Genomic DNA, 144179 nt, shown 5'->3' with positions numbered 1-144179 from the left:
AATCATAAGACACAACACTTAGTGATAGACATAGGCTACTAATAAGCAATCAAATTATACTAGGAAACAAATAAAACAATATAAAATTTAAAGATACAAGCAACATGGTTATAGTCATAAGTGGCAGGAGATAGGTACTAGGAAGGAAGAGAAGAATAATCGTGATACAGTCTTGGTAAATTATTTGACAGTGTTGTGAGGATTAGTTGTTTAGCAGAGTGATGGCATTCGGGAAAAACTGTCCTTGTGTCTAGTTGTTCTGGTTATCAAGTGTCCTATAGTGTCGTTTTGAGGGTAGAAATTGAAACAATTTATGTCCAGGATGTGAGGGGTCGGTAGATATTTTCACAGCGTTCTTTGACTTGCAGTATAGGTAGGTTGGTAGCAGTTGTTTTTTCTGCAGTTCTAATTATCCATTGAAGTCTGTGTCTGTCTTGTTTGGTTGCAGAGCCAAATGTATGTGTTTTTTAAAAATATTGGTAGAGTTGGAAATCTATACTGTTAAGACTGAAGACTTTTTCTTGGGGCAGAAAAACAGAATCTAATTCATGGCTGGTGACTGAAACAATTGGGTGGCTCCTAAGGCACAAGCAATTACGGGTGCCAGTTTCTTGGCATATGTGGCATCACTGCTGAACAAGTTGCATTGGCTTCTATTTTGCAATTCAAAGTGGTTGTTATTTAAGTCCATCATGACATACATAGGACCAGATTACTTACAGGACCATCTCTACCCATCCAACCCTATCTGTCTGAAAGGCATGCTCCCCAGTATTTGTTGGGTGGTGGGCCCAGAAGGAGAGCCTTTTCTAAAACCTTTGGAATATCATCATCCTCTGAGATTAGGTTATCCCATTCCTGCTGGCCTTTTGTAAGGCCTTGAAAATTTGACTTTATGCCTGGACCTGGGATCCTAAGCATGAGTTACAGCCTGTCTTCTGGTTGTGTGACTAATACTTTAGTTTGTGCCTGCTCTTATGTATTTGGTTTTTATTACTTTTGATATTCGTCTGTGTGTTGTAAGTTGTCTAGAGTCATGTAAACTGAGATGTGCAGCTATATGAATAGAATGAATGAATGAATAAAACAGTACACTTCAGAAGGACTGGCAAAGTGTTTTGGCAAATATGGCCAGCATGATTAGCAAGTATTAAACTAAATTTGAAAAGTGAATGGGGCAAGAAGTGAAATGTGTGATATAAAAATTTCACAAAGAATTGTAGAATTGCTGAAATCGGCCTTCTAAAACCATTCTGTGGGGGAATGAAACCTCACTGGCTTATAAAGTTATACAATTTATATTCAACATTATACAATGATGGTCAAAATGTAGCCAACTTGAACTTGAGATCTTCATACCCAGAGTAAATGTGATTTAATAGATCACCGTGGAAACCTGATTGAGATGATTCTTATGACTGGAATATACAATAGTTCTCAACTTGCAACCACAATCGAGCCCAAAATTTCTGTTAAGTGAAATATTTAAGTGAGTTTTGCTCTATTTTAAGACCTTTTTTTGCCAGAGTTGTTAAGTGAATGACTGCAGTTAGATAGGTTAGGAAGCTGGTTGTTAAGTGAATCTGGCTTCCCCATTGACTTTGCTTGTCAGAAGATTGCAAAAGGTGATCACATGACCTTGAGACACAACAATGGTCATATATTGGAACCAGTTGCCAAGCATCAGAATTTTGATCGCATGAGTATGGGGATGGATGCAAAAGTCATAACTGAAAAATAGTCATGTCACTTTTTTCAATGCCATTGTAACTTTGAACAGTCACTAAATGAACTATTGTAAATCTACCTGTAGCAGTTCAAGTATATACAGTACAGTACAAAACTTTGTTCAAAAGGAACAGTAGCAGTAGAAAGGGGAAACTTTTTCAATAGGTTAAAAATACCATATATTTTGGAGTATAAGACACTCCGAAGTATAAAACGCATCTACCTTTTGGGGAGGAAAACAAGAAAAAAAAATCTGCCTCTGCCTCTCAGCAATTTGCCTCCTTGCAGCAAACAGCATGTTTCACTTTCAGCACAGCCTGATTAGCACAAGCAGCTGATTGTTGGTTGGATCTATTTCAGGCTGCAGGGATTGCCATAGCCTATTGCGGTCTCCATGCGCCCCATTTTCAGCCTCTGTATTCCATTTTCAGCCTCCGCACACCCATTTCCCCCCCCATTCTGGGTGGTGGGGATCAGAATGTGCAGAAAATGGGCTGCGCGGAGGCTGAAAATGGAGCGCGTAGAGGCAGCACTAGGCAATGGCAATCCCCACAGCCTGAAACAGCTGATGGTCGGGAGGCTGATCCAACCAGCAATCAGCTGCTTGTGCTAATCAAGCTGTGCTGAAACTGAAACAGGCTGCTTGCTACAAGGAGGCAAATTGCTGGGAGGCAGAGGCCAAAGGATGGGGGCGGCAGGTGGCTGGTGTTACATTCGGTGTATAAGACACACCCAAATTTTCACCCTCTTTTAGAGGAGGGGAGTGTGTCTTATACTTTGAAAAATACAGTAATTCATTCCTGCTCAGAAATCCACATACATGAATTTGGCAATCTTGTAGGGATTATCAGAATTAAATAAATGAAGGAACAAATAAAAGTAATGTTGTTGTAGTTTCTACCATTGCCTGCTGAACTAAAGAGAAGAAGGGTGAGAAACTTCCAAAAACAAATTTTAGATCTTTCAAGGATGCATGAAAATGTAGTGATGAAAATTATAGCGAGAAAAATCATACCAAGCATATTCTTCCAAGATGTATTCCTGATTTAAGGAATGGAGTTTGAAGGGACAAAAAGGTTAAGCTATTCTTTACAATAGTAATCAGTAAAGCAGATTCAGTTGAAAAAGTGGAAGTAGCAGGAATTTTGGAGAAAAGTGACCTTGCAGTGCTACAGGTCTTGATGCTAAAGAGAAGTTTAATATAATCAAATCTGTATTGAATTTTAAAAATAGATAATACATTATATTATAGAATTATAACAAGTAGGAATCAATGATAGGAAAAGATAATGAATAAAGGAGCTCAGAGTGAATGAGAGTTTATAAAGACGATGATACTGATATACAATTGCAAGGAATTTCTATATAAAAAAGGACATTAAATGAAGCCAGAGTACCTTGCTTAAAGATAAGCTTTCACAAAGATCTGAAAACAAGGACACGTACAGAAAATGAAAAGAAAGCACAAAGAAAAGGTTCCGGACAAACTTAACAGACAAAAAGTATGCCATCAGGATATTCTAAGAACAAGACAGAGTGGTGTAACTGAAGCTTCAGTATATTTAGATTTATAAATATTTAATGTAATTATTTTCAAAAAGAGGAAAACCTGCACAAACTAATGTAAGAGATAGTTTTCACACAAAATCTGAAATCAGAGTTGTCTGTTGTCAGATCAAGAGACAATTAGAACTGTCTCTCTCTCTTAAAAGAGGGTGATTTCTAGCCTTTTAACACCTTGTGAATAGAAGAAAGGAATTGGAATCTTGATCTTATTGTAAATATAGTTTAGCATTCGATACATAGCCCAGGATTTTTTTCATAAAGGTTTATCTATAGTAAATCTATATGAAGCTTTTATCATTGACTCTGTTTATTGCTTTGCAGTCCATATTATATTATGGCAAGCACATAATATAGATCTAGATCACCTGTTGGTCTAAGGAAGCAGTGCATAGTTGGTAATACTAAAATGAATTATGAGAATAAATTAGTTATTGAATGAATTAGGTATTATTTATAACTAATAATCTTGAATTCAAGATTATTATAAATGAACTTGGAAATGAATTTGCATAAAAATAAAACTAGATGCTGTTCTTTAAATAAAAGTCTAAAGAGGAGTTTTGTACCAAGTTTTCTGTCAAATTCTGAGAACCCACAGAAAGCCCGAGTCACAAATGCCAAACGTGGGGAAAACTGCCACTAATTGCTGCCCTGATACATGATCAAGGCAGTCCTCAGCATTCTGTTCTGTTTTCTTTTCCCACAGGGGCTGTTGCCTTTAGCCCTCAGCTCAGACCATTAGATAGCAGCAAAGGTTTGTTTCTCATGATGGCAATCTTATGGTCACCCTGATTTCTGTTGGTCAGATATAGCTGCTATTTAGGTGTATTTGGGGTCTTCAGACATTAGGGAACTACAGTTGAGAGATGGGCTATCAATTGTATCCACACATTTTTTTCCAAAATGCTTATTGATCTATCCAGCACTCATCCGTTCAACAGCAAAGACTTTGAATGTTTTTATGCCTTGCTTGCCATCTAGTAGTCTTTTGGATTTGTGAAGGCACTAGATAAGTTGAAATGCTGGAAGTCGAGAAGATGGTTTTGCTGTCATTGTGTTCATCCTTCTCTTCAAAATACAGTGCATAAAGTAGCGGTGCAAGCCATGATTATGATCTCCTTTACTGCCAGAGCAAAAGAGCTCTCTACTCTCCCAACCTTCTTCCCACCTTCTATCCTTACAACAAAAAGAAGGGTCTCTGGACTACTACCTTATATAGCACAATGGAAATTTTATTCTAGAGCAAAAAGTGCAATGTCTATCTCTCAGTTGTTTTAAATTGCACCATTCATTGGTTGAGGCAGCAAGTACTTTTATATCAATCAGTTATGTTATCTTTATGGGAATTGCACACAACATACAAAGAAAATGTTTGCAGCAACTGGGAATTCTGGTCTCCTCCACAAATAAAACAGTACTGCAAATCATCAAAATAGCTGATCAACCCAAAGAAGGGGATCATCTCACAGCAGACCCAAAGAACCAATAGGAACTGAATAAATTGCTGTCCCCAACCTTGTCCACTTCCTCTATGTTCACTAGCTTATCAACATGGGAAGTCTTTTGCTGACATAACGTGAGAAATAATATAACATGAAATAATTCTTTCATGATGGAACACTTAAAACATTATTTACACTGCTTTAGCCATGGGCCTATTATAAATTAGAGGTGGCATTTTGAGGACATATCCTTGGAAAGTGATGTAGCCGCGGTTAAGACTCTGGGTTTGTTGACTGGGAGTTTGGCAATGTGAGATTCAAGCGCTGCACAACAGGATTATTTGCCCCAGTTCCTACCAACCTAGCAGTTCGAAAGCACACTAATGCAAGTAGATAAATAGGCACCACTTCTGAAGGAAGTTAGCAGTGTTCCATGTGCCTCTGCGTATAGTTATGCCGGCCACATGATCATGGAAGTGTCCTTGGGCAATGCTGGCTCCCTAGGCTAGGAAACTGATATGAGCAGTGACCGGACAAGGGAAACCTTTACCCTTTTTTTAATGTGTACGTGGCTTCTATATTGACTGCCAATAAATGTCATATAGTACAAGTAATTGTCAATAGTGGTAAGTGGGACCAAAATTTCCATCACTAAGCAATGCAGTTGTAAAGTGTGATGTCCCCTAATGTAATTTTAGGATGAAGCATAGTCCCAATCCTTCTGGAACTAAAATCAATTTCTCTCGTCTATTTCCCTAAGTCATACTTAGCAAATACAGCAACTTTACTTCTATATTTGCTTCATTAAAATCAATTTAATTTATATTGGAAAAGATATATTTAAAATTCTGCAGAGAAGAGAAATAAAATGGATATGTGTCCAGTACTATCCAGAAAGTATCAGCTGAATGGGCATATTTTCTGAATTGTTTAGCTTAGTCTGTCGGATATAGCAGCCAAATTGCATCCTCCAAGTTCTGTGGGCATTCTTCACTTGTTTCTTTCCATGGAGACAACTTCAATAATCTGTTTATAGAATAATTAGACTGCTGAGAAGCTTTGTTAATATGAACACAGGACAAATAAAGAAGTGCATGAAGATGGCTCCATGCCAAGCTTGAGCCATTACTGCTTTGCCAGTGCTTCTTCTGTTCTTTTGGCAGAGTGCTTGATTGAAATTACAGTTGTCTTACCCACTGATTAACTTGGTAAAAGAAAAACAAATCTGTCTAGCCATATCTTGCCATCTTCCACAAAAGCTGGAAGATAACTGCCTTTGAGAATCATTGTTTTGAGCCGGAAGTGTACTTGCTATGATGCACTAGGGTTTTAAGAGGGACGGGATAAATTGTTCAGCTTCTGAATCAGGATTTTTAAGTGGACTTTCTAGGTCTAGATGGTAAGTGGTAGAAAAATGCTCAAAAGTCCTCATCTGAAGTTGTAAAGAAGCAATTAGCAACTTCTGATACAGTTCTACTGTTCATCTTTCCTTGACTTAGACCTTCTGTCTAGGCGCTTTAGTATAGCTACAGTAACTAATGCCCAACACAGTAAAAATGCTGTATCCAAAATGTCTGGAGAAGGACAAGTTGAAGAAAAGTGATACAAACAATTCCTGCATCAAGCATTTATTACTAAGATTGTCTTTTACAAATTGTTTGCCTTTAAACTTCTTTCAGAATAAATAATACCAGAATTCAGAAAAAAATGCAGAATCAGTGCAAGAACTGTCCATTGCTTTTATAGCTGCTCATTAAAGTAAATATGTGATAGATTGAGCTGTTGAGGTGAAATTTGGCATCCTAAGTATCTTGATTTTTAGTAGCAATAAAATCTTAAGTAACCCCCTTATTGCCCTCCCATAGGCGCTTGTGTTCTAGAAGCAGTACACACAACAGTCTTCCTTTCTCTGCACATACTTATCAACCTCTCACAGGTACACTTTGGCTGATTATTAGTTATTTTCAATAGGACCACATAAATGAGTCATGCCTTAGTGTACGAGGCAGGCAGTTTGCGAAAATAAATGGTAACTTGCTTCACTGTGACATCTGTTCCAAACACAAAGTTTATTTATTAGAATCGCCCTTAATGAGAATTCATTTACAAGGCAGATGCCAGGTATTTTTCAAGCAATCATTAATCTTGCTACCATATTTATTTGTAGTATGCTCGTGTTAGAAGGTTGCTATTAAAAGTATTAATATTTACTACTAGTAGTACTAATACTGCTACTAGTTTCCTATAATTCCAAGTCCATGAATATTTAATATTGAAATATGAGCAATAGGAATTTCATTATTTTATATGAAGATTTGTTGAATCATACACAGATTTGTTCAGTTCAGCTTCAAAAAAACTTTTCACATGAATTTCTTACTGAGGATTTGCTGCAGGGCACACACATTATGAGTAAGGTAAAAACTAAAGGAAGCATTTCTAGATTACAAGTTTTTTTTTAACAAAGCTAATTTTTATTTCTACATTTTCTGCAGCACATTTTTTTAAAGTAGCTGTGTTCGTGGTAGCCTCCCTCAGATATTAAGGCCTTCCAGTTCTATCTGCCCATTTGCTTGTTTGTTTAAATTTATTGGCTACCCATTTCCAATGGCTCTGGTCTGGTTCATGATGTTAAATTAATTCAAAATACTATTGTTTTAATCTTTATTTATTATATGGAATAACAAAGGAACAAGCATGGAGAAAAAATCATTTTTGTCTTGGGCAAGTCCAAACCAGCCAGTTACTAGAGTGTCTTTTAAATTTGCATGCTGATTTTGCAACTCAGTGTAATTGATTTTTATTAACAAAAAATATTTTCACCCAACCTTGTCCATAAAAATAAGATTACTTAGTAGCATTCTCATCTACACATTTATATGGGGAAGGTACAAACAGATTCTCTTCTGAATAGATCGTTTTATGAGGTGCGATAGTGAGAGAAGTTAACTATTTGTTTAGTGCAGGGGTAGTCAAGCTTTTTATACCTACCGCCCACTTTTGTATCTCTGTTAGTAGTAAAATTTTCTAACCGCCCACCGGTTCCACGGTAATGGTGATTTTATGAAAACCTAATGAATTTTTTTAAATAATGCTATGAATTTTTTTAAAAAAGTCAATTAAATTAAAAAAAAGGAAAGTGCTTCAGTATCGGACAAAATCCCTACCACCCACCATGAAAGCTGGAACGCCCACTAGTGGGTGGTAGGGAACAGGTTGACTACCACTGGTTTAGTGATTGATTGAAGTTACAACAACACTGAAAAATAACTTACAACCAGTCCACTACTGCAACATCCCCATGGCCACATGGTCAAAATTCAGGCACTTAGCAACTGGCATGTCTTTGACTTACAATCACCATTGAGCTCAATTTTGCCCCACATTTACTTTGTGTTACTTTGATTGTTATTAATACAATAAAAGCATTGCTCACATGTAGATGTGGGTATGAAATGGGGATCCAAATTGTTGGGGGAAATATGCTGACTCTGTAAACCGCTTAGAGAGGGCTGTAAAGCACTGTAAAGCGGTATATAAGTCTTAAGTGCTATTGCTATTTATTTATTTGATTTACAAGCTCCCCAACTCAAAGTAAAATTTCTTTGGTCTAAACCTCGGGTAGACAGTGTAGGTAGGGTTTCCAAAACTTGTGTCCACAATGACATGAGGAAAAAAACGTAACATTATCTGAGTTGCAAAAATCAAGATAACTATTAAATGGCAGCAACAAGCAAAAGTTTTCTGCATCTCTTTTAGGCCATGTAGTGACTATCTAGATTTTTGCAATCTAGATATGGTAACACTAAGTTATCTGATTTTCAGATAAAAGAAAAAAAAGACAAAACATGTAGTTTAAAAAACACATGAAGCTTTAAAAAAAATCTTCAAAACTTTATCTCCCTCAACCATCCAAAATATTACTTGTGATCCTTGTCTCCAAAGTGGCTGCCTGTGGTTGAACTGTAACATATTTTCCTTATATGTAGATGAGTGCAGCGGTATGCATGTGTGTGTACACAATGTATTTATTATCCTCTTTGTTTCATCATCAAATTAGAGTGATATATATATATCTATATAGATAAAGTCTAATCTATGTACTAATGAATACAAGTCTTCTTTAAATTCAGCATAATTGTTGTCTCATGTATCTTCAGACATTAATGAATGCTTCTGTTTTTTAAAAGCTTCTTTGTGCTTTTTCCTCTTAGATGGTAAGGCTAATCTGCATTAGCACTTCAGCATCCCAGAAGAAAAGTAATGCTCCTCCAGGACCTAAAAAATATACAGAATCTTTTATTAAAAAACAGATTGAAGAGTTCAACATAGGAAAGAGACATTTAGCTAACATGATGGGAGAAGATCCAGAAAGTTTTACCCAAGAGGATATTGATGTAAGTATGGTTGCGCAGTTGGAGAAGTAATTTACTGCAGAGCTTCAGAATTGAAAGCTCTTTGCTTCAGCATGAGTCCCTCAGCTCTCTGTGAATTTTAATCGAACTGTCAGCATACCAGAGAATGCTACTGTACATAGAAAACATTACAGCGATGGTTTTGAATAGAGATTCTACCCCTACTACTGTGCAAGGTCAGGCTTCACAGGGTAGAACTCTATACTCTATCTTGCTAAAGCACAGCAGGTTCTTTTTAAAACTACTAATGGATAATCCCCTTGATCTGAGTTCGTTAAGAACCACTGTTGGGCTTTATATAGCATTTTGAAGCATTTATCTATAATTTGACCTGCTAGGTATATTTATGCTGGGGGGTGTTCACGTGTGATACTATAACAGCCAGCAACTCAAGTGACCTTTCCCTAAGACCAAAGTTTTGGGCAGCAGCTATTGTACCCTACTTTAGCGGTTGATCCATGGGAATTTATTTCTGAGCAAATATGCCTAAAACTAGACTTTCGTTTTATTTTAATTTCTTATTTCATTAAGTATTGGGTAGTGAGCCAAAAGCCTGTAAATGTATTTTTAGTATTACTTGTGCTAGGTTATAACCTAATTCTCCCTCATTCTTTTTTTAATGATTTTTATAGTTGACCATCAGACTAAGGCATAGGTCGCTTGGTTTGATGATAATTTAACTTCCACATACTTCTAAAGATGGAAGGAATGGTGGGACAAATAAGGAAATATTATCATTGTACTCTGTCTCTTAGCACTGGAAAACATCTAACTGGCTATTATTGAAAACTAAATACTATGCTGGTATTCTTTTTTTTTTTTTTTTAGCAAGGCAATTCTTATATTTTATTTTCATTTCATTTTTTTTAAATTACTGTATATCTTTTAATTCTGTTGATGTATTTTCTTTCTTTTTTTAAATGACTGCTGAAAGATTCATGCATGTGGTTTGATAGAAGGTATACAATTCTAATATCTGAAACTGAATTCTCATGGGACTTCAACAAAAGGAGAGATTTTCTACTCAGATCATTTTACAGTTTATTAACAGTGTGGCTCAAGTTTTGACCTTTCTGCTAAGTACACCAGCATGAAGCCATATTTATATAGAATTCCATTGTTCTCCATAGTGAGGGGAGGAGTATCCAGGATGGGTTGACCTTATCCTCTCGTTGATTGGACTGAGTCAGATAAGCTCTTGGTATACGCCCCTGGTCCACCAGGCACTGCCCAGTTATCAACTCAGTCCCTCAACTGGATGGTTTGCCATCCTGGATCTCTGATAATTTAGATGAATTTTAAAGAAAGGAAAAGGAATAAGTCGTCTACCTACAGCAGCAGCCGCAAGCGAGCTGGACAGCTCCCAGAGCTGGAAAAAGGTCTGCAAAAAGCCCCCTTGGGGCGGCACACTGCCCAGGCCTCTGAGTGAGACAAGTATCACTCAGAAAAAGAAATCTGCCTGGCAAGCAGGAGACAAAGGGCACAAGCCTTCTAAAGGCAAGCCCGGCCGCGGAGGCTCTCCGCCGCTCCCCACAGGGTTGAGTGGCTAGCCGCGGCTTCTCAAGCGCCGCGGGGCGTGAATCAGTCTACTGGCAAGTGAGGGCGGCACTGGATTCCCACCCAGAAGAAGAGCCTCGCCACGGAAACTCTGCTGGGCGCCAGAGTGCCCTGCTGCTCCCCGCAGGGTCGAGCAGTGAAGCACAGCTTTCCAAACTCTGCGGAGTGCCCACGCCATTGTCCACGTGACCCACCTCATTGGAGGGGGATCCACGGGCAGAGCCAAGCTGCTAGCAGCGCCAGAAAGAGGCAGAAGGAGGAAAAACTGGTGGCAGGGGCACGCGGCAGCTCCTCAGAGCACAAACCGCCAGAAGAAGAGATTTAAAAGAGGTGTCCTTTGTCTCCTGGCGTGGGCGCCATCTTGAAGCCAGGAGGAGCCACGTGTTCCAAGATGGCGGCACCCAGCGGCAACGAGGAGATTGGCAGGACCCAATTACCTGCAGCGACAGCAGCAGCCTCACCAGAGGGGCGGAGGATTAACCCAGGTTAGTGACCAACCCAGAGGCTGCACAGAGGGGGGGGGGAAACAAAGGCTAGAGACAAGAAAAAGCACCTTTCCCCCAGGGCGGAGCTGGAGGCAGAGGGTGGTCACAAGCCTTCCAAACCCTCTAAGTATGAAAGGCGAAGGCACAGGAAGCTGGAGCAGCTCTACAAGAAGGCAAGTGGCCTGAAGTCCATCCCAGGCCTGGGACAGAAGGGGAAGGTCCCTGGAGTCCCTGCAACAGGCAGGCCACAGGGGAGGCACCCACATTGCATGCAAGGATCCCTATTGACACATCGGGTCTTTGGGGTCTTCCTCAGGTGTGGCAATCCCCCCCACGTACGGCTTCACTGGGTCCAGCCTTGCCCACGAGGCTACCACCTCTGGGTTTCCCCCCCGCACAGGTGGGCATGGGTTTCAGCCAGCTACCCCCCACAGGGGTCTCCAACTTTCAGGACCTAATGATGCAGGCCTTCTAGCAATGCATGAGAGCGGCATTTCAGCAGCCACAAATGCAGCCTCAGGTGGCACCCTCCTAAGCCGGCCTTCACCGGGTTGTTCCAGCCCTCATTGTATAAGTCACTCCTGTTCAAGACCAAGGCAGCCGCCAAGCTCTGAAACAGAGCAGCAGAAGCACCCCCTCAACACCAGGGGTTCTCTGCAGAAACCATCTTTGATGAGCAGGCCATTGAGACCGACATGTTGCCAACCCTCAAGGCCTTTCTTGAGTTGGTCAAGCGCCAATGGGCAGCCCCCACAGCAGGACCCACGCCCACATCCACAGCCAAAACTTTCTTCAATGTGGACCGGGACATGGCCGGGGTGCTATCTCAGCCCTCCATCGATGCTTCAGTATTGGTACTGCATACCCCCACTAATCTGCCAGGGGAACCAGAGGAGGCTCTGAAGTTGGAGGACAAGAAGGCGGACCTCACCCTCCAAAGGGGGCATCAAGCAGCTGCCTGGACAGTGAAGGCAGCCACCGCCGCCTCCTTCTTCAACCGGTCTTCCTTACTTTGGCTACAGGAGCTGCAGCAGCGGATCCCCATCACCGAGGTCAGAGCGCACCAGGACATCAACAAACTGGTGGCAGCCATCCAATTTTCAGTGGACGCCACCTTGTCCGCAGCCAGGTTTGCCTCTAGGGCGATCGCTTCAGCCATTGCATCTCATAGGTTTGCTGTGGCTGAGACAGTGGCAGGCAGATTTATGCCACAAGTGGCACCTGGAATCTGCTCCTTTCACAGGAGATGCCCTTTTTGGGGCAGCTCTGGACCCCTACCTAGTCGAGAACAAGGACAAGCGGAAGGTGCTTCCCACTGCTCCCAAGAAGGGACAGTTTAGGGCGGCACCTTACCCCAGACGGTCCTACTCCTGGGGACAAGACTTTGGGTCCTCCTTACGGGGTCAGGATTCTTTCAGGGGCTCAGATGCGGGGTACTCAGGTGCCAGGCAGTACCAGGGGGGTTTCTCTGCCAGGCAGAGATACCCAGATAGACAGCAGAGAGGCAGGCAGCAGAAGCGGCCCTTTCGAGGGGGTGGAGGAGGCGGCAGGGGGCGCTCCTTCCGCAAAAACTAATTCCAACCCAATTCATCTCCCATCGGGGGGCGCTTGGTGTACTTCGCTGATCGTTGGGATCGCTCCTCATCTGATAAGTGGGTACAGAACACCATTAGGCATGATCTGTCACTGGAGTTCCTTTCCAGCCCCCCAAAGTTTTTCCAGATCTACCCAGTTTCAAATAATTAGGCACGGAGGTTACAAATCCCAGTCAGGATTCAATGTTATTTAGATGACCTGCTGATACAGTTATCCTCTTTTGAGGGGGCTCTAAGGGATCTAGACACCACTATGACAATCCTGAGGGACCATGGGTTCTTGGTGAACCTGACCAAAAGCCACCTCCACCCATTCACTAGTCTAATCTACCTAGGGGCTCTGATAGATTCAGAGGAAGGCAGGGTTTTTCTGTCACCAGAAAGACAACTCTCCTCAAGACGGCTAGCTACCCAGGTAGTCACGGGAGGTAGGGTGTCCCTAGCCACTTTGTCCAACTGCTAGGTACCATGGTCTTCGCCATTGGCATTGTCCTTGGGCTCGCCTCCACACCAGAGACCTACAATGGTTCCTTTTGCCTTTCCAGTGAAGGTGCAGGAGCTGTTCCCAGACCAAGGTCCTTCTCCCAGCAGAAGTTTCCCGCTCACTGATCTGGTGGATGTCCCCAGCGATAACCAAGGGCGAAGTCTTCAGAACACCAGACCAGGTGACAGTAACCACGGATGCCACCACGTTTGGGTGGGGCGTCCACCTGCAAGATCAGATAGTGCAGGGACAATGGAGCCAGTTGGAACTGACTCACAGCATCAACTGGTTGGACCTCAGGGCGGTCTGCATGGCCCTGGTACAGTTCCACCGCTCTGTCAAGGACAGGCACATTCTTGTCCTCACGGACAATATCGCAACCAAGGCTCACTTAAACAGGCAGAGGGGGACCAAATCGAGGGCCCTTATGAGGGAGGCCAAAAGGCTGGGCAGTGGGCCGAAAGGAATGTTCTCTCCTTAAAGGCAGAACATATAGCGGGGGTGGACAACATCAGAGCTGATTGACTCAGCTGGGCAGAAGTGGACAACTCGGAGTGGAGACTGCATCCGGCCATCTTCAGGGAGGTGACGGACCGCTTTGGTCACCCGGAGGTCAACCTATTTGCCACCCCTCTCAACACCCAACTCCCGAGGTTCTACTCCAGGTACCAAACACAGGGGGCAGAGGGGGGCGGACACTCTGATGCCCGTGGCCCCAGGGACTTCTCTATGCCTATCCACCCTTGCCCCTGATTCCCAGGGTCATTCAAAAAATTATTCGGGAGGGGGCGGAGGTGGTGCTGATTGCCCCCCACTGGCCCAGGAGGCCATGGTTTGCAGATCTCCAATCGCTCTCGGTGGGCAGAGTTTGGAGGATCCCCCAGGAGAGGATCTCCCTCAGTCAGGGGTCTTTGGAGCACCCAGAACCCCAACTGCTTGGCGGTTGAGCGGAGCATCCTGAGGGAGGAAAGATTCTCCCCCAGGGTAATAGAGACTATCCAGGCCACCTGAAGACCCTCCACGGAGCACATTTATGGCATGACCTGGTGGGACTTTTCCATATGGTGTAACTCCTGGGGACAGGACCCAGTGAGAGCCACCGTTCCCTTAGTGCCGGAATTTCTCCAGGCAGGCCTGGACAGGGGTTTAGCTCCCAACACAATTAGGAGACAAGTCTCGGCCATCTCATCTGTGCTTTTGTGCGGCAGAGCCCAAACTCTCACTCACCAACCTTGGTCAGGCAGTTCCTGAAGGGGGCATCCAACCTCAACCACCCATGGTACATAGGTACCCCTCCTGGGACTTGCACAAGATGTTGGACGATCTGACGGGGCCCCCGTTTGAGCCATTGTGAACAGTGTCACTAAAGTCTTTAACCCTTAAGGTGGTGTTTCTGGTGGCCATCACATCCGCCAGACAGATATCAGAATTGCAGGCTCTGTCTGCCAGGGAGGACCCCTGCATTTTTCACCAGGACAGAGTGGTGTTGCGGTTGGACCCCTCGTTCATACCTAAGGTGTGTTCATGCTTCCACAGGTCACAGGAGCTGATTTTGCCCAATTTTTGCCCAGACCCTTTCCACTAGAGAGGAAGTGGCACACCTTAGACGTAAGAAGGGCTCTGAGGATTTACCTCATAAGAACCTGGCCGAATAGGAAGTCCGAGGCCCTGTTTGTCTCATTCCAACCGGGGTCTCTGGGCAAGAAGGTGACCTCCACCACCATAGGCAGGTGGTTGAGGACCTGCATTGCTACGGCCTACCAGTCTCAGGGCATATAGTCACCGAGCCCCATCAAAGCACACTCCACATGAAGTGCGGCCACCACGGCGGCCTGGGCAACGCAGGCATCATTAACAGAGATATGTAGAGCAGCCACGTGGTCTTCCTCCTCACCCTTTGTGAGGAACTACAAGTTGGATACCTTTGCCTCAGCGCAGGCTTCGTTTGGTCGCAGGGTATTACAGGCGGTTCACAGGACAGGGGACACACCCCAACAGGCTTAGTTTGGCCATGTTCCCTCAGTATGTTACCCTCCCTAGGGACATGTTAGCTTTGGTACATCCCATACTGGATACTCCTCCCCTCATTATGGAGAAAGGATGTTGGTATTTACCTGATAGTCTCTTCTCATAGTGGGGGAGGAGTATCCAGACCCTCCCTGACATGATAATGTAACATGTATTATGATGGATGTTTAAGTTATAACTCAATAAAAAGTTTGAAAGCATAACAAAGGTCTGGAGTGGATGGCACAACGGGTCGGATCGAGTTCTTCGCCGATAACTGGGCGGTGCCTGGTGGACCAGGGGCATATACCAAGAGCTTATCTGACTCAGTCCAATCAACGAGAGGATAAGGTTAACCCATCCTGGATACTCCTCCCCCACTATGCGAAGAGGCGTATCAGGTAAGTACCAACACCCTTTCTCAGTGTGACGCATATGCTTACAGAGCCATGCAGCATTTAAACCCTTATAATGATAGCCAATTATGTAGGCTTGAATATATACGTGTTGTTTAATTTACTAAGGGTAAAAATATTTTTTGTTGGGCATGTTTAGAATGTTTTAGGCGCTCCTATTTCCTCTTGAATCAAAGCAACATGTACCACAGCAGTCAGAAATGCATAATATATTCCTGATTTTTATTATTTATTTTTCACAAAGCTCAGTTTTTCATAGTTAAAATACAATTGCAAAGTTTACACTTTCAGCTTCACAGTTCTTCCAGAGAAGAAAGGAATAATAAGATAGAAGGTATGTGATCATCAGAAGAAGGATAAAGCAAGCCTGGACATTCAGTAGGCTTGAACAGTTGTTCAGATTTATTTCAAGGCTTGTGAAGAAGAAGAGGGGGGAAAGTCAAAATCAAGCTTCATTCAGCATGTGAAGAAAATTCCTAGGAGTTTTGTTAGCATAATCTAGTGATTGCAAATAATGAATTGACTGCTGAAATTAGCAAAATCAAAGCAGGACTGAAGTTATTTTATCAAACATAAAATAGAAATATTGAGAAAATGAAATTTAAAACATGTTTTTCTGGCTCATTTTTCATGTTCTTTGGAATTTAACTACCCATACTCCAATTCTTCTTTCTCTTGCAGAAACTTTTCTGCTTCTATATCACCTGCGTCCTTCTTAATATCTTTGTTTTTTTAAATAGCATTTGAGTAGAGATGCTGAAAGGAAATGTCTGGCACCTTGACCAGTTTCTTAACCTATTATGTTAGTAAGTAAAATCTTTATTACGGTCAAAGACCAGCAATACACATTAGTTTTTACACTATGTTAAAAAATACTAACATTAAAATTTAATTAAGAAGTATTGACATTAAAAGTGGATAATAACATAATGGTCCAAAGATTGTTAAAGGTATGTCCAGATAATTGGTACAAGATGGTACTATACTTCTGTAGCCAATTTTTTTCTTATGGACATTGCAGCAGCACAGAACTTTGCCACTGCATACGTGGTAACCGGGTTAGTGTCCTGGAGGAGAAAGCCTAGATAAAAATGGTCTGCCCTCCCTGGCAATCTCTCTAATAAGGGGAGAAAATGTGCAGACCTACAAACTCTATATAGCTCGCAGTGTAATAGAACATGTGAATTATCTTCCACTTCTCCTTTACCACATATACAAATGAGTTCTGCTATAGGTGTTCTCTTATACCTGCCCTGGAGGAGTGCTGAAGGAAGAATGTTAAATCTGGCTCTGAAGAAAGCTATTCTTTGTTTTGGGGAGATCAGGTCATTTAGATATCTTGCCCCTATTATGTTAACGAATACTGATTTGGCCCAGAAATTTGGGACCTGGTAAGGAGAGGGAAATTTTAAAAACAAAACAACCAGTTAATGTTTGTTTATGCAGTACAATGACAATATATACCCAGTCTCCCAGCTGTTTTCTCCATCATTAATTAACTGAAGTCTTCAATGTGATCAATGAAGAAGCATCTAAAGCAGGGATGTCAAAATGGTGGTCCATGGGCAGATGCATCATGTGCAGGCTAAGCCCACCCCAGCTCTGTGAAGAGGGAGAACATTGTGATATGTCACGTGACGTCATTGGTTTGACACCCGTGATCTAAAGGAAGGGGAAGTATGTTAAAATGGAGCATGTTTGGTTACCCACATTTTCTTTGCAAGTAGTGCCTTCCCACCCAAATGCTTTTTTATGTATTGGCTTACCAGTACTCATATGACAGCACAGCTTGCTCCCAAACAATCTGTATCATGTTTTCCTTGGGACTCGGTAGAAATGAAGGAAAATATGCCATTTTTAACAGATAAGAAAGCAGCAAGCTGAGCAGCAAAAATCATTTCAAATCTAGACAAAAGCAAATGACTCCCAGAAGTGGGGAGACAGAAGGAGTAAAATCTAGTAAAGTTGTAGCATAATTTACCACAATTCTTCTAGGACAGTGGTAGTCAACCTGGTCCCTACCACCCACTAGTGGGCGTTCCAACTTTCATGGTGGGCGGTAGGGGTTTGCTGTAATTCTGCTTTATAAATTTTATAAAGTAAAGTTACTTCCCTACTTTATAAATCACCATTACTGTGGAACCGGTGGGCAGTTAGAAAATTTTACTACTAATAGAGATACAAAAGTGGGCAGTAGGTATAAAAAGGTTGACTATCCTTGTTCTAGGATATCATTGTTTCCTCAATAAAATGGATGTATATTCTGAAAATTGGACTCTTATTTAAATGAACTCATTTTTTTTCTTTTAAAACAATGTCAGTAAAGAATAAGATACTATTTAATATGTTTGTACTTATTAATAGCTGCTTCTAGTCCATACCCAGACTGAAACACATATGTTTTGTATGGCGACAGACCAAAGCATGCATATTCTAGGTACAAGTCTTTCACGGGGACAGGGAGGAGGGAATTAAGCACACCAGTAGTGGCATTGGCAATCAGTGAGATGTAGAGAAATGAAGACTCTGGGAACATTAATGGTCAGATTGATATGTGGAAGAGTTATACTGGGCTTTCTTTTTCTGTGTGATCTCCCTGGATTATGCTTTGGTCAAAACCTGATAGAACTAAAGTTTTCCAAAAAGGTTTTGCCAAATCGTTCTGGGAATTATTTGCAAAACTTCGAAAGAGAGTACATTTCAAGTTTTTAACAAAGCACAGTTTCTGGGGAGAGGGGGGAGTTTGCACAGTGCTGTTATTTAGCAAAGCATAGTGTATATAATGAATGTTCAATTTGCTCTTATAATATCAGGTGTTGTAAATACTTAGATTGTGTAACAGTGCCTGCTAAACATAATTAAATTTCTGTTACAAAATATAAAAGCCTCTTAATACTACGGCAGAATTATCAGGGTTTACGCTTGGAATGGCAATAATTCCTTCTGATTAGCGTTTAGGCATCTCCTGTTGTCTACTGTTAATCAGTGCATGCAGTGCATTTCCAAAGTAGACATCCTACGGTTCTTTTCTTTCTGGCGTTTTGGATATATATTTTGAAACAAATCCTACAAAGAAATATGTTGACAGCATTGTCATTGCTTTCACAGGTTGTTTTTGCTCAGAACAGTACTTTACTAGAGGCTTTATTTTTTAGAAATAAAAAAGCTAAGCTATAAATTACACCATGAATCTTAGGGGGGGAAAGCCCAGTAAATTGATATATAACTGTACAGAAGCCTACCAATTGCTTTTTAATTGGTATTATAGACCGTGCTCTGAAATCAGGATGTTTTATTCTCCTATGTGTGAATATGCAGTATGAAGTTTCTCTAATTGATTCGCTTTGCCCATTCCATTTGATGTATCATTTTTCACAATATTTCATAATTTGTGCTCATTTCTAATGAACAGAGTCGTTAGGACAGGCATGTCTAAGTACAATTGACAGCTAACATTAGGTGCCAGATGCAGTTTATAAAGCTATGTAGAAATCTAGAGAACAGTTTAAATAAATTAGCACCTGTACATTAGTCTCACTTGCTGGTAATTTATAAGCGAATCAGTAGAGATGACATTTAGGTAAGTCATTGATCAAGTTAACAGCTGCATACCCGCTGCCCAGCTGGGATACCTAATTAATAGAGATTGCAGTCCTGACCTAGTGCTTTTCCCTGACTTGAGAACATAATCTTTTTATTTTGTGATTTAACTTTTAATATAAGGAATAAAGAATCTGCCTTATTTTTGAACAGGCAATTCTTTTAACATTAAGCAAATAAAAAGAAATCTGAAACAATCATAAGTTCTAATGGAAATAATGCTTCATTAAGTATTGCAGAACTATGTACAACTTGATACAACTTACTCTTTTGATTCGCTTTGCTCATTCCATTTGATGTATCATTTTTCACAATATTTCATAAGCATTGAGCATTGCTTCTGATGATATTATAAGTGTGCCCATGTAGCTTTCTTGGCAACAATATAAAAATGGCTTGTGGTCTTATTTCAGGATGTTTTTTTTTTCCATCTGGGTAATCTAATCTGTAGCCCTGGAATTTTTTGAGGGTGGTCTCCCATCAAAATACTAACTAGGTCTAACTTTATGTAGCTTTTCAAAACCAGCCAACCTTAGCTATGTGCTGCCACCACTTGGATGCTGAATTACTGTGAGATTGTGAAGGTCCTTAGTGGGTTAGGGGAACATCAAACATATTGATTGTTTTTTTTAACTTTATTTGATTTTAACTTTATTTGTATGCCGCCCTTTTCCCTGGGGGGACTCAGGGTGGCTCACAATTCAAAGGGAGGGGAAGTACAAAACAAGTTATACACATAAGACAATACATCGTTAAAAACACAACAGTCGTACTATTCGGGTGGGGTTGAAGTCTTTAGCCCCAGGCCTGTCAGGACAGCCAGGTTTTAAGGGCTACGCGGAAGGTCTGAAGGGTGGTGAGGGTACGAATCTCCACGGGGAGTTCGTTCCATAGGGTCGGAGCAGCCACCGAGAAGGCTCTCCTCCGGGTAGTTGCCAGTCAACATTGACCGGCTGATGGAATTCGGAGGAGGCCTAATCTATGGGATCTTATTGGCCTAGTGGAGGTAATTGGCAGTAGGCGGTCTCTCAAGTACCCAGATCCAATACCATGAAGGGCTTTGTAGGTGACAACTAGCACCTTGAAGCGCACCCGGAGATCAACAGGCAGCCAGTGCAGCTCGCGGAGGATAGGTGTTACGTGGGTGAAACGAGGTGCACCCACGATCGCTCGCGCGGCTGCATTCTGGACCAGCTGAAGTCGCCGAATACCCTTCAAGGGCAGCCCCATGTAGAGCACATTGCAGTACTCCAGCCTAGAGGTCACAAGGGCACGAGTGACTGTTGTGAGAGCCTCCCGGTTCAGGTAGGGACGCAACTGGTGCACCAGGCGAACCTGGGCAAATGCCCCCCTGGTCAAAGCCGACAAATGGTGGTCAAAAGTCAGCTGTGGGTCCAGGAGGACTCCCAAGTTGCAGACCCTATCTGAGGGGCGTAATATTTGACCCCCCAGCCTGAGAGATGGAACACTTGGCCAATTAGTGGGAGGGAAGCACAACAGCCACTCGGTCTTATCTGGATTGAGTACAAGCTTGTTAACCCCCATCCAGTCTTTAACAGCCTCAAGGCCCTGGCTCATCACGTCCATCGCTTCATTGAGTTGGCACGGGGCGGACAGATACAACTGTGTATCGTCCGCATACTGGTGGTATTTTATCCCGTGCCGTCGAATGATCTCGCCCAGCGGTTTCATGTAGATATTAAAAAGTAGGGGGGACAGGACCGAACCCTGCGGCACCCCATATGTTAGGGGCCTAGGGGTCGATCTCTGCCCTCCGGCTAACACCGACTGCGACCTGTCCGAGAGGTAAGAGGAGAACCACCGTAAAACAGTGCCCCCACCTCCCGCAGTCGTCGCAGAAGGATACCATGGTCGATGGTATCGAAAGCCGCAGAGAGGTCAAGGAGTACCAGGATGGAGGCGTGGCCTCCATCCCTGGCTCTCCAGAGATCATCGGTCAATGCGACCAAAGCGGTTTCTGTGCTGTAGCCGGGCCTGAAGCCAGACTGGAATGGATCAAGATAACTGTTAGAGAAATATGGACCATTTCTCTACTATTCCAGGGTAAAAAAAAGTTTTAAGAAACTACTTCATTCACAAATACTTTCTTCAAGTAGTAGAAAAAGTATGATTTTTCTCTTTTTTTAATAGCAAGATAATTTTTTTGCAAAAGGAATATGTTAAAAGTGTCTTTTCTTTTGTGTGTGTGTGTGTGTGTGTGTGTATACGCATGCTGCTATTGTTGTATTCGGGTCTTTTCCCGTGTAAGATTGAGATTGTCTTGGCAACGTTTCAGCGAGGTCTCACTCGCCATCTTCAGGCTGGGTTTTGGGCTTAAAGCTGAAGATGGCGAGTGAGACCTCGCTGAAACGTTGCCAAGACAATCTCAATTTTACATGGGAAAAGACCCAAATACAACAAGAGCAGCATACCTACACCCGTGAAAATCTACAAATACATACATACATACATACATACATACATACATACATACACACACACACACACACACACACACACACACACACACACACACACACACCATTGTATTACTAGTAATAAAGCGGTATTTTTATTGCTGTAGTTAATTTTGAGAACATTGGAAAAACTATGTGACCTAATTTTAATACCTAGATTTCAGAATACTATAAAATGTTGTTGGTATGTATTTAAAAACATATTAATTTTATCTTCAGAAGACTGTATGATAGTAATATAATGCATTTAATAATTCCTGGGACAACACAAACATAATATTTCAAATGCTTAAATGACTTAGTACAATCTGAATAGTAATTTGTTTTTTGGAATAAATATAACATGATTGATAAAATGAGAATTATAAAGTCAGCTAAAGTATATTATATGATACAGAATAGTTGTGTTTGAATAGGAATTATGTATAATTATTTTGAAACAAAGTATCTTTTTTCCCTCCTATGAAACTATTCCTGATTATGCTAATTTTCTTTGAAATCCTTTTGAACTGTCAAATTACAACAGAATTTACTTTAAAAACATTGTTATGGTCTCAGTGTATACTTCTCTTAATGGGTGGGCCACAATGAATATTTCATTACTAGTATATATAATACAGTATTGGTTTTGAATATATGAACTCTTACTTTATGATCTCCTTTTCTCTCAGTTTAATGCATCCATTGCTAGTTTTTATTTTGAACTTCAGATGAAGGTGTCACTTTATTTGGACTAAGAGTTATGGTATTAACTTTTCTTTTCTTTCTTTCTTTTTTTGAATACTGGTTTCAAGGCAGCTCATGTAATCTGGTTGATGAGGTACTGTGTGAATGGACAAAATTGGGATTACTTAGGAAATTACAGTATGAGCTCCATGGCAAGCAAAGAAAAAATAAAAGATTTTAAATAAATATGTGCACAGGAAGTGGTAGAAATTTTCATTACAAAATGAATACTTTTCTTATCACAATAATAGCACAATTATAAAGTTGGCTGGCTGTAATAGGATTTCTTAAACTGCCATTGTACTATTACTTCACTTATGGTCAATTGACTGTGGCAGAGTCAGACATTCATCTGCAGGTAAATTTTCTATACAGCGATCCTCAAGTGCTATTAGATTAGATGAAAAAGAGCCTTTTGCGTTTATTACACAATATCTCAAAAGTATTATTTAAAGTCAGATCTTGCCAACCAACTTTCCTATTATGTGTCTAGCAGGAGATTTTTGGAAGCTCTTAGCCAAGTGATACTTGCTTAGTAGATATCCATTTTAATCACTGGACTTTAATTTTCAGGAGATGAGCAAGGTGATCGTTCCCTGATAGGGACATTATAGTAAAAAGTGACATGACCTGCAAAAATCTTAATTAATGGTGTACTGGCTTGCCTTGCCTTAGGCTTGTTTTTTTATGTCTTTAGCATATATGCAGATATTGGGCTATTCTGCATTAATTATAGCAATGTTGCAGTCAGGATTTTTTGCTTTCATAGCTGAGATTATTTGAATCATCAAACAGAAGCAAATATAGAGGACACTACTTATGTATACACAGTTGGTCCCAATATTCCATAATATATTCTTTTGACATGTTACTTTATGTGGTGTTTAATATCCGTTGGCTCACTATGGGTTTTTCTATTGTCATTATAATTAATCCCCATTTGTTCACAAATGGATGTTCACCTATTTTGTGTATGTACAATATCCCCATTGACTAACAAATGGGAATTCATCAAGCCACTAAGAGAATCAAAATACCCTTCTATAAAATCAAGCTAATCCTTTTTGTTTGCTGCTGAGTTCTCAGAATCCCTGTTTGGAATGCCAATAAGATATTAATAAAGTAATAGGTGAGATCTTTATACACTCCACACATATTAAGTAGGTTGACAGTGCTGACAAACCAGTCTGTGTCCACAGAAAATACTATTGATAAGAAATATCCTTGAGTTAATATAATTATAATGCAACACAGTTCTTCAGAAAAGAAAATATTAACTGCTTGCTTGAGTCTATTTCTTATCACTGTGGATATTTTTTTTTGCATTACTGTTTCTTGACACAATAGTTTAACATTCATTCTCATAATGAATTATACATGATTGTATATGACTGCACTATGTGAGTATCACGGCATTGCAATAAAAACATTTCAAAATAATTAACAGGTGTAACAAATGATCATTCAAGCACATCATGCCAGTTGTCTCCTTAATACAAAATCCTAAAAATACACAGCCTTCTTCACAGCCTTTTATGTACTATGCTCACAAGGAGCATGTAGCCACCTAGGTCTTCATTTATTATATCCTTGGGACCAACTAAACATTTGTCCATTGTTGCACACATTTTGGGATGAACTGGTCAGTAAATTTAGTCTCTCCCAACCTGAATAAAATGTGTGCCTCAGAACTGTTTCCTTATTTGGTTCCATTATTTAACATTATTCCTATTACCCATCTCTGTTGACATAATAACTTTGGGAAACAAACATCAGAATCCTTTAATTAGAATTTGCAAAGCAACAGATTTTATTAACTGTACAACGTTGAAGTAAAATTAAATCGGCCTTCTTATAACTCCAGGTGAATGAATTATTTTCTTTTATCTTAGGAAAAACTAAGATTTTCAGCTTCTTTTAAGTCACAATTCAATTGCCTATTGAGGCAGAGCAATTTATATATTCTTGTTTTAAATCAGGGGTGTCAAACTCCCGGCCCGTGGGCCAGATGCAACATGCGCTGGCCACACCCACACCCGGTCTAGCAAAATGAAAAAAAGTCCCAATATGTCATGTAATGCAGCTATGACAATGTGGATTTGACACCACTGTTTTAAATATGTTTTCTTCTCCCTGAGTAAAACAATTTTTCATTTTGTCAAGTGACTTCGTTAGAATCCCTTCTGGTGATTGTTATAAGGATTATATTTTTCTGCCTATATAATGGAACAAACAAGCTTCATACAGAAGTGCAAAAAAAGCTTAGAATTTGAAATAATTCAAATTCATGGCTGTTTGAATTCCAGAATTTTGCATTCCAGTAGTTATAAGCTTGTAGCAATCCAATTCTCTACCCATTCAGATTCTTCAAGTACTTCTGTGGTTCAGAGAACCTATGTTTCTAGTCTATTGATTGATAGTACATTGTCGGAATTTTCACACAGAATTAGTTGTAACAGTGAAAAATGACCAGAATCCAAAAAATTGTAAAGTGCTACTATTTTATAGACAAATGGGGGTTATCAGTCAAAAGAGCTTGAAATTGTCTTGAATGGATTCAACTTTCCTGCTTATCTTGCATTAATATTAACTCAGTTTTTTTTTTTAAAAATCAAGCTTTATCAATAATGCCACTATTTTAGTAGGGAAAAGGGGAGCTAAAATTTATGCCTGTCTAGAGAATAATGATGGCAGCAATCAGCAAAGTTTATATATAGTCCCTCTTATTTTAGCTTCATGGAAATTGTATGAAACTCCTGAAAATTTACAGAAATATTTATCAGTGGTAATGACCATGTTTATTTTCCCTGAAAGCACAATCAAAACAAAATAAGCTAGCCTGAAAATTTCTTAGGGTTTTTAAAGAGAATTTATTTCCTTCTCTTCATTTCAGAACATCATGGAGAACTCAACTATATATGTTCCTTTATTAGAAGGACAGTACATGAATTAATTCTGATATTTAGTATTACCAGGTAGAACTAACAAGCAAATTATGTAAGAACTTGGAAATAGAATTCTAAATGACTGGTTAATACTAAATTGATTAGATTTCTTAATTCTGAATGATGAGTTTTTTCACTCTTAAATTAACTTTTCATTTTGGAATGTGCATGAAGTGAATATGTATTTGAATATCTGCTTTAAAGATCTCTCTCCTTCATTTTGAAGTTGCATCAGTATCCCACACCTCATTTTTCTTTTTTGCATCTACTCTCACTTAATGGACTTACACGTTTAGTTCCATTATCTACTATTTGAAATAATAATAATAATAATAATAATAATAATAATAATAATAATAATAATAATAATAATATGATATCAAAACTAATATTCTAATAGGAGGTTTATGATTATCATTATGTTTTCTAAAAGTCTAATTTCACTTTTGTTTACAGAAAGCAATTGCCTATTTATTTCCTTCTGGTCTATTTGATAAAAGGGCCAGGCCTTTGATGAAGGTAAGAACATTATGCAGTGCTACCAAAATCAGAATATAATTAGCTTAGTACAGTAATAATTATATTAATAAACTATTTTTCTCTACTTTAAACAGCACCCTGAGGAAGTGTTTCCAAAGACAAGTGGTAAGTGGAGATTTTCCTATGGTTTGTACATAGGGTAGGTTCCAAAGCATTAATATATGTCCCATCCAATGTTCTGTTGTCCAAGCACGTAATCAGATGCTTTGGAAAGTTATGTTTTATTTGGGATAAGAGTATTGTATAAAGAAAACAATCCTAAGATCATTCACATATATTGTATCATTGTTTAGATTTAAAGAATCGATTGAGAGGATTATGCAAATAGTTAATGTTATCACTTTCAAATACAAAACACACTAAATGGTGTCCTGCTTTAGGTGTAATTCTCTTTGGGCTGGGGGGAATTGTATATTTGATTAGAGTTGTATAGTTACTGCTGTTTGTGTTATATTTCTTCAGTTATTCAATGGGATGAAGATGGTCGTCCATTTAATTTTCTTTTTTATACTGGCAAGCAGTCATACTATTCTTTAATGCATGTAAGTGGTTTAATTTTTTTCCCTCCTGAAAATACAATGTACACATTTAAATTGCAATATTCTTTTGAGGAAAACTAATTATCAAATAAGGAATTAATAGCTTTTTCTCCAATTAAGCTTTGGTTTGAGTCCATCAGTATTAAATAGGTCCAGCTATTAAAATGTAATGATATGATAAATGAAATGTATACCTTTTATAATTTATTTACTTTGTTCATCAATATACTACACATTTCCAACCATATGCCAGCCTTCAGTGGTTATAATTTTATTTAAAATATATAGTATTTTTCAACTGAAAGCATTATAAAATATATTTATGAAATTCTTACAATACTTGAACATTTAAACATAAATTCAGATACTAGCTTGAGATTTAGGCACACAACAAATCTGCTTATTAATTCTGTGGTGGTTTGCAGTCAATCTGCTATAAATGAACAGTGGTGGACGTCACCATAGTTGAGGCTGCTCTCTTTAAAATTAGATTTCCAGTAAAGAATGACAAGGTGAAAACTAAAAATATGAGAAGTGGGTTAAAAGAAAGTTGAAGGAGTAACCAGGGAACAAAAATGAAGATAGCAAAAGTGCTTCTCATAGTTCTTGACCTACAACCTTTCAGTTAGTGATTGTTTCAAATTACTGTGCTGAATAAATGGTGGTTACAACCAGTAGTGGATTCCTACTGGTTTGGCCAAACCGGTAGTGGTATGGTGGCTTTGGTTGCTGGAACCGGCAGCAACCCAGGCCTGCCACGCCCCCGAACTGGTTTCCCGGTTGCCACTGCCATCGCCGCCATCTTCTTTTGGAGTTCTATGCATGCGCAGAACAATTTTAATTGAACTGTACATGTATGCACACTAATGAACCGGCAGTAAAGCCGGACGGAACCCACCCCTGGTTACAACCAATCTTTTTAGTTCAGGCCATCCCACCTGTCACGTGATCACAATCTGTGTGCCCTGCAATCTGTTTTAATTTATGACCAGTTACTAAGTACCCTGCAATCACATGATTTCTATTTGTAACCTTTCGTGTTGCCTTTCCCAGAAAGTCAGTGGAGAAGCTAGCAGAGAAAACCACTACTTCCTGGAGTAGGTTTCCCCCATCTGTGCATCTTCCCCAGCCACTCTGCTTGCACCATGTCAGTCACTGTGCATCATCCTTGATCCATGTGATACCTTCTTTTTTTAAAATATTTTTTTAATTTTTAATTTAGAACAAATACATCATCCTTCTTTACATGCTATAGAAAGTGTATCAGTTGGTTACAAAAAAAAACCGTTTGTGTATCTCTTCCACAATCAACAAACATAGTTCATATTAACATAAGTATTTTAACTCAAATATTTATACATGTCACCATCATTATATCTCCATTTTCATTTGACTATAATTGTTTAAACGTCCTTCATCATAAAATATACCAAAGTTAAATACATAACCACATACTGGCCTTTCGATTACTATTTCTAAAATCCTCCAATAACACTAAATCCTTATGTCCTGTTCTAACTAAACTTCCATAATATTTAATAACAAAGTTTTCTAATCCTCCTTTTCAAATCACTGTTTAAAGTTTACATCCAGTTTCCTTATGTTATACCCATATTTATATATGCATTGTTATTCTGTATCGTGTATCATAACATTTCCCCCCTAATAATCAAAACTTTAATTGTATCTAACTTAGTTCATCATCATCATCATCATCACCATCATCACCATCATCATCATCATTATTATTATTATTATTGTTATTAACCTTTATGTATAATCCAAAGGGATTGCTAATCTTCCTTATATGGGTACCATTCAATATTCATATCCAATTATACTCATCATAAAACTACACATTGTATATATTAGTAACATTATCAATTATTTATTTAAGCTATATCTATTATCAATAAATTTCACTATGTTTAACTAGTTTTAAATTATATTCTTCCATCTATCAACCTGTATCTTTCCAATAACAAAACAATCTCATGGCCATTTGTGGTGCCAATCCTCTAATCATCTTCTTGATCAGCTTTGTATGGACTTCTCTTAGCAACTCCTTGCTTGTAAGATCTCTCATATAATCTTGATGCCTTCTTTCTGTTTCCTTATTCAGCTTGTCTTTGATTGTCAGCAGTGTTATCAATACTTTTGCTAGTAGAATTTCTTTCTTTGAGTCCATAGATTCTTTAATTTTTTCTTCTTCTATATCCTGCCCTCTGGAATAGATTTCCCCTCCATTTACTTCCTCTTTCAGTATTCCATTCTTTCCATTTTCAAACCAATTACCATCAATATCAGCAGGTTTAATCTCTTTATATTCATTTTCCACTTTGGTTTTTTGAGTTTCAATCACCCCGTTTTGCATTTGATAAACATCCTCAATTTTTTCCATCATATTTTATTGTTATGTGCTCTAAGTATTCCAGTTTTTCATCTATTCTTTCATATATATTTGATAATTTCTGTATTTCTGAACATATCTTTTGCAAATTTGAGAATTCTATTTTCTTTTGAAGTTGTGCCATTCTAACAAACACAGCTGCTCTAGCTTGGAAAGTTAATAAGATTAAAGCATAGATTCACAAAGGATGTTGTTTCCACTTCAAAGGGCCATCTGTGTGTTTTCCTTCTTATCACTCTTTGTAGCCAAGCAATAAAATCTTGTGGTACCAAGTCAAAAACAATCTGTGAAAGAACAAAAACCTCCCAGCCTCCGAGCAGCGGTAACACACTTAAAAAGTTTCCTTTTGTATCTTTTTTGTATTTCAAGTTAGAAAAAGGAGTCCAAACTTTAAATGGATTAGAAAAATAGCCACAGCAATGAAAGCAGAAAACTTTAGCCTATAGTTTACAGAGAATCATAAAGGGAAGGTAGAAGAAGAAAACTTAATCCATCCATTTCAAAAGGCTTGCATAAATTCCATCCATGAAGATAGCATTTAAAAAGTAAGATAACCATTGTCCAAAACCATTCCAAATTTAATTCCGCCGCTTGACTCTTCTATTCTTCAATTTAAATTAATTTTTAAGTTTTTATAGGCAGTCTCTTTTTAAAACAATAAAAGTTTCTCACCAGCTGGAAACACTTTCTTTTTCCATATCCTTCCGTTTTGGAGCCGCCCCGACTTCGTCAGTCTTGGCTGGATTTTTTGTCGTCGGCTTGAAGAACTTCTCTTGCTTTTTTGAGGGATTTTGCGATATCCCTGAGATCAGCAAGATGTATTCCTGTTCACCATCTCTTCGGGATGATTTAGGTCCGTTTGGACCACCCAGCGACAAAAGTATTGGCTGCGGTCTCAGAGCATGGAGACCGCACAACCATATCATTGTGACCTTGGTTCCTCCTCCCATGTGATACCTTTTTGCATCCCCTTGCACCCTTTACAACCCACACAGCACCTCTCATGTGCCCCCTTGCATCATCACCTGTTCCTGACCACCCACTCATTCTCATCTTTTTCCAACCTGCACTGAACTTTTCACACACTCCATGTGCCCCCTCAACTTGCGCTGTGCTTCTCACATCTCATACCTCCCCAATCTACAAGGTGCTTATAGTATATCCCTTTGCTCCTTCCCTAATCTTTCATATATCTATATTGAGCCTCTCACATACTCTCCTTCTCCCACCCCTGCACACATCTGTCTCCGCCCACCTGGCAATAATTATTTATCTGCCTGCAGGTCTGGAACTTGCAACTACCTGCCAGTTTCCCCACTGCCTCTGATTGTGGGAAGCCAGCAGGAAGTTGCTTCACCAAACGACCTTGGGATTCAGTTAACAATGGCTAATGTGACTGCAGAGTTTGCCATCACCAAGCTAATCATGCTTTACAATTGCATTGGATAGCGATGGAAATTTTGGCCCCAGTTGCTATTGTAAGTTGAAGGCTACCAATAGACATTCTTATATGAGAGTTCTAAAGAAAGTAAAGAACTTGTACCATGTGTTCTTAACTTTTCTTAGAGCATTCTGAAGCAAAGTCTTAGTGGCCAGGATACTATATAGCACTTGCAAATAAATAAATAAATAAAAATTCCACCTCAAATTTCAATTGCAGGGGAATTATCTTTAAAACTTTGCTCTGGCACTATAGACAGCACCCTGCAGCAACTTTCACTTCACCTTTCTCGCACTGCCCTTATGGCTGTTAGGTTGAAGAGATAAGAGGTGACTCTGCCATCAAAAATACTGATAGAAATCTTCTAATCCCATGATTGGTCATTAATCCCTATTTATTCTGTTCTGTATTTCAGTTGCTTCCTTCAGTTGTTTTCATTTAGTAAGTTATTAGCTAGCATATGGCCTTATTTTCCATTTGAGAAGGTTTTTTTTTATTAACTTGGAAAATTATAACAAAATCTGGATTTTCTCTGGAGAGAATCTAAAATTATTTCTGCAGCTTTTCCTAAAATTTGCGCATGTGTAAGATCCAGAGACAAATGAAAGAACTGCCTCTTTTTAAAGAAGTAAGCAAACATTCAATTAGAATTTGCTTTCCTGTAAATTAAATTAATTTGTTGTCAGCTTTGGAATGAGAGAAAACGAGTCTTTATTTTCTTCTTTGTGACATCTTTTCAAATACTTGGAGAATTGTATTGTACTCATACTCAATCATCTTTCCTAAAGGCTAAATAAGCCCAGTTATTTCAACTGTTCTTGGGAAATGTGATGAGCATTCCCTCCATTACTTGATCCAATTAATTAATAGAAGTATTGAACAATAGAGCAACACAAGCTCTTTCCACTGTTTTCAGTTTAGTGTTTATTGACATTATTTAGATTTCTGATTTTATTATATCTTTTTAAAAAAACTTGGCATCCATCTTTTAATATTGCTCTCACTTTATTGAAATCTGCTTTTTTAAGTCCAATATTTAATTTGATTGTATTCAGTTGCCATTTCTTTTTAAATCTAAAAAATGCAGGATGATACTATTTCTTTCCCCCACTGTTCTCATTACTGAACAATTACTAGGTGGGTTTCCTCTGTACTCTTTGAACTTATCTATCTCAAGGTGCAATATTTATTGCATTTGCACAGTATATGCATTTGTAAACCTTAAGTCCCTTGACTTCAGGAAAACTGAATCAGTATTGATGGTTACGAAAAATGAAATGCCCATTTTCCTGAAAAATAAAGTAACACTTTTCAGCATAGTGCTGCTATCAAAAGACCGTTTCTCTTGTTACTGGATGCTGTAACACTAAAGGTGCAATAGCATTTAGAGGACTTTCTCTGTGAAGAGGATTGTTTTCCTGTGTTTGTTGGAATTATCTTCGTTTGTACTCTCTGCACCCAAAGGACAAAATCCCCACTTGTCAGGTACATTTATTTCTTTAGAAGGAGAAGAGAGGAATTATTTTTTTTCTTCTTTTGGTTGACCTTGGGCAAATGAGCTTCTTGCCCTGGCAGAAATGAAATGAATGATAAATGTAGAGGGTGTCTTTGCTGAGTAATGGAGCTGCAGCCTAGGCTTTCCAGAGAGTTTTCTCCTGCACAGCCTGAGGCAGCCTGAGGACCCCTACTGTTCATTTAAATAGGTATGTCAAATCTGCCTTGAAACGCTGCTGGTTTGATCTGTGGTAATATTTGTGAAGGTTCCATATGGACTTGAGCCCCCCTGCAGTGCTAAGAAATAATGTACAACGCTTCATGGTGCAGACACAAATTTTCTCTGAAAAGGGATGCAGCGCTGCGTTTTAGCTGTCGGAGAGGATGATGGAGCTGACGCACTATGCCTGTCAACTTGTTACACGGATGGGTTGCACGCAGAGAGGCTGTGGAAAATCTGTGCCTTTTAGCTTTTCTACTTAATCACGGTTGTAGCATTGCCTTTAGACTGTATGCTACATTAATTCTCTTCCTGCCTTCTGCCTTTCATCCCAAGTTTCACGGAAAAAAGTAAAGCATGCAGGTCTTGTAGAGGGGCCTTATCAAGCAGCTGTCATCTGACAGGCCATTTGCATTTGTTTTGGCTGAAACAGAGCAAGCCAAGGGCAAGATGTTTTGTTGCATTCCATCATAATGAAGAAATTATAGAAAAATTACAGGGAGTACAACTTCTTAACATTCGTAGCTCTTGCCTTTGAAAAAAAACACAGTGTTGGTGATTTTCCACATGCACAGTCTTTTCAAGTGGCCAGGCTCCCCATTTGATTAAACGTTTCTTCATTTGAAATACAAAGTGTAATTATGGTAGAATATTTATGTAGTTGCTTAAATATTATCAGTACATTTATAAATATTTCCGTTAATATACATACATACTTTCATTAAGCGTGATTTGTCATGCAACCATGAACAAAGTACGAAGCTCATACCACGCTTAAGCTAAGGGACACCAGAAGCACATTTAAGTTCCGAACCTTCACTTTAAAATAAAAGTTAATTTTAATTTCCTGTGCATTGTTTAGACAATCCTTTATCATTTACAACATTGTTTATAATTTCTGACATACTGTATGCTATTTTTCCTAAATACATGAGCATAATAATACCTCTAACAGAATGCTTTAGGTTTTTTTTAGCTTTATTTATACAGAAAAAAAATGTAAGGTAATAATATTAGACTTCTTTGGAAAATCAGTATTAACCTTTATCAACTTAGTCCCCATCATTTAAATTGTTATGGAATACAATCTGGAGAATTTTGACCCAACATTTGGAGTATGGTCTGGGATGCGTTAGATTGAAGAAGTTGGCCTCCATTAGCCACCCTCCTTGTTCTATTTCTTAATTTAACTTATATGTTTGAGCTCATAATGCCTACATACTTACATACTTGCAACAAGTTTCTGCTGAATAGATACTTGTTTATTTAGACAGAACATTGTTTATATTATCCATCTTATTAAGTAACAAGCTTAGAGATACTATTTTCCTGTATTATGAAAAAAAATACATATATGGCACATAAGTCTTTCATAAAATATATTACAAAATGGCTGTTGTGTGTATGTCATAGAGGCATTGACTGACTGACTGATTGATTGATTATCATCAAATCATTTTTGACTTCTGGTAACCACATATATATTTTTGATGATAAATCTATTCCTAACCTGGTCTTTCAGGTATTCCAATGGTGCACTCATCACCACTGTAATTGAATCCATCCACCTTGCTTCTGGTTGTCTTCTTCTCCTTCCACCTTTTCCAGTATTAGAGCCTTTTCCAGTGAGTTAGATCTTTGCATAATGTGTGGAAAATAGGATAATTTGAGTCTGGCCATTTGTGCCTCTAGTGAGAACTATGGGTTGATTTGTTTGATGATCCATTTGTTTGTTTGTCCACTGTCCACTGTATTCTCGGGAGTTTTCCCCAATGCCAAAGGTCAAAACTGTCAATACTCTTCTTGTCCTGCTTCTTCGAGGTCCAGCTTTTGTTTCCATAAAGTGTCAGAAGGAACAGCATGGCATGCTCATCTTAGTAGGTACAGAGACACTGCATTTGAATATATTTTCCAAGGTCCTCATACTACTCTACCAACTGCTAGTCTACAACATAAGTTTACGAGACCGGAATATCTATTAGTAAAATCTTTGCCTATCCATTTTAAAGAAGTTAAGATGCATTCTTCAATTTTTTCAGATGTGAATGCTTCCAACATATTAATCTTTGTATATTTTGTTAAAATCTTTTCAGATAACATGTATCATTATGTTGTCTGTTCTATTTGCTTCTGAATAGTATTTACCTGTCTTCTTTACAGTGTTTATTAATACCGTATATTATGAACATTTTTGTAGAAAACGTGGAAATCAGATATGAAATTGCAACACAAGTAACATTTTCTGTATTGAAATGTACTTTAATAAGATGTAAAAAGTCTTCAAATTATATTTAGTTTGTGTTCATTGTTTATTTAACAGTAAGCTAATGTATATCATGAAGGTGATAAACTCTATCCTAGACACCAAGAACTGTTTTAACCTATAGTTTGAATACTTTTATTTCATAGCTAAATGCACATAATATTATAATACAGCCTGGGGAATCAGTTGCGGTGGATGTTTGGAATTACATATTTGAGTCGCTTGGTTTATTTATTTTTTATCAGGATGTTTACAGCTCATGAGAAATTTGGAAGATGTAGTTATATATTTGGTTCTCCATTCAGCCCACTAAGCGATTGGGACTCACATACTTTCTCAAAGAATTGTGTGGAAACTAAAGGAATCCTGATGTATACTGGTACTCTCTGGAAGTCTTGGTGGAAAGATTGGATATGAATGCAGTAAATGAATATGAAAATTAAGGGACAATTTAGCAAAGATACCAAATTATATTTAGAACTTATAAAAACAAGAATTTGATTTAAATAAGAAATATTCTGGTTTAGAACAAGACTCTACTTCAGCATTCTGTTTGCAAATTACCATTTAAATTCGCTATCGGGTCAGGTGTGCAGTAATGTTCATGTATTTATATTTTTCATTAGTTAATATGCATGCTAGCCTGACAGTCACCACCTGATTTCATGTTTGCAAGTAGGAAATATATATTTTCTTGAAGTTAAGCTTTTATCTTATAACTTACCAAATTAATTTTTCTGTGGAAATTTCACAATTGGAACTCATTTATTTATATTTTCTGTATTCTAGGAGTTGTACAGTAAGTTACTGCACATTCAAAATTATCAGAATCAACTGAATGCTCAAGGATTGCTCTCTGAGGATAAAGCACCTATGTAAGTTGCCTCTGAGATTATAATGAATATGGAACATAAGCATAGATGCATTTCTATATATTCATTTCTATGTAAAATTTTCCATCATTTTGTAATGATGTAATAAAAGAGCATATTTGATTATCCCTCTGATGGATCCAAAAGGTGATGTGGTTTGGCCAAAGTCTTGGACCGTAACATCCTTATGCAGTATATCCCTTTTCACATATTTGGATCTTTGGGAGATGAAATTAAGAAGAGAGACCTAGAACAATTTTGGAGGAAGTCTTGGAAAGAGCCTGATTAACTATGGGTAGGAACCCATATTTGGGATTATCTTCTAGTGATAAGGGTGACAAAATGAAAATATTTATTCACCCTTATTATAAATACTGAGGGTTATCTGTTGGCCTTGTTTAGGGCGATCTAGTTTCTGCTGGAGAAGGATGGATCCTTGGATCATCTGTGGAGCTGCTGTGAAAAACATAGTATCCTAACAATTTGGCAAGCAGTCCCTCAGATCAGCTTTGAGCTGAATTCTGACTTAGGCAGATTAGGTTGAAATGCCTGAGGCTTACTCTTGTAGTATGGCCTGGGTTGAATGTGAATTGGAGATTCTTAAAGGAAGTGGAAAAGATTCTCCAAACTGATTATCTGTTTGTTAGATTCAGGTTCCTCCTTGGTTATAAAGGCTTCAGGAAAATAATCAACAATTGAGTCTGTGTGATGGTGTTGGCTTCTTTTACAAAGGGGATGGTGCTTTTGGAGAAGGCGGTAGTGCATGTTTTCCTCAAGTGGTCATTCATACATCTTGGACAATTATTGTCCTATCTTCAAACTTCCCTTTTCAGAGAAGGTGGTTAGATTGCATTTGCAGAGTCCTGAGGAAATGGATTATCTGGATCTGTTTTAGTCAGCTTTCAGGCAAGGATTTAGTATAAAGATAGCATGTTGTGCATGATGACTCTTGGGTGGTGGATAGAAGTGATGCGTCTATCCTTGTGCTCCTTGATCTGGCAGCAGCTTTTCATTCCATTAATATAATAAAATATAATTAATTTAATCCTTCCTTCCTTCCTTCCTTCCTTCCTTCCTTCCTTCCTTCCTTCCTTCCTTCCTTCCTTCCTTCCTTCCTTCCTTCCTTCCTTCCTTCCTGTCAGTGTTGACAAGGGAAAGGATGTCTCTTCAGTCTTTCTATTATGGGATGCCTTTCTTTCTTCCTCATGTAAGTTGGGTGAGGCCCTCTGAAACTTCAGGTTTAATACCATCAGTGTGTATATAATAGACAATTATATCTTTCAACAAGTGATGATGTTGAGATTCAAGTTTTCAAGATGCAAGGCTAAATGGGAAAAAACCAATTTTGACTTATCATACAAACACGGACTGGCTGTGAATATAAGGGGGCCCAGATCTGAAGATGTTCTATCTTGTATTTTGAGCGGGGCTGCACTTTCCTATTCAAGAGTGGTGCACAGTTTGGTGCTTTTCTTGGGCTCCCAGCTCCTGATCAAAAAGCACATGGTAGCTGTGGCCAAGAAAGCATTTGTACAACTTCAGCTTTTGAATAGTTGTGTTCTTCCATGGGTTAAAAGGCCTTTTAGGCAGTCACTTAGGCTTAACTATTGCAATACGGTCTAAATGGGCAATATGCTCTTTAAGAGCCCTTGAAGATCATTCAGTGGCTTTAGTTTGTATAGAATGGAGGGTACAGGCAGTGATGGCCTTGGTATGCCCAGGTGTTGCTGCTTTGCAAGCTGAACTGGTTGCTACGATATGATTGGACAGAATTCAGGATACTGGTTGTCACCTATAAAGGTCTGTATGCCATAGAACCAAATTATTTGAGAGATTACTTGTCTCTCATAGCTTCTGCCTAGATAGATTGTTGGACTCCTTTGTTGGAAGAATCTTTGAACATATTGTATATTGAATGGTCAGATGCTGCTTCTGTTTTGTTATTTGTTTGATGTAATGAGCTACTCAGAGACATTTAGAGCTGAGTAGTGCCTACATTTAATTAATTAAGTAAATTAAATAAATACTTTAGTTACGTTTTTAATAGGGTTCCTGTAATAGCTTTAACTGAGGAAGATTAGATTAGTTTTGATACAAGTACATTTCTATGATGCTATATCATACTTTTAGGAGTATTAATATTTATACCCCATCCTATTTGTAAGACTTTGGACAGCTTACATAAAGTTATGGGAAGTGATATAAGAAAAAAGAAACAATTTTAAGAGATTTTCAAATATAAAAGTATAGATAGTGAGCAATAGATTAGTTGGTAAAGAGTATAATTTCTTGGAAATGAGATCACCTAATGGATCAAACACTGAGCTGGCATAACTTCTTTTCAAGTTTTAAATGCGCTAAGAGCCACAGTATAGTACTCATCACAGAAATAACTAGCGAAAGTTATGTCTTCATGGGATATCCACAGATGCGTCTTAATTGAAACAAAAGTCTATAACTGTGACATCATTTTTGTTTGCAGTGTTTACAAAAATATAAGGATTTTAGATCATACAAATTCCTGGCATGTGGAATTAAAATTGGACATTTTCAGAAGGATTAATAGTCTCTAGCTTCAGTATTGGGCCTGTTATTAATATTGGTTGAGGAGAAAAGTTACTATCAGGTGATAAGCCAGATGAATGATTGACAATGTATTACAAATGAAAAAAGAAATTGAAATCAAATGAACCCAAATATAATCATGACCACAGTGACTCAAATTAAAAATTCCAAGGCAATGGTTAGGCCAGATTATAATATGAATAATTAGTTCAAAAAACTCCTATGATATATGTGAACCCGGGGGAAAGAAATTATTAACTCTGAAAATGGAAGAACCTTTAGGAAGTTAGGAAAAACATTGATGTAAACTGAATAAAGTAGAGATAAACCGAGTAAGGAAAAGAAACCACAAAAAGAAATAATAATAAAATAAGTAGCTCAACAGTCATTCCACTATTTTGGGAATGAAGGACATTTTGGACGCAATGTCATTTACTGACAAACTGATATAGCCCATTCTTCCTGTTCTTTCCTCTTCTCTTTCCCTGCTTCTAATTATGATTTGTTCAGTTTCTATGTTTGTGTTTGTGAGTAAATTGATATATTTCTGAGAAAATAAAAGCACATATAATACAATTTGCACAGCCCTGTTTGTATTTCTAAAAATGCCTATGAGAGCTATAGGCTGGTTGTTTATAGCTTTGTAACATTGCAACTTCATATTTACTTTTTTTAATTAAAAAATGTGTCAAGGCTAATCTAACACTATACTCAATATATATTTCTTTTTTATATTTGTTAAACTAAGAGGCTGGTCTGCCTCAGGTCAGATTGGATTTAGAAATGCTATTGAAATCTATTTAAAAATGTCATATCCTACCTTTGGGTGTGGGAATTGTAATACAAATGTTATGTATGTATGTATTAAAATCCTGTAGAAAATGATGTCTAGATTTTTAATTATTAACTTTTTAACAAATTAACCTGCTTGTTAAGTTTACAACTCTAGGTTGCATTTCCTCCAGCATAAGGAAAGTATATTTCCAAATTAACGGTATGGTCTAGCTGCAATCTTATCTTTAATTGCATGATTAGTTAAAAGAGAATATATGTGATATTTTAAACAGGAACTTGATTGGCAGCAGATGGCTGATTAAAGAGGAATTGGAAGAAATGTTAGTGGAAAAACTGTCAGATCAAAATGTGAGTAATTAATCTCCTTTATTTAATGAACCCTGTATCCTAATGGAACAGTTAGTGGTTGTAAGGATTATGGGGGGAAAATTTCCTGGGACATGGGAATTATTCGTATCTTTGGTTTGAGTCCCATAAGTACATATCCCTAAATGGTTATGATACGAAGTAATTTTAAGTATGTTATTTCAGGAATAGCTATGTATCATACATAAGGTAACATATATTCAGCAGAATTGTTCCACTTCATACTGTGCAGGATGGTGGTTCTACTTAGATGGATATTAACATGCCTATGTAAACACAGAAAAACCAAAACAAAACCACCCTCAAATACTCACAGTATCTTAGAGACAAGATAACCAAAACCTTGTCTATGAGCTCTCTCTTTGTGGTGTCCAGTAAGGGATTTATCTCAAGGGAGAACATTCAAACATGTAGTTTGCCATTCCATTTTAACATGTCCCTGATAGCCAAATTATTATTACGTATTTTGTCACTCTCTTATACAGTCTGTTAAATAACTAGTGACATCAGCAAATCAGTTTAAGACTGTGTCCATTGTGATTATATTTAACAGATCTTGATATTCTGCCGCTGGGTTACTTGTACTGCAAAGATAATGTCATTATTTTATCTCTATTGTATCCATTTAGTATTTCTTTCCTTTATTTTTTTAACTTCTAACTTTGCTTCTCTGAAGCAAAAAAATAAGCGTACAGTAAGTTATACTTTTTGAGCCTTTCAGAAAATGTTCCTTTATTTCCTTCCTTTTCCTAGCCCAAGCTGTATAAAATGACATTAAACCTGAATCTGCTACTTTATTTCTTGTGGTCGGGAGGCCCTGTATTACTTGTGAGACACTTTTCTTTAATCACATGCTCAAATGAAAGCAGTAAAACTTATACTAGCAAAGGATAATTATTTCAAGAGGTTGCCCTTTGAGTCAAGTATCTCTTGAATTTTGAAAAACCTTGATTGTTTGTTTTTAAAATCAAGTCTAAGGTAAAATCCTTTTTGAACGACCAATGGCATGAATGCACACTTCCTGTACCTATTAGAAAATCAAATCATCTCAAATCAAATCTTTATTACGGTCATAGACTTGCATAAAAATAATCCAACAAGTAGAGTTTAGAAAACAGTTTCCTTAAATTAATTGGGACTTTTGTCTCTTACCCCTTTTCTATCAAAAAGGACTTTTTTGAGACCCTCTAAATCTCTTTTTAAAATCATCAATTGTTGTTAATGAAGTTAGTCTGACAAAGAGTTTCCTTAAAGTTTTTAGAAGTGGATTCATTTGTTGGGGGAAGGGATAGAATTAGGTATCTTTATTCACATAGGAAATGATACATCTGCATGTTGTTTTGAAAGCTGCATGCAAATACAGAAGTGTCATCCTGTCAAAAGTTATCAGTAAGAACAGAACTAAAATGATCAAGCAGGTAAAAATAGAAGTTGTTGACAAATGCAATTACACTTGCACCACCATCCCTTAATGAATTTTTATTGTCTACAGTATTTAAGGTTTGTTCAGCTGCTGGAAAGATTAGTAACACTGCCATACTGTGATATGGAACAAGATTATCTGCTTAAATTTCGCAAGGAATTACCTATACAATCCAAAAAACAATCATTTGAACCCCTAAAATATGATGAGCGAGGAGTGGCCTTTAGCACTGCAGAAGGTATGCTTTTTCCTAAATTTCTAAATTAAATCCTTGGCAACCTGAAAATCCAAATATTTCTCAATATTAGCTACATGTCAAGAAAAAGAAAGAAAGAAAGAAAGAAAGAAAGAAAGAAAGAAAGAAAGAAAGAAAGAAAGAAAGAAAGATGCTGCCCAAGACGCCCAGTGTTATTGCTCTGTGTTCTATGTGGTCATATTTGTTTCATTAAATTAAAACAAATAGTTATAAATGTATTCTGTGTTTCTAAGTTATTTGGCATATGTATTGAAGATGATTTATAATATTGCATCCACCGTACATCATGAGGTGGTCTATTATAAATTGCTTTTCATGCAGATTTTTCAGTCTGGCAACAAGCAACTTTTAAATTACTTCACTGGCTTACTTTATTCAGACTTCTTTGACAAACAATATGTGTTTTACAATCTCAGCCCTAGGAAGCAGGCAGTGGCAAACCATTTCTGAAAAAAAAATCCAAAAAAACCTTCAGTTTAGTCCAAGCAGTAGCCAAAAGTCAAAAACTGACTTGAAAGCATTAAGTATATGTGTGTATTGACTCACACACCCAATTTGTAGTGTAGCTCAAAAATAGTCTTTGCATTTCTGTTCAAATACTGTATACTCTAAATCAGAAACTATATCAAAATAATTATTTCTTTTAGATGCCGGTTGCCATTTTGAATTATCAGGGTATGCCTCCCTCTGCTGGGAGAAAAAAGGAAATTTAACAGTGGTAGTTTTGTAAAACGTATGTCCATTGTATTCATGGTATACAATATGACGTGAGTCCCTTTTCTTTTTACAGGGGCCTTTTTGATAATGAATATTGCCAATTACTGCTTTCAGAGATATGCATAAACCTTTAATTGTGGAAAGATATTAATATCTCCTGTATGCTATCAAATGGTACCACTAGAGTGCTCTCCAGCCCTTCATAAATTTCGAATCTAGATTAATTTTCCGTATCTTAGGCCACGTTTCCACCCCCAAAACACAATTTTAGACTTAGATTTCCTTGTGCTGCATTAGGTTAGGAGAGATGCTGTGTAACATCTTTGGAATTAATCTTTGAAAGAATGCTTATTTTCTTTCACTTTTGCTAGTTTTCCTTTCAAAAGATAGTTTCATTTTTGTTTAGCATTTCGAAATGCTATATGTGTAGATGCAAAAAATGCTAAACATTTTGAAATGCTAAACATGAAATAAATGTGCAAAGTTTTTTTTTTCTTTTTAAGGTAAGAGAAAGTCAGCAACAGCAACTGCTACACTTCATGCAAATGGAAATGGAAAATTTACCATAAACGGAGATAATTATTTACTTTATTTTCCAGTGTTGCAGGACAGGTGAGTGTTAAAAAAAGAGAACCTTTTTTTGCTAAAACAATTTAATGGTATTTTTCTAAAATATTTCATGTATTTTTAAGTTTTATAAAAATCTTCATATTTTCTTGCTGTATAATCAAATTTGAAAAGTTGAATATATGTGTGAAAATGTTGGTAAAACATCAAATACTTCAGACTATTGGTACCTCAATATATCTTGGACCGTAATTCTCAATGTTTTCAGTCAATATATTAGTACAATCTGAAGACCACAAGATTTGTAATTTGCACATCTGGAAAATTCCTATTGAGAATATTAGAATTTTAGAAATGTGAACTTTATTGGGGGCAGTGGGAGACTAATGAACTTGGAAATCTGCATGGAAAGTCTCACCACAAAACTTTGCCATCCTTGGCTATCCTAAAACTTCTGTGTAAATGAATTACTCCAAGAACTAATAGATCCTAATCTAATTAAATTTGTCTACAGGTTTACAGTGAGAATTGATTTCCCGAAAGTACATTAAAAATGTACCAAATTGAGCCAAAGATATTTGCAGATTACTCTGAAAAGATGACATTTTTACTGTTAGTTTAGGCCTCTTCTGTGTACAAGTGCATTTTCCTTTCCTTTGCAAGTGTTGATACCTTGCATCATTCTAAGCCATGTCAGCCCCTCAGAACCTTATTAAATGCTTATGATTGTTGCTTGTGAAATTGTAAAGAAAAAGAAGAAAGATATTTGTACAGCCTGTAAACCATTATTTGAGATTCGTAGAATCTATTTGGCTTGGGAAAAGAGTAATGAATACCAATCTGCTTAGAAAGTCTGTCCAGTTTGTAGTCATTGTTCTCATTTCTTCTCTTGCAAATGAGTTTGCTTAAGCATCATTTTAGAAACTTTATTTGACCTTAAATGTTAACAATATCATCTCCCATGATATTATACTGTTCTGACTATCACTGTACTCTGATAACTGTAGGCATTTTTATGTGGATATATTTAAATAAAAAAAATTTGTAGTAAATAAGCAGTGGGGCTATGGGAGACATTTTGAATTTAGACTTGTAATTGAAACAATTGGTTTATGTTCAGAATGGCTGTTTTGTTCATTTAGAAGTTTTTCAAGCTCAAATTCCAAGCATTTCTAAGTTGAGACATGCACACTGTCCCTGAGCAGCACTTGACTACAGTAGTTCTTCACTTACAATTCATTTAGTAATCATTCAAAGTTACAATGGCATTGAAAAAAGTGACTTATGACTGTTTTTCACACTTATAACCTTCAAAGCAGCCCCATAATCACATGATCAAAATTCAGATGCTTGGAAACTGATTCATACTTATGGCCATAGCTGTTTCCCAAGGTCACCTTTTGAGAAGCAAAATCAATGGGAAAGCCAGATTCATTTAACAGTCTTGATACCTACTTACCAACTGCAGTTATTCACTTAACAACTGGAGCAAAACAGTCATAAAATGGACCAAAATTCACTTAACAAATGTCTCATTTAACAACAGCAATTTTTCAATCAATTGTCATAAGTTGAGGACTACCTGTATGTTATTTAGCTTAGTTAAATATTTCCATGAACAGATCACTAGAAAAAAAGTCATGGTTTATTAGATTACTCTTAAGTGATTTTAACTGTCACGCCTGCAGTCATATTCCTTTTTAGGATCTTTGGCCTGCCACACACTCTATTATTTCATTATGCTGTTTCATTAGTGTAGTAATTGGGAGGGGGGATAGAAAAGAGTAGAATTGTGGAATGTGTTGTCATTCCTTTCTAGAAGCCCAAGGTCATCTTTTGTCTCCACACCTCTGCACCTGACCGGAACCAACTGGGTGGAGATGCCAGCATGGTCGAAGACAATTGGACCTTGTGATGGATTTATGGGTGTGGGGATAAGATCATGAACTTTTAACTGGGTGGAATCCCAGGAAGCTTTTAGATTTGGGATTCCACAGTTTGTGCTAACATGTCTGTCTTATTAAATTGGAACTTTAAGGATAGCTCTGCCTTGGACTCTGATTTAATTCTGCATGATATTTGGAATGCTGACATTAACTCTTTCACATTATTCATATCTAATACTTTTCAGAGAACAGCTGATGTTCCCATTCCAATTTCTTGATCACTTAGAAAAGTATGACGTGGTCTGCACCGTATCTGGAGGAGGAAGAAGCGGACAAACAGGAGCAATTCGCTTAGCCATAGCAAGAGCTTTATGTAGTTTTGTTACTGAAGATGAAGTAGAATTCATGAGGCAAGGTAATAAAAAGTGTATAGAGAAAAATGTATCAATTTGTCCTAAATAATAAAATTCAATATCTTGTTCCTGATTACTTATCTCTAATAACTGTAGAGATAAGTTTTGTTATTTAGCATTCTAATGAACTGTTTAAAATGAGGCAAATGCTCAGGACTTTTTGTAATATTATAAACCTAAGTTCAAATGCTAGATAAATGCTCATCCCCCCTTGACTTCCCTCAGTTCTTACAACCAAGTCCCTCCACCTTTTTCTGTACCAAATTTTCATTAAATTGTATAAACTTCTTCCTGATCTCCCTGCAGCTGGTCTCCTCACTCCTGATCCACGTGTAAGAGAACGGAAAAAGCCTGGCCAAAAGGGAGCCCGCAGAAAGTTCACCTGGAAGAAGCGCTGAAAATGAAAATGTTATATTTTATAGGAATCCATCTTTGTAATTAAACTGTATTTTTCCTTCCCTTCCATCCATGTCTTTTTCTTATTTACAGTATAAGAAGAATTAAACCCTAACATGTGCAACCAGTAAGATATTAGAAATGTCTACTAATTAGTTGGAAATAATGGATTATCTTAGTAGCAAGTTGCCATTTTAACAATCATCCAATGAGAATTTACACCATAAACTTGGAAATGAAATGGTGAGGCTGTTTGTTCAGGCGGACCCTCCAGAGTTGCGAAAGTGCAAATGAAAGATTGCTGTCTGTCGCTGTTGAAGAACTAGAAGAAGCTGCTGCTGCTAAAGTTCTATGTGCCATCAGATCACTTTCAGTTCTTAGCAACAAATACTTGATTTTCTCCAGAATTACCTGCCCTCATCCTGCTCCTTCAGGTCTTCCAGCTGTAATTGAATCCATCCACCTTGTTGTTGATTGTCCTCTTTCTTTTCACCTTTCCCAGCATTATTTGATTTCTCCAGGGGACTAGGTTTTCTTTATAATGTGTCCAAGATAAGTTAATTTGAGCCTGGTCAGTTGTTCCTCATTTCAGCATTCCAGGTTGATTTGTTGAATAACCCTCTTCTTGTCCAACCATGGCATCCCTAGGAATCTTCTCTAGCATGAAAGTTCAAAAGTGTCACTACTGACTTTTTTCATTTTCATAGTGTCACGGGGGGGGGGGGGGATCATTGCCTTCACAATTCTGAAGGTTTTGTAGATACAAATACATGCAACACCTGAATATCTTTTCCAAAGTCTTCATTGCTATTCTACCAAGTACTAGTCTGCAGGGTATTTATTATCTTTGCTGTTGATAATCGATCTTAAAAGGCAGAAGCTATCTACCATGTCAGTATCTTCATTGTCAACATAAGACTGCTTGGTGTACTATTGTCATTAGTTTGCTCTTGATATTTTTATTTATCCAATTTATATGGCCAACCATCTACGAAACTCTGGGCAGTGGAAAAAAAATGAAAATAGAGAATCTCATTAAAACAAAAATAAGAAAAAGGTGATTAAAACTTGCACAGAAACTTAATAAAATATGAAATTGATAGACATATTATTTCATAATTATGCCAAGAGTTGGGCGGCATAAAATTAACCCTCATCATCATCAGTATCCTGACTTCAATGATTGGATAAAAGCCGGATCTTAAAAAAAAAATAGAGTAAGGGCTGTCCATAGTTTGGGGGGGAGCTATTTCATTTTTTCCTAATTCCATTTTTTTCAATGTGCTTGACTTTCAATAGTCAATATTTCAGATGTTGCATTTTCAGTTAAAAGTTGTATCATCAAACAGCACAGGTTATTGATGTTTTTTCCTATTTAAAATATTTTCAAAAATCTACCTTCAATATATTCAGTTTCTTGAAAGATCTATATTACTAATATTTAATGTGGAAGAGAACAAACATTCCTTGAAATATAACCTTGTTAGATAAAAACCTCAAAATATTTCTCAACAAAATTAATATATTACATGAAAGTTCTAGATCTTTATAAAATGTTTTTTTCCAAGACTGATAAGTTATTATACCATAGAATCTTAAGTATACATGAACATAATATCAATATTTTCATATGTGAAATATAATGGTATATTTTTCTGATCTTATTCTATAAGAACTATTTTCTGAAGTAACTATGAAGTGTTATCTGATTACTAGTATATATTATGCCACAAGATGGAGCTATTTACAACCAATAGTATTAGCTTTCCAAAATGAAAACAAGAGGGGGGAAATTGTAAAGCTGCAATAAATCCAATTTATGTCTTTAATAATGCCTGTTTAAATATTGGGCTTGGTTGTTATTAAAACCCAATCAGTTATCCAGATTTATTTACTTATACCTTCATTCAATTGGCATTGAATTCCATGGATTTTTAAAGCTTTTCTGAGTTATGAATATAGATAATTCATTAGAAATACCCCTTTATACCATTTTGATAACTACAAAGGTGCCCCTATTTATTGGGCAGCAGATTTACTACAACTAATTACAAAAGCAACAGGCACCACCTAAGATAATACACAGTTGAGGCAAGAATGATCTGAAACCAGAGTGATTTTTATTTTTTCCAACCCTATCAAGGATGTAAAGCCTTGGAATTTCTGCCTGGAGAATAAGTGTCTAGGACATATTGAGACTAAAGTTGGTGTGATAGATATTTGCAAACAAAAGATTGACTTTGGAAATGGGCTGGCCTTGGGGAAAAACATTCCAGGAAAAAAAAAGTTTCCAAGCTTTGCTATGAGAGACACAGAATTTTGCACTGATCCATTTTAAATCCCTCACCACATTTCCCTCCTAGTCATGTGACAGCAGATCCTATGTGGCCCAACCAATGGCACACATGATAGAAGAGCAGAAAGATAAGCACAACATATGTGCCTGCCCCAATTAGTCTCAAGGAAAGAGGATGAACATTATACAGAAGAAAATAAAGATGTATCCAATGGCCATTCTGGTGAAGATCAGAAATAATTTCCAGCAGCCATGTTTTGCATGTTTCCTTTGCCTTGATGTTCTGAATAATTTACTAATATTAAATAAGTATACATCTATTATGATTAATTACTCATTATTATTGATGCTATCTACTGTAGAACTTGGCTTGCCTAAGTAGACCACGCCTGTGACAGATTGGGAAGTGAAAACTAACTGGGAAGTCAAAACTATCTGAGAAGGTAGTCATAGCAAATCATTTCCATGTTGTTGCCAAAAAAATAAATAAATACATGAGTACATTCATGAAGTCACTTAGGATCAAACTCAAGCTGAAAGATTTACCATTTTTACAAACAATTATTGCAGGAATAAAAAAGATGTGCGTACGTTAATGCAAACTACTTGCCAAGATTGAAGCAAATACTGGTGGTACAGCCAATCCAGACTTCATTTATTTATTTAATTTGTACGCTTCCAAATCACTACAGATTCACCGAAGTTTACTCATGGATGAAAAAAGTTAAAAGTGTGGTAAATATAAACAAGTAATTATTAGTAATTGATCAAAGTTGTAACAATGCTAGGATAAATTATGACAACAATGAAAAATAAAAGTACGAAGAAATATATCACTAGGCATAGCTTTAGGCAAAACAAATCAATGATGATGAAGTCCCTAAATGCACTAAAAATCTGCTTGGAATGCTTTAAAAATGTTCCGGCTTCAGAAAGCTACTGATATAGAGCAAACCTTAATTTTAATGCTTGCTCTACAAACCCAAAACAGCAGCAGCTGAGCAACAATGCCTTCTGGCCTCCATTCCCCTTATTTCATAAAAGACTATAAAACTTTCTGAATTCTACTTCCATTCAACTCATAATATCTAAGGAGGAGAATTGGATAGAAGGCTGTGTCAGAGTGAAGCTCTTGTATCTTTTCTCATGGATCTTGAAGAAATCAAAGATTGGTTGAAATAATGCTAACTTTAGTTAAAGAAGACTAGAAACAGTAACAAGAATAATTAGTAATTAGAACAGTCATGTGAATAAATCAAAAGTCAAGGTCTATCTGTCTTTTATATAACTTAGAGAAATGCATTTGACCACTTGAGGTTCTACATAAAACTATTCACAGACTTTATAAAGAAGGCACAACTAACCCCACACCAGAACTGAAGAAGCTTCTTGGATGAGAAGCAAAATCAGAAAGTCCAGTTGCCTCTTGGGGGGGGGGGGGGAATCATCATTAGGATAACCATGACCTGGATGGCTGAGAACATCCATAGATATCTCCTCACCTCCTTTGTTCCCTTCCCACTGAGGCCTGCAGGGGGCGCGCTTACATGACTCCAAAGATCGTGCTGGGGACCGCCTGGAAGGGAGCTGAGAGGCTCGGCCTTCTGCACATAGTTGAGTGGTGCGCAGCCATTGGCCGAAGCTGGTAAGTGGGGGGGGGGGCTGGGTCTGGGGGCTCAGATTTTAGTTGCTGGCGGGGGCGGGAGAATGGGGGCGTCTGCCCCGCTGGCCTCAAAGCCCGCCTTGAGGCTGAGCTGCGGATCCATCCATCTTTCCCCCCGCCCTGGCTCCAAAATCTCGGCGTTGCAAACAATTGCAAGCCCTGAGTTTTCTTGGGTGAATGGCGGGCCGGGATGAGGCGTGGGCGTGCTTGGCTTTCTGAGTGGGAGCCTTCCTTTCGCTCTATGGGGAACTTCAGTGAGCTGCCTCTGGTGTGTGGCACGCTCGGGGATGAGCCAGGGCTGGGCTCAATCTGTGGGTGCGAATTTCCCTGAATTGCACAGAATTCTTTTAAAGCGGCCCAAATAATGCGGTACCGGCTCTGTGTTATATAATCATTGCTGCGTGGTCGTTTAATTTCCTTTTGCCGTTTCTTCATGTAGATTCCATTCTAGCAACTTGATGCGGTATATTCAAACCAAATATAATGTTGGGATGTTAATGTTGCTTGTTTTTGTTTTCTGGTCAAGGATGGGATGTCTGATAAATAAGGTACTTTCCTACCATTATCAATTTCCCTTGAGCTCTTGTTTACATACACACAAACACACACACACACACACACACACCCCTCAGGTCTGAACGTTTTCACACACACACATCCTAGGTGTAATAAATTGGTGCAGAAGTCTTGCTGTGATTATGACATTTGTACCTAACTCTACCCTTGATCAATAATGCTAACCCTAATTTACGAGCCTCTTTTTGGAGTGGGGAAACAGGAGAAAATACAATTGATTGGTGCACAAAACTCCTTGGCAGGTAAAAGAATTTTTTGTGTACAAAAAAAGAACAAAGCCTCCTCCCCCAATGAAAAATGAATGGTAGCCTGTAGAAACCCATGCTGTGTATTATGATTATTATAACTTTAAGGTAAAGGTAAAGGTTCCCCTCGCACCTATGTGCTAGTCGCTCCCGACTCTAGGGGGCGGTGCTCATCTCTGTTTCAAAGCCAAAGAGCCAGCGTTGTCCTAAGATGTCTCCATGGTCATGTGGCCGGCATGACTAAATGCTGAATAGCAGTAATAGCAGTTAGACTTATATACCGCTTCATAGGGCTTTCAGCCCTCTCTAAGTGGGTTACAGAGTCAGCATATTGCCCCCAACAACAATCCGGGTCCTCATTTTACCCACCTCGGATGGAAGGCTGAGTCAACCTTGAGCCAGTGAGATTTGAACAGCCGAACTGCAGAACTGCAGTCAGCTGAAGTAGCCTGCAGTGCTGCATTTAACCACTGCGCCACCTCGGCTCTCTCTCGCTGAAGACGCATGGAATACTGTTACCTTCCCACCAAAGGTGGTTCCTATTTTTTCTACTTTCAGTTTTTACATGCTTTCAAACTGTTAGGTTGGCAGAAGCTGGGACACGTAATAGGAGCTCACTCCGTTACGCAGCACTATGGATTCGAACCACTGAACTGCCAACCTTTTTGATTGACAAGCTCAGCGTCTTAGCCACTGAGCCATCACATCCCATATAACTACTTGTTTTCAAAAGACAGTCAAGAGGGATAAATCCACCCCATTCACAATGCCCAAGGCTTTGTTCCTTCAGTGACCTACTCTCAGTTTAATAATATCACTGATCTCTTTGGATAGATTTCCAAAGTGTGTATTTAGAATATTCCTCAGCAGTTTCTGAAGAATGGATCAGGGTAAGGGGCCTTTTGTATCCTATTGTATAAGAGTGGAACAGATTACTTATGGAAGTTGTGGGTTCTCTGTCTCTGGAGACTTGGACAGCTACTTCTCAAGATGGTTTAATTGATTTCCCCACAGATTGCAAAGGATAGTTGATAATTCAATTGTTCTATGAATATTTATGTATGTTCAGAGAATATAGTAGGAACAACAAATCTTGCTTTTTAGGGAGAAGAAATTTAGAGGTGGAGGTACTTTATGGTTCATGTGCTACTGTTAAGAAAGTTGTCACAAAGCCAGTTTAATACCACAAGAAGGCCCTTGTTTCAATGTTTCTTCATTCAAATCTCTCTGTAAAAGTTGGGTTTCTATGGAGAAGTTTGTTGAATAGTCATCTCATGCCAGCCATACATGTTTCTGAGTTGTGGAAATTTATTTACTTCTTTATTGACTCAGGCTTCTAAGCTGGTTCCATCATATACTAAAAAGATTAGAACCGTATGTGTGCTTGTGCGTGTGTGTGTGTGTACATGTACATATCTATCTATCACCTATCTATCTGTCTCCAAAATGCATTCCAGAAGGGTAAAAAACTTTCAGGAAAGGTATAATCATTAGAGCCAAGTGAAGGGAGTCTCATGCCCTATAAACTATACTTAACACCATACATACATCAACCATGCATAGTGGCTGATATTCTAAATATATTTATTTCTTTTTCTGTATGACTGGGTAGAAGAGCATTATTTGAAAAAGTGTTATTTTCCTAGTTTAATCCTGAAAAAAAAAACCTTCATGGGATTCATTTTGGGCTCAGCAACATGCTTGAAGTAAATATGTGTGGCTGTCATATCAACGGCTCACTTTTTAAAGAAATTAACAATTGCTTATAGATGTGAAGTTTGACATGGGAATTGCAGTAGCTGATTATAATCAGGATTTTTTCTTTTTAAAATATGACCTCTAGTGGTTACAACTCTTATTATCTAGCTTTCCAGATTGCTGAAAACTATCCATGTGTTATTATTATAAGGATTTATTACAGGTAGTAGTTGAATTTGTACACCTCGGCAGAATGCTTACTAAAGATGGGAAAATTGAAGAATTTTTTTTAAAACTATGCAAATGGTCTAATGCTGCTTAAGACTTCCCTAGAGTGTGTGTGTTTATGTATATTTGTGTCTGTCTGTACCCATATCCCCTTTCAAGTTTTTGGCTACTGCCTGGTCTAGTCTCTGCAATTTTCTTGGCAAGGTTTTTTGGATTGTTGTGGTTTTTTACCTCCTCCCTAGGACTATGAGTACCTGACCAAGGTCACTTAGCAGGCTTTGTGTCAAAGGCAGGAGTAGAACTCATGGTTTCGGGTATCTAATCTGATGCCTTAGCAACTACACCAAACCCTAGACTTATGGCAGCCAAAATCTGGATTAACCCCAAACAGCTGGATTTTGCTTCAGTTAGATTATGACTCACCTTGAATGTCCTAGTCAGATGCTGAACTGTGGAAAAATTACATTTTTTCTTTGTCAACATTCCTTGAGTGCCCAGAATAAAGGAAATATGATTATTATATGGCTGGCTCATGTGAAGAAAATGAAGAAAGTTTGTCTCACAAAGCATACATGAAAGAAAAGTGAATGGGTGGATGGGGAGTAGAAATGAGAAAGTTATGTTGGTTGGTTATGTTGATGAAATCCTCAAAACAAGGTGAAAAGTTTGAAGAACAAAAGGACGGAGTGAAAGCTAATATGGTAACAGAGAAGTATGGAGATGTATAGTAGATGGTATTGACAGAAATCTGATTCTTTTTACCCAATTCCTCTTCCTTATTATTAACTCTTTGCACATATTGCTTAATCTGGAAGGGACCAGCATGGTAGGTTTTTACTCTTCCCTTCTTAAATTGACCTCCCAGTTCCTTGGCACTGACCTAGTCACCCTTCTGGGTTTAATAAGTTGATTATTATTATTTTTTGCTTTCTGCTTTCTCTATTCCCTTTTCAACTGTACAGCAGCATCCGCTAGGAAGGTCAAAATAGTTGGTCACAATGATGTGATTAAAGCCTTGGTATATGCATGTTAATGCATACTCAAAAAGGGCATGACTTTGATTCCATAGTCATGTCAATCATCCTGCCTCTTAGATGCCCTTTCCCTGCAGAGACCCCTGCTGCATTTATATCATCATCTTAATATTAGCTTAGGAATTATAAAATGGACTCAATGTCATACATCTTGTCTAAAATCATCAGATTGATAGTTCTCAGCTTAACGACATGTTCCAGGATGCTGTAATCAGGAACCAGATGAGCTGTAATGCATACAAAAGACTCTAAAGTTTGGCCAAATGGATCCATGTTAGTCTAGGAATCTACCCCTTCAGATGTATCAGCTGTATTAAAAATCACATTTTAAGAAAATCTGACTCTCCACCTAAGGAGACTGATATAGCCCTTCAAAACACAAAATCTGCCTCATGTCTATTGCAACTTTCACTGCTGTTTGAGCTGTTTGAAAAATCAGCTAAGTGTATGCATTTGATAGCTGAAATCACTTTAGCTTGGAATGATTTGCTAAATTAAAATCACATAATAATTAAGAATTATGTTAAGAATAATTAAATACATCAACAGCTTCCTTGCCTTTCAGTTGCCTCTGTGTGTGAACTATGTAAAATTGCTTTAAAATGAGAGTAGGAGTGTTTGATAGATTTTGCCCCATTTTCAAAAACTCTTCTTTTGAATGGGGAACATTAGAGTGATGCTTGGAGAAAACACTCAAATCAAGTATTTACAGTTCAATTTTATGCAAGGTAACCATGGAGCATCTGCCCTAACATTCACAAATTGCTTTGACATTTGAATGCAAAAGCAATTTGTCAGCTCTACTAAAGACCTACCTGGGTTTTAAAAAGCAAAAGAAAACACTCCAAGCCAGGTTTGCATATACATGTTAAATACTTCACTGCTCACCCACATCTACAAATCATCACGGAGATACCACAGAGAGAACATTCATACTACCATGTATTCAGATAATATGGCTTTGCAATGAATTGATAAGCACCTTCATTTGTAATTCAAGATAGAGGACTCAAATGTGGATGTATGTCTCAGGTGAACCAGCATCTAATTTAGGATAAATATCTTTTTGACAAAAAAGTTAGTTAATGGTATTTTTTCAAGAGGTAGGATTCAACAGTAACAAAAATGGACAAGAAAATTAATAAACATCAAAGGTAAATCAGAGTACCTGGCTGGAGGATATGTGGGACTGTCTTTGATTTTTGGGTCTCTGCTGTGCATGCGTGGGAGATGCACGAAAAAATAAGCACATAAATGCTATTCCTTGCTTGACAGTTTCCGAGTGGCCTTGTGAATGAAGCCTAGTAAAGGTTTGTTGTGAACTATGGTGGCTTGCACAATTGCTGCCTTTGCAGAGGTTTGCCATACTGAGCTGTTCAATCAGAAATGGTCGTTATTACAAGATATAAAATGAGTTTTGGTTTGGATTGTGTTAGAATGCTTTAAAAAGTTTTCCTTTTGTTTCAGAGGTTTGTTTATTGGGGCAAGAATTCCCTGTGAACCAAGAAACCGTTTTGGGTTTTGTAGTCCCAACAACTTAAAGGCTTGATCGATTGAAACAACTAGATACACATGGTTATTGGGTAAGCCATGGTCCTTTATCCTTGTTACTAGGAGCCGAGATGGCGCAGTGGTTAAATGCAGCACTGCAGGCTACTTTAGCTGACTGCAGTTCTGCAGTTCGGCTGTTCAAATCTCACCGGCTCAGGGTTGACTCAGCCTTCCATCCTTCCGAGGTGGGTAAAATGAGGACCCGGATTGTTGTTGGGGGCAATATGCTGACTCTGTAAACCGCTTAGAGAGGGCTGAAAGCCCTATGAAGCGGTATATAAGTCTAACTGCTATAACTTGGGAGACAAATGATGTGGGAATGCCAATTTGGTCTAGTGGTTAAGGCACCTGGTTAAAAAGCAGGAGACTGAATTCTAGTTCCACCTTAGCCATAAAAGCCAGTTAGGTGACTTTGAGGCAGTTACTATCTCTCAACCCAACTCACTCTACTTGGTGGTTGTGGGGAAAATAGAGGAGGGTATATTGGGTATACCTGGAGGTATTTGTAAAGGTACGAATGCCAGGGTGCTTATGATGGTCTTAGCTACAACTTTCTGATAAGCTGTCAGGCCAGGCATAATAATACTACATAATAATACATTAGTTATGACTAATGTATTAGTCATAAAATTAAATTTTATTTTACTTATTATTTTATTAGCTGGATACCCGTGCACTGCTTCAAAACTATGTGATCGGGCTTGATAAATTGACACATCTCGAAAATTAATGAGTAGTTACCAGGCTTGCCCCACAGAAGCCTCTCCTCTCTTCTCCCCCTTCTCTCCCTCAGGCTTGCCCCACAGAGACCTCTCCTATCTTATCCTCTTCTCTCCCTCAGTCTAACTCCTTAGCATCAGAGTGTTTTTCAGGTGGGGAGGGGAGTAGAACACCTAACTCGTTAGCATCAGAGTGTGTTAATAATAATATAAGAGATACTAATGATCTGATAGTCATTTTGAAAAATACTTTCTTAGCGAGCACCTAGAAGCCAAGAGGAACATACGTGCCAAATTTCAAGTTTGTAGGCTTTACAGTTCTAGAGATTTTGTGATGATGCATGAGAGGCATTTCGCTTTTATATATGTATAGATTTGCTTACAGGCTGCCTTTATTGTTTTTACAAATAACTTAAGATGGCAATCATACACAACAAACCTTCCTCCTATTTTCCCCATAACAAAAACTTTGTGAGATAAGTTGGGCTGATTTCCATGACTAAAAGCTGTGTTGTCCACAGCTTCTAGTAGTCATTGCCACATACCTATGTTGCGAAGGGGTTGATGGTTGATTTGACTTCCTGTTCTGTGCTTTACTATTTGAGGGTCCCTAGCCATAATGTTAAAATTTATGGATTTAAAAAGAATGCCAATGCTACCCTTCCCAAACAACAGACACATATGTTCCACTCAAGGCAGTGCTGAAGAAGTCGGCTTGAGCCTTAAGGTGGGACTAGAACTCTAACCACTAGACCTAAATGAGCAGATGAACTGTCAAAGAATAGAATTTTTGGATCAGATTTCAGAATTTTGAGATTCAGTTTTCTATTGATGCATATTTAACTAAGACCATTTTAAAGAGCCGGTTGTCAGGTCTGCAGCCAGTTCCTTTTGGAATCTTTGGCCTGCCACACTAATATTCTATTCTACTATGCTGTTTCATTAGTGGGGAATTGAGAGGGGGAATTGTAAGGAGTAGAATGTGATGTCACAATAAAATTCCTTTCTAGAATCCAAGGTCATCCTTTTTCTCACACCTCTGCACCTGACCGGAACTGGATGGTTGAAACTGCCAGCATAGCAGTGGAAGATTGGACCATGTGATGGACTTGTGGGTGTGGGGGCAAGATCATGAACTCTCCACTGGGTGGGGAAAACCCAGGAAGCTCAGATTCGGGTATTCCCAGATGTGCCAACATGACTCTCTTAATAAATTGGAACTTTGAGCAATACTTTGCCTTGGACTCTGATTTAATTTTGGATGTTATTTGGATCCCTGACATTAACCCAAATCTGAGCTTCCTGGGTTTTCCCCACCCAGTTGAAAGTTCAAGATCTTTCCCCCACACCCACAAGTCCATCACAGGGTCCAATCTTCCACTGCCAGTTCCACCCACTTCATAGATCTTCTGAAATAATGGATTACCTCAAAACTTTCTTCTGTGTGAAGATATCAGGATTTGAATACAGTGATGATCTGAGCTTGTAGCTTCATGCTGCATGGCACCAAAAGGGGGAACCAGAGAAAATTAGTTGTTGGGTAAATAGGAAGACTACAAGAAAATAGCAATAGATTTAGGCAGCCAACTTACTTTAGGATTTTACAAGCAGCAGTGAAACTTTTAATTATTATCTTATTTGGCCATAGAGATAGGGTAGGACTGGTGGAACTTTTATGGGAGCTCGGGATCCTATTTCAGAAGTTAAGACACCTTTCAACAATTGTGATACAAAATCAATGTGTACACTAAGTCTAGGGAAGGTTACATAGCACCTATGGGGTGTTTTCCAATCCTGAGTGCATGGTCTTTTGCATTTATGGAACATTGATGCTTATGCTTTTTTTACTTTCTTATTGGGGGAGGGTTTTAAAGATGGATATTGACTCTCAACAGTTTGTCACATTTTCTTGAATTTCAAATATTTCTTGAATATTTTATCCAGTTTTCTAGATCTGAAAGTCCCTGAAGAAAAGTTCTTGGCGGTGGCTTCCTTATTGTTTCTGTTCAGAAATGCAACAACTTCTACGTTATGCTATGATCTGCCAACGATTGCTGAAAATCTGTTCTACAGACAGACTTGCCGAGACGGACTCATTTTTGTTTAGAATCATGTGGCAAATTCAATGGAAAAATGGCAGGAGCTGAAGAGCTAGCAGGAAGACTATGGTAGTCTTGCCTTTCTTTCTTTCTTTCTTTCTTTCTTTCTTTCTTTCTTTCTTTCTTTCTTTCTTTCTTTCTTTCTTTCTTTCTTTCTGCCTTTCTTTCTTTCTGCCTTTCCAGTGTTTTGTCTTAGAATGGCATGGAACAAGACACCTTCAGACATGTTCTTTCCCTTTAATGAGAGTATCCAATTCACCACCTCTGCTCATACATCCTTGCCAGTTTCACTCAGGATATTAATGGCTATAGTAATGCTCCTTATGATTGCCATTGGATTCTTAGGCAACACCATTGTCTGCATGATTGTTTACCAGAAGCCAGCCATGCATTCAGCAATAAATCTACTTTTAGCTACACTGGCTTTCTCTGACATTATGTTGTCTTTAGTCTGCATGCCATTTACTGCTGTCAGCATTATTACAGTAAACTGGAATTTTGGAGCTCACTTCTGCCGCATATCTGCCATGCTTTACTGGTTTTTTGTCTTGGAGGGGGTCTCAATACTTTCAATCATTAGTGTGGATCGATTCCTCATTATTGTCCAGCACCGAGACAAGCTGAACCCCCACCGTGCCAAAGTCGTGATAGCTGTTTCGTGGGTCTTCTCGTTCTGTATCTCCTTCCCTTCCGTTGTTGGGTGGACATTTGTGGAGGTGCCAAGCAGGGCTCCCCAGTGTATCCTTGGATACTCTGAATTCCCTTCAGACCGAGCTTATGCAGTGATGCTGCTTGTGGTCACATTCTTTGTCCCTTTTGGCATTATGTTGTATTCTTACCTTTGCATCCTGAATACTGTCCGTCAGAACACAGTCCGGATCCACAACCACACAGAGAACATCTGCCTCAGCCAGGTGAGCAGGCTAAGTCTAATAGGACTGCAAAAGCCTCACCACATTGATGTAGACATGAGCTTCAAAACTAGGGCATTCACTACCATCTTTATTCTGTTTGTTAGCTTTTCCCTATGCTGGCTTCCGTACACAGTCTTTAGCCTGATGTCTGTCTTCAGCCGACGGTTCTATTACAGCCCCTCTTTCTATATCATTAGCACTTACGTACTGTGGCTAAGTTACCTCAAGTCCGTTTTCAACCCCATCATCTACTGCTGGAGGATCAAGAAATTCCGTGAGTCCTGTCTGGAGTTCATGCCAAAAACATTTAGAATCTTTCCTCAAGTGCCTGGACGGACAAAACGGAAAATAAGGCCGAGCACAATATATATCTGCAGTAATCCCCCGTCTGGAGTTTAGAAGTAAACCATGGTCATTAATGTATTACAAAGGAAAATGTGGAATGAATGAATTCAAGTGTGGTTGAATAGACACTAGGTGGTTTTATCCTGGTAAAAGAAATCCTTGTTCAGCAGTTATCAATGTTGAAATTAGAAATATTTCTTCTACACTGCCTTTAATAGTGTTAATACTGTCTGTAGTAGTGTTTTATGAATAAGCTACACACCCAGATTGTTGGGGGTAGTATCCTGGCTCTGTAAACCACTTAGAGAGGGCTGTAAAGCACTATGAAGCGGTATATGTCTTAAGTGCTATTGCCATCATATTTGAGGATTGTCTGTGTTTCAAGTTGAATTACAGCACATAATCACACTACATTATCCTAAATGTGGTTTTATCAAATCTACTGCCAATAATAACACTGCCTTTGTAATTTTATTTCCTTCAAATTAAAAGAATAAACATCAAGATACCTGCTTTTTTATTTCAGTGTCTATCCCTTCTATCAAATTGGTTGTCTTGCAAAAACAAGTATCAAATTGCAATCTGAATATCTTACAGGGAGAACCATTTTTGCACAAGTCCATTCTGACACTTTACAGTTGGGCTTGGTTTAGATCTCTCGGTCTACCTTTAAATAATGGAAGATAATCAAGGTTCAAATTACGAACATGGATGATTTAAACTTTTCCCCTGCTAGAGTCCTTACCAAAAGTGCTTCTTGCACACACAAAAAGCCATTGAAATATCCCACAAATAAGGATTGTGGTCATCAAGATCACAACAGAAGGAAAACAAATCCCTTACGATACATAGGCAATCAGTTCTGATTGTAATTATTTGTTGTTGTGATTTCAAATGAAAATAGGCAATAAACAAATACATTACAGCATTTAATACAGGTATCCTCTGAACAATGACAGGTCACTTAACAACCTTTCAAAGTTATAACAGCCACCCCTCCCCCAAAAATGCCTACATGCCAGTGGTGGGTTCCGGGCGGTAAGGCCCGGTACAGACGTACCAGTGGTAGATGCGGCCCTCAGTGAAATTGAGTTTGACACCCCTGCCTTAGACCAAGAGCACAGATAAACCTCCAAGTGGTCTCAACAAGTCTCGGACCGGATGACTGGGACAAGAAATATAAATCCTTCCATTCTCCACCGTTCAGTCAGAAGTGAAGCAGCTTTTGGGATGAGAAGTGAAATGTCTTCAAGGAAAAACAAAGTCCAGTTGCCTTTTGAAAAAGCACTTTTGGAATATTAAATCTACACAACATATTTTCATTACACATAAACCACCTAATGCAACTGGATTTAGTTTAATTTTAGTAGATGGGAACTGTTGACTAGAAAACTACACACACATGCATGTTATTGACAGGAGTAGAGAACTTGAAGGGACAAGCATATACTGTATGTTGAGTAATAATGCCTTTCCTTAAATCAAGGTGATCAGTAACTGAAGATGTTACCTAGTTTGGTAATGAAATGTCTGCAAGAAAAAAAAGTTCAGAGAGCACCAAGGACCCCTCATGTTAATCCTGTGCTACATTCTCCTTTAGTAGTGATTAATAACTGTTAGCCCTAGAAGCTGCATAAGGCTGTAGCTGGTGAGTTGCTTGCTGATATACATTCATAACCATGCAGATAATATAGTTTATTCTTCCAAACTTTTACAGTGCTCATTTTCTAAAAGACTTAATAACTAATGTTCAATTAGTATGAAAATCAAAGTATTTGATTTCTAGCATTCACACTGAGCATCATCTATACAAGTGATGGCAAACCTATGGCACGCGTGCCACAGCACGCGAGGCGCTACCCTGTCACCTGGCCAGCTGAGTTCACCCTTTTTAAAGCTATTTTTTGCCCTCCCCAGGCTCCAGAGGCTTTATAGGAGCCTGGGGTGGGTGAAAAGAGCCCCCCCGCCCCCCCGGAGGCCCTCTGGAGGCTTAATGAGCTTCCCTGAAACCTCCGGAGTGCAAAAAATTAGCTCTACAGGCAAACCGGACATTTGGGGACGGACTTCCAGTTTGCTCGGAGGGTCGTTTTGATTGCTCCAAAGGCTTAAGGGAAGCCTCCTGCAGGTCCCTGAAGCCTTTGGAGCGCTTAAAACGACCCTCCAAGCAAACCGGAAGTGACATCTGGTTTGCTCGGAGGGTCATTTTGACTGCTCCAGAGGCTTCAGGGAAGCCTCCTGAAGGTCCCTGAAGCCTCCGGAGGGATTCCGGGGGGGGGGGGGAGGCTCTTTTCGTCCTCCCCAGGCTCCTATAAAGCCTTGAGCCGGGGAGGGCGGAAAAAGCATGCAAAAAAATAAGGGGAGCGCCTGTAGTGCGCACATGCACATTGGGGGGGTTGTGCATTGCATTATGGGTGCAGCATGACCGCACACGACCCCCTGCGCTCCCCCCACTTATGGCATGCAAGCCAAAAAAGGTTCGCTATCGCTGATCTATTCTATACAATGACCTTTTAAGAAGTCAATAGTAAATGCAGATGACTTAAAACATCTGGCATTGGCAAAGGAACCCTATGTAGCTGAGGGGGTCAGTTGCCTGTTCTGCTTTGAACACCCAGTTTCATAAAGCAACTTGTTAGTTTCTTTGGTTATGTGCCTTAGACAGCTACGAACATCAGAGGTGCTATTGTGTGCTTCCCTTTAAATGATTCTGTTAAGCTGAAAAATTGAAGGAGCTCAACAGAAGAGATCCATTCTAAGATTTTCACATGGTATGGAAAATACTATATAGTGGAGAAACCTGTAAGTTTAAGCAATCAAACAAAAGTTACTGTATTTTTTGGAGTATAATATGTACCGGAGTATAAGACGCACCAAGGTTTTGAAGAGGTAAATAAAAAAAATGTTTTTGCACTCTGCAAACCTCAAAAATGGCCCGTTTTTCGTGAAAATGGGCCCATTTTTTAAAAAGGGCATAAATAGCCCTTAGAAGGTTTGTAGAGTACTTCGGGGGGGGGGGGAGCAAAAACGAGCAAAAAACGGCCTGTTTTTTGTCAAAAAAAAGGGCATGGATAGCCCTTAGGACAGTGGTTGTCAACCTTCCTAATGCCGCGTCCCTTTAATACAATTCCTCATGTTGTGGTGACCTCCAACCATAAAATTATTTTCCTTGCTACTCTATAACTAATTTTGCTACTGTTATGAATCGTAATGTAAATATCTGATATGCAGGATGTATTTTTATTGTTATAAATTGAACATAGTGATTAATCACAAAAACAATATGTAATTATATATTGTGAAATATTTATTTCTAATTACAAATAAATTAAATTTTGTCTGGGAAGTTAAAGAGCAGGCTCCCAGCTTTAAGTGGAAAGAGTGCCTTTCTTTTAAAAAGAAAAAAAGGAAAGAAAAAATAAAACAGCCACCAATTCTTCCTTTCTTTCTCTTTCTCTCTCTTTGTGTGTCTGTCTGTCTGTCTCTCTCTCTGTGGCTCTTTGTCTCTCCCCTCCTCCCTGTCTCTCTGTAATTCTCTCTGTATGTCTCTGTCTCTCTCCTCCCTTCCTCTCTCTCTAATTCTGTCTCTCTCTCCTCCCTTCCTGTCTCTGTAATTCTCTGTATCTCCCCTCTCTTCCTCCCTCTGTCTCTCTGTAATTCTCTCTGTATCTGTCTCTCCCCTCCCTTCCTTTCTCTGTCTCTCCCCTCCCTCCCTCCAATTCTCTGTATGTCTCTCCCCTCCCTTCCTCTCTCTGTAATTTTCTCTGTATCTGTCTCTCCCCTCCCTTCCTCCCTCTGTCTCTCTGTAATTCTCTGTATCTGTCCCTACCCTCTGTTCCTCCCTGTCACTCCCCTCCCTTCCTCCCTCTGTCTCTCCCCTCCCTTCTTCCCTGTCTCTCTGCAATTCTGTCTCTCCCCTCCCTTCCTCCGTCTCTCTCTCTCTGTAATTCTCTGTATCTGTCTCTCCCCTCCCTCCCTGTAATTCTCTCTGTATCTCCCCTCCCTTCCTCCCTCTGCAATTCTCTCTCTGTATCTCTGTCTCTCCCCTCCCTTCCTCTCTCTCTCTGTCTGTCTTTCTCCTCCCTCCCCCATCTCTCTCTCTGTGCCTCTCTCTGTCTATCTCTCACTCACACACACACACACACACACATACTGTGGTCACCTCACCTGTTCTTCAGCTGCTGCACAAGCCCATGTGGCGTGCATTGCCCTCTTCTGACAGTTGCCTCGTTTCCAATGGAGAGGGTGGAGAATGCATGCATTTTCCTCCCTCTGCATGGATTTCCCACCCCATTGGTCCCGTTGTTGCTGGAGCTGCTTTTGCTGACTCCAGCATGGTAGTGGGACTCTTGCCATCGGTTTAGTGGCCTGCCTTCTTTGCTCAGGCGGGCGGAGGAAGAAAGGAGGCTTGTGATAAAGCACCCCTGCCACCAAGGGCGAAGGGGAGCACCTTCACCCTCGACTATTGCATGCCTCCTTTCTCCACCTGCCTGAACTAGCAAAGAAGACGGGCCACTAAACCAATGGCAAGAGTCCCATCATGTTTTCCACGGCGTGGAGCTGTGGCGACGCTCTGCGTGGCCAGCGATGACTCCGGAGCCCATCCGCGGGGGATTTCAAGAAACGTGAGGGGGAGTCTAAAGTTTAGAGTTCCGATGGTCTTAGCAACTCCTCTGAAAATGTCATTTGATCCCCAAAGGGGTCACAACCCACAGGTTGAGAACTTCTGCCTTAAAAGGTTTGTAGAGTGCTCCTGGGGGCTGGAGGGGGGGGGGCAAAAGTGAGCAAAAAATGGCTTGTTTTCTGCTCATTTCTGCCCTTCCAGGCCCCTAGGCTGGAAAGCCTCCTAAAGGCTCTGCACGCCCATTTTGGTGAAGGGGGCGGGGTTTTGGGAGGCAAAAAATGCTGTATTCAGTGTATAAGACACACCCAGATTTTCAGCCTCTTCTTTGATGGGAAAAGGTGTATCTTATACTCTGAAAAATACGGTAAATTCAGAACTTGAAAAAAATTCTTATCCTAACCACCTGAATGCTATTCTCCTTTCTTCCCTATTAAGAGAATGGACTTCCTTGCTACATGGTGTACACGGTGAAGTGTGAAGTATGTGACAAACTCTCCACCTTAAAAGAGAGAAAATGGGATTCTAAAAGAAAAGCTTTCCATCTGCTGAGCTTTCTGAACTTTATCTTATTCTTGTCAGTAAAACTTGCTAAAAGACAACCTTGCTTTCCAATTGAAATGGGCTGCCAAGAATATGAGCAAAAGCCTGTTCCAAGTTTTAAGAAAACAAATTTAAATCTGTAATTCGTTAGCTAACCCCAAGATACAGTAGTTCCCTCTTTAAATTCGGTAATTAGACCGAATTGGAGAAGCAGATACAAGTTTGTGGATATGAGAGAGAAAGAGAAGGGGGAATATAAATGAAAAAGCAACTTTACATCATCCTATTTTTGATTTTGTACTTTTAAACTTATTTTCATATATATTCAGAGTTGGTTCTGATTGGATGGGCATATAAATTCTGCCAATTAAAAATGTAGCAGACATTACAGATACCTGGCAAGTTTCAAAGAATTTGGTACACTTTCAGAATTCTTGAAGTATTTTATTAACTGTTATCAAGCATACTCAGCACCTTGTGAAGTCACCTGTTGATTTGTTATTTTTTTCCCATTTTGTTATCCCCTAGAATAAAAGTTTTCATGTCATTCCTGCAAAGGAGAGGCACTGGTTTCTTTGCTTGCAGGAAAGCTTAACAATGGCTGTTTGTAATCATGGGTATAGACACTTAAACAAAACAAAGAACGCTACCCAGAAATCACTGATTAGTTATTTTGGTTCTAGAGAATATTGAGATATATAAAAAAAACCTTTTTCATTCAACAGTATTTACAGAACATTTGTATGGTAATAAATAAGTCATTACAATTACTACAGCCTGTTCCACCAGACCTCCCCCCCACCCAAATCCCAAACGTTATATGCTTCCCGCATGAGAGACACCCACATTTTGACTTATTCCTAAGGTTGGAAATAGTGAGTAAGTGGTCTTTGCATTGTCCTGCCTTGCTCATAACTAAAGCAGGAATTACTAAGATGTCAGTGCTTCCATCAGTTTGTAATAGGTGAACATACAAGGCAGAAAAAGGAGGCGAACAAAGGCTCAAAAGTGCTTCAAATATTAACCGCATTGAGGGCACAGAACGTGACGCTGTCCCCTCTCACTTCAAGACCAGTTGATAACCAAGTTCAGTGCAAATTTTAATTTAAAAAAAAGTTCTTTCATGCTGAACCACTCACCCTTCCTGTGAGGAAAAGATTCATTCTACATAACCCCCTGTGATTTCCTGTGCTGTCACTTTTTTAAAAGTTCAGTGGCTCTGTTTCATGTTGAGCTTGTGCCTTCCCATCTACGCCAAGCCAGCCCCTTCCTCTCGCCTTGTTCTTTTTCCTCCAGATCCTCCTTTGTTACTCCTAGGAATCCAATCCTAGCACAGCCACTGACTCAACTCATTTCATGTCCGTCCACTGGAGCTGGATAAGTGATGGTTTGTGTTGGAATTCACAAGTCTCTTTGAAGCACAGTGCATGTGGACAACAGTGTCGTTGGGATACCGGACAAAGGCAGGTTCACAGAAAGGTTTCTGGCACACCTGGCAGAGTTTTTTGTCAGAGAGAAGGATTGGGCTTTCTCTTAGTTTCACCTAAAAGCAGCAAGAAGAAGAGAAAACATCTGTAAGGTTTTTCCAATTTTGTTTTTGCTAAGCCACTATTGGTGAGGTAAGAAGTTGACTAGAGGAGGTTGAATGACCATTCTCTTACACTGGCTTTCAGCTTTCATCGAGATACAATTCTAATGTTCCTTTAGGGAAACCGTAATACTTAATGGGAATGATCACACTAGATCTTTGGCAGTACCCTGGCAGTGAGATGAGACTCTGAAAAGGCTTCTTTGAGGATTGGTTGTATCCTTGGAAAGCTTGGAATCTAATTACGGTGGAAAGGGAAAAGCAGAGAAAATTCAAGAAAGGTAGACTCACCCACTCCTGCTCACACTTTTTAATACAGATAAAGCACAGGAAGAAGAGATAGGAATCCTAAGTTATCTTCTACATATAAACCACAAAAATTAGACGATGTTGTTCTACAATGAATTAAAAAGGAGAAATTTGCAATCAAAAGCTCCTGTTAATTAGACCCTATAAACTTACCTTTTCATGCTTGTAAATAAGGTTCTCAGCTTTCGCTAAGCTCAGTGCAATCTCAGCCATTCTTTGTGAATGGAGACTTTCCCTCATTGCACCCATCAGAAAGGAGGAGAGAAACTGTATGGACCAGCTGGCAGGAATTAGCTGCAAAACCCATGCAGCATCAAATTCAGCTGCATGATTGTTCAGAAGGTCAACAGCTGCCACATTCAGTTCATGGTTGGATGTGCTGGAATTGAGATATGTTGAGAGCAGTAGATGGAAAAGCTTCCGTCTGTAGGGAAGGCCTTTGCTCTCGGAATTCCATAGGCAATAGTCCTCAGCGGCCGAGAAGTCCTTCAGTTCATGGACCAGAATCTGTAGAGCTTTTTCATGTTCTTCTAGCTTCCCATACAGTATTGCACACTCAGCATGAAGATCTGTGCCAGCAATTTTATCTGCCAAATGTAAATTTAAATATAAGCTTTGTGGACAGAAGGGATGCTTATTTCACTTGGATTGGCCTGCAATACCTTTCATATCCAGATATTTTATTTCCTTCCATAGATGCACAACTCTCTCAAGGTACTCCTGCATCTAGTGAAATTAATCACCATTCATGAAACCTACAATCAATCTGTGAACTCTTAAGGTGATACAAGATTCTTGATTATTTTAAAAAGTCAACTGAAAACTACATTCAGAGCAAGGTGCCTACTTGAGTTCTGACCCATCATGACCACTCATAAAGGAAAACGGGGTGAATTCACAGTGTTTTGTTCTGAAGAATGTGCAAAACATTACACAAGCAGTATACACTGCATAATAGTAGGGCATCATGATTAGTCATCACAAAAGACTGATAATACTAGTTAAAACAATATTTTTTATCATCCTTTTCAGTAGAAAAGCAAGTTTGACTGCTTGATCAAAACAAACACCAAGTACATGTACAAACTTATTGTCTACTTGCATTATAAAGATGATTTCTTTAAATTGAATCCAAGTGGATAATCTAAGAGATAATGCATCCTGTCATATTCACATGTCTGTGACTGCTCTTCTAGGATAATTCTTAGACAAGCTCAAAATATTACTTACTAATATGTAAATATTCTTAAATAACCTTAAACATTTCAAGAGCCAAGGTGGCGCAGTGGTTAAATGCAGCACTGCAGGCTACTGCTAGATCAGCAGGTCAGCGGTTCAAATCTCACCGGCTCAGGGTTGACTCAGCCTTCCATCCTTCCGAGGTGGGTAAAATGAGGACCCAGATTGTTGGGGGCAATATGCTGACTCCCTGTAAACCGCTTAGAGAGGCCTGAAAGGCCTATGAAGCGGTATATAAGTCTACTGCTATTGCTATTGCTATTAAACACAATTTAAATTAAGTAATCAGCATCAACAGTATCTCTGTCACAATCTAGATGACATGGAAGTAAGTAAAACATCATCACAATCTGCCTACTGTGTTTCCCAAAAAATAAGACAGGGTCTTATTTTCTTTTGCCCTCCGAAATAAGCACTTGGCTTTATTTTGGGGGAGGTCTTATTGTTTTTGAGATGCAGGAGGCGGCAGGTGTGATCACCTCATAGTTGCTGCTGTGTTGCAATATTTTCGGGGAGGGATTCTTTTTGAGGGAGGCTTATTTTAGCGCATGCGCTCAAAAGTCCGATTGGGCTTCTTATCCGGGGAGGTCTTATTTTCAGGGAAACAGAGCAACAATAAACTTTACCCAAACCTTTGCCACTTATAAATAAAAATTCTTAGGGTGAGGAGAATTCTTCCAGGCATATTTTGCCAACATGATCACAAATCTTATTGAAGAAATGTATGATTTCTTACACATAAGGCCCAATGCTGAAGAAATAGCTACTCTACTTAACTTCAATCATTTATTAAATCTTTTCTGATATAACAGGCAAATGGAGAGCAACCTGTTTCTCTTCTAACTACACAGCTGTGTCACCTCTTTAGAAACCAACTGTACACTATAGAAATGAATTTTCCAACCATATTAATGCTTCTTCCATGGTTGTCTCCCAAAATGGCACTTGGAGGCAATGACTGATTACTTTAACCTCAAAGCTTTTTCTACATGGGAGAATAAAGATGTCTAATTCCCAAATGTTATAAACTTCATGAAAAAGGGTATAGCAGAATACTGTACAACACTTCCTGAATCTTAGAACCTAGATCAGTAATGGCAGTTTTTGTAATCAGCGTGCCAAAATTGTGTGCATGTGTGTGAAAGCGCGCAGGTGCCCACACCCACAATGCAACGTACCCCGCTCACCCACACATGCACGCATGACCCTCATATACATGCATGCAGGAGGGAAGAGTTTTTGCTCTCCCCAGGCTCTGGAGGCTTTCCTGAAGCCTGGGTAGGGCAAAAATGGCCTCCCCCGGCCCTCCAGAAGCCCCAAAATCAGCTGGTCAGCACGCATATGCGTGCTGGAGCTGACGGCTTACATGCCGGAAAATATGGCTCCGCATGCCACTTGTGGCACACGTGCCATAGGTTTGCCATCACAGACCTAGATTAAAGTACACTCCCAGATCCTTAAAACATGTAATAGTTCAAATGGTACCTTCCAGAAAAAAATAAGTTAAAAATGGCAACACAGGATACAACCCACTAACAATCATCCTGGACCAGTATTCAAGTATTCCAGCGCTAATTAATAGAACCATGTTCAATGAACAGATTAATACACTCATCCTTTCCCCTAAAAAAACAAGTATTGACTGTTTGCTAGAATTAAATTTCTCAGTTTCAAATATTGTGACCATATACTGTATGTTTTCTAACAATTACTTGAACTGCTTCATATTGCATTTTACCAGACTTAAGATTTCAGTTCGTTGGATCAATTCCGAGTTATCCTGAAGCCTAAGCTGATCATAAAGCAACAAAATTGGTCTCAATACAAGTTCTTAAACATAATCCCTCAATAACATAACTTCACATCATGCTGTGCCTTTCTCATACCTTTGAGCCTCTATAATAAATTTCAGACTGTAGATTCAAAAATCTTCTGCAAGCAATCAATTATCTCTGGCAAAAGCAAACTGTTTCTTGGCAACCCACCAGACAAAAGACACAAAAGAAGATAAAAGTGTGTGTGTATGTGTGTGTGACAGAGAGAGAGAGAGGGAGAGAGAGAGAGAGAGGGAGAGAGAGAGAGAGAGAGAGAGAGAGAAGGGGAGAGGGAGGCAGGGGATGGAGGGAGAGGTGGGGAGAAGGAGACGGAGGGAGAGGGGGAGAGGGACAGAGAGGGAGGGAGGAAGGAACAGAGGGAGAGAGAGAAAGAGAGGGGGGGGGAGAGAGAGAGAGACTGTAGAGCTCGGCCCAACATTGAACTCAAATGCAATAGATTAAACCCTGAAAAGAATACATTTCTTGATAGAAAAAGTGTTTCTGATAAATGTAATTTGAAGTGTCTTACCTAAAATGAAATGAACTCGGTAAAGGTCAGATCTCTGCAGAAGACTGCGTAGTTTTGTCTGCATTATTGTCAGCTTCCCCTGCCTCTCAGCACCCAGTGACTTCAGATGGAGCACTTCATTGAGGTAAAGCACTGTTAGATGGGTGTGGTACTTTTCTTTCTGTGAAAATAAAAGTAACCAAGCCATCCTTCAAAACAGTTTTCATACACCATTTTTATCAATTATTTCAATAAAACTCAAAGTATTAAGACATAATGTCAACAGATTCTATTACTTAGTTGTGTTAAAAGTATAATACAAAAAAAAAAGAACAAAGTCACGGTCAAAGTAATTCTGGGAGAACAACATTTTAATTTCTAAAGTTGTCCAAATATATACCTCTGAGATTAAAGGGAAGTTAAAGAAAATTAAGTCAAAATATTTATTTCATATCTGTGCTGCAGTACAAGACACAAGTACAGCATTAGACACAGTAAAGAAGGATGTCTAATTTCACAACTAGTTCCTTTTACACAACTACAGAAACTATCAGAGGAAATAATGTAAAAAGCAATTCGTTGATTTTAATTTATCACATGTACCATAAATACAAAAACTTGTACATGTATTTAAAAAATGTGAATTTTATACCATTCTCACCATTCACCTTTACAACATCCAATGTCATTTGGCAGTTCTACTTATAATTTGAATAAACAAGGGGGATGAGAGAGGGTTCAACCCTCAAGTTACCATACAGAGAATAAGAGAATTAGGCAAAGATGTTGAAAATAAAACACAAAATGTAAAGGTACAAGTCAGAAGTGGTATTAGCAGGTTCTGACCAGTTCTGGTAGCGGAAATTTTGATTAGTTTGGAGAACCGGTAAATACCACCGCTGACTGGCTCTGCCCCCATCTATTCTCTGCCTCCCAAGTCCCAGCTGATCGAGAGGAAATGGAGATTTTACAGTATCCTTCCCCTGCCATGCCTACCAAGCCAAGCCCACAGAACCGGTAGTAAAAAAAAATGAATCCCACCACTGGTACAAGTATAGCTTGGAACACTCAGACAAATACATTAACACAATCCCTTTCAAAGCATTAATATTGTACAGAAATCATCACCCAAACTTACTTTTATTCTTTTCTCTAGAACTAAGTACTCCAAGTATTTTACTAGTGACACCGGATATTTTTTAAGGCATTTGATGACATCATCTGGGTTAAAGCTGTTTTTCTCTTGATCTTCCAGGGGCCTTTTAGTGAAAATGTACACACCAACCTAAAACAATATAACATTTAGAGATTCCAGTAGTGGATAAGTACACCTGACAGACAATTCACAGACCAGTTTCTGAAACACTTGATTCTTTTCTTGCTTTATTCATATAGAAAGTTTGGGGAAAGGGGGACCTCATTGTGTAGCAATGACAAAAAAAAGGCCCAGAATAAACTTGTGCAATGTTTGCTAGATAGGTTTTTGGGTCACATTTTGTAATACAATTACAACTGAATGTAATGTTTGAAAAAAATCAAAAGAAAATCTAACATATTTGAACTTCCCTCTTTAAAGTGAGGAATACAATTTAGACTTCATAAAAATTTTAGGAAAAATATTGCATTTCCCAGGTATTGAATTCTATGCACCAAAATCAAGGAAAATAAACCCTTGTCTTAAAAGCAAGAGGAACAACAAAAATGAAGGTCCCTTTTAGTGCTACACACTAGTAACAAATACAACTATAATTGCATTTGAATGCTATTTTGACACCTTAAGCACTGTGGTGTTTGTTTGGGGGTTATGACACTGGAATATCAAGGGGGCAGAATTAATTCTAGACAAGGTATCCAAGCAACAGCATTTTAAAAACTTTTCCCCAAAGGATGTGGTCACTTACCTCCTCGTTATGCTCTAAGATCCATTCTGCGTACTTCCACACTAATTCATGGTCAGAACAGGAGGTTAGGAAGTCTACGATATAGTCATAAAGATCTGTGCGTGTAGAGTCCTGAATCTCCCCGTTGACTATCTGTATCCATAACTAAAATAAAGAAACAGAAGTTTCATTTCAATCTTTAAAAGGACAAATGCTATTTAAAAACAAAAACAAAAACAGCCCCAGGCCATCCTCCTGAAGGAGCAGATCTTGAGGAATAGAGGAGAGTTTCTTAAAGCCATACATAACAGTTAGAGTTACGCAGAGTTTCATGTTCAAAAGCAAGAAGGTGCTTTAGAGATGGAGGTCACCAGCAAACTACCCTAGTTGCTTTCATGTATTGCAGACAAGTTTAACTCCTCACTTCAGGTTGCAATGTTGTCTTCTTAGTCCACAGAGCAACCTTATACTCTTATGTATTTATGTACACACACTCCCACACAGAAACACAAATTCTCTTTTATCTGTGGGGGGAGAGGGGAAGTCCACACATTTCAATCACACAGATCTTTCGTCCTCCCGTTCAATGTACAAATCTTTATTTCATTTTGTGTAATAATCTTACTAAATACTCTCCATTCCCAATATTTTTCATGTATCTAAAATGTATATTAGAATGGCAATTATTAAGTTCTCTGCTATTTCATATTAACAATCTTGATCCAAAGTCATGTGATATTTGCACCGAGCTGATTATAGGCAGCACAGCATTTTAAGTTCCTGAAGCATACTGTCTGTCCGTCGCCCCCCACCCCTTTACATTGGAAAAGTAACTATAGAGGAAATATTACAATGGCCCACTACTGGGCTGCAGGCTAATTGCCACTGGACCACGTGAATAGTTGGCCACTGCATGCACACAGCCCCACTCACATGAGTTTTGTTGCAGCTGCTCGTGACTCCACTCGCACTCATGTTGCCACGAATGTTGCGGGCACTCGTGCGCACATATGCACTTTTTTCTCCCACAAAATCATCCCCTCTCCCCCGTCCCCCGTTCTGCACCACCAACCCAGAAAGTTTGGGGAACTCTGCTTTATAATTTACAGGATGCACCAAAAAATACAGAGTTTGATTAGACATAAAAACCATACAAACTATTGTAACCATTACAATAGTTTAATTGGCAGAATGTATCTAGGTTGAGATGGCAGGTTAGCCTAACTAGGAAACTTAACTAATACTGGTGCTGTGGATATATAAAGAACTAAATGTGGATGTATAAAGAACTATAAAGAAGAGCAGTATAAAGATGGTGCAGTGGTTAGAGTGCAGCACTGCAGGCTACTTCAGCTGACTGCTAGTTGCAGTTCGGCAATTCGATTCTCACTGGCTCAAGGTTGACTCAGCCTTCCAGTCTTCTGAGGTGGGTAAAATGAGGGCCCAGATTGTTTGGGGACAATATGCTGACTCTGTAAACTGCTTAGAGAGGGCTGTAAAAGCACTATGAAGCGGTATATAAGTCTAAGTGCTATTGCTATTGCTAAACATTTTAAAAAGTGAATAAATAGAAAAGGAACACAGAAATAAATCAAGGATTTCATTGTATTTGCATCATCAAAGTGTTTGCTAACAATAAATTTACTGGCTTTAAAAATGTCCACTTGTGACCACTTTGTTGTTGAGTTCTTAAAGTTGTCCTACAAGGTTGCTGAGTACTTCTGAGTACTTCTTTGGTGCACCGCACTTAGCAATAGCAATAGCAGTTAGACTTATATACCGCATCATAGGGCTTTCAGCCCTCTCTAAGCGGTTTACAGAGTCAGCATATCGCCCCCACAGTCTGGGTCCTGATTTCACCCACCTCAGAAGGATGGAAGGCTGAGTCAACCTTGAGCCGGTGAGATTTGAACCGCTGAACTGCAGATAACAGTCAGCTGAAGTGGCCTGCAGTACTGCACCCTAACCACTGCACCACCTCGGCTCTTAGTTATCTAACACTTACAGCAAAGCTATCAATGCATGATATAAAAACAGGTTTTGTTTATCAACTGGTTTGCTGCAGAGACTGATGCTGATTAGGGAGTGACTGGCTTAAAGTCACCCAGCAGGCTTCCATGCCTAAGGTAGGAGTAAAACCTTGATCTCCCATCGGCAGGCTCAGGACCTTCATCTCTTCACCACAAGCTTTGAAGAGACTTAAAGTGGAAAAAGAAAGAGATAAGCCATTCTGCACACTAACCTGTAGTGCTGTAGCATCTTGACCATTTGAGTGATACAAAAGCCCAAGTGCAAAAAACCTGTACAACAAGAAATATTATTAATAGCAAGTGACTTAGGTCACAGCAGGAATAAGTATGTATTATTTTAGATTTTAGATACATAAAATAATCCCTCTTTGAGGAAAACATTGAGAGCCCTTGGTTTAGATTTTCAATATATCCTGATTTTTCCAGTCTCAGATTAGCATAACTTTATTCCAAAACTTGCCTTTACTATCTACTTCCACTACACAGTAGAAGGAAAATGAAGGCTTGGCAATGAAAGTGTGCAAGGAAACAAACTCTATCCACAAGATGTCCTGCTATGCTACCTGGATTTCATTTAGATAGCAGAGATTTACTAGGAAGGAGTAATTTTGCTAGCTCAGCAAAACTGCCCTCAACTCATGGGAGTCAGTCCCAGGCCATCAGTCATGCAATGGTCCTTTGAAAAATTAACTTGAATAAATCTTGAAAATCAGATTTTTTCTGATTTATATTATCCCATCTTTATCAATTTTTATAAATAATTCAAGGTAGCAAACATACACATTAGTTCTTTTTTCCTCCATAGCAACCATGTAAGGCCGTGATGGCGAACCTAGGGAACATGTGGCACAGTTGGCACCCAGAGCCATTTCTGAGGGCACACGAGGCATTGGCATGTCAGCTCCAAGGCGCATGCATGCGCTGGCCAGCTGATTTTTGGCCTTGATTTTTGGCTGCTTTTTGCCCTCCGGAGGCTTCAGGGAAACCTCCTGAAGCCTCCAGAGGATGAAAAACTGCCCAACGCGCACACTGGAAGTTCAAGAATGGACTTCCAGTTTGCGTGTTGGGCCATTTTTTGCCCAACCCTGGCTCCTAGAAAGGCTCTGGAGCCTGGGGAGGGGAAAAAATGGACCTATCGAGCCCACTGGAAGTAGGAAAACGGGCCATTTCCAGCCTCCAGGGGACAGTAGAGGCCATTTTCGCTCTCCCCAGATTCCACAAAAGCCGTGTGCTTATGCACGGGGCAGCGGGGAGGGGTCATGTATGCATGGACAGGGGGCACGGCACAGGGTGGGCATTAAATTATGGGGGTGGGCACACGTGTTTCTTTTGGCACCCAAGGTGAAAAAGGTTCGCCATCACTGATGTAAGGCAAGTTGGACTAAGAGAGAGTGACTTGCCCCAAATCACCCAATGGGCTTTCATGCCTAAGAACTCACAGACTCATGGTTTCTAGCTTAACCAATAGACCAACCAAAGTGGCTCTTATGGCTTTTATTTCTATAAGCTGCCGGAGTCACCATGAATTGGGCAGCCATATAATTTATCTATTTAAACAGAATAGAATAGAATAGAATAGAATGGAATGTGGAATGGGAATAGAATTTTATTGTCACTTTAAATGTACACCAAACAGCATATATTAAATGAAATTTCGTTGTATTCAGCTCTCAAAAGTTGACAATTCTAGCAGCAAAATAGTGTACATAAATTGTTGAACCCAACGGATCTAGTTTGGAAAACTAAGATGATCCAACATATGATTCAAACTCTTTGGAAATTGGGAACCATATAAATTTGAAGGAGAAGACAAAGAAGCAGTAACAGTAGTTTGTCTAAGGAGATTGTCAGTCATCCAAGTCATGATTTGTCCCAAAGGTGCTTTTACAAAAGACAATTGGGCTTTGTTTTTTTCTTGAAGACGTTTCGCTTCTCATCCAAGAAGCCTTTTCAGTTCTGACTCAATGGTGGAGGATAGAAGGATTTATATTCCTTGCAGTTATCTGGTCGTTAGCAATTTCTCTGAGTGTCTGAAGAACTGAAGAAGCTTCTTGGATGAGAAGCAAAATGTATTCAAGGAAAAACAAAGTCCAGTTGCCTTTTGCAAAAGCACCTTTGGGAGTAGTAGTTGTAGCTGCACAGAGATAGTATTACAGTAGCTGTTTGTAAAAGGATTTATTATTTTTTTATTATCAAATGATAATTTAAAAAAAAAGATTGCCACTATGACTGGCTTATGCCAAAGAGATTCAGGCTTCTGATTCAATATACCGAAAGGTGAACAGCAAAGTTGACAGGACAATTAGAATAAGAGATGTACAAAACCTAGAATTATTTGGGGGGGGGGCTTACTTCTTGTGCTTCTCCAACCAGGCAGCACTGTCTGCCAGAAGGCAAGAATTCTCAGAGACCAGGAGATCCAGAAGGCTTTCATGATTGGACTCGGCGTAGAGTTTCAACAGGGCTGTGTCAATATCCTCCTTGTAGCCATTGGTGACGCCAGTGCTGCGGACCTCACTCAAGTAGGTCATGAGAAATTGCTTGCACTTGATCATCTTCCCCTGGTCCCCCTGTGTAAGTTGGTTTAGGTCAGCATATTCGTGCAGAGGAGGGTGTGACCGCATGAATGAAGAAGAAGTAGGCAACAGTAAAGGGTAGAGAGAAATCAGCTCACGGACATCCAGCTGGCTGCTTCTGCAATTATAATGTCAAAGGTGATGTAATCGACAGGAAGACAAGTATTCTCTCTCTCTCTCTCTCTCTCTCTCTCTCTCTCACACACACACACACACACACACACACACACACATTACAACAACAATGCTCCTTCCTGGTCATCTCTTGGTTGGATTATTGCAAGATACTCTACATGGGGCTACTCTTGAATAGTATTTGGAAGCTACAGCTGGTACAGAATGCAGTAACTTCTGGAAGCCGCTCAGATGGCACAAGCACCACTGCTTTGCATGAGCTACACTGGTTTCAATTTGCTTTTGGGTCCAACTGAATGTGTGGGTCATTACCTTTAAAGCTTTTTGTGGCAAGGTAGGGATGCAGTGGCTCAGTGGCTAAGACACTGAGCTTGTCGATTAGAAAGATTGGCAGTTCGGCGGTTCGAATCTCTAGCGCCGCCTAACAGAGTGAGCTCCCATTACTTGTCCCCGCTTCTGCCAACCTAGCATGTAAAAATGCAAGTAGAAAAATAGGGACCACCTTTGGTGGGAAGGTAACAGCGTTCCGTGCGCCTTTGGCATTTAGTCATGCCGGCCACATGACCACGGAGACATCTTCGGACAGCGCTGGCTCTTCGGCTTTGAAACGGAGATGAAGAGTGCCCTCTAGAATCAGGAACGACTAGCACTTATGTGCGAGGGGAACCTTTACCTTTATGGCAAGGTATCTGAGAAACATCTCATCCCGATGGGACTAGCCTGCCCCACTCATTACAGGGGGAAAGGCTTACTTTGGATCCTATCTGCTAAACAATTTTGACTGGCACAGTCCAGGAGAAAAGCCTTTTCTACTGTGGCACCCACCCTCTGGAATATACTCCTGTTTGAAGAGAGGTTTGCCACCCCACTCCTGGCTGTCTGAGAGAGCCTGAAAACTAATCTTTGCCACCTGGCCTGGGGCCTCAAGAGAGATCTGCTACATTGGGGTGGCTGAGGAGTAGAGAAAATTCCTACCTCCATGCCACCCATTGTCTTTCTTTGTTTTTAGCTTCTCTATTTAACTCTCTTAATTTTAATTGCTTCGTACAACTTTTTTTACTTATTATATTGTAAGCTGTCTAGCTTGTACAAGTACGACATACAAAACTAATAAACAAATAAATAAAAACAATGAAAAGGACAGAGCTTTCTAATTCAGAAACCCTACACAAAATAATTTTTGCCTGTTTTGATCCTGGCTTGCTTTTATTGCATATCCCATATAGTAATCGAGAAAATTCCGACACTGAACCTGGACTGTAAACTGGCCAAAATTGTTATCAACCGCATTAACACTGAGAGACACAGGATGTAATCTAGTTCAGTATCGGAATTTGCTTAGCCTAAATACTCTTCATTAAAAATCCAGCTCCCAAATTTCTCTCCCAAATTCTTCTTGGATTGAGAAATTTAAGATGCACATGTAATTATCAAGTAGCTCATACTCAGCTGCTTGAGCAGCAAATATGCAATCTTATTTCTGTATTAACTCTCTAGCCACCGTATCCAACAAGAAAAGCAAATGAATATCCTGGCAGATGAGAAAGGCTGAAACTTACAGTCCTATCACAAGCCCAATGTACAGGAATCAAGATTGGTCTGTTTCCTTGGATATCACTTGTAGACCAGCTCCAATTTCATTTAGTCCATTGACTAAATCTTATGCTTTTTAAATGCTTCAGGCCACTGTCCTAATTTTTTTTAAAGCCAAGTGTATGAACCTAATCAAGGACATAGTGGCTCAGTGGCTAAGACACTGAGTTTGTCGATCAGAAAGGTTGGCAGTTCAGAGGTTCGAATCCCAAGCACCACATAATGGAGTGAGCTCCCATTACTTGTCCCAGCTTCTAACAACCTAGCAGTTTGAAAGCACGTAAAAAATGTAAGTAGAGAAATAGGAATGACCTTTGGTGGGAAGGTAACAGCATTCTGTGCACCTTGGGCATTTAGTCATGTTGGTCACATGACCATGGAGACATCTTCGGAGAGTGTTGGCTCTTCAGCTTTGAAACAGAGATGAGCACAGCTCCCTAGAGTCGGGAATGACTAGCACATATGTGCGAGGGGCTTTACGTTTACCTATGACCTAATCAAGCAATAGTGAGCTAGACCAATATTTCCCAATCTTGTCAACTTGAAGATGGGTGGACTGCAGTTTTATAATTCAACAGGCAGCATCCACTCATCTTCAAGTCACCAAGGTGGAGAAACACTGAACTAGACTGCAAGAATGTGTCTTACCCCTTAGCAGCATTACCTGAAGAGCTCTTTTGCTTCAAGGAACTGGAGCTGTGCAAACTGGATAAATCCTGCTTGCTGCAAAATTCGCTTGTACATTGTCTGCAAAGGAAACAAAGAAAAAATAATTTAAGTTAAAAAGGCAGATGCTAAAAAGTGACTAATGAAGAAAAAACTTTTCAGAGGTCATTTGTACATTGTGTCCCTGAGATATATATTGAAAGAGCTGGAAATGGATTGCCCTTTCACCTTGGGATTGCACAGCACAACAGTTGGGCACCAGCTAGTTCAAAAAAAATCCTGAGTACATTCCAAAAAATGTAGTTGCAGTAGAAGGCATTCAAATGACTTCTGTACTATAATTATGCATTAAAATGAAGATTCTTCTGGAGAACCACTCTTATGGGGGAAATAGCACTAAAGTATTAAGTGTACTTACAAATCTTAGAGCACTCTTTCTGAACCTTGGCAACCTTAAGATGCATGGACTTCAGATCCCAGAATTCCTCAGCTAACCTGCTAGCTGGAGAATTCTGGGAGTAGAAATCCATATATCTTATAGTTGCCAAGGATGAAAAACACTGTCTTGGAAAATGAACACGTGTTGGAAAAAAATCATAGTTTCACACATGCATGCCACAAAACATGTGCATTTGCAATTTTAAGATCTGGGATGCATATTCTTCCTCCCGTGAAATGCTTGCCAAAAGTTCTAGGCACTCAGAAGCACACATTAATAAATTAATCAATTTATATCACTAGCCGCCTTTATTAAAGGGAAATAGAGAACAAAAAAAAATAATCTGAATTAAGACCCAATATTTTAAACTGTTCTAATTATATTTGTATGGCCATACAATAATTAACCATTTTCAATTATTTAGTCCTTTCACTAGTTCAAGCATAAGCTTGATTAATCCTACAAACTACTCTCGATAGATACCCTCTATCAAATATAAAGGTAGTCAAACTATTGTAACTGAACTTTGTTACACATTCAAAACCCAGGCTTCCCTTTTCTGGAAGAAGATAAGCATGTTTACCATGGCACACCAAGACTAAAGCCATACAATTGGAATGCATGTATCAAATTAAATTAAAATGACTAATGTTGTTACAGGTACCGTATTTTTCAGAGTATAAGACTCACCGGAATATAAGACGCACCAAGGTTTTGAACAGGCATTTTTTTAAAAAAAAAAGTAGGTAGGTAGATAGATAGAGAGGGAGAGAAAGAGAGAGAAATAGAGTAGGTAGGTGGGCAGAGAGAGTAGTTAGGTAGGTAGGTAGATAAAGGGATAGAGAGATAGATAGAAAGAGATAGAGAAATAGAGAAATACAGTAGGTAGGTAGGGAGAGAGCGAAAGAGCATAGGTAGGAAGGTAGGTGGATAGAGAGAAATAGAATGAGAGAGAGAGAAATATAGTAGATACGTAGGGAAAAAGAGAGTAAGTTAGTTAGTTAGTTAGTTAGTTAGTTAGTTAGTTAGTTAGATAGATAAAGGGATAGAGAGAGAAATAGAGAGATATAGAAATACAGTAGGTAGGTAGGGAGAGTGTGTGTAGGTAGGTAGGTAGAGGGATAGAGAGAGAGAAATAGAGATAGAGAGAAATACAGTAGATAGGTAGCTGTTTCTGCTGGCACAGCACTTGATCAATGTAATTCTCATCAATCATTTAAAGAGCTTTGCAAAAGGAAAAAATTTTTTTTTGCACTCTGCAAACCTCCCAAAAACAGCCCATTTTTCACGAAAACAGACCCGTTTCTTTTTTCAAAAAAAAGCATGAATAGCCTTGAGGGAGGGGCTTGCAGAATGCTCCTGGGGGTGGGGGGTCAAAAACGAGCAAAAAACGCCCCGATTTTTGTGAAAACAGCCCCTTTTTTTTCAAAAAACAAAATGTATGCATAGCCTTATGGAGGCTTATAGAGTGCTGCTGGGGGGGGAGGGGAAATGGCCATTTTCTGATCATTTCTGCTCTTCCCAGCCCCCAGGAGCCTCTCTGAAAGCCTCCATAAGGGTATGCATGGCCATTTTGTTGAAGCGGGCAGGGTTTCGGGAGGCAAAAAATGCTGTATTCAATGTATAAGACGCATCCAGATTTTCAACCTCTTTTTTGAGGAAAAAAGGTGGATCTTATACTCCAAAAAATACGGTAGTTCTCAACTTACAACAGTTCATTTAATGACCATTCAAAGTTACAATGGCACTGAAAAAAGTGATTTATTGTGACCATTTTTCACAGTTATGACCTTTGCAGCATCCCCATAGTCATGTGATCAAAATTCAGATACTGAATTTTGGTTCAACTGGTTCATATTTATGACGGTGGCAGTCTCCTGGGGTCATGTGATCATTTGTTGTGACCTTCGGACAAGCCAGGTGAATGAGGAAACCAGATTCAACTGGGTTATTATCAACTGCAGTGATTCACTGAAGGACTGTGGCAAATGGGGTAAAATGGGGTAAAATGGGGTAAAACTCAGTTAACAAATGTCTCACTTAACCACATAAATTTTGTGTAAATCGAGGACTACCTTCATTTCTCTACTGAATAGAATCTAATGTATATTTTGCCTTTTTAATACTGTAATAATATTTGTCTAACCATATGCACTACCAAATTGCATGCTAATTAAAAAGCAATTTCTTAGTAATCATAGTAGCAACTGCATTCTATTTAGTACTGCAGACCTACAGGATGATTTTATTAGTTCTGCTGAGATATTAACTCTATTGGGCACTTCAATTCCTTTAATTTAGGCTGGTTATCAGAAGAATTTCAGGAATAACTGGTTCCCCAAGTTTGCTTGCCTCCAATTTCCAACTATTTCTTTTTTTGCATCTTTGAATTTGCAAGCTTTTAGACAAAGATCCCATTCTTTGATTGTGCTCAGGACAAAAGAACATGATAAAATCACATACTGAAAGGCAAAGCAATTGGATGCCTTTACCAATGCAGGAAAACCAGTGGGATATCAAAAACAGTGTGTATCATGCTTCAAATATGTGAACTATCTTTGATAAATACTTGTAAGTATGCCAAATGAATACATTGGATCGGTAAACAAGACTTGATGAAGTCAGTAAGTTGTTTTCAGGTAAAAACATTTAGCTCAAGGGTAAGACAAGATGTTCCAAGATGTGTTTTTTTTTTTTTTTAACAATTGTTAAAATGTTCACTACAATTACAATACCATAGTGCAGTTCATCACTCCTGATATGGCTAATTTAACCACAGAGCTGTGGAATTCACTTAAGTGCACTCCCAGGATTACCACAGTGTAAAACATTTCAAATTTGAACAATTTAAATATTCACAAGACACCCCCACACACCCAAGCATAAAATAGTTTACGTCGAAGAGCAAAGAGACTGCTTCACACATAAAATATTTTTACAATATTTAAAAAAAACAACTTTTGAACTTGTAACAGACTTTTCTGAACTCAAAGCACGCTTGGATGTACATACTGGAAGTATCCCATTTCATATTCAAAGCAAAATAACATTCTTGCTTAAAAATAAAATATTCAAATTCAAAACATTTTGTACGTCCTTGCCTAGATCTATCTTTTGAAGAAATAATACGTTAACAAACACACAAAAGTACATTTTAACTTCATAGTCATCTGAGTACAGTCAGAGATGTTTTAAATTCAGAGGCAGACCTGAAATTTCTCCTTTGGAATATTCCTTTCGGCTCCCTTTGCTAACACTAGTGCTTCTTCAACTCTTCGGCTGCCCAAAAGGTCTTGAATTTGTTTTTCCAGAGGCAGTGGGACCAAGAAGTATACTCCTTTGGTAGTAGCTACAATTACTTTCCCTAAATTTAAAAACAAAGCAAAATGTCCAATTTACAAAGCAAAGCATGAGAAAAATACATTTATTCTTTTAAAGGAAAAATAAATATTTCCAATACTATACAGTAAGGTAAAGGTTCCCCTCACACATGCACTATATTGCCAAAAGTATTCGCTCACCTATCCAAAGAATCAGAATCAGGTGTTCCAATCACTTCCATGGCTACAGGTGTATAAAATCAAGTACCTAGGCATGCAGACTGTTTTTTACAAACATTTGTGAAAGAATGGGGCGCTCTCAGGATCTCAGTGAATTCCAGTGTGGAACTGTGATAGGATGCCACCTGTGCAACAAATCCAGTTGTGAAATTTCCTCGCTCCTAAATATTCCACGGTCAACTGTCAACTGTATTATAAGAACGTGGAAGTGTTTGGGAACAACAGCAACTCAGCCACGAAGTGGTAGGCCATGTAAACTTATCCAACATCAGTGTGTGACCTCACAAATGCGCCTCTGGAAGAATGGTCAAAAATTCCCATAAACACACTCCTAAACCTTGTGGACAGCCTTCCCAGAAGAGTTGAAGCTGTTATAGCTGCAAAGGGTGGACCGACATCATATTGAACCCTATGGATTAGGAATGGGATGTCACTTACAGTAAGTTCATATGCGAGTAAAGTCAGGTGAGCGAATATTTTTGGCAATATAGTGTATATGCTGGTTGTTCCCGACTCTAGGGGGCGGTGCTCATCTCCATTTCAAAACCAAAAAGCCAGCGCTGTCTGAAGTGGTCTCCGTGGTCATGTGGCCAGCATGACTAAACACCGAAGGTGCACGGAACGCTGTTACCTTCCCACCAAAGGTGGTCCCTATTTTTCCACTTGCATTTTTTCATGCTTTCGAACTGCTAGGTTTGCAGAAGCTGGGACAAGCAACAGGCATTCACTCCATTACACGGCACTGGAGATTCAAACCTCTGAACTGCCAACCTTCTGATCGACAACCTCAGCTTCTTAGCCACTGAGCCACCGTGTCCAAAAAGACAGCCATTTTCTCAAATTCAAATGGTAAAAATATAATTTCCGCTAGGGCTGATTAACTCTCTTTCACCATTTCAAGGATGCCAGATATAAGTGCCAGCAGTTATTCAGAAGGTCTTTATGGTCACAAATATTTGCTGATCTTTCACAAATAATTTTCCTTTCATCCATTTAGATGAGGAAATGAAACTCCAGTTTACAACAATTCAGATTTGCTGAGGTTTTCCTGTTATTTATATATGATTGCCAACACAAACAGCAGCTTCATGCAGCAGTTAGCAAAAAGTACTTGTGATATTTAGTGTCTTACACAACAAACCAATCAATATAAAAGAAATAAAGGCAGATTCTGGGTCCTCTCAATCAAACAGTTTTGACTCCTAGAGACAAGTCCTTGTAGTTTTCTGCAACATTTTTGGAAGTGACTTGCCATTAATTACTATATTCCTAGGCCTGAGAGAAAGACCAGGGATACAGCCTACCAACTGATTGGTTGGTTGTTTATTAAATTTATAGGTCACCCATTTCACTATCAAGCAACTCTGAACAGTTATTGTGCCCAAGGCAGGATAAAACTCCAGAGTCTCCCACCTTTTAACCCAGCACTTCAATCGCTAGACCAGATTGACTCTCTCCCTCTTGCATACCTTCAAAATCTTGTAGGATATGCCCATCCTTAAAGGGTAAGGTTTGCTTCTGCTGCTGGTCCAGCATACTGTGCACAGTAATGAATTCTTCATCGAGAGCAATTACATAGGGAAAATAGAGGGCAGCCCCAATCACCTTTTCGGACCAGCGAACAGGAGCCCGCTGGGAAATGCCATCCACAGTGGCAAACATACCTGCCAATGTATAAAGAGAAGAAATTAGAACTTTCTCACCCTGAATTCAAAGCTGTTGTTTGTATGTATACCTGCTGGAAAAGGTTACATGGATAATTTCCAAGAATGACCCAAATATATTCTGCCACCTGAAGAAGTGCATCAGATGTTCCTATTCTGTTCTGTAATTTTAGGCTTCAGAATTGTAGCATAATAGTAATTATTTGCACAATTATTTGCTGGAAGAAAGTGGCAAGAAAGTGACAAGCAACAGGGAGAAAGCAGAACTATTTAACTCATTTTTTGCATCTGTCTTTACACAAAGGGATAAAACAGTCCAACCTATCAAAAACAGCACCACAAAAATCAGATTAGGAACACATGTTGAAATAGGGAAGAAAATGGTAAGTGAGCACCTGTCTACCCTAGATGAGTTCAAATAACCAGGACTGGATGGATTACATCTCGGGGTTCTGAAGGAACTGGTAGACGAGATATCAGAACCACTGAACTATATCTTTCAGAGATCCTGGAGCACCCGGGAACTGCCAGAGGACTGGAAAAAAGCTGATGTGGTTCCCATCTTTAAAAGGAAAACAAAATAGATCCAGGAAACTATAGACCTAGCAGCCTGACCTCAATACCAGGAAAGATTCTGGAAAAGATAATCAAGCAACGAATTAGCGAACACCTAGCAGTAAACAAAGTAATAGCCAAAAGCCAACATGGGTTTGTCAAAAACAGATCATGCCAGACTAATCTTATTGCATTCTTTGACAAAGTGACAAAATTAGTGGACCAGAGGAATGCCATTGATATAGTTTACTTGGACTTCAGTAAAGCATTTGATAAGATAGACCACAACCTACTACTAGATAAAGTAGAAGAATGTGGGTTGAACAGCATCACCACCAGATGGATTCGTAACTGGCTGACCAACCACACTCAACGTGTAGTTCTCAATGGAACTGCATCTACATGGAGGGAAGGCCCAGTACTCTTCAACATCTTCATCAATGATTTGGATGAGGGAATAAATGGGGAACTCATCAAATTTGCAGATGACACCAAGCTGGCAGGAATAGCCAACACTCCAGAAGACAGGCTTAAGATACATAAGGATCTTGACAAACTTGAACATTGGGCACTATCTAATAGAAGGAAATTCAATGGTGAAAAGAGTAAGGTTCTACATTTACGCAAGAAAAACGAAATGCACAGGTACACTATAGGTGGTACCTTGCTCAATAGTAGTAACTGTGAGAGGGATCTTGGAGTCCTAGTGGACAACCTTTTAAATATGAGCCAGCAGTGTGCAGCAACTGCCAGAAAAGCCAACACAGTTGTAGGCTACATAAACAAAGGGATAGAATCAAGATCACGTAAAGTGTTAATATCACTTTATAATGCCTTGGTAAGGCCACACTTGGAATACTGCATTCAGTTTTGGTCGCCACGATGTAGAAAAGATGTGGAGACTCTAGAAAGAATGTAGAGAAGAGCAACAAAGATGATTAGGGGACTGGAGACTAAAACATATGAAGAACGGTTGCAGGAACTGGGTGTATCTAGTTTAATAGAAAGAAGGACTAGGGGAGACATGATAGCAGTGTTCCAATATCTCAGGGGTTGCCACAAAGAAGAGGGAGTCAAACTATTCTCCAAGGCACCTGAGGGTAGAACAAGAAGCAATGGGTGGAAACTAATCAAGGAGAGAAAGCAACTTAGAACTGAGGAGAAATTTCCTGACAGTTAGAACAATTAATCAGTGGAACAGCTTGCCTCCAGAAGTTGTGAATGCCCCAACACCAGAAGTCTTTAAGAAGATGTTGGATAGCCATTTGTCTGGAACGGTATAGGATTTCCTGCCTAGGCAGGGGGTTGCACTAGACGATCTCCAAGGTTCCTTCCAACTCTGCTATTGTATTGTATTGCATACTGACAAACAATCTTCCAAAATTATCTTGTTTCCTTGCTGACAGAGCTATTGGCTTTCCATAAAGTATGGCTGCATCTACAGACTTCTACATTTAATGCAAGATCACAATACAGAGACTCTATTGCCACAGTTCAGTCACTCTCTCTATGCTTTGGTTAATTCTTATTGCTAGAATTAAATTTCACTTTGAAGCACAAAGTTGGAAGGATCTTAGTTATTACTTGCTTATCCCCTGCTCAATGAAAGAATTATATTATCCCTAGCAAATGGCCACCCAACTCAGCTACTAGCAATGAAGACCTGCCTACATCCTCTTGAAGCAGTTCATTTCACTGTCAGAAAGATTTTTAATAACAGTTCTTACTGTCAGCATGAATTTGTCACTTAAGTAGCAGTTTTTCTTCGGAAATAAGTGCCATGGAGTTCACTAGTACTTACTTTTCAAGGGAACTATTTAGCAATCACAGTTAACCCAGCATTTCTTGCATCATATAAAAAACAGGCTATAGCTAATGATAAAATCCAGACAGTAGCATTTATCAATAGAAAAAAGACAATTGAAGATTCTTCTCTTTATATCATCATAAGCTATTCATCTGGTTAATAAAACAGTCAGATCACACATTTCATGTTTTAACAATACACAAGTTTTTGCATACTTAAATAAGAAATTCATACCAAGAATTCTTATTCTATTTATGAAGAACAGTTTCATAAAAATGGAAATAATTACCTTTCAGAAAATTCAAGCAAATCAGAATTTTGAAGCCAAAATTCTATTTTTAAATTAATACCCATAGTAGAAATGCTACTATTCTATGAAAGTAACATTAAAAACATTTAGTGACATCTTTTAGATGATATCTAACAAAGCTTATCTATTTGCTCTTTTATATTTTTACTCCATTTTACTAGTGCTACCTTGATTCTTTTGCAGAATGTTAAGGATTTTAGATTCAGAAAATAACCAATGACAGTTTAGAACTAACTACTTTATTTAATACAATAATCCATTTCTTTTTTGGATTGCTCTTATTGTTAGAAGTCAGAAAGGTGTACTTGTCACAAAAATGTGGAATGGACACAAATAAAATCCTGCACAGGTTGCTAATTACTAATTCCACAAGGAGAGGTACTTTCCTAAATGAACAACTAACTAACTCTGGGTATTTTGAATGATAAGACAGCAATCCAGCCTAATATCAGCATTTTGTGAATTTTGATTTTGCAATTTTTTTTTGCAGAAGTCTTGCAAAATTTCTATGCAGGAGGAGGAAGGGTTAAGAAAAGGTAAAGCAAAAGTTCCCAAATAATGAGCTAAAGAAGCTTACCTAAACCCCCAGGTGCAGCCAACAGGAACTCTTCCCTGCCTATTCTTTTCACAACTGGTTCACCAGTATAAGGAAAGAGCTCCTGGGAAGCTCCAGTATTGTAGTTCAGTATAATATATTGGCTAGTGAGAGCAAGGCATAAGTAATAGCCATCCACCGCTACAGCAGAAGGCTGTTCTCGCGTGCAACATTCTTTCAAAATCTGTACTTTGTCCTCGTAGACCAAATATATTTGGATGGTCCTCCGTTTCACTGAAACAATACACACTTCCACACAGAATGGATCCCCATTCACAGGGTTCTCATTCAATGTGAACATCAGGGCTCCTTTGATTCTGGCCCCAGTGGAGATGGGTTCCAAGTTCATCATGTTCATTAAAGTGATGGTATTGTCACAGAGCACCAGAAGTCTGTTAAGTGCAGAAGCTGCTTTCAACTCTCCCACAGCCTTCCGGCAACTGAGATTCTTATGCAGCTGCTTGGAAATAGAAAAAGGTGTTTTTTCAGAAGGGGGATTTTTCTCCTCCAAGAGAAAATGGCAGATAGAGCCCTCATTTGTTCCAATGTAGAGGTTTCGTCCACAGCACTCCACACATTCGATATGGATTCGAGATCTGTCACCAGTCAGCAACTCCCACTCAACTGCGGGAACAAGCTTGAAGGCTTTGACACTCATTGTGCTTTCCAGAAGATGGCCTACTAAATTAATAAATAAAAAGAAAGAAACTGGATTTTTGGACTTCTGGGTTGAAAGCTACATTGTCTTTTCATCATTCAAAATGCCAGGCTTCCCCACTCTTTAAAACTTTAATGGTATGAAATTGTCAATTTTCACAATACCTGTTCACCAAACAAACTGCTGAGGAATAAATTTCTGAAGACAACTATTTTAATACAATTGAACTCTTGCATTTGCAGCTTCAACAGCCATAGAAATTGTACCTGTAAATTTAAGTAAATACATACATAAATACACACTGCTCTAGAAGACAGATCCCTCAAAATAATAAAACAGATGCCAGTTTCATGACTGCTTAGCACCCAAGACCTTGGAGCCTATTTCTATCTTCTCAAGAAGTCCTCAAGAAGTTATCATCATGAGAATTACCAGAACTCATGTCCAATCACAACAAGTTGATGGCTCAGCACGGTATGCTAATACCATCTAGCACTGGTCTCACCACATCTGTGCCACAGTTACCTAAGAGAAATGTTATTTTCATTCCAAATTTTTGGAAGGATACTATAGGCCACTGTGCAAGACAAGTATCCTTCCCCAGTTCAGTCCTATTCAGATATGCTCTATTTTCATGGTTGATAAATTCTGTAGAATTTAAGTTGCCAGTTTTCAGTATTCTTGGCAATATTGCATTATTTATAAACAGTGCAATCTAAGTATGCTTATTTAAAAGTAACTCTCATCATACTGGACAGGCTTTAATCCTTCTTCACATTGGTGTCTGCAGTTGTAGACACTGTAATAAAAAGACCACTGGCTGAACAGTCATAACAGCTTGTAGGTTAAGCCATTTTCTTTTAGAACAGATTTTACAAAACATGGTATCATCTAATTTGCATTACATTTTTCAGGGGCACAATGACCTACCTTTCCTCCTATTTGGATGAAACCAACATTCTAATTATGTAAACAAAATTTATAAGAATGTAACTTTGCACTATATTTAGATCTAAAAAAATCCAACAAATTCTAAATAATATTTAATTAAGTTGATTAACATGTTTTTGAATGATTGCACCTACTTTTTAATTTCTTCCTCTTCTTCAATACTCAATCTTTATTTACTACCACAAATATACAAGTAACCAAAGTGGGAAATTACAATTAAGATTATGATTAAAAATATATAATTTCATTATATCTACAAATAAAACTCTTTTAGTGTCAGCCTCATGTACATAGGAAGAATACTAATCTATTTTATGGGGATGTTGTAAGAATAAGTAAAAAATGTAAAATGCATTTAAATAAACGCACTTAAATATTAATAAGTCTGTATGTAACTTGATTTGCTATAATGCACAAAATAAAAGTAACAGTGGAACCATATGGAGCCCTAAATAAACCTTTAAAGCAAGCATCCTAATATAGTTTAATTGGGAAATATAAGGCTATATAAGGATATATATTCAGAAATCTTGGTAACCACAATGAAGTACAGCATCTTCCTTAGGGATTCTACCATGCCTTTAAAATGGCACTGCTTCAATAATTGTTCAATAATGCCTGTCTTTAAGGCATTTTTTTGTCAACTGATGTCTGCTGGCCTTGCACGCTCTTAACTTCAGCTGCTATAATCAAACATATCTGGAAAACATCAAGATCCTGGATACTTTGTAAACAGCTTGAATGCAGGGGTTAAGATGTGGGACTAGAAATGGGGTTCCAGCCCACCTTAAGCCCAAACTCATGGATGACTTTAGATCAGACATCTTCTCCCAGACCTACCCAACTCATAGGATCATTGGGGAGGGTCTGTGTGTGGAGGTGGGAAATATCCTTTTGAGCTTCTGCAAGAAAGGCAGAATATACATTAAATAAATCATCTCAAATTATTGTCATTTTCAAGAGCAACAGCAGGTCTTTTGTGGGTTTAATTCTTTCTCTTTCAAAAACGGAGCAATAACTCTTGCACCGGCTGTCACTTCAGTTTTATTGTATCCACGGAGGGATTTGGCGCAAGAGATCACCTGCCAACTCTCATCTTCCACCTGAAGGAGATCTACCTATTTCGGCTCCCCTGGGTCTCCACTGAGTGCTCCATCCTTACCATGAGCGAAGCTCAGCTCTTCTTCAAATCACCCTCCTTAATTCCTCCAGGCTCAAGCCAGCCTTGGCAGGATCCCGTCCTTTCCTGCTTCCTCGCCCACGGAAGATGGGTGGGACGTGGCGTTTCGCATCCTCTCGTTTCCAGCGCCCCCCTACCCTGGCCAGGCCGGGCTTCTGCGCCACGCACGCCCCTCTCCAGGCTGGGTCAAGCGCCTGGGCTGGGGGCTGCTACACCGGTCATGGGAAGAGGCCGGAGGCGAAAGCGAGGAGAAGGGGAAGGAAAACAGCAGGTCGGGCGCAGGAGTGGAAGTGGAGATGCAACCTGCCACCGCTCCCCCGCCTCTCCTCCCAAGCCGTCCGCCGAGGCCTCCGCTCAGGGGAGGCCAGCCGGCGCCGCCGCCTCCGCTCCCCGCCGGATCCCCGGGAAATCCGCGGCTCTCTTGCCAGCGCCGTGCGTTCCTGCAGCTGGCTCTTCCTCCGGGGGCGGCTCCCCGGCCCTTCCGGTCACAAGGCAGGCTGACAGGCGGGTTCTTCCCGCTGGCTGGTGCGGGGCGGGCTGGGGTTGGCAGGCTGGGCGGGTTTGACCGGCGCAAAGTTTCGTCAGAGCGCAATCCTCGGCTCAGCAACCGGGTGGCTCTTGGAGACGGTGTTTGGGGTTGGATTTCCACCGGAAAGCGGGGGTAGAATTCGGCCCGAAGGAGCGCAGCTTTGGTTCCTGTGCGTCAAGAGCTGAAGCTGCTTCCTAATCCTCGGTTTCTTGTGGGCAACTTGGAAAGAGAACCACGCGGTAAAGGTTGATCTAATGCTTCTCTAATGTTGGATTTAAAATGACGCATACAATTGTTTTAACAAGTGATCGGCATGCAAAAAAAAAAAAAAAAGGAAAGAAAAATAACTGCCCTGGAAATCCAAGAAAAGATCTGGAGGACTGTTCCCACAGTTAGTTTTTGGCCCACCTCGGTTCGTGCCCTTAAAGGTCCAGGACAATGTCCTTTATGACACGGATCTAGAGCTTGCAATATGTACACCATTCCATGAAGCAAACAGCAGCAGCAGCAAAATGGGTATATAAAAACAAGCAGTTAGTCACCTTCCATCACATTTTGCATGCCCAGGATCTTCTGTGAAAAATAAATTATGTCAGATTCTGTGTCTCTGGCACAGGCATGGTTCTGCTAATATTTTCCCCTCCTGTAGTGTATTTGGCCCAAATGCTACCAGAAAATAAGAAATAAGGTCTTGAGATGTCAGTGTCCACAGGGTGCAATCAAAAAAGTGAAAAGAGCAGTGGTGACATGCAATTGAAGCTTTTTGCTATTTTTATGTGTAACACTTGGCTACTATTTTTTAAACCATAAGCCCCAGATCTCCTGAAGTCAGTCCAGATAATGTCATGAGAGTGTCCAGGAGAAAATCCTTGATGAACTGGAATAGAATCCCAACTAGTCCAATGCTTTCCATATATGCCTCAGCCATTATAAGAAAGAAATGTTCTCTGTTCTAATTTAGTGTGGGAAAGGAAAATGTGAATTTAAGGAACGTTTGGTTATGCCCGGCTATTGAGTCGAGGCCAAAAATAAAAGGTGATACGAGAAGAAAAAAGGATAATGTCATTTCCCATTGACCAGACATAAAAATTAAGAACAAAATTGAAAAAAAAAAATCTTAAAGATCAAATGCCTAAACAATTAAATATACTGATAACTTTAAATAAACTTTGTTTTTAAGGTAAAAATGGCAATAATGTGTAATGCTCTTTATAAAAATGAACATTTTTAATTTAAAAAATCAAGTGTTTGTAAATGTTAAGCACCTTCAGCTCTTAATGACAATATTGAGTATGAGTAAGATAAATATAGCAGAATACCACACCTGGTAAAAGGCCTAGTTAAATGTTTGCCATCTTAATCTGACTCATGGTAAATTTTACATCTTTCAAAGACATTTCTGCAATTTTGACTCCATTCATTTATCTTACCTGCCATCTTCTTCCTCTACTTTCCTTGCTTCCTCTACTGGCCTAGCTTAGCAATTTTCAGTCAAAGACTATCTGTATTACAGTAATAATTAAGCACTTAATTACTACTATATGCAACTGATGATTATGTTTCTCCTGATATGCATACACAGCTCCAACTTGCATATAAAAACCAGGAAGCAGGCTGGAAACTGGGAAAACACAAGTTCTAATCCTGCTTTACGCACAAAATCAGCTAGGTGACTAGGGGCAAGTCACACTAGGACAAACCGCTCATGAAAAATGATGGCAAGATGCATTTTTTCCCTCTCTTACTTACCTTGGAGATGGGATTCATGTGGTCCATTAGGAACCAGACTGAAACTTAGGACTCACATAGTAGAAGACTTCTTTCCCCACATATGGTTCCCATGTACCCTAGTAGCTGAGCTGTGGGAGTGGGGCATATTTAGACAGCCTGTCCTCTGGGGAACTGTTTAGGTTGAATGAACTCCAGGAGTTCCATTTGAATAGGATAAGCAAGGTTGGAAAGCACAGACAAATATTAACAACCAGTACATCAAGTCTGTAGGTTAATGATTTCTTTATGATATCTATTGCATATCAGATTGCACTATGAACATTTGGAAGGCTATTATGAATTAGACTGAAAAGCAACTGATTTTAGAGCCAGTGTCCTAAGTTTGGGAGTAAACTCTCAATCAAAACATTTTTCAATATTGCATCATCTCAAGCATATTCCATGTCTCTTACCTGATTAGGAAAAAAAACCTGAAATATTTGTAGCTTTCAACAACAATAGCAACACTTATAAAACTTTCTATATTTTAAGGGCAATCTAGAAAGTATTTCTGTTAATCAGAAATGTTCTAAAATTTTTAAAAAATGTCATTTTTTCACATATTTCCTGCTGTACAATGAATTATTCAAAGTTTTTTTATATTTAAAGAGAAAAATTGTGAAATGACTCTGTATTCCACACTGAATAGACTGCCTTGTTCATGAATTGTTCCATGCAGAATATAGACAAAATAAAGATGCATGCAGACAAACAATTTTCTTTTTGCTGAGATTTCTATCTGAATGCACAAAAAATAGCTTAAGTAAAGTAAACTGATAAGAATGACAGTGTGCAAGGTTGGGTTTCACTATTTATTTCCATGCCCTATTGGTATTGCAGAATGTCTGCAAGTGAGATGAAATTATTGATTACAAATTGGATTAATGGAGTCAGAAGGTAGTCTAGGAGAAAGCCAGGTTCAGATGAACTGAATGATCTTATTCTTAGAGAAAGGGGCTTCCAATGTCCCGAATCCACATTTTCAAAGTGTGATTTGTAGGATACAGGTCAAAGCACCTTTACATTGAACTGGATTTCTGGTGACTTTAGAGATACATCCATGGAGATTTCCTGGTAACTACAGTAGTAGTTTGCCATTGGCTTTTGGGATGTTTTTTTTTTTAATGCTGATTTTCATATAGAGCCAAAAACTTTTTTGATGGTCTCCAAAACTGTTAACAAACCAAACCAGATTCTATTTACCTTTTCAGGATCAATCAATGAGCTCCTCCCCAAGATGGCTGACAAGCAGTAGGGAGATTTTTCTCTCCTGCTGATGATCTGCTGATTTTGCTACCAAAAGCTGGTTCTTTGATGGCCTTGCTCCCTGGATTTGAATAGGAGCACCTAGGAGTGACCCAGATTGTCTTTGGACAAAAGTGGACCCACCTGGGATAAGGAATCTTGAAGATTACTATTCCAAGTAGGAGTGGCAGAAAACCAGGTCATCCATCTTTTTCCTTTTGGCAGACCATTCTCTTAAGCAAATGTGGGTTTCAACTACCTTTTTAAAAGTTTTGTTTTGTTTCTTATCTCTAAAAGTTGACCAGCTGGTTGAATGCTGATTTATTTTAACCCCTGTAGATTTTATCTATTTCTTTCTTGTTCTTTGCCTTTGATCTTGTTTTGATTTTTTTCAATATTCCTTGTCATAAGAAAAACAAGACATGCCTTGAAGTAATAAGTGTTTGGATTTGATTTACATCTATTTTGTACCTTTACTATACTTTGAAAATTATTTTTTCAAAAATCTTTTTTAATCTGGATTGAAATAGTCTCATAGCCTCTCTATGTTGACATATATCCTCCCTGTCTCTGAGAAGCTTTATCCTTCTGTTGTCAAGTTATGCCAAAGCAACAGGACCTTTTGGTTATACACAAATCCAACTTGAAAACTTTTTTAAACAATTTGACAAAATAATGCTTCCAAAGAAACCTATCCAAATGCAAGTAATTGGAGTTAAATTAGATTCACAAAAGGAATTGGATTTAAAAGCAGTAGATTCGGTGAAAGACATGAAAAGAGGTACAGATGTTATAAATTTAGACCTGAAATGTTATAAATTTTAGATCTATAAATCCCCTACCTGAGGGGATTATTATGCATGCTTGCATAATGCAATGCCTTCAGGCTTTCACACTCTTACAATAGCAGAAAATTGACTGAATGGTCAAATGAAGGGGATTGGAGAATGGATTATCATATGCAACTCAGAAACAACTTCAATTGGACTTTTTGGGGAATATAGATCAACTTTGGAGAATGGATCTAATATATTTAACTGGACAACAATTGAAAAGAGATGGCATTAAGAAACAATCCTGGATATTTAATCCAGGATGAATCAGAGTTAACTGTGAGGATGATTGGAGATAGATAAGCTGTAGTAAACTTCCTGCAAGTTGAATTACAATAGTAGTTTATTAACAGTGGGGTTCTAATATTTTACTCTTGCTTTTGTTCACTAAATTAAGTTATTTGTAAAATAAATTAACATTTTGGGGGATTGCAGTGTTTGCAGATATTTTGCAAGCAGTAATGAAAAAATGCACCATTTAGTCAAAGTCTCACATTCAAAGTTATATTCATGTATACTCATATTCGGGGGATGGTAGAGGACAGGAAGGCCTGGAGGAATGTTGTCCATGGAGTTGTGATGGGTTGGACACGACTTTGTGATTAACAAAAACATATTTAGTCAACTTTCTCATATTGAGAAAGTACACCCATCCATAATTTCTAGCAAGCATAGCCCAATAAAATTTCAGGAGTGGTATTTTAACGCATTTAGAATCAAGTTGGCATTTATTTAAGAAACACAATGGAGCTTATTTTAGAATTCATACACAATTATCTGAGATTGCATTGAAAGGCTCAGATGTGTCATCACAGGGCACTTTGCCACTTACACCATCAGTGTAGCTTGTAGTAGTTGTCTACAGGGACATTATACAATTGTTTCAGTTCATTAGTTTTTTTTAAAAAAATCTTGATAATTTGCATCTGAAAATGTAAAATGCATTGCTAATAGTTATAGAATGTTACAAGAAATATCTATAGCTAGCTGACCACATACACACAAACTTTCTATTAGCAAAATCCACGTTAGCCAATAAGATTATTTTTAATAATTCTCTATAGATAACTCTCCTTGTTCTCCATAGTCATTCGTCTATATTCAAGCTGAAATATATAAGCATTTCAAATACGGGAGTAAATATAATTCATAACTTTTAATTAAAAAAGGATTTGGGTCAAAACTCTAAATTTGCACCCACGACCTTTCTAACCCGGATGTTTTGAAGGTGGGGGAGGGGGGAGTTGCTTCTTTTAAAGTTCTTCTTAATTCTCTCTTTCGTCATTTAGATGCGCATCTTCCAAGTCTGTTCCTTGCCAAAGATATAAAAAATGAAGAATAGCACAAAAAATGTTATCAACATTTCCCCTTCGTGTTGTAACAAGCGGGAGGCGGAAAGACGGCTTTTTGATGTCCTTCATATAACTACTTTGGCAACTGGGACGATGGCTTTTGTCCAGAAAAATTGGATTACCTGCTCCCGGGATCTCCTAGCGCCTCCTTCCCCAAGGGCTACGGAGCTCTCCCGTTCGTTTCCCGAGATCTGCTGCCGTGACCAGGCGAGCGACTTGAACAAAATAACGTAGACATCCAATATTTAGTTGCTGGCAAATAGTAATATGCGGGATTATTCCCACGCTGCAGCATAAGTGGGGGGGGGGAAGAGGCTGCTCGCGAGTCGATATATGCAGATCGTCAAAAAGAATTCAGTTCTTCCCCTAAAAAGGAATCTCTACAATGAGACGCTCAAAGCGCTTAACAGGAAGTCAAAATTCACTTTTTTCGCAAAGGCGTTTCAAATTCAGCGTGCTTGCATGCCCGCATACAAGCTTTGTAACAGAACTTTAAATGTGATCGACGTTATAGAGGAGAGTCCTTTTAGAGTAGTGACAAAGAAGCAGCCTGAGAACGTCTTTTCCGATTAGCCCATTGCATTACAAGGCAAAAAAAAGCTGCAGCTCACGAAAACTTGTGCCTTTTAATGGGCTAGTCAGGAAAGGTGTCCCGATCCCCCGACTCGATGTGGCGGAGGGAAGGGCAAGGAAACATTTTAACTACTCTGATCTCGGTTGCAGTTGGAAAACCGGTGTATAGGGTGCATGTTTGGATGGAAATCTCAGGTTGTGTCTCATTTAAAACTTTTTCAGTACTTTACTATCAGATTTGGACTACTTGCGGGGTGATCATAAATCATTTTCAGGCCAGCACCGTTGTGTAACCAGAGAATAAAGCCGCCTGGGCCGATCCTCATTGCCTGGGGGCTGATCCCTTTTCTTCAAAACGTAAAATCCTGCTGGGCTGGTTATGGATTTCACCGCCCCTTCCCGAAATGCAAAGGTAATGGAATACCCCTGAAATGAATTTTAGATAGGGCTGTTGCTAAAGCAGTCTTTTTCAAACTTGCAATTCTAAGACGTGTGGCCTTCAACACATACTGGCTGAGGAACTTTGGGAGTTGGAAGTCCACGCATTTTAAAGTTCGAGAAACGCTGCTAATGAATGTTAACAGAGTTGGGAGGAACCCTGGAGGTCTTCTAGTCCCAACTTCTTGTCATGCAGGAGATTCTATACCATTCCGGACAAACGCTGTTCGGAGCACCCACAACTTCTGGAGGCAAGCCGTTCCACTGGTTAATTGTTATCACTACAGGGAAATGTCTCCATAGTACTTAATGGAATCTCTCAACGAGTTTTCATCCATTATTTCTCGTCCTGCCCTCAGGTGCTTTGGAGAATAGGTCTACCGCCTCTTCTCTGTGACAGCCCTTGATTATTGGAAGACTCTTATGTCACCCCTTAGCCTAGTTTCCAACCCCGATTCATTTTAAAACTTAAACGAGTATTTTATTTATTTACTTATTTTATTTAGTTTGTCAAACATGTAAAAGATAACGGGTATAATTATAACTATATACCTATAATACAGTAAATTGCTACGAATAAATGGAGACAGTAAGGCAGGGACGTAAGGCTGGTGCGCTTATGCATGCATTTTAGGAATGGGGTGAGATCAACAGTAGACAGTCTTAGGTTAAAACTATTGGGGGGGGGGGGTTGAGGATGTAACAACAGAGTCAGGTAGTGCATTCCAGGCATTGACTTATTATTCACATAGGAAGTTCAAGTTTCATTTATTGGATCAAACAGAGAAAGTAGAAAATTGAAGAATTCTGCATTTTTCCTGGGATTTGCCTCAACGGCGGCTACGCTGAAACTCCCCTTTTCGTTTTTTCGTTCGTTCTTTGACAACGGGAGCCCGGAAACGGACACCTTTCACTCTACATTTTCGTACCTCCGCGGCGCTTCCTCTGAACGTCACTTCGCCTTGCGTCACCGGAAGAAACCTTTGGAAAGAATGCTCAGGCGGCCAATCAGGATTGCGTTTGGAAAGATGGCGGCTTTCGGGGACCGCAAGCTCTCCGCGAAGGATGGAAGCGGCGACGGGGCGCGGGTGGACTCGGACCTCCTGTTGCACCCAGAGCTGCTCTCCCAGGAATTCTTACTCTTGACGCTGGAGCAGGTAGCGAGGAGGGGAAGGCGGGGCGGCGAGGAAGCACGGGCTGGACTCGAGGTTCCTGGCACCCACCCTCCAGGGTCTCTGCCGGGCATATTTGGTTTTGCCACTGCCCTGGGAGAAGGCGGCTTGGCCTCGTGTTCCGCTTTAACACTCTCGCGACATTCCTGACCAGTCCGCACTCTGGCATTCTTCCCTTGCTGTTGGTAGCAACGCAGGCAATAGAAGAAGTTCGCTCCCTAAGTGTGGTGATCACACGTCCTTTATAAAGGGCATTCCTTTATTTCAGAATTATTTTAATTATTATAAGAATGGAGTAATTTAACTTTATTGCTTTTCCTTGGATTTTTCTTTGCAAAGCAACGTTATAATCATAGTAGAGGTGAAGGTTCCCCTCGAATATATGTGCTAGTTGTTCCCAACTCTAGGGGTCAGTCTTCATCTCCATTTCAAAGCCAAAGAGCCAGTGCTGTCAGAAGATGTCTCTGTGGTCATGTGGCCAGCATGACTAAATGCCAAAAGTGCATGGAACACTGTTACCTTCCCACCAAAGATGGTTCCTATTTTTCTACTTGCATTTTTTCGTGCTTTTGAACTGCTAGGTTGGCAGAAGCTGGGACAAGCAATGTAAGCTCACTCCCTTACGTGGCACTAGGGATTCGAACCGCCAAACTGCGAACCTTTCTGATCAACAAACTCAGCATCTTAGCCACTTAGCTCTTGTTATAATCATATACACTTAAAAAAATGTTTATCTAGTAATCTCTTTATCTTGCCGACTCCCACTGCTTCCAGTTGATCTCTATCTTCTGCCTCCTCCTCCTGCTGCTGCTGCTGCTTGCAAGGTGGCATGAACCTTCACCAGGTGAACAAGGGAGCCAGGGTTGGTGGAACACAAGGGGACAGCGGAGCCTAGGCAGAGGGTGTGAGAAAAGGTGAGCCAGGCAGGTAAAGTGCACCTTGTCAGCAGTGAGAGGAAGTAGAAGATGGAAAAGCTGGGAGCAGTGGAGGTGCAGGGCAGTAAATGTGGTGGAATGGCAGAAGTAGAGGAGTACAGAGCCACAAGTATGGCAGAGAGCAGTGTTCCTGGATGGTGGATAGGCAGGTGGGGAGAGAGGAAGCAAAGGTGAGAAGAGCAGGAGCAAGAGAACCGGGACTATTGAAACTGCCATTGTTAAGCAGTATGATCATGGGGTGTTTTGTTTAATAACAGTATTGCTTAGCAAAGGAAATGATGGCTCCCAATTAAGGCCATTAAGCAAGGACTACTGTATCTTCTCTGTTATCAACATGATACCCTATCTTGCAAGTCTATAACATTTATCATGACACATAAGAGATGTGTCACCCCCCTCCCCCCAATGCATTAAGCAGCAGCTTTAACAATAAGGAAATGTCTAGCTTCTCTTGCTTCATTTTTGTTCCATCTAGTAAAATTTACCACCTTTCTCCTAGAAGAGTGATGTATATGGGTGGAATAACCAGAATTTTTATATTAGGGAGACCTTCCATCATATTTGATACCCAGCTAGTATTATAGGCTCCTCCTGTTTTTTGTAGGTCTGGAGTAAAATGTACATTCTGTGTGACAAAAGAAACCCTGAACTGTAAAAGCATGCCAGCAAACCTTTGGTGATTTTCTAACTGCTGTATTGTACAAAGTATATTACTACACATAGAATTACTTTCAAGCACATTATGAACTGTAATACCGTGTTTCCCCGAAAATACAACATCTCCTGAAACTAAAGCCTTGCCACATTTTTCAGGTGGGCAAAAATATAAGCCCCAGCCCCGAAAATAAGCCCCCTGGACAACCCCCTCCTCCAGCGAGGCAGAGCACCGCTCACCAACCTAGCGGTATCCCAAAGGCACCAAGCCGCAGGAGCGGGGGGAGGGAGCAGACGGAAGAAAGGCACTCACGTTGCTTGGCATCTTTGGGATACCGCTAAGTTGGGGAGTGATGTTCTGACTGGCTGGAGGGGGGAGTTGCCGGGCAGCAAAGTCTTCCGGCAGCCTGCCCATAAACATACAGCACACTCCTAGAGCAGCCACTGCTAGAAGAATCGGAAGCCGAGTTCTGGGAGTTTGGAAGCCGGAGAAGTTTTGCTCGGAGCTCGGCAGCATCTGTAAGGACAGCTGGCCCAGGGCATGGTGAGGCTGGGAGGCATGAGAGCTGGGGGCGGAGCAGGCTGTCGTTCAACCCCTCTCTCCAGCCGGGCAGAGCTCCAATCACCTAGGGGGTATCCCGAAGGTGCCAAGCCGCGGGAGCTGGGGGGCAGGCAGAGCGCCACATGGCTTGGCGCCTTAGGGATACTCCCTAGGTCAGTGAATGCTGCTCTGCCTGGCTGGAGGTGGGGGTTGCCAGGTGGCTGCTTGTGAGCATGGTCACCTCATGGCTGCTTTGCCCCTGAGGCTGTGCCCAGCTCTTCGGGAGCCTGCTCGCAAGGGAGCAGCCACCCGGCAACCCCAAAACAATAAGCCCTCCCCCTCTATAAGCCCAAAGCCATATTTCGTGGGTCAAAAAAATATAAGACCCTGTTGATTTTCAGGGAAACGTGGTATTCGTAACATGATTTCTATTGTTTTTCATTAGAAAAATATCCCAGTAGAAGATGAGGTGAAAACCAGTAAAGACTGCCTTACTGACTTGTATATTCAACATGTTATACCATTGCCTCAGCGTGATTTGCCCAAAACCAGATGGGGGAAACAAATAGAAAAGCAAAGAGGTCAGCAAGTGTTGAAACATAGCACCCAAAGGTAAGTTTGCTTTGCTTATAGTACTTGGATTCTCTTTAAAATCTTTCAAAAGTCTATGACATAACAGGAAACCAACTTATCTTGAATTAGACAATATTTTTTCCTGCATTTTAATTTGTTGTTATTAGATTTTTGTCCTGCTTTCTTTCTGTGTAACTCAGGACAGTGACAGTCTTCATATTCCTGCGTCCTATTTCCCCACAATAAGAACCCTGAGAGGTGGATTCGACTGTGAGGGAGTGTCTACCCCAAAGTCACCAGGTGGCTTTCACTCTTAAAGGAGGCCTAGAACTCACAACCTCCTGCTTTCCAGGGCAGCATATTAAATCACTGTACCAAATTTATTATTTGCATCCTCCCAAATCGGTTTTCAAGTAAGAAAACAATTGTATATTAAAGTACAGTAGTAATTGATAACTAACAGCCCATTTCTGCACTCCTCATCAAAGGGCAGAAAAGGTCATTACCCTGTAGGTCAAGAGGGAAGAATGAGTCCAGTTGAGCAGGCCTCAGTGGGGGGATGAGTTTCATTTGGTTCTTGAGGCCCACTTTCCACAGGAGAGCTGGTGGTAATGCATCTGTACAGCTCTCAGCTAAGCAACACTCTTTGATTGTAGCTCTCTGTGACTTCAGACTCTCTCAGCTTTATCTGAGAAAAAGTCTGCCAATTGAAGAACGGAAACCTTGATTATTTTGACCTACTCTTTGTCAGATAAATAAAACAATTTTGTTGTCTGTATTGGCAGATTAAAGTTACACATTATTATGAAAAGAAATTGGACGTCAACAGTCATAAATTAGCATTGAGATCAAGACAGGGTTAGCACTGAACTGCTTTCATTTATCTGTATATAATATATTTCATGCATAACCCAAGTACCTAATTTCATCCAGGGAATTAAGTCAAAAAGAGGTATGCCGCATATATTTATACTTCATTAAGCATCCTGTTGCTCCAGTTGTAGCATCTTATCTGAAATTGGTGAAACCAGTGCAAATCATAATTAAAAAGAATTACCACCAACTAAAAGTAGAATCTTGACAAATTTCTAAGCAAAAACATCAAAAGTGGACAGTGCTGAGGCAAAGGATTTAACTGGGCTCTGGAATCTTCGTCCAAGATTATTGTCCATCTTTGAATTAATCTTAGGAGAACATATGTACAGACTTGGATTATTTCAGTTTGGTTTGTCCAGTTCTTCATTACGTTTTGAAATGATTAGTGTGTTCTTTATTCTTAGACTGGATTAGTTGTGAAATTAATGCACATCCGGCTATAGGAAAGCATTGCCATTTGTGTGAGATTAATTCTTCATCAGTTTGAATAGCTAAAGTCCTGATTTAAATATGCATATGGGGGAAAGTTATATTGGAATTGACTAGACTCTCTTTCAAATAGTTATTAAAATGAGATATTATTTGGAATACTGTAATAATTTTTGTTTCATATATGATTAATTTTTATGTCACTTTTTCTTATTCAGCATTATGGCAACGGAAAGTCTAAGAAAAAGGCCTCTCATTGTGTTTGATGGTAGCTCAACAAGTACAAGTATTAAAGTGAGGAAGACTGAGAATGGAGCCACTGATGGTTTAAAATTCCTTTCATCTGAAAGTACTAATATCACTTGTAAAAGACTGCCTGTTCCTTCAAATTCGACATTGTGCATATCTGCTTCCACTTTCTCATTGGATGTTAAGAGGGAATCTAGGAATAATGAGGGTAAAAAGAACAATATTGTAGTTAATATGTCACCTGGTCAAAAGCCGTCAGCTTTAGAGCCTCTTACAGGAACTACTGCTGTGAAATATAAGAGAGCTGCTCCAAAAGAAGAATTGGATTCATCAGTAAGTATATCAACTATTTTATGAGGTCATTCTTGAATGCTGCCTCAGTAAATGTCTCGGTAGTTAGCATCTGCCATTTTTAACAACAGAATTCAAACTTGCACCAGCCTTTGCCTATCTTAATTTTGTTCAAGAAGCCTTTTGTTCATTATTACCATGTTGTTGTTGTGTCTTGATAGAGTTTTATTATTGTTAAAAATAATTCTCAGTTGGCACAAAACAAGTAATATGCTTTGTCCTAAAAGTGCTTTACAAAAATCTGTGTGAGATGTAAAAGTAATTATTTTAGAAATGGCACAAGTTTCATTTGGTTTTGGGTTTTTTGTGTGTGTGTCTAATCTGAAAATCTTTTCTAAGAAAACAAGGGTTTTTTTGGACATTGATAATCTGTATTCTCCCTTCCCATGTTCCAAATTCTGATTCTCTGGGATCTTAAAATATGTTAGATGTCAGGTGCAAGCAACCAGACCCACTTGTGGATAGGCCCAAGGTATTTTATTATTGGTCACCTATGCAGATATAAACCTAAGGGTTTGACCTCAGAAGTTTACTTTCTGGAACAGATTTTAAACTGGAATGTCTCTTTACTTCCACTAGAGGGGTCCCCTCCCTTTCAGCTGGTAGTTCTACCACATTGGCTTAAGGACATTTACAGAGAGTCTGCCTCCTGTGCTGCCTCAAGTTATGAACTATGTGGGATGAAGCACAGAGGTTTACAGAGGAGGTTTTATAGAGGAGAATGAGAAGCCTGTTGAGGAAAGGAGACATTAGTGTGCCAAGAGATCCCATTTCACATCTTAAGTGGGACCTCTTGTTCCAGAGCACGGATGTCAAACTCTTTATCACGTCACATGACATATCATGACTTTTTTGTCTTTGCTGAGCCAGGCTACGTGTGACGCATCCGACTCATGGGCCGCCAATTTGGCAGGCCTGTTCTAGAGAGTTATGGGCCTATGCCCATAATTTGCCACCCACACTTGTTATTGCATCACTGGACATTGTGGAAGATACAGATGAGTGCAGGGAGTAAGAGACAATAAATAGTAATGATAAACATCCTTCAATTAATTTGGGATACATACTAATATTTCCTTCATTCGTCCAGACAAGAACCTAATATGGAAAATTGAAGTCCTTTTTAAAGATTTCAAAACACCTTCGTTTTAACTACTAGATGGAAACCGAAATCAAGTTCTGGATGTTTTAACATGTCTCCTTAAACAATCTAATTTTTTTCTCCCTCCAGAAGCCTCCTGAAGCAAAAAGGAAGATCCAGCATGTAACATGGCCATGAACCCATGAGAGTTAGAAATGCAAATGATGCTGAGTCTTCATTTCAGGACAGAAGAATTGTACTAACCAGAGATGCAGATTGCAGTGGTAGTTGCTTAGAACTTCACGGTATAAAGAAAGCACTACATGTTCACCATCAACCTGAGAATCTTTATCTTGCACTTTGAATTTACTCCCCATTTTAGAAGTTAATTTTGGTAGAACAAAATTGTTTTACCAGCCTTTCTTCTACATTTTTAACTCTAGTCTATACATCAAGTCTTTGCATGATTTGTTATAGAAAGTTTCTAACTATTCTATTCAGTTGTACAATAGTATATTTTTTAACACATACCATATATTTAAATAGTATGGAAGACTGTTTCCCTATTCTGCTGATTTTACTAGGATATTTGCACATAATAGTTCTGTTGAAAGGCCCAGAAAAACAATTTCTCATTTTTAGGTGCCAATATTATTTTTTGAGAAACTATTTGGGTCCTTTCCAGTTTTCTTTATGTGAAATCCTGAACTCTCTATACTGGTTTTGCTTCAAATTGAAGTTTTTGCTAACATGGAAGATCAAATGGATTTCTCTTGTCTTTAGAGATACATAGTCAGAAGCCCCCACCCTCAAGATTGTGTGTTGGGGAAAAAACCTGTGTGAAGCAGAACTGCATTTTTATACAGTATGTGATTCGTGTTTTATACTAGCATTTTTAAGGAAAGCTTATTTAACTACAATTAAATAATGCCTGACAAAATTGAGATGGAAAATAATGCTTGCTCTATTTATTTATGCAGCTAGAAAAGAGATGAACTAAGTGGAAGTTTGCAGGGATGAAAGTTTTGTCTGTGAATAAATTGTTTGAAACTTATTGTATTTTTTTCTTATACGAGGTAAAAAAACATCCCGGGGTTTAAAAATATTAGAATCACATTTGTATGCGCAATGTAGTTGTACATCATTAATGAAATTGCATTAGTTAAAGGCTCTGAAGAAGCTGGAAGCATCTTAGTGATACAGATAATTTAGTTTCAAAACTTTAAAATTTTAGCAGCTTCTTCACAATGAACACAAAACAGAAGTAAAATGAGATATAATTGTTGTAAAAATTGCTCGTTTTGGGGAAGAAAAAAACCAATTACCACACTGAGTTGTGTTGTTATCAGTGGTAGATAAAAGACCTCACTTCTGAACATTTATAAGATTTAGCCCACAGTCCTATATGCTACTGCTTCATAGTAAATTTTATTTAACTTATGTTTAACTATTGACTCTGATTGCATTAAGTGACATAATTTCCATTGCATCCATTGTGCCCTAAAACATCACAGAGCACTTCAGAATATAAAGAATGGTGTATTGAAGTGTAGTTGAATTCAAACAATTGTACACGTTTTCTACTTGAGTACTGTATACAATTTAATTTTGTGTTTTTGTATTTGAATTGCTGTCCTTTTATTAGCTCATCTAAATTAAATTAATTTAAGTGTGATCTCTTGTTTAGATCATCTTTATGCTATAATTTTATCTTACTTGTTAGGCTGATTCAACTGAGGTTTTTTGTATAATAGAATTAAACATCTGTGCCAGCATTGGTGGATTAAGCTACACGTAACAGGACTTTTGCAACACTGGAAACATTTAAATAGTCTTTAGAACTGGCATACAATAGCTTTACTTCGTGCTGTAAATAACTATTGATTTTTTTTAATTTAGCACTTTTGATCATAGCTTGATTTTATTATCCTTTGAAATGCAGCTTTGGTCAGTACATGTATAAGGGTTTGTAATTCGTTTTTAAAAAAAAATCTAGGTGTTTTCTCAATTTTTAGGAATTGCAGTATATATTCCAAACTAGCAGCCGTAGATTGTAGATTCAAGTACAAAAATAATTATTCTTGCAAAGACCATAAAAGATAACTTCCTATATGGTCAACAAATGTTAGTATTAAAAATAAAATAACACAATAATTGCGTTCCTGTCATAGAGGTGATAGAAAGACATAGATTTTAGATTCCAAAGGTTTTGTTCACATGTCACTTTCAGTGAATGACTGTCTGGTGAAGCAGCCTTAAAGATATCCCAAGGAAAGGACAAGAGCTGATACAAAGATTTGAGTTATTAATATTTTCACATGTTTTTAAACTTGCAAATAATTTCAAAGAAAGTGACTGATCATTTTTGAGAAGCTTTTAGCATAGAATTGAGATGGTAAGCCAAGTGGGATTATTCAGTAAACAGTCCTTAAAAACAACATGAACTAATTTTAATTGAAGCCCAAACGTATTGTTGGTAACACCTGCTATGAAATAAATGTACTGTATAGCAGTCTCTGTCCTGAAACTGAGCTATCAAGGGTCATGTTGCAACAATGGATAGTGGTTTTCTCAGAAATGTGATTTCGTGTAGCCACCACACTGAATTTGGGCATCCTCATGAGATCAAAAGATGAAAGCATAGAAACAAAAGCGTTTACTGGCCATTATCCGCTCTATTTTAAGAATGATAGTGAAAATGTTGCTCTGGTGGTTTTTTTTATAAAGATGCTTGGGAGTTTTTCTGTATTGTTCTAATTGTACTGTTTGTTCTTAGTCAACTGACCAGAGTCTTGGAACAGTGTGGTTCAGAGATATGCTATAATCCATCTATCTCCAATTGCCTTGAATTATGGCCATGTTGGCAGCTGCCAATCATAATTGTGTGGGCTTAGTGCAGCTCTCAAGGGAAAGTAAATTCTTCCTGAGCTGGGAAAGAGATTTAACCTGTGAAATAACCTGGCGTCCAGAGAGATGAAGCCTAATACTCCCGTTCAGCTGTATTTTTAATGCACTTATCAAGGATTCCCATTTATTTATTGATGAGTATTTCTCAGTAAAACATTAACTGAGTAGATTTGTAAAGAGATTACACAGTGAATCACCTGTAGACGAACAGCTGTTGTGATCAAAGTCTACACAAATAAGGAAATGCAGCAAATATGCATTGTCACAACTACAACAGCACAAGAAATGGAATGGAATGTAAATCTGCATTATGGTCTATTTCGGGAAATTAGGACAATTTGTTACCTCCATATGAAGTAGTTAACCATATCCCATATTTTATGAGACAGTTTGTAATGGTAAAACCAATATAAAATGCTTTGATTTTATATTGGTTTTTGAAAATTGGCTTCTTTTACAAATCAACAGTTCCTCTTTTTATGTAGATTCATATTTTTAAAGAGAAGGAGTCTGCTCAAGCTTTATCTCCGGTCCTTCCGATGCGCCCTAAAATGTTGGCTTTTGCAGAAAGCCGGCCTGGCCTGAACAGAATAAAATAAATGATTAATTTAATTGTTAATTTTAATCTAATTTTTAAAATTTTATTGTTAATTGGGTTTGTTTTGGGATACTTTATTTAATTTCCTCTTTAACTTTTGTAATATGTGTTTTTTTTATGTTGTACGCCACTCTGAGTCCTTTGGGAGAAGGGCGTCATATAAATCCAATAAACAAACAAACAAACATCTTAATGGTTAACATTTATTAAAATGTCCAAATTCACAAAAATACAACACTTTGCTAGAAATACATTTATTACTTTGCAATTTCTAAGGTGCAATGAAATTTAAAAAAACTGTTAGGAATAAAAACTGTACTTTGTGTAATAATCTTGCAAATTCCTGAAATAATGTTTTGTATATTTGCATCCACCAAACTTGGGCATTTATTTGGAAACCAGTTCATGTGTTTGGAAATGGGAACAGCTCCGAATGCTGATGAAGAAAATCACATTCTTTAATCAATCTTTTTAAGGTATGGCATAAATATAGTATTACTGATATGTACCTAAATTAACCTACATTATTATCATCTATACATTTGTGAACTGGGAAATTTAAATATTGATTCTTCCTCCACCAACACAATCGGTGGCAATTGTAATTCTTCAGAAAATCTTAATTTTATCTGACAAAGAGAAAATTATAGTGATATCATCTAACTCACCCAAATTTTGTATTGGTTGTTTTGCATTTAGAAATGAGAAGTATTGCTTGATAACTGATATTAAAAAAAATTACCTTTTCTCTGTTATATCTACTCGGATACGTTTCTACAGTCTAAAAAGAGAGAAAACCCAGATAGAATGCCTACACAAGTTCTCCGTTAGCCAGGCTCCATCATCCAGACCAAACCTTTTTATTTCCAATCTCTCAGTTGAGCTCAGTAAGACCTCTGCACAATTTGAAACTCTGTTTAATTGCTCCGTAACATCTGGAATATATTCTAGTGATATTTTTACTTGCTTTTAAGTGAATGTGAGTAAAAAAAGTCTCTTTCAAATGAGTTCAATTCCTTGGTGACTGAATGGAGATGATTTTTTCTTCTCAATGCCAAAGTGGCTTGCCACCACCTTCCTTCAAGATTTTTTTTTAATTCTGTCAAATACATAGCCTTAGAATTTTGGGTAGTTTCCTATCCAAATATTAAATCTAAACTAGCTTAGCTTTTTAAGATCAGCTGATGTTGGCTAGATTCTACCACCTAATTGTTCAAACTTGAGTAGAAGCTCTCAAATCTGCTCTATAAAGGGAGGCTGAGGTCTGAAGGATGAGCTCTAATCTACAATAAAACTGCAGATGTGACCAGCAATCATGGCTCTGTTTCCTTTGTATAAGTATATTGTGTTGAGGCATAGCACCCAAAAACAGCTAGTGTTAACTATTGCTGGGGGGGGGGGATGATTACTTTCTGCACTTTTGATCAAAACTCATGCACATCATTATGTATGTTAGAAAACATGTATCGTAAATACAATTTTTTCCCCAAAAATGCTTTTTATCTTTTTAAATGTCTTTCCCGCATTCAGGACATAGGATGTCATCTCTTTCTGTGAGGAAACCACGGCCCACCAACGATAGGGAACATTTCTTGCAGTTGAAACAATCATTGTGCCATTGCCGTTCCTCAAAAGAAATATACTTGGTGCCACCAAGCCCTGAAAAAAGATGGCATGACAAAAAAAAAGTGAGGCACATCAGTGTGAAGAACTGGATCTTGGGTTATGAAGCAACCTTTTCTGACCTAATTTCCCCCAGATATGTTGACCATGACTTTCAAGGAGGAAATAGCAGACTGAAGATGACTCCAAAAAGCAAAGCCAATGACCGCATTGGAATGAATAGCCAAGTAAGTAGACTGGATATTCAATAATTCTCTAGATAAGAGAGGACTTGAGATTGTCCGTAGTTGCTGTAGACCAGGGGTATCAAACACAAGGGCCCCGGGCTGGATCTGGCCCATGATGTGGTCGAATCTGGCCCGCAGGGCCATTCTGGAAAACGTATGGGGCTGACCTGCATAGCTTTGGCCCGGTCTACCCAATGCGAAGAGGAAACATGGCAGCAGTTTGGTGAGAGGTGTCAAGCTGGCCATGCCCATCCAGTCAGCCACACCCAGTGAGTAGCATCAAACTGTCCATGCCCACCCAGTTGCCCATCCCTCCCCCAGATTCCCCCTCCTCCGAGGTCAACCACAGCCCTGATGCGACCCTCAATGAAATTGAGTCTAAAACAGTTCTTTATCATGAGAAGAATTCATGACAGCAACCTGCACCAGATTTAGAGCTCTGGGAGACAAAGGAATAGACAGATTACTCAAACTGCGGTTGGCACCTTTTAGTTTGCATACTTCCATATCACATTTTTAAATTTTAAAAATTACTTGTTAATTGCTCTCCAGCTATTAGGAACATTTGGATCAACGTGTTTCCTTCAATCCTTTTGGAATTAATTACACACACAAAAAAAACCTTTATGGGAAAATACCTGTGTTTCGCTTAAAAAAAAAACAATTAAAAAAAATTGGATGCCTAAGGGAACTAGAAGCAATTAAAGTTTACAATCAAAAGCAAAAGGATACAAACTCAATTTGCAATTCTAGCATGAAGCAAAATATTTTAACGTTGGGCATACTAACTTAAGGATATTTTTGAACCATGGACCCAGAAGTTAATTTTTATACTGTCTGCCTTTATAGAAAGATTGTGTCTAAAAGATAAAGGCAATAGCAAAGTACCTACCACTTATTGGGTTAGTGCATCCTGCACACTTCTTGGCATAGAGGCTACAAAAGCAGTTCAGACAATATGCAAACTCATCTCGGGAAGTGAAACGTTGTCCAGAGAGCTGTTTTTTGCATCCAGTACACACAAAACACTCTTTGTGCCATGGCTGCTCTCGGTAAGTAATTCCTCCAGTAGTTATTGGCTGTTTATTTAAAATAGGAATCAGAGGGAAGAAAGAAAGGGAAGAATTCGTTTTTATTTACTATATGTCATTCATATTCTTTAATAAAATGTAAATGATTTAGAAAGGAAGAGCAAAGTAATCTTGAGCAGTAGCTCCTAATATTTTAAGTTACGATATTGTCCAATGTACAGCTAATCCATAGATTTCTATTCAAGGGACATTTTCAAGGCTAGAAGCACAAGAAGGCAACATCTTCCCTCTCCCCAAAACATACACATATTACAGTGGTGGGATTCAGCCAGTTGGTACAGGTTTGGTAGAACCGGTAGCTAACTTTCTGTGCAGTTTAGCGTGCCTCCTCATGCCTGGCTCCACCATCCCCCTCCCCTCCCAGCCACTCCTCCCCTCGCTGCCTGGCTGCTCACCCAGCCACCTGGCTGCTTGCCCGGCTGGGCAGCAGGGCCAGTAGCTGGGCATAACAAGGAGTGGCTGGAAGGGGAGGGGTGAGGCATGGCTGGGCATGGCAAGGAGAGGCTGAGTGAGGAGAGGTACCCCTCGACTTGAGTGATGTCATGTTGGCCATGCCCATACAGTCACATGACCACCCAGACACACCTACCCAGCCAGTCATTAGGGCAGAGAACAGGTTGTTAAACTATTCGAATTCTACCACTGCACATATATGTGTGTTACGCTTTCCATTTTCTCCGCAAGGTAATTTTTATTCCCAAACCAAGTTTCCAAGCCTTCTCCAAAGGAATCAGTATTGACCCTCAAAGCTTGATGGAGCTAATGATTGTTGTTGTTATTCATAGTTCTATTAAAATAGTATTTCTTAAATTATTTTTATGTAATAAATGTTGGGAGAGGGGGTTTCAATAAATAATCTGAAACTTCACGAGAAGGTCAATGGGTTCAAGAATTTGTGGACTTGTGCCTTAGTCAGATTGAATGATTCTATTAAATGTAATAGCGGTGACTGAGAAAGATCAGCACTGACTTTGTATCCTTGTTTAACAAAAGAATCAAATAATATTCTGGTCTGTATACTGGAATAGCAATAGATCTGTAGAATTTGGACAGAAACATGATCTTCCTCAAAGAGTCCTATAAACATTTTGCCATTGAAACTCTAATTTTCTCTGTGGATCATATTGTAATAGTGTCCTAAGACCATAATGTAGATGTAGCGTTCATGGAAAGGTTCATGGCTGTTGGTTTGAAGTTCTAAGCTGCTTCAATAACTATGCATTTTAATAATTATCCTGAACCAGATTTCAAGTATCAGATTTGACTTTCTCTTTATCAATTGACTCAGAGAAAGTGGTGTCTTTTCCCTACTATCAAATTATATTATTCTGTACCAATTCCTGAGTAGTCATAAAAAGTTTTCTGGCAAGAAATTTGCCATCCTTGTTATTGATCCCCACCTATCACCACTGACTTTCAGTCCAAGGCATCTGAATTCCTCTCACTGTAACAAGATAGGGCAAAACTCAGCAGATTTTATATACTCTAAAGCTAACCAGATGGCATAGTAATAAGAAGAAAATCCTACTTACTTGAACTATAATCTAGCCCAGGGGTGTCAAACTCAAGGCCCATGGGCTGGAACCGGCCCCTGAGGTGCTTAGATTTGGCCTGTGGGGCTGCCCTGGAGACAGCGAAGGACCCACCCCTAGTGCCTCTGCCAGCGAAAATGGGATTCGGGAGGGCTGCTCACAGCCTTCCTGAGGTCTGGGTTTAGCTGGCAGAGGGTTGCAGGAGGCTGTTGAAGCCAAAAATGGAGTTTGGGCGCCTCTTTTTGCTTGCAGAATACTCAGGCCACCACAGGGCCCCTGACAAGAGTGACATCAAGCTGGCCATGCCCACCCTGGCCACACACCCTGTGCCCCCGAGATCAAACACAACTCTGATGCGGCCCTCAATGAAATTGAGTTTGACACCCCTAATCCAGCCCAAGACAACTTAAGGTTTAGAGGCTGAAGGCAAGATAAAGACATAATGGAGACAGGATATTGCAACAACATGTGTGTATTATAGTTAGATGCAAGCAGGACCACAGTTGCAGCAACAGTGTTGCCTCAAGAAGCCTCAAGATAGATGCTTTCTCACAGTTTGTGAGTCTCTGTGTGGACCAGAGGTGGGCTGCTCCTGGTTCGGCCCAGTTTGGTTGAACTGGTAGTGGAGTTCAGGCCTGGGTCGCAGAACTGGCAGCAATCCAGGCCTGCCACACCCCGAACAGGTTCCCCGCCACTGCTGGGCTGCCACCATTTTGGTTTTTAGTGACTAGCATGCACAATTCACTGTATATTGTTTTGCACATGCACGCAGGTTGCGAACTGGTAGTAAAACTGGCAGCAACCCATCCCTGGTGTGGATTTCAAGTTCCAAAACTGGTGGACTTTAACTCCCAGAATTCCCTAGCCAGACATGCTGGCTAGGGAATTCTGGGTTGAAATTCATCCAAATTAAAGTTACCAAGGTTGAGAAATACTGCTCTGTACTCTGGTTGTAATGAATAACTGAAAGAGCATAGCAAAGGCTGAGTTTTCTCCCTGTTCCTTGCTCTGGTCTGATTTCTCTTTCAAAATTATGTCATTGATAAGAAAGGTTTTATTTTAGATCTATTTATCTTTCAGTATCAGATTTAACAAAAGAAAGGGCAAGTTATGGTAGGATAATAGCCTGGAACAATTGGCTTGGATAAGGAGGAGAAGCAGACAAAATACCTATTTTGGAGCATAACATTTCATAGCATAATAAACTTTACCTTCTTGCACTGTACACATTGCATAGCAAACTGCTTCTCATAGCAGGGCACACAGAAATTCTGATTGTCCTTGGGAATAAAACTCTTTGTTCCAATGGGCTGTTGGCACCGATGACAGATAAAACAGGTCTCATGCCAACTGCTTCCCTTATATTCCATCTTCCGTGTCCCTATGAGAAGAATAAATGCAGGACCACCCTTTAAGTTGTTATAGAACCAAAAAGAAAGAGATTCCATGTTTCATTTCTACCTTTTCCATTTTCCAGTTAGTAAAAGAGAAGAATCTGGGCAGGTTGCCAAAAATTAGTCAGGAATAATGGCACCCTACAATCTTTAATTTCTCAGATCATGAATGCTAAAAATAAGCCCTCTGGACAATAATCTTCCCTAATTTGATGCCCTTCAGAGACACCACAACAGATATTGCTAACACAAGTGGCCACTAGATGGCAGGAAAAGATATAAGAGGTTTGAATGGCTGTGTGTGTTGTTGCAGTCTGGAAATGGCAATCCTGGGCATTGTAGAGTAGCATTTCTAACTGACACCAAAGAGGGTTATTTAATGAGTTCACACAATGGAGCTAGGGCATATGGTTGGTCGCCAATCATGGTTGGTTGAAACACAGCTGTTAAAATCTTGGCATTTTTGCTTCTTTTTGAGGGGACAGGAACTGATTTTTATTGGAGGAAGATCATTTCGTACAGAAAAGGATCTATGAAATTCCCTTTTAAAATGAACAAACATGAAACATTGTTTCGCCCTTCATTATTCATCCTTTTTTTTGTAATAGCAATATGGCAATATTGGTTTATAAGGAAGCTTAAGGAAGACTGAAAGGAGGATAACGTAGAACTAGTTAGAAACCCTAACTCTGTAAAAAGAAACAGAAAAACTTTCCGATTGTACCTACAATATATAGTATATGTTGCGACTGTGCCTTCTCTGCACCATCAGCCTACCACTGTGGATCTTGGCCTTTCAAAAGACATCCAGTGCAGCTCCCCCCCCCCCCTTATCACCTATCTCAGCTTGACTGCCCTGCGTAAAAATGTTCTGTGCTGGCTGAAGAACACATTTCTACCAGACCATTGGAAGGCAAATAAAAGTCTTGATAAAGCATCTAGCAAAAAAAAATCTTCCTCTGGTTTTAGAAAGTATTTCACAACAGCCCCATTGTGTCTCCAGAGTGGACAAGGTCTAACCTGGCATGATGGTCTTTTTGCACTCACTACACTTGGAGGAGTATTCATTTGAATAACATTCGGTACACAGGAGGTGCTCTTCCTTCGCAGCAAAAGGTTTGTCCACCAAGGAGTTCTTGCACTGGAAGCAATGGAAGCAGGTTTCATGCCAGTGACGATCCTTGTAGGAGAGGTCCTGTAGAAATCCCAAACCACATAAGCCCACGTGAAGAAATACTCCATAACCTTGGGACAAATTGACCACAGCATTGTACACGAGGACTGATAACTAATGGAAAACATGTGGCCAGATATGATATTCAAATCCATCTCAATTTAACTTCTAATTTGCTAGCTAGTATTCATTTTTTTTTAAAAAAATCTTTGAATATGCCACAGTTGTTATCCTTTTAATCAACACAACCTGTATGAATGGCCCCTTTGCCCCCTTTTTCCGTAAAAATATTATAAAAAATATTACTGACATTTTCCCATGTTTATCCTTGGGCTGTATGCAATATCTGTCTGTCTGCCCAGAGTTGTATCCTTGTATGAATGAAGGTGAATGCATGTGCCCAGTGGTGGGTTTCCAAATTTTTTACTACCGGTTCGCTCTTGCATGCTCTTGCGTGTGCGCGACGCTGCTGCACATGCAGAATTCTGTACATGGCGGGTGGGCCATCGCGTCATTGCTGATCCGGGCTGAACTGGGAGCAACCCACCTCTGTACATGCCCCAGGATAATGTTGCAGGATCCAATTCGGGTTGGTTACCAGGACCAGGATCAGACTCCAATACTTCCAAAGTAACCTTCTGAATTCCATGCATGAATTGCCCTTGTGACAATGTAGGACAGATGGGGAGGAAGCTAACCATCAGATTGCAAGAACACAAGCGAACCGTCAGACGAGGAGACCCAAATTCATTGGTAGCTTCAATTGCAATGAACAAGGACATACATTCAGTTTCGAAGCCATCAAGTTTGTTGGATGAGCAAGCACAAAAATAGCCAGAAAAGTGATTGAAGCCTGTCAGTCAACAGGAGTGCTGATTTACCACCAGCTTATCAAATACTTAGGAGACAAGGGCTTGGCAACACAAGGAAACAACAGCCAATGACTTAATTGATGGCCATCAACAACCCTATCAACAACAAAAAAGTCATACACAACCAGGCACTTTATAATACCACCCACATCCCAAAGCATTCACTTTGCAAGAGAAAAGTTCCCCGAGGATGAGCTCCAGCATGACTCCGAAAGCTCAGAAGATGAAACCTCTGGTCTTGGTGACCATTGGATCCTGTATCCTTGTATGCTGTCGAGTCACTGTTGTGTGATCAATGGCTATGCACGCACGCATGCACAAACACACATACAAACACATTGTGAATGCAATTCTATGCATCTCTGTGGAGCAGAGAAGGCTGGGACCAGGGTACTGATGTGTTTGTTGCTAGGTCTACTCATTCTTGATGTCAACTTCAAGATCTTCCTTTCTCTCTCTCTCTCTCTCCTAGGGTTCTTTACCTAAAATCCATATCAAGATTGCTTTTTGACCTAGAGGTTAAGGCACCAAGGTAGAAACCAGGAGACTATGAATTCTACCCCGCCTTAGAATGAAAGCTGACTGGGTGACTTTGTGCCAGTTTCTTTCTCTTAGCCCAATTTACTTCACCTCACAGGGTTGTTGTAGAAAAAAGTAGGAAAAGGAAGAAGTAATAGTTATGTTCAGGGGTGGGCTGCTACGGATTCGCCCGGGTTTGGGAGAACCTGTAGTTAACATGGCCGGTTCAGAGAACCTCCAAATCACACCCCTGGCTGGCTCTGCCCACCCCTCCCATCCCCATCCCACCCCTCCCAGAAGTCTCCATGCATCCTGTTTTGGATGCAAGGTAAGTGCAGGGCCCATGCGGAGGCTTGAGGAGGGAGAAAAATGGGCTTCCTGGAAGTTCCAGAAGGCTGGAAATGGGCCCATTTCCAGTCCCTAGAAGGCCTACAGAGCCTGTGGGAGGAAGTTTTCGCCCTTCCAGAGGCGCCCCCCACACACACACATACACACACACACCCTGGTGCAGAAGGCCTACTAGGCCACGCCCACGGCCACCCAGCAGAGAACTCATTGCTGAAATTTTTGAAGCCCACTCCTTATGCTCACTGCATTGGGTTATTTATACAAATAATATAAAGGAGGGATAATAAACAAACAAACCTCTATATCAAAGATGAATTTACAGAGAAGACTTTCAAACCAAGAACTACACTCTATACAACCCTGAGCAATCTGAACAAATGGGTCAATTTACTGACAGGAATTTATCAGCATCATTCCTAATAATAGAAAGTATATAATGGATTCATTTGAAAAAGTGGGGGAGGCAGTATATTCCCCACATTTGTTTTTCCTCTTTGCATAAACACCCAACCAGTGTCAGAAATTCTTTGGATGTACTGGAACTAAAAACCAAAAGGTTGTCTGGATTGGGGGGGGGGTGTTGTTATCATATGCTTTGACAGCTCCGATAAAGCCAATTCCCATATTAGAAGAGCCCTACTCGACAAGATGGCTTACACTTTACTAATAATCATATTAATAAAGTAATCAACTGAACACATTGTATAGAACTGGGTGGCTGGAAACTTTTTTCTTTGTTATTTTTCATGGAATTTTATTTCAGATCCAATCCCACATACCTTCTTGTGTGCATCATTTTTTTTTTATTTTCCTGCTAAATTGAGTGGAAAACAAACCATAAAATATAACAGCTGCTGATCTTTGCAGAACAATGCATATATAAATCTGTTTTCCTTGGGTTTTTACATTATATATGTATGTATATATGTATATATGTATGTATGTATGCATTCATGCATGTATTGGAAGAAGTGTCCTTCTGGGTTCGGTTCCAAGTGGGGGAAAAGACACTGGAGACTTGGAGGCTGCTTGGAAAGATGGTTTTAATGGTGGACAGGACCACATGGCTTGAGTCCTAAACAGAAAAGGTGATCGCATACTTCAATGTTGGGTGGAGAAGAAGGAAGGGGTGACATGCTGAAAGTCCCTGGTTTTATGCCCTCTCTGGCCTTTGATTTTGAGCTTGTATTCTGATTGGATGTCAGACTCCCATGGGCCCATGCAGGGGCAACTCTCTAGGCTGCATTTTGAATCCAGGTTTGGTTGAGTTCTCAGATGCCATTTGGCGAGTTGGGTAAAAGGGCCAATATATTATCATGCTTTAATCCCATCACTCTGGACCTGAAGGGGAGAACTCTTATTATGTAAAGTGGACTAGCTCAGGTTTTAATGGCTCATTGACAAAAGGGGATGGGCAGGAAGCTGCAGGAAGCTATTCTGTCTTTTAAAACATGTTTCTTTCTTTTCACACCCAGATAAATATTCTGCCCTTTCAATATTTCCTAGATATTTCATTTTTCTGGGAGAGGGCTGGGTGATAACTTCCTACACATGCATGCATGAATGCATATGCATATGTTTACGTACGCGTCTCAAGGTTTGATGTTATTTATCATTTAATAAAAGAATGGGATCTTAAAATTGCAATTAAGGGATTATTAAAAAGATACTATGAGACACCTATATATGCCACGCTTGTCTGCTGCACGCAAATATAGATGTACTAGGCACTCAAATCATGTATCATCAAGATAACGCACATATTTATTACTTTTCAGTAATTTTAGAAAACACTGGCTACTGTTTCTCAAGCTTAACAGCCTGAAAATGTGTGGAGTTCAACTCCCAGAATTCCCCGGCCAGCCATTCTGGGAGTTGAAGTCCACACATTTTCAAGTTACTAAGTTTGAGAAACACTTTATCTATTGTATATATCATTTCTGGGAGTTACTGGATGGTTAATACTGCATATCCATCAATATAGCACACCTCTGCTTGGTCATTCTCTCCCATGGTAGTTAAGACATCAAGCTTCTAAGTCAATGCATAAACAAGCATGCGCCAGTACACCACTTTTCACCTATATTCCCCCATCCCTAATACTTTCTTAGTTGTTCACCCAGAGGGGAAGGGCCCCCAGCATCTTCTATGACTCTATGACTATAAGTATTTGCTCTTGCAGCAGGGCTGTATGGTAGGAGAGATCAGGTAGCACTAAGCTTCCCCAATCCCTCCGTCTGAGTTGAAAAGTTCAACTAATTTATATGTACTGACTTTACAGTGGTAGAGACCAATTTGATTCTGCACCTGATAACTGCAGCAAGACTGTTGGTGGCGCAATATTGGAAGAAGGAAGACTTGCCTACAATCCAAGAATGGACATTGAAAGTAATAAACTTAGCTGAAATGGCTAAAATATCGGCATATCTCAAAGATCATTCAAATGAGAGATATAAACGAGACTGGAAAAAATGGATTGACTATATACAAAATAAATACGGGACTAAGAAATTCCAGTTAGCCTATGCTTAAGATCAGAAATGATTTAAACTGTTAAAAGTCAGTTCAGTAAGAAGAAGCTAAGGTCAATCTAGAATGTCATTAATTTCTTTATTTCTTTTTTCTCAATAGATTTTAGACTGTGTTAGTTAAAAATCCATACCGTGTACGGGTTCTGGGAAGTCGGGGGGGGGGGGGAAGGAGGAGGGGGGGGTGGAGGGAGGGAGGGGTACACACAACAAAAAAAAATTGTACTTCAATGTCTTAATGATTGACAAATGATGACATATTTGTGTTTTTTTTTTAAAGAAAAATAAAAAAGTTCTGTTAAAAAAAAAAAAAGTTCAACTAATTCCTGCCTTGCTTTGAGATATCTTGAAGGCAGGATGAGCAAAGGGTTTCGGGAATGTCAACAGACAAAGTGCACAAGGGATTTTTTTTTTTTTTTTTTTGGTAATTCTACTCAAATTCTGGGAAGAAACAGAGTTTGTCAGCTTCAAGAATTTTCTCATACTAATCTCTTCTTTTTTGGCTTTGCTTCTGCTGGCTGCCCTCCCTCCCCCACATTCAAAATAAATTAAACTAATAATCTAATTAATCATTAGTTTACTTTGGACACTTGGCAATCAGCTCACTTTCATCAACATTTGCAGCATCTGGTGGTCACATCTGCAATTTTTGCTGTGTTTTTTTTCTAGATTTTGACATTTACTTCCAGTTTTCAGCAAAAAATACCCATGGGATAAAATGGCTTCATTTAACAACTGTGGCATTTGCCTAAACAGCCATGGTGTTTGTTTAACAACCACTGCAAATACATATACATATACATATACATATACATATACATATACATATACATATACATATACATATACATATACATATACATATACATATACATATACATATACATCATATACATATACATATACATATACATATACATATACATACATACATACATACATACATACATACATACATACATACATACATACATACATACATACATATATATATATATATATATATATATATATATATATGATAAAATCGGGTCCGGTACATGGTGGCCCACTGAAAGACTGCAACAATTTATAACCATAATTCTGAGCTCAAATACGGTCATAAATCAAAGACTACCTATAATATATTTTTGCAATTTAGATTTGCAGTTATATAATTTTTAACATTTTATAAAAAGAAGAAGAAAGGAAAGGGCCCATTTTTTATTTGGTTACTTTTATGAATGGGGGCAAATAAGTCTTGCTTTTATTAAAGGATTGTATTCTTTCCCTTTATCCCACCTCTGTCCTCCTCACAATTAAGTCAAGTCCTTGTGCCCCCCCCCCCCCCGGGGGAGGCTGCTATGGGTTCACTTGGGTTCGGGAGAACCTATAGCTAACGTTATGGCCGGTTTGGAGAACCTCCAAATCCCACCCCTAGCTGGCTCTGCCCACCCTGCCTCTCTTCTCCCAGGAGTCTCCATGCGGACCATTTTGGATGTGAGGTAAGTGCAGGGCCCATGTGGAGGCTCTGGGAGGGGGAAAAAACAGGCCTCTGGAGCCCGGGGGAGGCAGTTTTTGCCCTCCCAGAGGCTCAAGGAAAGCCTGGGGAAGGTGAAAATGGCCCCACGCTGTGGTGCAGGAGGCCAACTAGGCCATGGCCACCATGGCCAGGCCCACAGAGCAACTGGGCAGAGAACCCATTCCTGAAATTTTTGAAGCCCACCCCTGCTTTAAGTTAGGAATCATTCAAGCTTTTTTGCCCAGGCTTAGGATGGGTCCAATGCTTGGGAATGGGTTCTCTCAAATCCAGCAGCACTTTGGTTTTCATGATATTTGTTTTAATATAGGTAAGAAAAGAAGTAGAATGCATCCAAAGGAGAAACAAAATAAAACAGAAAGATTGCTTATTTCAGGACTAGAGAAAAATAATTCTGCTTTAGCTGTTTTGAAAAGTCCCAAGGGACCAGAGCCATTTTCAGGAGAAATATTTCTTGCACTCTTTGACATGGATAGAATCCTTGGGGAACCCTTTGGAGAGACCTGATCAGAGGTGGTATTCAGCAGGTTCTGACCAGTTCTGTAGAACTGGTAGCAGAATTTTTGAGTAGTTCAGAGAACCAGTAAACACCACCTCTGACTAGCCCCGCCCGGATCTATTCTCCACCTCCCAAGTCGCAGCTGATTGGGAGGGAATGGGGATTTTGCAGTAACCTTCCCCTGCCACGCCCACCAAGCCACGCCCATAAAACTGGTAGTAAATTTTTTTGAATCCCACCACTGGAGCTGATGGCAAGTAAGGAAAAGGGAAAAGGCAGGGCAGCCTACCTTACAATCACAGCCAATTGGCTTCTTACATTCCTCACAGGGGTTGGAGTACAAGCTCTCATAGCACTTGATGCAGTAGGGACTCTCCTCCTTCAAAATGTATTTCTTGCCAAACAGCGTCTCCTTGCAATAGTGGCAGTCGAAACGTTCAGTCATTTTGGCCTCAGGGATTTGATCAGGCTGTCAAGAAAAAGATGAGAAGTGTTAAGTTCAACATGGGCAGAACAGCAGCAGGGAGGAGGATGGGAGGCGGAGAAGATTATTTATTTTCCACGATTCCTTCTAGGAGGCTCAGGATGACCTAGGAAAGGACCCTTCAGACACCCATTCAGATGCCCTGATCATCTCATGGCTTGACTACTGTAACCCAAAAGCTTCAATGGGCCCAGAATGCAGCCTCAAAGGCAGTGGTGTGCATCAGAGGTGCTATTCAGCCAGTCCTCTCCGGTTTGGGCGAACTGGTAGCGGCGGCGGCAGCTGGAGGCTCCACCCACCCACCCCCGGCATAATGCACAACCTTCTGCTCATGCACAGAAGGTAGTACGCATGCGCAGAACATTTGCAAACTGGCTGGGAAGGTAAGTAAATCCCACCACTGGTGTGCATGTGTTGGAATGCCTATTTAACACCTCTGCTCCACAAGCTGCATAAGGAAATGCAGCATATATACATTATCACAACTACAACAGCACAAGAAATGGAATGGAATGTAAATCTGCATTGTGGCCTATTTTAGGAAATTAGGACATTATGTTACCTCCATATGAAGTAGTTAACTATGTCCCATATTTTATGAGACAGTTTGTAATGGTGAAACCAATATAAAATGCTTTGATATTATATTGGTTTCTGAAAATTGGCAAAAGTTCCTCTTTTTATGTAGATTCATATTTTTAAGGAGAAGGAGTCTTCTCAAGCTTTATCTCCGGTCCTTCAGACGCGCCCTAAAAAGTTGGCTTTTCCAGCAAGCCGGCCTGGCCTGAACAGAATAAAATAAATGATTAATTTAATTGTTAATTTTAATCTAATTTTTAAAATTTTATTGTTAATATTAATTGGGTTGTTTTGGGATACTTTATTTAATTTCCTCTTTAACTTTTGTAATATGTGTTTTTTTTAAATGTTGTACGCCGCCCTGAGTCCTTTGGGAGAAGGGCGGCATATAAATCCAACAAACAAACTAACAAACAAACGTGCTTCCAGGTGCAATTCAAGGTGCTAGTCACTGCCTATAAAGCCCTATTTGGCATAAGGCCTTTTCACCTGAGAGACCACCTGTTTCCCATAGTATTTGCCTGGCTGGTTCAAGGAGTTGGCACACTCTGGGTTCCTTCAGTTAAACAATGCTATCTATCAGGACCTCACATGAGTGCCTTCTGTTGTTGTACCTGCTCTCTAGAACCAAGTTTACACCCAGATTCCAATCTAGTCCCTACCCTACTACTGTGTCAAAGGGCCCTGAAGACGTGACTCTTCAAATCTTTGGTGAGGATGATTGACCCTTCATTTCTTTCTTTTAGTTTAGTTTAGTTTAGTTTAGTTTTGGTTTATTTGTATGCCGCCCTTCTCCAGGAGGGACTCAGGGCGGCGAACAACTCAAAGGGGAAAGGGAACATAAACAACAGTACACATAATTAAAATACACGAAAATCACACAGCCATACCAGTCGAGAGGGGAGGGGAACTCATCAACCCCAGGCCTGCCGGCACAGCCAGGTTTTGACGGCTTTCCGGAAGGCCTGGAGAGAGGTGAGGGTCCGGATCTCCACGGGGAGTTCATTCCAAAGGGCCGGAGCTGCTACAGAGAAGGCCCTCCCCCGGGTAGTAGCCAGATGGCATTGGCTGGTGGACGGAACCCGGAGGAGGCCGACCCTGTGTGATCTGACGGGTCTTTGGGAGGTAATTGGCAGCAGGCGGTCTCTCAAGTACCCAGGTCCAATACCATGAACGGCTTTATAAGTTACGACTAGCACTTTGAAGCGTATCCGGAGGCCGATCGGTAGCCAGTGCAGCTCGCGGAGGATAGGTGTAACGTGGGTGTACCAAGGTGCACCCACAATCGCTCGCACGGCAGCATTCTGGTCGAGTTGAAGTCCGAATACTCTTCAAAGGCTGCCCCATGTAGAGCGCATTGCAGTAGTCCAGTCTTGAGGTCACGAGGGCGTGAGTGACTGTTGCGAGTGCCTCCCAGTTCAGGTAGGGGCGCAACTGGTGCACCAGGCGAACCTGGGCAAATGTCCCCCTGCTCACAGCCAACAGGTGATGTTCTAAAGTCAGCTGTGGATCCAGGAGGACTCCCAAGTTGTGCGCCCTGTCTGAGGGGCGTAAATTTTCACCCCCCAGCCTGAGTGATGGAATAATGGCCAAATTCTTGGGAGGAAAACACAACAGCCACTCGGTCTTGTCTGGATTGAGTACAAGCTTGTTAAACCCCATCCAGACCCTGACAGCCTCCAGGCACTGGCACATCATGTCAACCGCCTCACTGAGTTGGCACGGGGCGGACAGATACAGCTGAGTATTGTCCGCATATTGATGGTATTTGATCCCATGCCGTCGAATGATCTCACCCAGTGGCTTCATGTAGATATTAAACAGAAGGGGGGATAGGACCAAACCCTGAGGAACCCCATATTTCAGGGGCCTAGGGGTTGACCTCTTTCCCCCCAACTAACACCGACTGCGACCTGTCCGAGAGGTAGGAGGAGAACCACCACTCCCACCTCTCATAACCGTCGCAAAAGGATACCATGGTCGATGGTATCGAAGGCCGCTGAGAGGTCAAGGAGCACCAGGATGGAGGAATGACCTCCATCCCTGGCTCTCCAGAGATCATCGGTCAGTGCGACCAAAGTGGTTTCCGTGCTGTAGTCAGGCCTGAATCCAGACTGAAAGGCGTCCAGATAATCGGCTTCATCCAAGGACCGTCGGAGTTGAGAGGCTACCACTTTCTCAACAACCTTCCCAATGAAGGGAAGGTTGGAGACTGGACGGTAGTTGTTCAAACTAGCTGGGTCCAACGATGGCTTCTTCAGGAGGGGTCTCACCACCGCTATCTTCAATGCCGGTGGGAAGAAGCCCTCCCGAAGAGAAGCATCCACCATCGCCTGGACCCAGCTCCGCGTCACCTCCTTGCTGTTCACGACCAGCCAGGAGGGGCACGGGTCCAGTACACACATGGCAGCACTCACCGCTCCCATGGCCTTGTCCACTTCATCAGGAGCAGAGGTGGTGTTCAAGACCTTCCCCCGGTACCCCGGCTGGCTCTGCGCAATTGGAGTCCAGGTCCACCGAAGCCGAGCAACTTTGTCCGCGAGGAACTGGACATATTCCTCTGCTGTACCTTGTAAAGGGTTATCCGCAACCCTTGTATTTAGGAGGGAGCGGGTCACCCTAAACAAGGCGGCAGGGCGAGACTCAGCGGACGCTATCAGAGCGGCAATGTGATTGTTCTTAGCTGTCCGTATTGCCGATAGATATGCTCCGATGCAGGTTTTCAGGAGTGCTCGGTCTGACTCGGATTTACTGGCCCTCCAGCGGCGCTCTAGGCATCTCTTTTGGCGCTTCATCTCCCGGAGGTCCTCGGTAAACCAAGGAGCCCTCCTGGATCCACTGCTGCGGATCGGCCGTAAAGGCGCAATTCTGTGGAGAGCCTCAGACGCTACCGAGTTCCAAGTAGCAACTAAGGTCTCCACCGAACTGCGGGTGAGAGTATCAGGCATAACGCCAAGCGCCATCTGGAAACCCTGAGGATCCATAAGACGCCTGGGGTGGAACCACCTAATCGGTTCCTCCTCCCTACAGCGGGGGATTGGTCTCCGAAAGTCAATTGTATAGTCCAAAGCAGCCGGGAAATAGTGTCCAAACTTCCCGAGAAATAGATATCCGGAGTCCAAGGGTAGTGGGACATGAAATGATAATTCACAGTAGTCCAGAGCGAATCCAGGCAAGTCTGAAAGTCAAGTGGGCTGCAGGCAGTAAAGGATAACGGCCAGGTTCGCACCCGAACCTGTGCGAACTGGTAGCAACCCACCTCTGGCAGAGAGAGACAGAGAGAGAGAGAGAGACAAAGAGAAAGAGAAGGAGAGAGAGTGGGAGAAAGAGAGAGAGAAGAAAAGCTTATGCATAAACATTAACTGAGATGTTTAGTCTAGTGGTTAAAGCACCAGATTAGAAAGCCTGAGACTGTGAGTTCAAACCTGCCTTAATCATTAAGGCAGCTCAATCACTCCTTATCAACCCGACCTACCTCACAGGATTGTTGTGTGGAAAATAGAAGAAAGAAGGTGTATTGGATATGTTTGCTGCCTTGAGTTATTTGTAAAAATAATAAAGACAAATACAAATAATAAATACATACATTAACACATATAAAACATATGTAGTCCAAAATAAGGGCATCAAAGATGTTTTACAATATAATTTCATATAAATGAAAGGATCATAATTTTTTAATAATAACTAATAACTGTTGCACTAATACGTGGTGAAGAAAAGTAATATATAAAAGTAAAATATTAATTTGTCCACCTTATAATACTCTTCCAACAATATTTTTAAAGTGATATATACAAAAAGCATATACATTCTATCACATATTCTATTAACTAATTCTGAAGTAACAGGAGGTAATAAAACTTGTTTATGTGAGACCATATTTTTATATATTATGGAGGAGATTATAGAAATTACAATATGGTTACTACACCTATTTATATTTCAGATAAGGAGAATAGAGTTGTATTGGACAGTCTAGCATTTCCCCCCCTAAAGCATCTATATCCTTCTTTAAATCAAGCATTCAGCTTTATGAACATATGAACATCAGCAGTGCCTGTAGGAGACAAAACAAACCCAAGAAACAAAATGGGGACTGCACCAATTTTCCCCCGTTGTCTTTTGGATATGACCAAAGTCAAATTCAGTTCATATCTTGGCCTAATCCCCATCAGACTGAAATGGACCCTCCTTATCCCCAGACAAAGTCCAATGCAAACTTATCTAGACCAAAGAATAGTGGGCCTCATCTCACCTGCCCACAGTCTAGTTCAAGACCAGCCCTTACAAGGGAATTACAACATAGAGAAACCCCAACATTCCATCCTATATCAATTGATGACCTCAAAATTCCACTCGGTTGCAAAGGACTTCCCAGCTCTGCTGTCCTCCTGAAAGGTCCACTTACCTCACAATAGAGCTAACCACAGGTACACTGAACCTGACAGCCAGGCAGGAAAGCAAACCCCTAGGATTTCCTACCTTGTATCAAAATCTTTGTTTTTCCATTGTCCAGGATCCCTCTTTTTGTAAAGCAGCCCCCCAATGATCCTTGATTAAACATGGTTCTTCTTCTCAATGTTCTTCAGACTGAATCATGACAAAGCCCAGCTGTCTGTTCTCTGATAACTGCCAATCAACTACACAGGGAAGTCCTGATCAAATTTGTGCAGGCAGTATGGATATAAACTCATGTGGGCTTTGTTTCTTAACTTGTCTGCAGAAGTCCACATTGAATAGTTTCTGGATTGTAAAGTTTAAAAACTTCTGAGACTTTTTAGATTAAAATAACATTATTTAAAGTTACCCAACCCTAACAACAGCGTAATCATTAATTTTATTCATATCAGGGATTGCTCATGTACTTTTAGGAGACTGTGCTACTGCAAATTTTGTGAATCACTGATTATGCACTTGAAATATAATTTCTACACCATACATCTAAGTTTTATTTTTATATGTCATAAATTTTCTTAACAACTCATAAGCATAGTTCACACCACTTTAACTTAATGTTGGGTGCCCCCACTGCCTTGTAGCAATGAATTGTTTTTCCTAGAAATTCACTATTTTAGGGCAATGTTTTATCTTTGTAATTTTCCTACATTTTATAGATGATTTTTCAATTTTGTTCAATATTATTTGTTCAACCCTTTTAGCTTTCTGAATAACCATGAAGGTTTGGCTTTTTTTCTAGCACTAAGATAAAGTGGAGTTGAATTCTAGGAATTTTATGCTTCCATGGATTGGAAATTATGAGTTGTTTAGCATTTGGTTCTATTATTGCTACGAGCTGCCCACAGTTATGTTCTACAAGATGGGGTGCTACATAAGATGAATATGTATGTATGTATGCATGCATGCATGCACAAAGTATATAAATAAGATTAGTTTGGCAACTGATGTCCTTCTTTCTCATTTTGGGTAAATGATAAAAATTTTAAAGAGCTCAAAGGATATAAAAATATTATTGTGGTTCCACCACAAAACCGCGATGCCCTTATCCGCGCCGACATAAGTGCGGAGGCAAATCCGCTGCGTCCAAAGCGCTAAGAAAAAAACGACCCTACCGCCGCGACAACAGCGCGGTGACAGAAGGGCGTTCTACATGCTTCGTTCTTTGCCTCCAAAGGTAGCCCTCCTCCTCCAGCTGACAGCGGCAGCGGGCACGGGGCAAAGCGGGCTGCCCAGCAGCAGCAGCCCGCGGGAAGGGTCCAGCTCAGCCGCGGGGGGCAGCAGGAAGTGGAGGAGGACGCGGCAGCGGCGGCGGCGGCTGATGCTCTCCCGGGCCGGCGAAGCGGGCTTGCCCGGCAGAGGCAGGCTGCCCTCTTCTTCCTCAACAACATCTCCTTGGACGGGCGGCCTCCGCCGCCGGCGCCTCCCCTGGAGGAAGAGGCAGGGCGGGCGGCGGCGGCGGCTGAGGCTCTCCCGGGGCCGGCGAAGCAGGCTTGCCCGCTGGCGGCGGCCGCCCATCCAAGGAGATGTTGTTGAGGAAGAAGAGGGCGGCCTGCCTCTGCCGGGCAAGTCCGCTTCGCCGGCCCCGGGAGAGCCTCAGCCGCCGCCGCTGCTGCGTCCTCCTCTGCCACCAGCGTCGGCGGCCCTGCTCGGGCCCCCCGCGGGCTTCCTGCTGCCCCCCGTGGCTGTGCTGGACCCTTCCTGCAGGCTGCTGCTGCTGGGCAGCCCGCTTTGCCCCGTGCCCGCTGCCGCTGTGAGCTGGAGGAGGAGGGCTACCTTTGGAGGCAAAGAACGAAGTATGTAGAACGCCCTTCTGTCGCCGCGCTGTTGTCCCCGCGGTGATGACGCGCGGTGATGACGTCGCGACTTTAGCGATGCGATTTAATCTCCGCTATTTTGCGTAGCGCGGTTTTGTCGTGCCACGATTGTCTTCACTGATAGCTATAAAGTTCCTAGCAGCAGATGATTTTTTTTCATTCAACAAAGATACTAAGGGCAAGAGTGCAGAAGACATACCTTTAATCCACAAGTTTTAATATCCATCAGTTGGAACAATCATCTCACTTTCCGTGAACCTGCATTCAGAAGAAAAAAGTGGTTTACCATGTCTGTCTACATATTAACTATCATCTTTTACATGGAAATCAGTTTGATTGGAAGACAACTGAGTTATGCTTCATTCATAGTTTAAAGCAGGGATCACCAACCTTTCGGATCTCAGGGACCACTAAATTCATAATTTTAAATCCCACAGACCACTCATATGATCTGCCTAATGACCGGCTGGGTAGTCATGTCACTGTGCGTTGCTAAGTGGTCATGTGACTGAGTGGGCATGGCCAACTCGATATCACTCACATTGAAGGGTGCCTTAGGGCCCCAACAGGAAGCAGTTGTTGGAGCTAAGCAGCCACCACGAGAAAGAGGTGGGAAAACAGCTCAGTTCAAATTGGATCTGACTGAGAAGGAGGCTTAGTAGAAGCATCTCACTGAGGTTTATGAGCATACGCTTTCCAAGCAGAGGGAAGACCTGCAGGAGTGCAAGGCCAGATACCGGCGCCCGGAGGCTCAGCGGGGTGAGATGGTCAGCCAGTTCCAGGCCATGATGCAGTCCCACTGGAACAAGGTCCTCTGGCTCTTTGCCACCATTGGCCCTTCCCTCCAGCCTTTGCCCAAAGCCCTGCACCAGGAGGCTGAAGCAGATCCCAAGTCAGAATTTCCGTCTCCCTCTGACCCACACAAAAAGACCCTGAAAGGGGAGACTGCAGCAACACAAATGTCCATTGCATGTATCCGGCCCAAGAACCATAGTTTGAGGGGGTCCTGATTTAGTGTAAAATAAAAAATGCAAATAATTTTTCTGTGGACCACAAAAATTTTCTCACAGACCACCAGTGGTCCACAGACCATCAGTTGGTGTATTAAATGAGAACTTTGAATCTCCTGAAGGTGTAAATCACGTCAACAACCAACCAGTGTCATTGAATTCTACACACATTTCACTTTCATCGTACTGACCCCCATCCCCAAATTTTCAAAACAGGGCGCGAAAAAGGCAATTGGAAAACATAAAATAATTACTGAACCATTATCCAGGATTTTGCAATCTAAATAGATAAATGAGATTTAGTTAAAGAATATTATTGTTAGGAACTTTCAAGTTGGCTTCGGAAAAAAGTTCCTTTTGTGCCTGGCAAAAAGAGAAAAAGAGCCACCAATTGCTTCAATTATTGTTGATCCTGCATTTGGCCACAACCAACCCTTATAGTGGTATAAATGTTACAATCATCTACTGGAAAAATATATTGTACTAAAAGGGTATGACTAACTTGGAAAGTATAAATGTTTAGAGTTGGCAATAGACTGATGTCAACATGTGATCATTCTTTTAGACACTTTAGGATTTCTTCCAGTCATTTACAGTACAAGATTTCTATTTCTCTCCATTTCTTAATCATATGCCTACTGACGTTTGAATCATGCATTATGCAGCTAAACCATAATGTAGTTTGCTTAGATTTAGCTGAGAATGTGAACTATGAACTCTGTTAAATAATGATCTCAATTTAAGCAATGCAGAGGTATGACATAAGCCAGGTTAAAGTAAAACTCTACTAATGTCTGAGGTTTGGTATCCCGCTGTCTAGCAGCTTTTGGAAAAGAAATAAAAACTTAAAAACAACACACCAAAGGATATCGAAGGATTATTGTCTTGGCAGTCACCAAATTGGCCAGAGACTTCTAGAAAGATCTCATCTCAGGCACATTCGTTCTTCTTTCTTCCTCTTTACTCAATTAGTTTCCTTTCCCCATTAAAAAAAAAGACTAAATATATTAAAGATTTGTCAGCTCTACACAACAGGAAAAGAGAGAGCTCTTTTTAAGAACTCCCCACCCTACTTTCTTTGGAGCGTGTGGGTTGTTTCATAAGTCTGTGGTGATTTATTCAATCTAGTAGAATGCAGCCAGCTCATACTGGGTTATTTAACCTGGGGAATGTTTAGAATGTGCAGTTTTCCTTCTCATGCAATAAATTGAAAGTCCTAGTTTCGATCAGCAACAAGAGCTTGGCGTGGGCCGTGGGGCACAGATTTTTCTAAGGCTGCGGGTGACACACTGCTACATTTTTTCTTTTCTAAGTTCAGTGTTGAGTTTCAAACTATAGGCGAGAGTCCAGTCTTTCTACCTGAAAGTATCCAGGTTAGTTTAGTTCAGAAGACATAGTCGAACTATATTAAGGCCATTTTTGAGAGCATATCTCTTTATAAAATATTTATTGATATTATTATAATTTTGTATTCAAATAAATATCCTTGTAAATGCTAGAATCCATGCCTGTCAAACTGGCGACCTGTGGGCTGGATGCATCACACATAGGCCACGCCTACCCAGCTCCGCAAAGGCAAAGAATATCACAATACGTCATGTGACACGATCGAGTTTGACACCCATGTGCTAGACAGATGAGGAAAGTACTACAGAAGTTTTTTTCTATTCCCATAATATGATCTAGCAGAAGTAAATTGTGACAATATATAATTGAAATCAATGGCAGTAAATGCACTGATTAAATTTTGAACCAGATCTAAATGGAGCTTTTGATAGATTGAATTTCAAACCTTCAAGCTCTGCACAAAATTTATCTTGCTTCAGGGGGAAGCAGGATAATAAAGAAATGTAATGAATGATAAACCAAATAATTTCTTTTAAAAGCGTTCAGAGATGATTTTGAATGTCATGTGCAGTAATCGAAAGATATTCTGAATAAAAAGGAAAATGCAGTGGGAATAATCATGGTGGAAAGAGACATAAAGCATTCTAGATTAACAATGAAGTAAATGTGTAAATAACTCACAAAACATGAAAATGGGTGCTGACTCTTAACATATATCCGGTATTGATATGTACTACAGAACAAATAATATAGCTGTCAAAGGTCAATGGAAAAAGAAACTTTGCTCCATGTTTATATGATAAATTGTGAATGCTATAATTTTTATGATATGTAATACAGAGATGAAGAGATCAGGCAAGACACCCTTTGTTTTCTGCACTTCTGCAGAACTGGAAAATCTAATAGGGTTCTTTGTTCCTGTAGGGAACAGGATATATTTCCAGGAAGACAAATAAACCAACATGTCACCCGTTTCTGATCTTCTCTGGGGTTTATTCTGCATAGCATCTGCCAGGAAAAAAAGGTTCTAATGCACAATGACATGCTGGGGATATCCCCTGGCTAACTCGTCACAAGCAGAAAAGAACAATTTCTCCCAACATAAAAAAGAAACATGTAACTCCTGCCCTATCACCAGCCCCTGTCTGGAGTTTTTAAAAAGGGGCAATCATTCCCTATTTGGATATCTTACATACGCTTTTCTGTCCCATCCAACCTCACAGCACAGGCTTTGTTAATTACAGCAAAAAACATCTCAAGGTTCATTGATTGGTTCAAAGATTCTTTGGGACAAAAAGAAAAGGGAGGTGTACTTACAAGCAGATAATTAGTAGCAGCCTCTGGAGCGGGGATGGAGAATCACATCCATTTATGAATGGGTAACCGGGTGCTCTGCTGGAAGAGAAGGGGGTGTGCGGTTAGCCAGGGAATCCTTGCGTCTGTGCACTCTGGAGTCCTTTCCCACTGTCTGTGTGTGTGGAACAAGGCGTCTGCCCTCACAGCCTAGTGAAAAACCCCTGTGTATCATTTTACCATATATGGAGAGAAAAGCACCGAGACACTCACTCTCCGTGCTCAAAGCAGCTGGCATTCTCTGAAGGAGTCGCTCCTCTCCACACCTACCTCTCTCTCAAGTCATCACCCTGCCTTTGATCAGTTCCACTCCACCCGTGCTTTCAATCATCATTGCCATCGTCATCACCAGGCTCCCCACTCCTGTGCTTATTTCCTTGTGACAGATGTGCCTAAACATCTGAAATCTTTCTTTCTGAGCAATACCCTGATTGAAGCAACCGCCGTTTGCATCAGAAAGAGAGCAAGAAGTTCCCAAATGAAGTTTTTCAATATTTACTTATATGTTCACACCCTTTCCTTTGTTAATCTTACACCGCTTCACCTAGTTAAGGTCATAAACAAGAGGAGGAGGATATTGCATTGCTCATTCTTTACCGCCCATTGAGAGGTAATATCTAATATCTAGAGCAGCCTTCCTTCATCCAGATGTTGGTGAAAAGTGGTGAACAGCAGGGCTGGGCAAAGGCCACATGTCCCAAAATTCAATGAATTAAATCTTCCCTTCCCTCCCCTCCTTTCCTCTCCCTTCTCCTTTCTTTTCTAAATTTTTTTTAAACCTCATAATAGCTGAAGCTATCTGGGTGGTTTACAATAAACACACTAAAAAGGAAAATAAATAAGATACCATAAAACTAGGCAGCAGCAAAGTAGTAGTTCTCCACTTATGACCACAATTGAGCCCAAAATTTATGTTGCTAAGTGAGACACTTGGTAAGTGAGTTTTGCCTCATTTTACAACCTTTCTTGTAAAGTAATAAGGTTGTTAAGTGAATCTGGCTTCCCCATTGACTCTGCCCATCAGAGGATCATGAAAGGGGAAGTACATGAGCCCAGGACACTGCGAATGTCATGAATATGAACCGGTTGCCAAGCAACTGAATTTTAATCACGTGACCACGGAGAAGTTGAAACTATCATGTTAAAAAACGGTCATAAATCACTTTTTTCAGGTCCATTATAACTTCAAAATGTCACTAAATAGATTGTTGTAAGTCGAGGAGCATCTATAGTCAAAATGTAAAACAATATGAATTAAAACATGAAATGATCACAGTGTGGTTAAAAAGCCTGGGAAATACAGATAGGCTTTGACTTACAGCAGTTCATTGAGTGACTCTGCGAAGTTACAACAGCACTGAAAAAAGTAACTTCAGTCCATTTTTCACACAACCGTTGCAACCTCCCCAATAGCAGTAGCAATAGCAGTTAGACTTATATACCGCTTCATAGGGCTTTCAGCCCTCTCTAAGCGGTTTACAGAGTCAGCATATCGCCCCCACAGTCTGGGTCCTCATTTCACCCACCTCGGAAGGATGGAAGGCTGAGTCAACCTTGAACCGGTGAGATTTGAACCGCTGAACTGCAGATAACAGTCAGCTGAAGTGGCCTGCAGTACTGCACTCTAACCACTGCGTCACCTCGGCTCCCCAAGGTCACGTGATCAAAATTCAGACCCTTCTGAACTGGTTCATACTTCCGATTGTTGCTGTATCCCAACTGTGGCAAGAAGGGTCATAAAATGGGGCAAAACTCACTTGACAAATGTCTCACTTAGCAACATAAATGTTGGGCTCAGTTGTGGTCCTAAGTTGAGAACTACCTGTAATAAGGTTTTTTTTTTCCCATTACAGAGTTAGATTGCTTTCCATTCAACATTGAGCTGGCAGATATGTCAGCATGAAATTTGTTGCTCCCATTTTTCATCCCTTTTCTTTCTCTTCTATATCTTTTTTCCCCAAACATGGCCCATGATCTGACTTTCCTCCAAGTTAATGTGAGAACAACCCTATTCAGCTTGAAGTTGCCCTTGGAAACTACTTAATACATTTTCTGATAAGAAAGATCAGCTCTTCGCTATTCTTGCCACACTTCTCCCATCATTCATGTGCATTTATACAAGGAGTATAAGATAAGGGTTTCTTGTCTAGGGCTAACAGGTTAGAACTGTAAAAATTCAGATCCCAATTAGATGGCGGGCTTACAGTGTCTATCTCTTTCAATGCCATCTTTTCTTAAAAATCTAGAGTAGTAGTTCAGTGCTTTTTACATTTACATTTTTCTAATTTATACATTAAAGTTTCATTCAAATGCTTTGCCTTATTTTTCTGTATTTTTCGGAGTATAAGATGTACCTTTTTCCCTCAAAAAAGAGGGTGAAAATCTGGATGCTTCTTATACACTGAATACAGCATTTTTGGCCTACTGAGACCCCGCGCCCTTTGCAAAAATGGACATGCAGAGGGTTTGGGAGGCTTTCAAAGTGCTCCTAAAGACTGGGGAGAGCCATTTTTGCTCATTTTTGGCCCACCCAGCCCCCAGGAGCACTTTAAGAGCCTCTCAAAGCTCTGCATGCCCCCCTCTTTTTTTGCAAAAAACAAGGCTGCAGAGAGTTTGGGAGAGTGCAAAAACTCTCCCAATGTACCTCTTCAAAATCATGGTGTGTATTATACTCCAGTGCATCTTATAGTCCGAAAAATCTGGTACATACAGTATTTATTTCCATGAAATGGTCTAGAACAGTGATGGTTAATCTTTTCAGCACCGAATGCTGAAACTGGAGTGCCTGTGCGCGTACCAGAACACCAGAACCCGGAAGAGAGCAGCTGGCAACGGCGCCCATGCCCACAGAGAGGGCTCTGTGTGCCATCTCCATCACAGGTCTAGAAAATTAGAGAGTGTTGCCTTCCAGATACTGTTGAATGGGATACAACAATAATGGTATTTTCCTATATTTTAGAGGGTAGAAAATGCCAACTAACACAATCAGCATGATTGGATTCTACAGATGGTGCAAATGATATTGGAGGTACTTTCACAGGAAAGGGATAATTCTTCCCGCCCTTAAGCCCTTTGTTGGACTGCTGATGAAAACTGTTCACACGGTGAAGAAGTCTGGCTAATACAAAAGCTGGAAGAAGGGGTGGGGTAGAACCATGCTATGGTTTCCCAGGCAGAGCATATGCAGTTGCTTGGCTATCGTCGGCCTTGCTCCAAGGATGGGGAAATGTAAGAGCTTGTAGCAGAGGTAGTATTCAATAGGTTCTGACCAGTTCTGGAGAACCGGTAGTGGAAAGTTTGAGTAATTTGGAGAACCGGTAAATACCACCTCTGACTGGCCCGCCCCCATTTTTTCTCTGCCTCCCGAGTCCCAGTTAATCAGAAGGGAGTGGAGATTTTACAGCAGTGTTTCTCAACCTTGGCAACTTGAAGATGTCTGGACTTCAACTCCCAGAATTCCCCAGCCAGCATTTGCTGGGAGTTGAAGTCCAGACATCTTCAAGTTGCCAAGGTTGAGAAACACTGTTTTACAGTATCCTTTCCCTGCCACGCCCACCGAGCCACGCCCACAGAACCGGTAAGGAAAAAAAATGAATGTCACCACTGGCTTGTAGGACTTAGTTGAGTCCATCTCCTTCTCTAAAAGATTTTAATTCTCATTTTCCAGAAAATACAACGTTTACTTGCCCAGACAGGTTTAAGGACTCCTGCCTTGGGCAGGGGGTTGGACTACAAGACCTTCCAGCCCTGTGATTCTAAGAGGAAAGGGACAATGAAAATATTTCACCTCCAAAGGTGAAGAAGCATTATGAAAATTCCAGACATTTGAATGATGTCATAGAAAGGAGTCTTTCAGAGGAAAGTTAAGGCTTTATTTCACTTCATTTTAACCACTTATTTTCTGGTAAGTACTCAGTGCAGTTATATTTTTAAAGGGGTTTTTTTTAAGGAAAGATTTAAATTATTCTAAAATTGACACTGAAACCAATTAACCATTTGAAGCTCTAGTGAGAGAAGTCTGCCTCTACAGATTTTCTGAACACTGAGAGAGTTGGGGGACAAGTGTGCCATGTTAAAGAGGCAACATAAGAGAAGATTATCTAGCACAGGTAGACCTCAACTTACAACAGTTCATTTAGTGACCATTCTCCAAGGTAGAGGGTAGAACAAGAAGCACTGGGTGGAAACTAATCAAGGAGAGAAGCAACATAGAACTGAGGAGAAATTTCCTGACAGTTAGAACAATTAATCAGTGGAACAGCTTGCCTCCAGAAGTTGTGAATGCCCCAACACTGGAAGTCTTTAAGAAGATGTTGGATAACCATTTGTCTGAAATGCTATAGGGTTTCCTGCCTAGGCATGGGGTTGGACTAGAGGACCTCCAAATTCCCTTCCAACTTTGTTATTCTATTTTATTCTATTTATTCAAAGTTACAATGACACTGAAAAAAGACTTATGACCATTTTTCTCACAACTGTTGCAGCATCCCCATGGTCACAGGATCAAAATTCAAATGCTTGGCAACTGATTCATATTTATGATGGTTGTGGTGTCATAGAGTCATGTTATCAGTTTTTGCTATTTTTTTTGCTATTTTTGCTATTTTTTGACAAGCAAATGGGAAAACCAGTTACCAACTTAACAAATGCAAAGATTCTCGTAAACTCACTTAACAAATGTTTCACTTAACAACATAAATTTTGGGCTGAATTGTGGACATAAACTCAAGGATTACCTGTACCACCACCCCTCCAAAAATAGGAATTCTGTAGCTGGGGATTGATATAAGGTCTTTGCTTAGCAATCTTAACAGCTGCACAGATTCATAATGGTTTCATGGTACCCACATTTTAGCTAATGGCCAATAGCCATGAAGAAACCACTCCAGATCTAGGCAACAAATTTTTAGACTTGCACCAGGACATGGAAAGACAGGGATAAGAGGCAAATACAGCATGTTTTCTGGACAACATTGGTCTGATCAGGATAACATGTAAGATTAATGAACATATACTGTAGCATTCTAGTATGATAGCAACACCTCCAGGCACTTCCTGGCACTCAACCATTGCTTGGAATGCAATGGACTTTGTACACTAGTAGGAGCACTGAGCACTGCATTTTGGGAAGGAGAGGGGAGGGGAACAACGTCTCTTGGCAGACGATCTGAAGAATTAGTAATTAGAATTGTGACCTTGACAACTTGGTACAAAGCAACGATTATGAACAAATGTAAAGCAGCAGCAACCAATTTTAAACACCATCTTTTCCTAGTATGGTAGTAGATCAAGCAGATTTAAGAACCGAATATATACCCATGATTATATTTTATGCACTTAAAAATGGGCTGGGCTTCCATCACATGGTTGCCATGGCTATCCTGCCTTTTCTGGGGGTCTCTGTCGATGCCCCTGCTTTCTTCCGGTTGCCAGGCAACACAATGAGAAAGCAACCAGGACTGCAGCTTGTACGACTCTTCTTACCAAATAAGTTACAACTTGAAGAAGAAAGCTTGTACTTCCTTTGCATGATCCCAGCACCTATGTGACATTGTTATTATTATATACAGGGCTTATTTCTCTCCCCCCCATTTTAAAAAGAAAAACAACAATAGGAGATCCCATTGGGAAGGAGCAAAGATTAGATGATGAAAAGGTTCTCCCTACTTTTCTGTTCAACTTTCCACAGTCACAAGTGTTATTTTTGTTTCTCTCAAGGAAAAGATTTCAGTCCCCTTATTAACTTCCATTCACGGAATGAAACTGCTGAGAGTCCCTCACCCTTTGCTTAAATTTGAAGGCTGTTGTATGTTCTTTGTTTTTAAAACAAATGTCAGCAGAAAAATAGTTATTTTCTCAAATGGTTGCATCCTACCATTCTCACAGTAACCAGATTCTTAATAACAGTATATACATGTGTTGGAAGAAATGTCCATCTGGGTTCAGTTCCAAGTGAGAAAAAAGACATGGAAACATGGAGGCTGTTTGGAAAGATGGTTTAAAGATGGACAGGATCCCATGGTTTGAGTTCCTGAACAGGATTGCATGGCTTGAACTCCTGAGCAGAATCACATGGCTTGAGTTCCTGAGCAGAAAAGAGAAGAGATGCTGAATGTCCCTGAGTTTTATGCCCTCTCTGAGCTTTGAACTTCCTGGGTTACAGGAAAAGTATCCGGATTGCTTGCTGTCAGAGGTCATAGCTAGCTTTGTAGGTTGTCTGTGTGCTAAATTTGGTTGAAACCTGGTGGGTGGTACAATGAAGGGCAATGCAATGGGTTAGATCTTTGTTATGTAGAATACACTGGCTCAGATCTTAATGGCCCATTGACAAAGGTGGGGTGTGTCTGAGTGAGTCTGTTCCCTGCCTAAAAATACGTTTCTCTGTTTCTCATCCAGGGAAATATAATATTTTGCCTTTTTAATATTTCTTAGGATATTCCATTGCTCGAGGAGACACATTTAAAGTATTGGTTTAGGATCAGTGATCAATTTAGTTAAGAATCAGCTACAGTGATCCTGTAGCCTCCAATAGAAATACATTCCATCATGTAGCAACTGAGTTGGGTGGGGAGTTCAGGACTTCTAGTATGTCAGGAGGCAGATCAAAGTTCATTCAGTAAGTGATTATTACTGGATGTAGCTCAAGTTTTAAAAGAATCAGTTATGAAGTGAGATCCTTGACAAATGTGTTGATCTTGCTGAAAACTTTCCAGGACAAACACAATAAACCAAAAAGTTCTTGAACAATCGCTAGTTGGTAGCACTAAGATTGTAACACGTCTATGTTTTTTTAAAAAACAATGGCTGCAGTGAGTTTCCTACAAATCTTGGAATAACAAGTATGATGGATCATATGTCAGTGTGTACCCATAATTTTCCACAAAACCACTTGCCGAAGGCTTAAAAGAAGCATAACTGCAAGTTTTAAAACTGGAAATGTATTTGATGGAAATGAACGTGGATAAAATAGGAATTGTTTTTCATAGAGAGATTTCTCTTCCAATCAGAAAGGCACAAGGATTCCCTAGGGACTTTTGCAACTCTTTTAATGCTTTTTTCTCTACTCTGAAAAAGACTAGCTGGAAATTTAATGTCTGAAGTTGTATTCCTCTAGAAGAAAAGAAAAGCTATTAGTTTCTATTTTTAAATTCAAATATATTATTAAAAATCTATGTTAAACTTTCTGACTATGAAAAATGTCCAGTTTATTTCTACTTGTTTTCATTTACTAGGAATTTCACCCAAGGATGCAGCTGAAAATTACATATTTTAAACTAGAGGAGCCATTATTATTTGCTTCTTCATTTCTTGGGCCAGATCAATCAGAAATGTTCATTCAGAGCCTAACCTGAATGCTTGCATACTTCATCCACATACCATTTCAGACCAGTACTGGAGTCACGTAACATGCAAGCTCATGGATGGTTTTAAGCAAGATTTGCTATGAACAAGCCATAGTTTCATGATTCATTCATAATATCAAGCCATAATGAAATTTTACTGATCACAGCAACTGGTTGCAATTAGCATGCTACTCTGAAATCAAATCCACTAAATTACACCTAACACAATGTAATGAAGAAAATAAAAGTAAAGGTTCCTCTCACACATATGTGCTAGTCGTTCCCGACTCTAGGAGGTGGTGCTCATCTCCGTTTCAAAGCCAAAGAGCCGAAGACATCTCCGTGGTCATGTGGTCGGCATGACCAAATGCCGAAGGCACATGGAATTACCTTCCCACCAAAGTGGTCCCTATTTATCTACTTGCATTTTTTTGTGCTTTCAAACTACTAGCTTGGCAGAAGTTGGGATAAGTAACGGGAGCTCATTCCGTTATGCGACTCTAGGGATTCAAACCACCAAACTGCTGACCTTTCTGATCGACAAGCTCAGTGTCTTAGCCACTGAGTCACTGCATCCCTATGAAGAAAATATAAAGCCTTAATAAAAAAATATGAACACTCATATACGTTTCATAAATGTACAAAAGGAATAGTGGTTGCATTGTGACACCAAATCTGCCATTTTGAGTCTAATACACGCCTTGCAAACTGAGGAATTCAATATACAAGACAGGCAATCTATAGAAATTCTGGTCTATAGAAATCAGGTTTGGCAGGATAGAAAATAACAAAATAACAGCAGAAAATGCTGCTTAGTGGAAGAACTCTGGCAAGCAAGCGTAAACATTTGTAAAACCTGTTCTCTTCTACCCCATTCATGTAAATAGAAGGATCTGCTTTGTTTTTAACATTGATGAATCTCATTCAGCTGTAGAGAACCATCAAAATTGATATGTTCAGATCTGCCTTCTGTATTTGTTGATTCATATCTAATGTGCAACATTTCAAATATATGATCATTTCTGCATATATCTTCTAATATTGATATAAAAATGTTTTACAACACACAATATAAAGTATCAGTAACAGTATTTGAAATCCATGCTATCTACTTTTCTCCTAATACAACATAAAAAGAAATAGTACAGCATCTCTCTTAATAACTCAACTAAATAATCAAAATCAATACTGAAAATGAAACATGATGTAGCCCCATTTTAAGGTTTTAAATGTAAGCTTTAGAAACACTTTCATGGAATGTCTGCAAAATATGGATAGAAAACTACATTTCATTAAAATGAAAAATATATCATCATAATATAACAGCTAGCCGAACTTCGTTCTCTTTCCTCATTTAAATCAACCAATCATTAAATCAATCAGTCTCTCAAGTAGAGGTGGGGAAGGCTGGTCTTGTGTTTGAATCATAGGTCTAATGCTCTTTCAAAAAAAAAAAAGCCCTAAATCTATGAATATGTTAGACCTGATAAGAATGTATCAGTCAGGCATTGCCCAAGCAAATGGCTCTGCCAAAGTAAAGAGTCTCATATTTAAACAGCCATAGAGAGCAGCAGACTGACTGTATTTATTTATTTTGTTCAATTGGGTGGTATGAAACTCCAGAATGACTCTGACAGCTCCAAGTACAATAAATAGAATCTAAACAATAAGATAGGAGCTCCCTGCTCTAGAAGAGGGAATGCCCACGCTAAACAGATTTCAATTCCTGACTAACCCTAAACTGGGCTCAGAGAAGAGAGCAAATATTACTCAAAGCTGGGACTACTGAATACTACTTGGAAACTAATCAAGGAGAGAAGCAACTTACAACAAAGGAGAAATTTCCTGACAGAAAAATTAATCAGTGGAACAACTTGCCTCCAGAAGTTGTGAATGCTCCAACACTGGAAGTTTTAAAGAAGATGTTGGATAACCATTTGTCTGAAAGGTTTCCTGTCTAAGCAGAGGGTTTGACTAGAAGACGTCCAAGGTCCCTTCCAACTCTGTTGTTCTAAATTCTACTTTACACTGTCTCAGCTGTGGGCCTGGGATGAGATGAAGGCAAGATCTTAACAGATAATGTTTGCGTTGCAGTTAAGATAGTGTGAAGGCGAATTCTAAAAAACAATACTTCTCTCTTCCCCATAAATAATTCTGGTATATAGAAAATTCAAACTTTCACAGATTTGAAATTCTAGACATAATCCCATACAAGGACATTTTCTGTAGAGATCATATGCATAAATAACACTGTGCAATAGAATTAGTTTGTGAGACTTACAGAAAAGGGTCTTATTTTTAAGCATCAACCATTCTGGTGACAACTTTACCTAGTAATCGTTTTGTTTCTATTTTTATTGATTATAATGGAGCTAAATCCATAAACTGTCAGATCTTGTATTTTTCTGTATTTTTAGCAATAGGAGTACTATATATAATGTAGAGAAAAATAATTGCTATGTTCATTTACAGTGTCAGAAAATACTCATAAATAACCATGCTAAATTCCCATACAGTATAAACATGTTTGACAAACTAAACATAGTAGTCTCTTGAGATCACTTTAAAAGGCAATGTGCTATGCGAAGCATTTCATCCTGGATGTTTGGCAGCTCTGGGTGCTGTTTTTGCGCAAAGTTAGCACGAAGTCTCTTTTTTTAAAAATCTCATGAAAATCAGTGGTTGAAGCCTTTCTTGGCAGCACATCTTCTTTCCAGCACAAGAATGCTGGAATGCCAATCACCTTTGCGGGACAATGGGAAACACCATCAGGGAATGTATATCAAAGTGCCAAAAATAGATGTGTTACCTTTTTATTTCGTAATTTGAGAAATATTGTCAAAGGTTTCAGTTTGACAAATGGTTGCAAAGGGAAAATTCAAAGTGCTCCTCCCCCAAGAATATTGTTCCATTTTGTACAATCAAAAGCAATTTGAAAAGTTTCCAAAGAAATGGACACACGCCCCCTCTCTCTAAAAAACCATTTGTAGTGGTACAGTAGGAACTATCAAGGTAAGACATCTAATACCCTAGAGATGAACTTTTTTATACTTTAGGTCAGGGTTGTCCAACTTTGGCAACTTTAAGACTTGTGGACTTCAAGTGTCAGAATTACCCAGCCAACATAGCTTTAGGCTGTTCTTGATCCCAGCCCAGGTAATGGGATGGACAAGTCCAAGCATTTTTCTAGGTAACATTTTTCAGAAATAGTTTCCCTTTGCTTCCTTCAGAGAGCTGAGAGTGATTACTCCAAAGTCACCCAGCTGATTTTCTAGAGCTCACAAACTTTCATTTCCTAGCCTTATGCCCTTAACCACTGCACTTAAACTGCAGGGTAGAAGAACATACCATTCATTAAATGTTATTGTAGTTCTACAAGTCAATGTTGAGTCCGGGTAACCATACAGACAAGTACACACAGTTTGCTCGGCAACGTTTTCAGAAGTGTCCCAAAGGTGCTTTTTTCAAGAGGCAATTGGACTTGCTGGTTTTTCTTTGAGGACGTTTCACTTCTCATCCAAGAAGATTCTTCAGCTCTGAAGAAGAAGAGCTGAAGAAGCTTCTTGAATGAGAAGGGAAGCATCTTCAAAGAAAAACTTTGGGACAACCATGACCTGGATAACTGAGAATCTCCATAGACATTTTCAGAAGTGATTTTCACTTTTTCTGAGATATTTTTTCAGAATCCCAGGCTAGGTCTGACAGTGTGACTGGCTCAAAATCGCCCCCTTGGCTTCTGTGCCTATGAGAGGACCAGAACTCATGGTCCTCTCCTTGCTCCTAGTACAGCATATTTAATTCTCCATAACACTGTCTCTCATTAAATGTGCCCTCCCTTTCTGTGAGATGGGCAGTGTTGAAATCTGAGAAAGAAAAGTTCAGATTTTTCCTTTATTGTGCAAAAACAAACATCACATAATACAGGAGAACTTGGATCTGGAGTAGAGAATGACCAGCCGCTTTGAAGGAAAAATATTTTTCAAAGCTGAATAGGAAAAACACAATAACTAGAAACAGATGAAACATTTTTTCCTTGCATTTCAAGGACTGCAGTTTTTTCAAGCAGCCTTATTAGAAGGGCGCTTCTGTTTATGTTTATGACCATTGAAAGTCCCTATTAGGAGTAAAAACTGTAGCCCTCTGCACCTTTGCATACTTAAATGCCATTTAACTGAAAAGGTCTTGCTTTTGAGTAAATGACTATTAGATTGAATTATAAGCCTGCAGTCTTATTACCTGGGACTTCATGGTCAGAATCAACATGCAAAGTTAGCCTTTGATTATTCCATAACTAGGGTAAAAATACAGCTGTGCTGTGATACGATTTAGACAGTACAATGGTTATGTATTCAGAAATGTAAAGATCCCACAAATTCTCCAGGAAGGGGGAAATATATTGTGCATTTTCATATTTCTCACAGATTGTGGGATGGGAGTGAGGGAACCTTTGCTTACCTGCAGCTGCATTGCTAAGTGGAAACACACACACACACACACACACAACACTTTTAGCTCTTACCTTCAGACATCTGTAAGTTCAGACAGGCAGTCTAACTGTGTTATTGGATTACCCAAACTATGCATTTAACCATCTGGCTGTCAAGGGTTCATTTGCCATATGAGCTATAAATACAGTAACTCTAAAGAAAGAGCCATCCAAGGAGATAAGAAGCTTCAACATCATTACAAGTTCCAGCCTTTTAAGGCATCACTAAAGAGAAGAACCCAAATTGGCAATGGAAGAGAGCCGTTGGTCAAGGTCTTCCACTCTGCTAGCCAGTTTATGTCCAAGTGTACACTGTGATAAGCAACACTTTGAAAACTAGCAAGTTTATTGTGGCAGATACTTTCGTGAGCTGGAAACCATGTCATTAGATGGCCTCAATCAGTCCATTATTATGTTCCATTTCATATAGTTTTAACCCATATTTGTACCTTATTATACTGCTTTGACCCCTTCAGGTATTTGTCGTGGTGAAGGAGCTTGTGTAGCTCAATGAAGCTATGAGCTATGCCATGTAGGGCCACCCAAGATGGACAGGTCATAGCAGTGGGATCTGACAAAACGTGATCCACTGGAGAAGGAAATGGCAACCCACTCCAGTATCTTTGCTATGAAAACCCCGTGGACAGTGTTGTCCATGGGGTCCCGATGGGTTGGACACAACTTCACAGCTAACAACAACATACTACAATCAGTTTTGAAGAAAAGTCAAAGTAATCATGACTTTTTTAGGCATTACTACTGCTTATAATCAAAATAAATTAATAGAGCAAAGAAACCTGGAATAAACCCAGTATTCTAAATTCAGATATAATGGCAAGTGGTGGTTAAATTAAGTCAGAATTGATAAAACAGCAATACTTGATGTTTCTTATTCAAAACCATAACTTGCTTCTTGGAGTGGGTTTATACATTACATTGAGTCAAAACCAGACAAGATGGATTCAACTCTTTAGTAAATAAATTGCTATACCAAATGCAAAACTGATTATGTGATGACCTTTGCAGTATGGGAATACAGCCTATATATCTGATTTTACCCGTGGTTCAGTGAATCATTTTTTTATTAAACTAATTCAATGTTCTGGGTTTGAGCAAGACATCAGACCAACCACACAGGCGAGGCATAAAGCATGCTTGGTCAAACATGCACCTTGCCAATTTGGGGTTCAGCATAATGTACCAACACTGCATTTTGTGTCTTAAGTCTAGTTTGACTTTTAAACAACATGAAAGCCTATATACTGTATGTTAATACCTTATCAATATAGGAGACAAAACAAACGAAAGGCACTTCTGAAGCAAACAAGTTTTCTCATCAGGGTAAGGAATGAATCAAGAGTCACTGCAAGCCACATGTGGCACATTTCTGAAAGTCTCAGATATTTTGAGAGAGAAAAGCTTGTTAAGACATATTTCTAAGTTCAAGAGTTGGTGATACTTAGTGGTCTTAGCAGTAGCAGGTGTATATTTTTTCAGCCATATGCCAAAGTTTTGCAACTTTTTGACAAAGATGTAGCTCTGTTTTTGGTGTGCGGTGAACCTATAGATCAAAGCTGTCAAACTCATGGCCCATAGGCCGGATACATCACACACTGGCCACACCCACACCCAGTTTAGCAAAAGGGGGAAAATCACGATACATCACGTGACGCCACCG

At 39.7% G+C, this 144179-nt stretch overlaps 5 protein-coding genes across 13 annotated transcripts in view; 3 read left to right on the top strand and 2 right to left on the bottom strand.

Annotated features, from left to right (window-relative positions):
* The window catches only part of MRPS9 (mitochondrial ribosomal protein S9), a 45490-nt gene extending 815 nt beyond the window's left edge, over window positions 1-44675 (top strand). Inside the window, exons 2-11 of the mRNA XM_014066947.2 lie at window positions 8951-9133; window positions 25900-25962; window positions 26058-26088; window positions 26446-26525; window positions 35140-35225; window positions 38855-38930; window positions 40441-40609; window positions 41848-41956; window positions 44043-44212; window positions 44517-44675. Of these exons, the coding sequence (XP_013922422.2) occupies window positions 8951-9133; window positions 25900-25962; window positions 26058-26088; window positions 26446-26525; window positions 35140-35225; window positions 38855-38930; window positions 40441-40609; window positions 41848-41956; window positions 44043-44212; window positions 44517-44608 (1059 nt within the window). The 3' untranslated portion in view covers window positions 44609-44675. The remainder of the gene's footprint in view (window positions 1-8950; window positions 9134-25899; window positions 25963-26057; window positions 26089-26445; window positions 26526-35139; window positions 35226-38854; window positions 38931-40440; window positions 40610-41847; window positions 41957-44042; window positions 44213-44516) is intronic.
* Window positions 44676-56866: 12191 nt separating this feature from the next.
* GPR45 (G protein-coupled receptor 45) lies at window positions 56867-58544 on the top strand. Its single transcript, XM_014066945.2, has one exon. It carries the CDS (start codon window positions 56913-56915, stop codon window positions 58026-58028), a length of 1116 nt encoding a protein of 371 aa, XP_013922420.2. The 5' UTR covers window positions 56867-56912; the 3' UTR covers window positions 58029-58544.
* Window positions 58545-63558: 5014 nt separating this feature from the next.
* On the bottom strand, window positions 63559-91618 carry TGFBRAP1 (transforming growth factor beta receptor associated protein 1). 6 transcript variants are annotated; one of them, XM_087726622.1, is made up of 13 exons: window positions 89175-89658; window positions 87226-87327; window positions 86386-87084; window positions 82942-83136; window positions 81122-81276; window positions 77472-77554; window positions 74856-75197; window positions 72716-72773; window positions 70495-70638; window positions 69732-69878; window positions 68615-68774; window positions 65186-65619; window positions 63559-64678 (listed from the first exon to the last, which is right to left on the bottom strand). In XM_087726622.1, the coding sequence occupies exons 3-13, from the start codon at window positions 87059-87061 to the stop codon at window positions 64490-64492; spliced, it is 2583 nt and encodes an 860-aa protein (XP_087582748.1). In that variant the 5' UTR covers window positions 87062-87084; window positions 87226-87327; window positions 89175-89658; the 3' UTR covers window positions 63559-64489. The 6 variants fall into 6 exon arrangements, with proteins under 6 accessions (XP_087582748.1, XP_013922424.2, XP_013922425.2 ...); XM_014066949.2 differs by lacking the exon at window positions 89175-89658 and adding an exon at window positions 91471-91618 and having other exon boundaries at window positions 86386-87327; XM_014066950.2 differs by having other exon boundaries at window positions 87226-89658.
* A 5227-nt stretch (window positions 91619-96845) lies between these two features.
* Window positions 96846-104468, top strand: TSLIG2 (tRNA splicing ligase complex subunit 2). The gene is made up of 4 exons (XM_014066952.2): window positions 96846-97089; window positions 99680-99846; window positions 101331-101694; window positions 102944-104468. The coding sequence occupies exons 1-4, from the start codon at window positions 96925-96927 to the stop codon at window positions 102989-102991; spliced, it is 744 nt and encodes a 247-aa protein (XP_013922427.2). The 5' UTR covers window positions 96846-96924; the 3' UTR covers window positions 102992-104468.
* Window positions 104469-106487: 2019 nt separating this feature from the next.
* Window positions 106488-142660, bottom strand: FHL2 (four and a half LIM domains 2). Of its 4 annotated transcripts, none has more exons than XM_087726463.1 (8): window positions 142535-142660; window positions 130637-130714; window positions 127162-127220; window positions 119914-120093; window positions 113186-113360; window positions 111983-112152; window positions 109041-109227; window positions 106488-107957 (listed from the first exon to the last, which is right to left on the bottom strand). In XM_087726463.1, the coding sequence occupies exons 3-8, from the start codon at window positions 127186-127188 to the stop codon at window positions 107806-107808; spliced, it is 891 nt and encodes a 296-aa protein (XP_087582589.1). In that variant the 5' UTR covers window positions 127189-127220; window positions 130637-130714; window positions 142535-142660; the 3' UTR covers window positions 106488-107805. The 4 variants fall into 4 exon arrangements, with proteins under 4 accessions (XP_087582589.1, XP_087582590.1, XP_087582591.1 ...); XM_087726464.1 differs by having other exon boundaries at window positions 130637-130711; window positions 142535-142650; XM_087726465.1 differs by lacking the exon at window positions 142535-142660 and adding an exon at window positions 130943-131093.
* Between the last annotated feature and the right edge of the window lie 1519 nt (window positions 142661-144179).

The sequence above is a fragment of the Thamnophis sirtalis genome, unplaced genomic scaffold (assembly GCF_051295495.1).
Source record: "Thamnophis sirtalis isolate CommonGarterSnake01/CBP01778 unplaced genomic scaffold, rThaSir2_p1.2 scaffold_12, whole genome shotgun sequence".
Lineage (NCBI taxonomy): Eukaryota > Metazoa > Chordata > Lepidosauria > Squamata > Natricidae > Thamnophis > Thamnophis sirtalis.
Note: the sequence above shows the minus strand (reverse complement) of the source record. Positions and strands in the feature narration are given on the sequence as shown.

Coding starts and splice junctions, on each gene's coding strand:
- GPR45 (XM_014066945.2), top strand. CDS start 56,913: ATGGCATGGAACAAGACACCTTCAGACATGTTCTTTCCCTTTAATGAG.
- TGFBRAP1 (XM_014066949.2), bottom strand. CDS start 87,061: ATGAGTGTCAAAGCCTTCAAGCTTGTTCCCGCAGTTGAGTGGGAGTTG. Junction 83,137..86,385: donor GGCTGCACCTGGGGGTTTAG/GTAAGCTTCTTT, acceptor ATACATTGGCAG/GTATGTTTGCCACTGTGGAT. Junction 69,879..70,494: donor TCTTAGAGCATAACGAGGAG/GTAAGTGACCAC, acceptor ATATTGTTTTAG/GTTGGTGTGTACATTTTCAC.
- TSLIG2 (XM_014066952.2), top strand. CDS start 96,925: ATGCTCAGGCGGCCAATCAGGATTGCGTTTGGAAAGATGGCGGCTTTC. Junction 99,847..101,330: donor TTGAAACATAGCACCCAAAG/GTAAGTTTGCTT, acceptor TTTCTTATTCAG/CATTATGGCAACGGAAAGTC. Junction 101,695..102,943: donor AAGAAGAATTGGATTCATCA/GTAAGTATATCA, acceptor TTCTCCCTCCAG/AAGCCTCCTGAAGCAAAAAG.
- FHL2 (XM_087726463.1), bottom strand. CDS start 127,188: ATGGATATTAAAACTTGTGGATTAAAG. Junction 113,361..119,913: donor CAATTGGCTGTGATTGTAAG/GTAGGCTGCCCT, acceptor GGATTTCTACAG/GACCTCTCCTACAAGGATCG. Junction 109,228..111,982: donor AATGTGTACAGTGCAAGAAG/GTAAAGTTTATT, acceptor TTAAATAAACAG/CCAATAACTACTGGAGGAAT.